The sequence below is a fragment of the Ceratotherium simum genome, chromosome 29 (assembly GCF_057802395.1).
Source record: "Ceratotherium simum simum isolate JZ-2026a chromosome 29, ASM5780239v1, whole genome shotgun sequence".
NCBI classification, from domain to species: Eukaryota; Metazoa; Chordata; class Mammalia; order Perissodactyla; family Rhinocerotidae; genus Ceratotherium; species Ceratotherium simum.
In genome coordinates this window covers 6,593,343-6,731,095 of record NC_141928.1, presented here as the reverse complement: position 1 = coordinate 6,731,095, position 137,753 = coordinate 6,593,343, and the positions used below count along the sequence as shown (strand labels likewise).

General features: G+C 56.4%; 2 protein-coding genes across 6 annotated transcripts in view; both read left to right on the top strand.

The window, feature by feature from the left end:
* HMCN2 (hemicentin 2) overlaps positions 1–59,243 on the top strand; it is a 148,851-nt gene extending 89,608 nt beyond the window's left edge. The window contains exons 45-98 of one of the 2 annotated variants that reach the window (XM_087419568.1): positions 708–989; positions 2,017–2,184; positions 3,330–3,443; positions 3,921–4,007; positions 5,511–5,702; positions 6,554–6,727; positions 6,852–6,965; positions 7,556–7,698; positions 8,053–8,203; positions 8,841–9,059; positions 10,905–11,018; positions 11,417–11,604; positions 12,108–12,204; positions 13,077–13,238; positions 13,405–13,518; positions 14,500–14,702; positions 15,387–15,468; positions 16,950–17,081; positions 19,625–19,768; positions 19,858–20,017; positions 20,108–20,232; positions 20,708–20,885; positions 23,110–23,207; positions 23,725–23,991; positions 24,543–24,733; positions 25,168–25,249; positions 25,340–25,476; positions 26,085–26,226; positions 26,312–26,456; positions 27,274–27,401; positions 27,994–28,150; positions 29,321–29,442; positions 30,269–30,433; positions 31,681–31,788; positions 32,094–32,228; positions 32,650–32,784; positions 33,315–33,505; positions 34,417–34,630; positions 35,723–35,857; positions 36,875–37,059; positions 38,120–38,201; positions 45,190–45,459; positions 48,506–48,655; positions 50,439–50,576; positions 50,676–50,797; positions 51,186–51,423; positions 52,628–52,690; positions 52,808–52,930; positions 53,658–53,792; positions 54,859–54,987; positions 55,542–55,862; positions 56,744–56,863; positions 57,744–57,870; positions 58,898–59,243. In XM_087419568.1, coding sequence (XP_087275694.1) covers positions 708–989; positions 2,017–2,184; positions 3,330–3,443; positions 3,921–4,007; positions 5,511–5,702; positions 6,554–6,727; positions 6,852–6,965; positions 7,556–7,698; positions 8,053–8,203; positions 8,841–9,059; positions 10,905–11,018; positions 11,417–11,604; positions 12,108–12,204; positions 13,077–13,238; positions 13,405–13,518; positions 14,500–14,702; positions 15,387–15,468; positions 16,950–17,081; positions 19,625–19,768; positions 19,858–20,017; positions 20,108–20,232; positions 20,708–20,885; positions 23,110–23,207; positions 23,725–23,991; positions 24,543–24,733; positions 25,168–25,249; positions 25,340–25,476; positions 26,085–26,226; positions 26,312–26,456; positions 27,274–27,401; positions 27,994–28,150; positions 29,321–29,442; positions 30,269–30,433; positions 31,681–31,788; positions 32,094–32,228; positions 32,650–32,784; positions 33,315–33,505; positions 34,417–34,630; positions 35,723–35,857; positions 36,875–37,059; positions 38,120–38,201; positions 45,190–45,459; positions 48,506–48,655; positions 50,439–50,576; positions 50,676–50,797; positions 51,186–51,423; positions 52,628–52,690; positions 52,808–52,930; positions 53,658–53,792; positions 54,859–54,987; positions 55,542–55,862; positions 56,744–56,863; positions 57,744–57,870; positions 58,898–59,243 — 8,444 coding nt within the window. The remainder of the gene's footprint in view (positions 1–707; positions 990–2,016; positions 2,185–3,329; positions 3,444–3,920; positions 4,008–5,510; positions 5,703–6,553; positions 6,728–6,851; positions 6,966–7,555; positions 7,699–8,052; positions 8,204–8,840; positions 9,060–10,904; positions 11,019–11,416; positions 11,605–12,107; positions 12,205–13,076; positions 13,239–13,404; positions 13,519–14,499; positions 14,703–15,386; positions 15,469–16,949; positions 17,082–19,624; positions 19,769–19,857; positions 20,018–20,107; positions 20,233–20,707; positions 20,886–23,109; positions 23,208–23,724; positions 23,992–24,542; positions 24,734–25,167; positions 25,250–25,339; positions 25,477–26,084; positions 26,227–26,311; positions 26,457–27,273; positions 27,402–27,993; positions 28,151–29,320; positions 29,443–30,268; positions 30,434–31,680; positions 31,789–32,093; positions 32,229–32,649; positions 32,785–33,314; positions 33,506–34,416; positions 34,631–35,722; positions 35,858–36,874; positions 37,060–38,119; positions 38,202–45,189; positions 45,460–48,505; positions 48,656–50,438; positions 50,577–50,675; positions 50,798–51,185; positions 51,424–52,627; positions 52,691–52,807; positions 52,931–53,657; positions 53,793–54,858; positions 54,988–55,541; positions 55,863–56,743; positions 56,864–57,743; positions 57,871–58,897) is intronic. The other variant, XM_087419569.1, reaches the window with a different exon arrangement.
* Positions 59,244–68,269: 9,026 nt separating this feature from the next.
* On the top strand, positions 68,270–123,074 carry ASS1 (argininosuccinate synthase 1). 4 transcript variants are annotated; one of them, XM_087418919.1, is made up of 16 exons: positions 68,270–68,359; positions 73,315–73,376; positions 75,260–75,369; positions 77,177–77,245; positions 80,419–80,607; positions 86,798–86,854; positions 89,051–89,125; positions 92,381–92,451; positions 93,040–93,070; positions 98,153–98,243; positions 101,049–101,133; positions 101,719–101,783; positions 110,176–110,307; positions 116,770–116,921; positions 121,126–121,191; positions 122,848–123,074. In XM_087418919.1, the coding sequence occupies exons 3-16, from the start codon at positions 75,265–75,267 to the stop codon at positions 122,953–122,955; spliced, it is 1,296 nt and encodes a 431-aa protein (XP_087275045.1). In that variant the 5' UTR covers positions 68,270–68,359; positions 73,315–73,376; positions 75,260–75,264; the 3' UTR covers positions 122,956–123,074. The 4 variants fall into 4 exon arrangements, with proteins under 4 accessions (XP_087275045.1, XP_087275044.1, XP_087275043.1 ...); XM_087418917.1 differs by lacking the exon at positions 68,270–68,359 and having other exon boundaries at positions 71,504–73,376; XM_014782259.2 differs by lacking the exon at positions 68,270–68,359 and having other exon boundaries at positions 71,507–73,376; positions 116,770–116,926.
* Positions 123,075–137,753: the final 14,679 nt, after the last annotated feature.

Sequence of the window (137,753 nt, the reverse complement as noted above, 5' to 3'; positions counted from 1 at the left end):
CCGGAAGGGTGGGCAAGCAGACACCCTGGCAGGGCAGAACCCCCCCCCCCCGCCCCATCTGAGCAAAGACAGGGACAGCAGTGATGAGGACGTGTCCACGTTCCCCTTAGATCACTGCTGGTTCTTCACTGCCTCTCCAGTCAGCTTCTTACAGCTCCTCATCTAACCATGACAGAGGGGCCACACGACCCCTCGGAGCCCCCGATGGCCCGGAGGAGAACACCACATCTGCAAACAGTTGGAAACTGAAAGAATTGTAGAGTTTATATGCAGCTCCTGTAGATAATGGAAACCTAAGTCTTTAGGTTAATTAAACATTTCAGCCTTGTAAAAATCATTCTAGAAAATAAAACCGAGAGAAGTGCTTATTCAGCATCTTGGGGAGAAACCCATCTGTGGGTAATCCGCCCCCACAAACCGTCCCACGGCTGTTTAAGCTCCAGGAGCCTCTGGTTTCTGAGGAAGAAAACCCCTCACACATCTTAAGGGCTGTGCCGTGAGCTGTTCCCCAAACAGCAGGCCACCAGGATTCCCAGGGCGTGGAGGGGCCGTGGGGTACTGTTATGATCCCGTTATAGAGATGGAAGATGGGCCCAGAGAGGTGAGGTCACACAGCCAGCCAAGGCAGGGGAACATAGGCCTAGGAGGGGGCGAGCCTGGAGCCGGCACTTGGGGGGCAGCTTTCCGTGACGCGCTTCCCCCCCCAGTTCCCCCTCAGCTCGCTGGCCCCCGGGAGCCCCACACACAGGTCTCCGTGGTCCGGGACGGGGAGGCCACTCTGGAATGCAACGCCACGGGGAAACCCCCGCCCGGGGTGACGTGGGAGCGGGACGACCGGCCGGTGGGGGCCGAGCCCGGGCTGCGGCTGCGGAACCGGGGCCGGAGCCTGCACGTGGAGCGCGCTCGGGCTGCCCACGCGGGACGCTACCGCTGCGTGGCCGAGAACGAGGCCGGGAGGGCAGAGAGGAGCTTCGCGCTCTCCGTGCTGGGTGAGCCACCGCCTGCGGGGGAGGGCCAGGGCGAGGGCGGGGGCGGGCGGGACGGTGGCGAGGCTGCGCCTGCGGTCACCCCTGTTCTTCCCGGAGTCACGCCTCTGGGGAGGGCTGCCCTCTGGGGAAGCCTCCAACCCTGCTCTCAGGTCAGGGCTGGCTCCAAATAGCCCTAACTTCCTCCTTCCCTCCCTCTGCTCCTTATTTACTGTTCCCCTGCCCTGTTCCCGGCACCGGGGCAATAAGCAGTCTCTCTCCTGCATGACTCATGGGGGAATTCAGGGGCCTGTGCGAGACCAGGAAGATCCTGACCACTGTTATGGGAAGTCAGGGCAGCCTCCCGGAGGAGGTGGCCTTTTAGGTTATAAATGTAAAGGTTGAGTAGGAGTTAACAAGGTGCTGGGGTGAGGGGAACAGTGTGCCAGGCAGAGGGAACAGACTGGAGGCCTGGAGGGGTGACACAGCCGTTCAGCGAGCGTGGCTAGAACAGCCTCGTGATTCCAGTCTTTTGTTGAGCTCCTACTGTGTGCCTCAGTGTGGAGGCGGGGAGTGGAAAGAGAGAAGGTGGGAGAGGCAAGCAGCCATCAGTTTGGGGCCTCTCCCGTCACGCCCCCAGCGTGGGAGGCTGGGATCCCCAGCCTCGTCCACTTGCCCCCGCCTGAGGGTGCAGCTTCCCTTTTGAGTGGATGCCTTAGAAACCGCAGAGCAGCCGCGTCGCTCTGCCGGGGGGATTTAGGGGCCCGTCTGTGATCACCTCTGCTCTAACTGCTCCGTACCGGGCACTGTGCTGAGCACCTGACTCCTGTTCTCAGTGAATCCTCCTGGCATCCTGGAGGGATGGGGAAACTGAGGCCCAAGTCTTCTACCTGACGCCAAAGCCCGGCCTGTGGCCGCCACTCACCCCCTTCAGTGGCAGCGGCTCTGATCTCGTCAAGACTTGGCGGGGGGCCGTCCTCGGGGAGGACAGTGGGGGCAGGAGCATACAGCCCTGTCTGTATCCTGACTGCACCTTCTCCTCTGTGTCTAGTGCCCCCAGAGCTCATCGGAGACGGGGACCCACTGACCAACGTCACTGCAGCCTTGCACAGCCCCTTGACGCTGCTCTGTGAAGCCACGGGCATCCCACCCCCAGAGGTCCGCTGGTTCCGAGGGGAGGAGCCCATCAGTCCCAGGGAGGACACTTACCTCTTGGCAGGTAAAGGGCCAGCCGGGGGGTAGCTGGGTGTCAGGTCTGGCCCTCTCCCTTTGTCCATCATGGTCGTGACCTCTGACCCTGAGCTGCCAGGCCTGGTGAGATAACTCTTTCAGCTATTGGTCCCCAAGAGTGCACCCCAAAACACTGGTCAGGTGAGGTGCTCCAGGAAAAAAAAAATGGACTTAAATAAATTTGGAAAAGGCTTTCTGCTCTGCTTCCCTCCTAGAGACCCACAAAGTCCATTTGCATAATCAAGGTTCTGATAAGTCCTGCAGCAAAAATATTCTCATGGCACTTACATAACATCCTACAAAACAGTAACACACTTTTGGAAAGGCTGATCTAAGCACCTCCTCCTCTGAATATTCCTCCTCCTCACAAAGTTAGTTTGTGATGCCTCTTGATGGTATACAGATGGGGAAACTGGGGCCCAAGAGGCAGTGTCCCATCAAATCTTGCAGGGACTTCAAAGGCCACTGAAGCTCAGCCTCAGTGACCCATCAGCTGTTCCACACAGCCAAAGCTGGGATTGTAAATAAGTTTCCCCTTGTGCACCATTTCTGAGCACGTGATGGGGGCTGCCAGATGCATTCTGATGATACGAATGCAGAGACTGTATCTGGGCCCAGCAGAAAGGAGAGCGGCAATCAATTAGTGATGTCTGCCTGGGGTGCTGGAACAGCAGTGATGACACGTGTCCTGTGTATCTGCCCTCCCTCGGCTGGTCTTAAGAGAGCCTTGGGTTCCTCTGAGAGGAGCTGGCTCGCCTCTGAGAGGTCCTTGGGAGAAGGCGGCCTTTTAACGGGTCCCTCAGAGTAGAATGGGGGTCTGACCTGGGCCAGGACTGCATAGCCCATCTCTGTCCTTTTACCCACAGGCAGTCCCCAGAACCAGGGGTAGCCGGGTGGAACAAGATCCTCAAGCTTACCCTGGTGCATGTCTAATGTCCAGGGAGCTCCCTCCATCTGTTTACCCTCCTGGGCCTCAGTTTCCCCACCTGAGGAATGGAACACTGGGGAGACAGACACATACACATCTGATTATAACACCTGGCATGCTCCTCTTCCTGGTGGGCAGCCTGGGCTCAGCTTGGGACAGAAGGCTGCTCATAGTCATGCCTGGAGCCCACCCCTCTCCCTCCCCAGGTGGCTGGATGCTGAAGATGACCCGGGCACAGGAGCAAGACAGAGGCCTCTACTCGTGCCTGGCAAGCAACGAGGCTGGGGAGGCGCGGAGGAACTTCAGCGTGGAGGTCCTGGGTATGTCACAGCCGCATTCTCGTGGGCACCCACGGATCCTGCCCCTCCTGCCTGGGAGCTTGCAGGATGGGGCCCGGGACTGAGGGCTCATGCTGTAGCAGGGGACTGGCACAGGAAGGAGGGCGAGGCCAGGCTTTATTTTCTTTGCCTCATCAGCAGCCTCTGCTCCCGAGGCTGCCATGGAACTTTCCAGAAACAACAGGGACTAACCCAAAGTGGAAGAGGGCACATATTTTCAACACCACCCACTGCCTTTCTCTGATTGGGGCCTTCTCCCTGAGAGTCTGGTGCTTCCCTCAGCCAGCAGCAAGTGTTTATTAAACTCACCGCCCCGTGGAAGCAGGCGGGAGGGGATAAGGAAACCGAGGCACAGGAAGCTGAAGAGAGATGCCATGGGCTCTTGGCTTCCTGCTCTGTGGTGGTTCAGCCTGAATGGGCCAACCCCGGTCAGTAACCATCTGTCTCTGCTTCTCCCAGTTCCTCCCAGTATTGAGGACGAGGACCTGGAGGAGGCCATCAGGGTCCCGGAGGGGCAGACGGCCCACCTGGCGTGCAACGCCACAGGTAGGGGCCACACAAGGTGGGCTGGGAAGGGGGTGAGAAGGCAGCTTCAGAAAAGAGGGGGCCCCGGGGTCCTGGCCTGCCTGCCCCGCCCTGCTGCTCTCCACCGAGGGTCTCTCTACGTCTTGGACTTGGCGCCATGCCCCTGCTCATCTTTGCACTCGCTGTGCCTCTGCCCCAAGACGCTCTTCCCCACTCCTGAGCTGGCTGCAGATCTTGGCTTCAGGACGCTCCACTAGGAGTCCTTGGCTGACCCCTGGGGCCTGGTGGGCTCCCTCCATGCTTCCCCATCCCAGCACTGACCACCCTGGACCATCCTGGCCTTGTGACATCTGTGTACCCCAGCCAGGTGCTGAGCTCCTTGAGCACCCAAGGGCTGCCTTGTCGCCATGGTTTCCAGTGCCTGGCAGAGTAGGCTCCCATTAGTGCTTGTGGGCTGGGGTAGATGAATGAATGAATGGACAGATGGATGGGTGGGTGGGTGGGGGGATGGATCAATGGATGGATGGATGGGTGGGTGGATGGATGGATAGGTGGGTGGGTGGATGGATGGATGGATGGATGGATGGATGGATGGGTGGGTGGATGGATGGATAGGTGGGTGGGTGGATGGATGGATGGATGGATGGATGGATAGGTGGGTGGATGGATAGGTGGGTGGGTGGATGGATAGATGGATGGATGGGTGGGTGGATGGATGGATGAGTGGATGAATAGGTGGGTGGGTGGATGGATGGATGGGTAAGTGGGTGAGTGGATGGATGGATGGATGGATGGATGGATGGATGGGTGGGTGGATGGATGGATAGGTGGGTGGGTGGATGGATGGATGGATAAGTGGGTGAGTGGGTGGATGGATGGATGGATCGATGGATGGATGGATGGATGGATGGATAGGTAGGTGGGTGGATGGATGGATGGATAAGTGGGTGAGTGGATGGATGGATGGATGGATGGATGGATGGATGGATGGATGGATGGATAGGTGGGTAGATGGATAGGTGGGTGGGTGGATGGATAGATGGATGGATGGGTGGGTGGATGGATGGGTGGGTGGATGAATAGGTGGGTGGGTGGATGGATGGATGGGTAAGTGAGTGGATGGATGGATGGATAAGTGGGTGAGTGGATGGATGGATGGATGGATGGATGGGTGGGTGGATGGATAGGTGGGTGGGTGGATGGAAGCATGGATGGATGGGTGGGTGGGTGGATAGGTGAGTGGGTGGATGGATAGGTGGATAGAAGGAATAACTTGTCTGTCTTTCTTGCCTGTCTGTATCATACCATCTCTGCCCACTCCTTGTAAGGAAAAGGCAATCATACCACATAGAAAAGCAGCCCCGGTTTGGTGCCTGCTTCTGTGTCTTGCCCTGCTGCATGGCCCTCTGGACCGAGATGGAGAATCCCTGTCCCCTGCCCCTTCCTGGAGCAGCCACCGAACTCCGGGCCGACCTGGTCAAATCCTACTGAATTATCTCACCTGCGCTTCTCCTCTGCGTCCAGGCCACCCACAACCCAAGGTCACATGGTTCAAAGATGGCCGGCCCCTGGCTGGTGGAGATGCCCACCACATTTCTCCAGATGGAGCCCTCCTGCAGGTCCTCCAGGCCAACCTGTCTAATGTCGGCCAGTACTCCTGCGTTGCCGCCAATGCCATGGGGGAGAAGACCAAACACTTCCAGCTGAGTGTCCTGGGTAAGCTCTGGGCATCTTCTGGGTGCTGGCAGGACGGAGAATCAACAGGACCAGTTCCTTATGGGCAGCTTCCCACAAAGCACTTTTCTTCCCCTTCTCCGAGTTCAACAACAACAGAAATAATAATAGCAGCTCTATTGGTTGAGCATTTATCGTGGGCCAGGCATTTGGACAGGCCTGATTGGTTGAATCTTCACAACAACCCTAGGAGGTGAGAGATGTGCTTGCCCCCGGGTCACTGATGAAGCTCTGAGGCTTAGAGAGGTGACGAGGCTCGTTCTAGGCCAACCATCTCCCGAGGGCAGTGGAGCACCAGCTGTCTTGTTCAGCTGGAGAAACAGGGACCTAGAAAATGAGAGGGAAGCAGACTGGTTTAGCAAAATCTGTTTATAAAAATGCTGCTGGAGAAAGGGAGAGTCCCCTGCAGGGGGGAAGGAGGAAGTTTTAGGACCAGTGAAAGCAGAGCTGTTCTATTCAGCAGGAAAAAAACTCCACCCCCAATGCCACTCAGGGAGTGGTACAAATTGGAACCACAAGCAGGGTTGAGAAGGCTCTAGTTAATTTCGTAGATAGTCTGGATGTTAAGAGGCTCTTGGGGAAATTGAGGCAGAAATTGTCCAGCTTGCCCTATGGCATTGCTTGGTCGTGGAGAGCCTGGGCTCTGGGTCACCCAGGCCTGAATTCAAGTCTGACCACACAGTGCATAGGCTCCTCTGAGCCTCGGTTTCCCATCCGTGTAATGCAAATAGCGAAAGCACCAAAGCTAAACCCCAGAGTCTGAGACATCTCAGGATCCTCTGGCCCAGGGTCGGGGATCTCTGTTCACGAGCACCCTCCCTGCCCCACCACAGTGATTCCCACCATCCTGGGAGTGACCGAGGACAGTGCGGACGAGGAGGTGACCGTGACCATCAACAACCCCATTTCTCTGATCTGCGAGGCGCTGGCCTTCCCCTCCCCCACCATCACCTGGATGAAGGACGGGGCCCCATTCCAGGCCTCGAACAACATCCAGCTGCTCCCAGGTGATGCCCTCTGCGGGGGAGGAGCCAGGGGGCGGTGACACGTCATCGGGCTGGGTCAGAGGAGGGGACTGGTGAGTCTGGGTTCATGCCTGGGGGTGACCCTGGCTGCTGCCCCCACAAGCAGGCACCCATGGGCTGCAGATCCTGAATGCCCAGAAGGAAGACGCGGGCCAGTACACCTGCGTGGTCACCAACGAGCTTGGGGAGGCCGTGAAGAACTACCACGTGGAAGTCCTCAGTGAGTCGGGGACCCTCCAGGGCACCAGCTGGGCGGGCAGGAGGCTGCCCGGGAACCCGGGGCCCTGGCACCTGGGCCACACTTGACACCCCAGGTGCCTTTACGTGGCTTGTCTCCCCCAATGGTCACCAGGAGTCATTCCCGGTTGCCTAGGTCACTCCCCATTTTAGGGGAATTTATTCCCCATTTAGGGGGTCATTTTAGGGCCAAGGCACCAGGAGGAGGGAGCACTGAGTTAGGACTTGGGCCCCGTGGACACTCAGGCCCACGCCAGTCCTGGTTCCTTCTGCCACCTGCACTGTGGTGCAATGAGAGGCTCCACAACTTGACACCTGGGACCCCCAGAAGGGCTCCCAGAAGTCACCCCAGGAATTCCCCTGCCTCAGACCTGCCCTGTCCCGTAACCCTCACAGACAGACGCTCTCTCCCCTAAGTGGGCAGCCCCAGGAGACAGTTAGTTTGCAGGGTCCCTGTTCCTCCACCCTGGGGAGGCAGTCCCCCATTTCTGCGACTGCCCTGGACCAGAGTGAGCACAGGGTCTTGGCACCCCTTCCTCAGGCCTGCTCCTCAGACCCCCTTGTGGTTTTCAGTCCCCCCTTCCATCTCCAAAGACGACCCCTCGGAGGAGGCTGGCCTGAAGGAAGTGAAGACCAGGGTCAACAGTACCTTGACCCTGGAGTGTGAGTGCTGGGCCGCGCCCCTGCCCTCCATCAGCTGGTACAAGGATGGACGGGTGAGCCGGGATCCCGGGACCTCTGGGTCCTCCTGCTTCTGCTTGGAACCTTCCAGAAAAGGGGGTCAAAGCACCTGGCCCCAGAGCTGGCCTCGGCCCCACCCCACCCTTTATATGTTAATAAGAGATCCAACTCTTTACAGGGAACAAGTCTCATAGACATTAAAGTCTATATTCACCCATTTAATTCTCTCCCCATTTTTGAGTTATACGGATTTGGCTTTGCAAATTTGGCAGGGTGTTCCTATCACTTTATGTTATATTTTTAAAAATTTATGAAAATATAAGTACACTGCTCTGGGCGCTTTCTGCTCTTCATATCTGTTCCCCGTTACCCCTCTTTCCTCCCCGCAGCCTGTGACCCCCAACCAGCGGCTCCGCATCCTGGGCGAAGGACGGCTGCTCCAGATCCAGCCCACGCAGGTCTCGGATTCGGGGCGATACCTGTGTGTGGCCACCAACATGGCTGGCGAGGATGACCAGGACTTCAACGTGCTCATCCAGGGTGTGTGGGGCCAGCGGGGCCGGGTGGGGTGTGGACCTGTGGGCCTGGGGGCCTGGGGGCGGCGTGGCTGGGGGTGGGGAGTGTCAGGGATTCTGGAGTGGCCTGGCAGGAGCACTCTGTTCAGGGGCCCCCATCCCTTTGTTGTCGCTGTCTGGCACCTCTGGCCCCCACAGCCCTGGCCTGGGCTCTTTCCTTAACTGATCCGTGACCCAGGGACATCACTGCCCCCCGGGGCCTTAGTTTTACCTTTGTAAAATGTGGACGATCGAATCAGGCGGCCTTGAGGTTTCCCTGCACTTCTAACAGCCAATGATTTTGTGCCTCTGTGCTCCCACAAACAAACTCTGGCTAAAGTTAGTATCTGGCTTCCTCTCCTGAAAAATATCAGCGTGTCACGAGAAGTCTTTCAAGTCCCTTAGACACGAGCTACAGAGAGCAGGAACCTTACTCTAGTGCCCAGCACAGTAGTTGCTCAGTAAACTCGGGTTGGAGGGGTGAGTGGATTTAAAAACCGCCTGAACCTAAGGAATTGGGTCCAACTGTGGAATTTCCACTCCTGGGGAGGCTGGGATGGGAGTCTGAGCAGAGGTATTCCCATCCCTCAGCTGTGCGTCCTAATGGCTTTGCCCCCACCCAGTGCCCCCCATGTTCCAGAAGGTGGGAGATGCCAGTGCAGCCTTCGAGATCCCGTCCCGGGAGGAAGAGGCCCGGGGCGGGGTGACGGAATACCGGGAGGTTGTGGAGAACAACCCTGCCTATCTGTACTGCGACACCAACGCCGTGCCACCCCCGGAGCTCGCCTGGTACAGGGAGGACCAGCCCCTCTTGGCCACGGACCGGGTGTCTCTTCTGCAAGGTAGGCCAGGGCTGCACAGAGAAGTCAGGGCATCTGAAGGCAGGGACCAGGGTCATATCCACCTCAGAGCTGGTCTCCTCCTCCGCCTTTCTACAAGTCCCTTGAGCAATCCTGTGTGCTGCTTGCTGTGTGACCTCGGGCAGAGCCCATGACCACTCTGGACCTTAACTGCCTTTTGTAAACCAAGCTAGAATTTCTTTGCCTGTTTAAAGGCAGGAATGGAGTTCTCTTCTGCCTCTGGTTTTTAGAACAGAGATTCTCACCTGGGCCGTGCCCACCTCTGGGCTTCAAGATCTGTAGTGTCCTGAAATAATCTGCCAAAGCTGGCCTTTCTCTGGAGGGGGAGCCGGTCCCTTATTAAGATCTCATGGCCCCAAACATTGAAGAAGCGCTTACTGGGCTCTGAGAACCACACTGGGGTCCAGGCTCACAGCTCATGTGACCTTTCTATTCTTTATACCACTTTAAATATTTGTTTATTTAAAGTGATCTAATTTTTTTAAACAACCCTTTTATTCTAGAATAGTTTTTTGTTGACTATTTTCAATTAAAAGGCTCCAGGGGTGGGGCTTAGAAACGCCTGGCTTTCCAGGGGGCTGGGCCAGAGCTGGGAGGAATTGCAGCACAGAGCCCCGTATTGTCTCATGGCGGGGGCTTGGGTGGTCTCCCAGCTTAGGATTCACCTGGGTCCTGCCAGGCTGGGCCAGGGCTGGGCTGGCGGGAGGAGATGAGCTGGGTTGCCCGGGTCTCCGGACGAGCAGGGTCATTCTGGGGTTTGGACTTTGGTGCTTGCAAAAGACAGTGGCCTCTTGGAGATCCGGGGGAGGCAATGCTTACAGAAGGCTGTTTATTCCTATTGGAAACCCCTGGACTGACCCCTTTGCCTGGCCACTGCCCTTTCACCCGGACACTGACCCACATCTGGGGCACACAGTGAGCTCAGGCACGTGCTGATCCCTCACTCAGATCCTGACCATGGGTTAATCCCAGCCATCAGCTGAACATTGGCTAGCCACTGATCCCCGGTCCTAGCCATTCACCTCCAGCCCCACCACTGACCTCTGACCCTGGCCACTGACCCCTAATCCTGGACACATGGTGGTTGTGGTCACACTTTATTCTGACCCTGACCGTAGATTAATCTCACACATCGAGTGACCCCTGACCGCGGCCACTGCCTCCCCAGTCCCGGCCTCTGTCCCTTGGCTCCACACGTGGTGAGCCCCTGGTTCTCTTCCTCTGTGGCGGGGACAGGAGGGCGAGGCACAGGCCCACCACAGCCCGGGCCAGCGATCCCCCGACCCGGAATCCTGAGCACATGGTGACCCTAACCTGGCCCCCGCTAGAGGCCAGCTCCAGCCCCCAGAGATCCAGGGTCTGGCCCTGGCTGGCTGTTGAACACAGAGGGTCCAGGTGATGCCCCCCAACACCTCCATCCCCCCCCACCCCACCCCCTCCTGCCACAGCCTGAGAGCTGCCTCTTTGCCTCCTAAGAGCCTCTGCTGGGACATTGGCCCAGCTCTCTGCCCCTTCCCTCTGCCGTCATCGAGGAGCTGGGCTCAGCACTGCTGGGCACTCTTGGGAGGCCTCGGTTTTCCCATCTGTGAGATGGGAGTTGGAACAGCACACACAGTCGGAGGCCAGGAAGATGCCCAGCCCAGGGCCTGACACACAGCGGGCCATGACAGCGCTTTATCTGATCTCCTTGACCACGACCTGGCCAGGGCTGGCGGATTCTCTCCATTTCACAGATGAGGCAGGGGCAGTGAGGTGTCCCAGGTTCCCTCCAGAGGAAAGAGCGGGCTTCTGGCCCTTGCTCAGGCCTCTGTCCCTGTGTCCCCGCAGGAGGCCGGGTCCTGCAGATCCCCCTGGTACGTGCGGAGGATGCCGGGAGGTACTCGTGCAAGGCCTCCAACGAGGTGGGCGAGGACTGGCTGCACTACGAGCTAATGGTGCTGAGTGAGTGGCCTGGCCTGGAGGTGGGGGTGTCCCAGGTCTGCAGGCCCCCCAAGGGCCTCCCTCCTGAAGGGGGTCAGGGTAGAGCGCATGTTGCCATACTTGGAAGTTGCTGATGTAGGGGTTACAAGCTTGGGCTCTGAAACCACACAGGACTGGGTTCAAATTCCAAATGAGCTGCTTCCTAGCTGTGTGACCTCGAGCAAATCACAGCCCTCTCTGTGCCCCAGATTCCTTAGCCGCATTAGGGCCTGGGAGGGCTTGGTGAGCAGGGCACAGGGAGCCCCCGCCAGCGCCCGGCACCGCACCGAGTGCTGCTCTCACCTCCACGCCCGCCCCCCACCCCCAGGGACTGTTCCCAGGAGGCCGCCTGCTCCTCACCCTCCTCTCCCCTCCCCCAGCCCCGCCTGTGATCCTGGGGGACACGGAGGAGCTGGTGGAGGAGGTGACGGTCAATGCCAGCAGCGCCGTCAGCCTGCAGTGCCAGGCCCTGGGCACCCCCGCGCCCACCATCTCGTGGCTCCAGAACGGGTTGCCTTTCTCCCCAAGCCCACGGCTGCGGGTCCTGGAGGACGGGCAAGTCTTGCAGGTCAGGGCGTCCCCCCGCTTGGGCTAAAGGCAGCGGCTGCTGCGACTCAGTGCTGGCTGGTCTGGGGATCAGGGGGCTGCCGTGATCTGCGCAAAGGAGGCTCTTTGCCTGAAACCCTATCTGAGCACCTGGGGTTTAACTCAGCCCCAGACAGTCCTCTGGGAGGATCCTTGCTGGCAGGGACAGGGCTGCACAGCACCTGAAAAGGGCACCACGCATGCCACACCTGGGGGGAGGCTGTCGTCTCCACCTAGTTTGTACAGGGAATCTCCCAGCACCAACCTCCCCCCCCGAATGTCACAGGAAGCCCTAGATGGAAGTGGGGTGCACGTGCCCATCAGGGGAGCCCCCTACGAGCTGCTCCACATAGGCAAAGGTGGGGGGCTCCTCCGGGTGCTGGCCGTGCCTGGTGTGGATGGGAGGGAGTCCTCACAGAGGCACCTGGGGGCCCAGGGCCAGCCGGCCCATGGCATCGCCCAGGCACCTCCTCCCTGCGCCCACAGGTGTCCACGGCGGAGGCAGCTGACTCCGCCAGCTACATGTGTGTGGCCGAGAACCCGGCAGGCTCCGCGGAGAAGCTCTTCACCCTCAGGGTGCAAGGTGAGCTGGGTGGAGCGGGAGGCCCCGCCCCCTGGGTCCCCCAGCTGCGGGACTGGTGCTCCGGGCCTGCTCCAGCTGCTCCCGCTCCGTGGGGCAGCCGTGCAGGCAGACACAGCTCTTCGTCCATCCCCAAGGAACACCGCCTGAGTGCTCCCAGTGTCCTGGGCTCTGGGCCCGCGCTCGGAGTTCAGGGGTCCCGGCGTGGCGCCAGCCATATCCTGAGGCACAGAGCATTTGGGGACCCTGGTCACTAAGGCCAGCCCCAGATGATCTTAAGCAACTTCGGAGGCTGCCAGAGAACGGCTCTTCTGAGGCCTTACAGCACCATTATTGAGCACTTACTGTGTCCCCGGCATGGGGCTACATACTTTCCCTGGGCTGACTCCTTCCTGCAGAGCTGGGAGAGTAGCCTGATTTCACAGCTGTGGAAACACAGAGAGGTCACCCAGTACGGGGGCTCTCACCACCCCGCAGTAGGCCCTCTCGACCTCTGCATCCCTGTGACACGTGCACCCCAGTGACCGTGAACTCTGCCTCCAGACATGGGGCAGCTGTGGCCTCAGGGACAGAGGGATGACAGTGTTGAGTGCTCAAGGTCTAGGACTCAAACCTGAATTGATGTTTTGCCTCTGCCCATGACCAGCTGAGTGGTCTCGGAAAAGAGACTCCCCCTCTCTGATCTCTGAGCCCCGTGTTCTCGTCTGTAAGACAGTTGTGATAAATAGGGGCTGCTGCACGGCGTCCTTTGAAGGTGCGCCGAGGTGAAGCACCAGGAGCTCGTACAGGCCCCATGTTTCTCTCTGTGGCTCTCTGCTCCCCTGCCAGTATGCGTTCTCAAGTGTCTTTCTCTATCCTGGTGGCCTCGGGGACAGTCCCACCACGCATCATAGGCCTGAACTCGGAGCAGGTCACCGCCATCCTCAACAGCAGCGTCTCCCTCCCCTGTGACGTCCGCGCCCACCCGAGCCCGGAGGTCATGTGGTACAAGGATGGCCGGGCCCTCTCCCTGGGAGAAAAGGTCTTCCTCCTGCCTGGTAGGTAAACTGAGGCTTGGGGCCCAGCTCTGAGGCTACGTGGGGAGTCAGAGTTGCTTCCCTAAACCTGGGACTGGACTGGGAGTCTGGGAGGGCTTCAGGATTGTGGGCGAGGGGTCCGGGGGCGGGGGCCCGGGGGCTGGTGTGAGGGGCTGGCTCCCCGCAGGCACCCACACGCTGCAGCTGGCGCGGGCTCAGCCTTCGGACTCCGGGACATACGTGTGCGAGGCCCTCAATGCCGCCGGCCGAGACCAGAAGCTGGTGCAGCTTAGCGTGCTGGGTACGTCCTGTCTGCCCCTCACCTGCACCGTGCCCTGCTCCTTTAGTCAGCCCTCAGCCCCGCACCCCTCGGGCAGCACAGCCGGGAGAGGGGCAGCCGGCCCGAGGGAGCCTGGGATGCCCCATGCCCTCCCACAGTGATGGTGTCCGGGTGGCATGGTGGTTAGGATCCTGATCTGTAGAGTTGGATGCACTTGGGTTTGAAACTCAGCTGTGCGCTTATTTGCTCTGTGACCTTGGGCAAGTCGCTCCCCCTCTCTGAGCCTCAGCTCTCTCATCTGTAAGGTGACGGTTGGTATAAGGATGAAATGATGGCGTGTGAGCGCTTAGCCTAGTGCCTGGCACACAGTGAGCTCTGAGGTTGAGGAGGGGACAGTGGGACAATGGCAGGAGCGGGCACAGGAAGGGCCCTTCCCAAGTCTGATTGATGAAGTTCTCAGCATGAAGCCTGTTTCTGGCTCATGGTCTTCAGAATCCTCTTGGGGAAAAGCTGGCCTGAGATGTCACCAGTCAGGACTCACTGGAAGGTTCTTTCTGGCCCCAGGGCTGGTTCATTCAACTGTGTGTGTTCACCTCCTGTGCCCCAGACACTGCACCAGGTCCTGTGGGCTCACAGCCGGGGGTGGGGACTTCTGCATTGGTTTACTGGAGGGGCAGGGGGCTGTGGGGACCCCCGTGGAGGACTCTAACCCCGTTGGGGCTTCCCCGTGTAGGAAAGAGCCCTGGAGAGCTGTCAGAGCATCTCCCTCATCTAGGAGGCTGAGGCCCAGAGAGGGCAGGAGGCTTTTCCCAGGTCACCCAGCAGGTCCTTGGCATGCTGTCCTGGATTCTTTTCCACCATCTCCTTGCATCTGTGCCAAGCCCTGGGGTGGGATCCACTGTGTGACCCTTGTGGGCCTCCACAGGCCGTTGACCTGTGGCTGAGGCCGGGGAGGACAGCGGGAAGGCCACAGCGCCTCACTCTGCTCGTCTCCTGCCCCAGTTCCCCCCACCTTCAGGCAGGCTCCCAGAGGCTCCCAGGATGCGGTTCTGGTGCAGGCTGGGGACAAGGCCGTCCTGAGCTGTGAGACAGACTCGCTCCCCGAGCCGACGGTGACCTGGTACAAGGATGGGCAGCCGCTGGTCCTGGCTCAGCGGACCCAGGCTCTGCTGGATGGCCAGAGGCTGGAGATCCTGGACACCCAGGTGAGTAGCCTGGTGGCGTGGGCAGCCGTGGGCAGCTGTGGGAAAGTCACCTCCTGGTCCTGGTGAGCCTGGGGGTGGGCTGTGGGCAGAGTGTGGGGGCTGCTGCCTCCTTGGACTGCAGGACCCCAGACTGAGTTGATTAGAGGCCTCCAGGGCGGGAGACGTGGGAAGAGCACAGGGCTCCAGATCTGGCTCTGCACTGACTCACAGAATGACCTTGCGCAGGTCCCTTCCTCATAGCCTGCCTCAGTTTCTCCAGGGTCTGGAAGCTTTTTCCAGGCCCTCTGGTTATGACTCCCTGGAGTCTGTTCAGCCCACCCTCCCTGGTGTGCATTAGACACTCACAGTGTTAGTTGGATGAATATTTGCTGCAGCTCTGGAAATGCATCCTGGGCTTCTCCCTCCTGGCCCAGCTGCATGCCCACAGCGAGGGGGCCTTTCCCTCCAGGCCTGGCTGACAGGCAGGCCCAGGGGAGGGTGGGGGTCTGGAGCATCAGTCCTCCCGCTTCTTGAGGCTCTTGGGAAAGGCCAGAGGGTCCCATCACCCCTTGGCTTCCCAGGAGGGACAAGCATATTTGGGGAGTCCCTGCTGGAGAAGATTCTGGGACATGGATATTTTGGAGAGCCCTAGGTCCCCCGCCCCAGCCCCATGCACACCATCAGCACGTGCTCTCTCTGTCCCAGGTGTCAGATAAAGGTCTGTACAGCTGTAAAGTCAGTAATGCGGCTGGGGAGGCCATGCGGACGTTCATCCTCACTGTCCAGGGTAAGCTGGGGACCAGGCGGTGAGCGTTGCCATGGGACCCCTAGCAGCACAGAGGGCTGCCAAGGACGGGAAGGGCAGTAGCTGGAAAGAGGCGGGATTGCTGAGTGTTGGGGGCGCAAGATCTGGAATTAAAGACCCAGATCTGAATAGGACTCTGCCTGTGACTTCCTCTGTGGGATGGCTTTGTCCCTCCCACAGTGCAGTACCTGCCCGCTCGGCAACTGGGAAGCGCTCGATGGTGGACCGCTGTGACTGCGTCTGTGAAGTGCTGGGCACAGGCCTGGCCTGCGAGCACTGGGATGGGAGCCCTGAGATATCAGACACTCGGAGGCCTGGGCCGTGTCACCTCTGTCTTGAGCCCAAGGGGCCTGTCCCATCAGCCTGAGGACGGAACATAGATGGCATTTGATTGGATGTGGCTCAAGCTGGGGGTGAGGGGGAGCCTGTTGGAGCTGCCTAGGGACACAGGGGATGAAGGCGTGGCCGGATTTTCTTGGGGTCAGATGTCCTGTCAGTCAGGGTATAGATTCAGCTGTGTAACAAAGAGCCCCCAAAATACAGTGGATTAAATGAGAGAGAAGTTGACCTCTCTCATCCACAAGCCCAGAGGTAAGTGTCTAGGCTCGTGGGTACAGCTCATGATCTGCCGAGTGGTAGGTAAATTATCAAGGGGTAATTTAGGGACCTGGGACCATTCCATCTTGTTGATCTCCCAGCCCCTGGGGTGTTGTCCTGTCCATGAGTTGAAGCTGGGACACGGTGCATCCTGTCCCAGCCCACAAGAAGCAGAAAAGAGGGAGACTGGGAAATGTAGTTGCTACCTGAGCAACCGTGTGCTCAGCTAAAAGTGCTGTGCAAGATGGAAGGACAGGTTGGGGGGACGCCAGCTGTCTGCCACAGATGGCGCAAAGCCAGTAGCCTCCCCACCAGGCGAGCAGGGGATGGATACAACCCTGAGCCTATTGAATACCATTGTTGAAAATTGTTGATACCAGGCTTGCTGCTCAAAGCTCAGAGCCCCTTCTCCTGATGTCTACCTTGATGATCAATGGGAAGGAGGGGAATGTCTGGTTCCTCAGGGCAAAGATGTTTCATCCTGAGCACAGCCATCTCTGTTCCACTAGTAATGGCTGTGTGGGGTGCATGACTTCATCTTGGCTGAGCAGGAGAGAGTGTTGGGATCGATTAGTGATGTCTGCCTGGTATAGGCTAGGGGCTGCTGGTGTGTGAGCCATGCATTTACTCTCTCTGGGCTAAGTGGGCCCCTCCTGGGCTCTGCTTTGTAAATGTTTTGAAATAGCCAGCTGCTGGTTCTGTTTACATTTGTGAATAAAACAGCCCATGTCTCCATCAATGGCAAAGCATAACATGTCAACTCCTAACCACAGGGCAAGGCTTCTGGGGCACCCCTGACCTGCCAGAGAGGAAGGAAGTGGGAGGCAAAGTCTTAGGATTCTGGGGATCTGGCTTCTCTCCTGCAGTGCCCCCCACATTTGAGAGCCCCAAGACGGAGATGGTGAGCCAGGTGGCTGGGAGGCCCCTGGTCCTGACCTGTGATGTGACTGGGGTCCCTGCGCCCACCGTCACTTGGCTGAAGGACAGAATGCCCATCGGTGAGTGCATCATGTCCTTAACTTTTTAGTGCCAAATATTCCTGTATTTAACGAAACAACCATGAAAGCAGAAGGGAGTTGTTGGTTGTCAAATGTTCTTACTGGGCAAAATCAAAGGCTGCCAGTGCCCTGTTGGTCCCCCCTCCTAGTTGTCTTTCAACCCTATGGCCCTTGAAATCCCAACATTGGAACTGTTCCCAGGGGGGCTCGAAGGTGCCTTGTGTTTGTGCCCACAGTCGGCTCCCACAAGACGGAAATGCAGGGTGGGCACTGAGGGCCAGCTGGCCTGACCATGGCTTGGCATTGGCCCTCCAAGCTGCTCCTCCTCTGGTGACTCAGCTCTGTCCTGGCCCAGCCATTGGTCACTCCCATCCAGGCCTTCGTCCTTGCGCCACTCCCTTCGTCTCCCCCCACTTGTCTGTCAATCAGCGGATCCCTGTGCTGTCAGCTGCTAAACGCCGCAGGTGCCAGCCCACTGCTCTCCTCCCGTAGCCTTCCCTGTTCCGGCCACCACTGTCCCCCCACCCTGCCCGGGCTGAGGGCAGCAGTCCCCACACTGGCCTCCTGGCCCACTGCGTGCCTCCAACGCCGGCTCCATGCAGGGCAGAAGGGATCTCAGAGTGCAGCTCTGAGGGAGTCACTTGTCTGTTGAAAATGCTTCCATGGCTCTATCCTCAGAACCACAGCCCACAGCCCAGGAGGCCCTTTGGGGCCAGGGACCAGCCCACCCCTCCGTGCCCCGCTCCATGCTCCAGACAGACCCAGCTGCTCTTGGCTCCTTGCACACACACACCCCTTTCTCTCTCTCTACATAACAGTTTTCTTGAGATGTAATTCACATATTATACAAGTCACCCATTTAAAGCGTATAATTCAATTATTTTTAGAATATTCACAGACCATCCCCACAATCAATTTTAGAACATTTTTATCACCCAAAAGGAAACCCAGGGGCCAGCCCAGTGGGGCAGTGGTTAAGTTCGCCCAGGGTTTGCATTTCAGATCTGGGCGTGGACCTACACCACTCATCAAGCCATGCTGTGGCGGCGTCCCACATACAAAGTAGAGGAAGATTGGCACAGATGTTAGCTCAGGGCCAATCTTCCTCGCCAAAAAAAAAAAGAAGGAAACCCCATATCCATTACCCTTCACTCCCCATTTCCTCCCATACCTCCCCCACCACCAGCCCTAGGCAGCCACTTTCTGTCCCTGTGTATTTGTCTATTCTGGACATTTCATATAAATGGAATCATACAATATGTGGCCTTTTGTGACTGGCTTCTTCCACTTAGCATCATGTTTTCAAGGTTCATCCACGTTGTAGCATGTGTCAGTTTTTCCTTCTTTTTAAAATTAAGTTAAATGATTATTTCTTCATTCTTTTTTATGGCTGAATATTCGATATTCATATTCCATATCCACACGTAATATTGTGTGGATATATCACATTTTGTTTATCCTTTCGTCAGTCGATGGACATTTGGGTTGTTTCCACCTTTCGGCTCTGATGAATAATGTGCTGTGACCGTTCGTGTTCAAGTGTTTGTGTGAGCGTGTGTTTTCGTTTCTCTTTGGTGTATACCTGGGAGTGGAATTGCTCCGGGTCCCATTCTCTCTTACCTCCAGCCCTTGGCACGCGCTGTTTCCTCCCTGAAATACCCACCCAGACTCCCTGGACCACCTCCACTGCCACCTGGCTGATTCATACTCACCTTCAAGTCTCCGCTGAGGCTCACCTCCTCCGGAAGACTTGCCCCATCTCTCCTGGCTCCTTCAGGGGCTTCACAGGGCTAGTCACACAGGATTGTGCCTGTTTCACTGTCTCTGATGCATTTTGAACTCCTTGAGGCTGGGGACTGTGTTTTACTCATCTTTAGCTCACCGTTGGACATGTCGCTCTTCCTCAAGACATTTTGTGTTGAAAGGCTGGCTGGACAGATGAGGATCGGGGCGAGGGCAGATCAGCTTGGGCTGGTGCAGTTAGAAAAGTCTTCGGGGCAGAGGTGCAGCTGGGGAGAATGAAGGGGGAGGATTCCAGGCTGGGGCTGGGCGTGCAGCCTGGGCAGAGGCCTGGGGGAGCCCTAGCATGACCTGCTTGGGGTCAGTGAGTGGCTGGTTCACCCTGATTGGAAGCGTCGATCAGTGGGAGGGGGCACTGGAGGGAGGGTGGGAGGTGAGGTGGGCGTGAGAGTCAACAGGAAGAGGACCAAGTCCCGGACCCTAAAGGGAGTGGGGTCCCTTGGGAAGAAATGTCCAGTGGAAGGAAATGGTGAAGGGTTCTGAGGAACAGAGCGATCAAAGACCAGGCTGAGAAAGGTGGTGATGTAGACAGCAAGAGGCCCGGCCCCTGTCTGGGCCTCAGTTTCCCTACCAGCACAAGGAGGTGGGTGATTCAAGGATTCCTGGGGTCTTTCCAGCCTGTGAGCGTGGGGGACAGGCACCTGCTCGGGGAGTCACGTGACTTCAGTGTCTGGGCCCAGTGGCGGCACCTGGGGCAGCGGGTCTGTGCAGGTGAAGGCCTGGCACGCCCCTCCATCCCACAGAGAGCAGCATGGCGCACGGCGTGGTCTCCCGGGGGGGCCGCCTCCAGCTGAGTCGCCTGCAGCCCGCCCAGGCTGGCATCTACACGTGCGTGGCCAAGAACGCCCAGGCCGAGGCCCGCAAGGACTTCGTGGTGGCCGTGCTGGGTACGTCTGCGCCCTGGGCCCCTCCCCGTGTCCCACCCCCACGCCAGCCCCTGCCACTACCCCGGGCCTCACCGCAGCCCTTGCCGCAGTGGCCCCCCAGATCCGGAGCTCGGGCGCCACGCAGGAGCACAGCATCCTGGAGGGGCAGGACGTGCGGCTGGACTGCGAGGCCGAGGGGCAGCCAGCGCCTGAGGTGGTCTGGCTGAAGGACGGTGGCCCGCTCGGCCAGGGCGTGGGCGCCCACCTCCGGTAAGGCCCGGCCTGTGCCCTCCCCGCGCCCCCGGCCACAGGGCCTGCGGACCCTCACGCACCTGCCCTCGGCTCCCCCTCCCTGGGCAGGTTCTACCTGGACAGCAGCTCCCTGGTGCTGGAGGGCCTGAGGGCCTCGGACGCGGGCGCCTACACCTGCGTGGCCCACAGCGCGGCCGGGGAGGATGCCAGGCTGCACACCGTGAACGTGCTGGGTGAGCAGCTAGAGGCGAGGAGAGGCCAGGGGCCCAGTGTCCCGAGACAGCAGCAGCCTGATGATCGTGGGGCCTCCGCTGGGACCTCTGGAGGGTGATGGGAGGGCCGGGATGCAGGAGGCCTGGTTCGAGCCCCAGTAGTGCCCACACTGTGAGCCAGGCCACGGTCTGCCCTCTCTGGGCCTCCATCCCTGTCCTCAGATGAGGGCACAACCGCTCCAGCCCAGGGGTGCAGCGTGAGAGTTGGGGGACAAAGGAGATGAGAAGAGAGCCCTGGGTGAGCCTGTCTCCCCCAGGCAGTGCGTTACCTCCTCACCTGGGCTGGGTGTGGCTCTGAACCCCCATACGTGATGGTTGCTTGAGGCAAAGGTCTAGGTATCAGTGTGGCCTCCCAGAACTTCCCTGGGAGGAGCCCACCTCCCCTCCCCGGACCCCCTCACCACCTCCACCTCTCTTTTCTCTCACCCACCCCCAGTGCCTCCCACCATCGAGCAGGGGGCAGAGAGCGCCCTGGTGAGCAGGCCTGGGGAGCTGGTGACCATGGCGTGCCCCGTCCGGGGCTCCCCACCCATCCACATGACCTGGCTCAAGAATGGCCTGCCCCTTCCCCTCTCCCAGCGCACCCACCTCCACAGCTCGGGCCGCACCCTCAGGTAAGGGAGCTGCTCCCCAGCCCCGCCGGCCAGTGGATCACAGGCCCCAGGCACACTCTTCAGGCAGCTCGAGCTTAAAAACACATCTGAGTGGATTTTAGAATAAAAATAATATAAGCGTACAGAGGTTTATGATGGGGAGAGTGAGGACCCCACCCCCAAATGGAACTCCAGAGATGAAAGGGGCCTCTGTCCTCAGGCTCTCAGAGGCCAGTGGGGGAGGCACAGGTCCAGGTGACAACATCTGGTCGCACCTGACTCAGCCTGGCCCAGGGTGGAGGAAATCAGGGAAGGCTTCTTGGAAGAAGGTGTCTGAGCAAAGTCTTCCACATTCAGCGACACTTAGGGAGTGCTTGCTGGTCCAGGCGCAGTTCCAGACACTGGGACAGAGCAGGGAGCATGATGCTCCTCTGCTCCTGCAGCTGCGGGAGGGAGAGGGAGGGAAAATAAACAGATATAAAAATGAAATGTCACAAGGGATACGTGCTCTGCAGAATAAAGTAGGGTGAGTGGTTGTGAGGTGGCCGTGGAGGGTGTCATTTTAGGGTGGTCAGCGATAGGTGCTCAGAGAAGGTGGCACTTGAGGAGAGATTGAAGGAGTTGACAGAGGGAGCTTCCAGTCAGTGATGGAGCAGCAGGTTCAAAGGCCCTGAGGTGGACGTGTGCCTGTGTGTTCAAGAAATAGAGTCGGGGGTGTGGTGGGAGGAAGCCAGGTGACATAGGACCTGTAAGTCCTTGGAAAGATTTGGGTTTTCCTAAGGAGAGAGGGGGAGTCTGGGAGGGTTTTCAGCAGAGAAGCCTCATGATGTGACCTTTTTTATTGTGGTAAAACACATATAATATAAAATTTACTATTTTAAGCATTTTTAAGTGTACAGTTCAGTGGCGTTTAATACATTCACCTTGTTGTACAACCATCAACACCATCTCCAGAGCTTCATCATCCTGAACCGAAACTCTGGCCCCGTAAAACACTGCCTCCCCCTTCGCCCCCGCCCCAGTCCTTGGCACCCGCCGTTCTCCTCTCTGTCTGTGTGAGTGTGACTTCTTGGGGAGCCTCCTGTGAGTGGAATCGCACAGTGTTTGTCTTTTTGTGACTGCCTTATTGCACGTAGCGTAAAGTCCTCAAGGTTCATCCGTGTTGTAGCAGGCGTCGGGATTTCCTTCCTTTTTAAGGCCAAATAATATTCCACAGTGCGGACAGGCCACATTTTGTTGTCCATTCGTGCGTTGATGGACACTTGGGTTGCTTCCACTTTGGGCCATTGTGAGTAACGCTGCTATGGACATGGGTGTACGCATTATCAGTTCGAGCCTCTAAATTCTTTTAGGTTGTAAGTTAGGTTTTTAGACGATTGTTCTGTCTGTTGTGTGGACGACAGACTGTGGGGCCAAGGGCAGGGTGGGGAGGGCGCTCAGGGGCTGTGGCGACCATCCCGGTGCGCCGCCGTGCGGCCCGGATCAGAGCCGCATGATGGAGGCGGCCAGAGCTGGTGGCGTTTGTGGAGGGATGAGAGCCGGGGAGGGGCTGAGTGTGACCCTGGGGCCTCTCTCTGGGAACCTGGAAGGCGGAGGTCCCGTTTTCTGAGATGGGACCACGGTGGGAGGGGCCGGCTGAGGGGAGAGACTGAGTTCTGCTGGAACACGTGGGTGGAGAGATTCTGAGACGTCAGGGCCGATGGCAGCCAGGCGTTTGCTGCTCCCCTCGGGGGATCGGGAGAGAGACGTTCGGGGACGTGAGCAAACAGGCAGTGTGGGAAGCCAGGACTGGCCCACGGCAGGAATGGTTGGGGCCAGAGGGGGTTCGAGAGAAAGTGGAGGGACAGACAGTGGAGACTGTGAGTGGAGGCGACTCTGGTGAGTCCTGAAGGTAAAAAGGAACTGTCTAAAAGAAGGGGTGGGGTACGGGCTGCCGTTGGGGTGGGACGTGGAGCCTCTGGAATCAGGGAGGCAGGAGGTCTGGCTGCAGAGTGAGATGGTCAAGAAAGCCGCGGGGCCGGGGGCAGGGCGTCTGGGCTTTATTCTGGGGGTGCCAGGGAGCCAGAAAAGGGGTGTAGCGGAGGCTGGTCTTGTTCAGGTGTGAGTTCCAGAGCCGCCCCCTGGCCAGCAAGCTGCTGGGGGGCAGGACGGAAGAGGGAGGGACCGTTTCCACCAGGCTCGCCTCCCTCTCTCTCTCCCTCCTCCCTTCTCTCTCTCCCTCTCTCCCCCCTCTCGAGGGCTTCAGGATTTTCCAGGTGCAGCTGGCAGACTCCGGCGTCTTCACCTGTGTGGCCGCGAGCCCAGCTGGTGTGGCTGACAGAAACTTCACCCTGCAGGTGCACGGTATGGAGCAGTGGGGAATAAGCGGGTCCTTTGGCCTTGCCGCCTCCCCTCTGCCCCTCTGGGTGGAACCAAGGGTCGGGCCTCAGAGGGTCAAGGCAGGGCCAACACGGCTACTTGGTCTGAGATTCGTTTGGCTGCTCATTCATTCGTCTCACAGTGGTCGTTGGACACTGTGCTGTGCCGGGGCCTTGTGAGGCACTGGGATACGGCGGTGAGCAGAGGTGGCCCCTGACACCAGGAGGTCAGTGCAGGAAGCAACTCTGTAAAGAGACATCAGTGATCCCAGGGGAAGGAGAGGCGGCCGTGAGAGCACAGAAGAGGGCAGCTCCCCTGGCCTTGGGGGTTCAAGGAAGGCTTCCTGGAGGAGTTGAGGTCTAAGCCGAGGACAGGAGATGAGAAGGAATCATCCAGAAGAAGGGTGTTCTGGCCAATAGGAGCAGCCTGTGCAAAGGTCCAGGGGTGAGGGCCGCCTGGCGTGGAATAAAATGACTCATGCCCACACTTTTGCCCTGCACAGAGCCCCCCGTCCTGGAGCCAGTGGAGTTCCAGACTGACGTGGCAGTGGTCCATGGCTCCCCAGTGGTCCTCCCCTGTGAGGCCCGGGGCAGCCCTCTGCCCCTAGTGTCGTGGATGAAGGATGGGGAGCCCTTGTTGCCGCAGAGCCTTGAACAGGGGCCCGGGCTGCAGCTGGAGGCTGTGGGAGCTGGTGACGCCGGGACCTACTCCTGCGTGGCCGTGAGCGAGGCGGGGGAAGCAAGGAGGCATTTCCGGCTGACGGTGATGGGTGGGTCCTCTGCCCCCAGCGCCAGCTTCTCTGCGCCTGGAAGGGGAGGGTGGGCCTCTGGGGGCGATGGAGAAGGCGGTGAGGGAGGTGAGCCCCTCCTGGGGTCGCCGCCTGGGAGAGGGGCTCGGGGAACAGCCGGTCCACATGGGGCACCTCGCTGACCTTGCGGAGGGGCTGGGCGGCCGGGATGCTTCATGCCTGGGGCTGTGCTCCTTGTCCCCCACACCTGGTAAAACAGGGACAGGAGCCACTGCAACCTGGGGGCAGAGCCTGAACCTCAGGCACAGGAGTTTGCAAGTGCTGTGCGACAGTGGGAGATTGGTGTCGACTGTGCGCTGCCCTCCATCCCACGTCCTCGTTGGTTTTAAAGCACAAACCATCATCCCGGGCAGATGGGCCCACAGTTTCTGATGTTTTTCGGACCCTCCAGCACAACCCCCACCCACCCCGTCTGCCGTCAGCGTCGGGATGCTGGGCGGTCGGGGAGGAGCCCCAGCTCCCAGCCCTCTGTGTACGGCCCCCACGGCTGACGCAGGTGGGGTGTCTTGCAGATCCCCCCCACATCGAGGACGCGGGCCAGCCTGTAGAGCTGTTGCTGACCCCCGGCGCCCCCCTGGAGCTCCGCTGCGATGCCCGGGGCACCCCCACGCCCAACGTCACCTGGCATAAGGACGGGCAGGCCCTGAGCAGGCCGGAGGACAGCAACAGGGCTGGGCGGGTGCTCCGGGTGGAGGGTGTGCAGGTGCTGCTGCCCGCCCACTGGGGGATGAGGGTGGGGGAGTGGAGGGGGGGACCTGGTGGCCCTTGGCAAAGTTTGTCAGAGCTCCTCCTTTGTGTGGGGTGTAAGGAAGTGGAGATGACCTACCTGGGCCGTGCCCTTGGGAGCTCCCAGCCAGGTCAGAGCCAAGGCTGATGCAGAAACCAGATGAATCCCCAGCTCAGTCAGAGAAGGGCTGGTGCAGTCAGGGGGGACTTCTTGGAGGAGGCAGGCTTTGCCCTAGCCCTAAAGCAAGGGTGAGAGAGAGATAGAGAAGAAACATCCCAGAGCAGGAAACGAGTCAGTTGGAAAGGTGGGATGGCAGACTCAGCAGGTCCTTAGTTGTGTAGCAAGGGAATCAGATCAGGAGGTGGGCAGGCTGGGGCCAGAGGCAGCTGCTCACCCTGCTGCATCCCCAGGTGGCCGATGCTGGGCTGTACACTTGCCTGGCCCAGAGCCCTGCTGGTGAAGTCGAGAAGAGCTTCCGGGTCAGAGTTCAAGGTAGGGGGTGCCAGGGTGGGGGCCGGAGAGGGAGGCAGGATGGGTCCTGCAGGGGCGAGTCCATCTCTCATGCCCTCTCTGCCTCCCCAGCCCCCCCAAATGTTATTGGGCCCCGAGGACCCCGCTTTGTGGTTGGCCTGGCCCCGGGGCAGCTGGTTCTGGAGTGCTCGGTGGAGGCGGATCCGGCACCCGAGATCGAGTGGCACCGAGACGGCATCCTGCTGCAGGTGGGTGCCAGGCTGGGGGCCCAGGGGCACTGCCTGCTGCCCCTCTCTGGTCTCAGACCCTGACCAGACTGGATGCCAGGTGCCGAGGGCCTGCTCTGTGCCAGCACTTTGCATACCTGCTCTCCTGACCCCGTTGTTACTGTCACCCCCATGTTATGGATGGGGACACTGAGGCAAGGCTAAGATTTGCACCCTGAGCTTCTGAGGCATACCTGTGTTCTTCCCCTTGTACCTTTGGGCTATACTTGGTGGCTGTGTGACTGGGCCAGTTACTGAGGTTCTGTGCGCTCGCCCCTGAAATGGGGCCAGTTTGCTGCTGTGGACCGGAGGACTGCAGATCTGGTCGAAGCTCCAGCTCCTCATCTGAGCACGTGTCCCCTCTGCAGCATCCCCAGAGCCTCAGGGGGCAGGGTGCTCATTCCCTCCCACAGGAGCCTATTTCCCCAGAGGGTCCTGGGCATCACGTCAGGGGCTGCAGGCCAGCCTGGGGTGGGGCGGAGGCCACTGTGCAGCCCCGCTGGTTCTTTGGTCCTCCTTGCCTGGTGCCTGGGGCGGGGCTGGCCCGGCCGAGCGCTGATGAGGGTCTCTCCACCCCGGGGGCTCTGCAGGCGGACGCCCACACCCAGTTCCCAGAGCAGGGCAGGTACCTACAGCTGCAGGCCCTGAGCACGGCCGACAGTGGCAACTACAGCTGCACGGCCCACAATGCTGCGGGCAGCACCAGTGTGGCCTTCCGCGTGGAGATCCACAGTGAGTGGCCGCTCCCCACCCGCCCTGCCCACCCCGCCTAGAGCGACGGGCTCCCAGCACCCGCTCCCTCTGTGCCCTCCTCCAGCGGTGCCCACCATCCGGCCGGGACCACCCACGGTGAACGCCTCTGTGAACCAGACGGCCCTGCTGCCCTGCCAGGTGGACGGTGCCCCCCCGCCCCTTGTGAGCTGGCGGAAGGACGGGGCCCCCCTGGATCCTGAGAGCCCCAGGTGGGAGCTGGAAGGGCAGGGCATCGGGGAGGGTCTCGGGTACCTTTTTGCAGGTTGTAAACAGAGACCCGCCTGGAGCAGAAAGGTGGCTGTCCCGTCAGGACATGGGTCTTCTCAGAACCAGGGAGAGGCATGCCCACTCTTCAGGGGCGTCGAGAACCCCTGGTGTCTGTCTGTCTGTCTGGTTTTGACTCTTGATTGCTAATCTCTGTTTCTGGGTGTGTGAGCTTCATGCCGCTCGCTCTCAGACCAATTTTCTACACCTCCTCTCTCTGTGAACATGGCAGAGATGGCTCCCCCAGCCCCCAAGTTATGGCTCCTCAGTTCACACAGCCTGCAGAGCCCAGAGAGCCGTCTGTGAACCCCAGACCCAAATTCTCAGGGCAGAGAATTCCATTGGCCCAGCCTGAGTGACATGTTCATCCCCCATCCAATCAGCTGTGGCTGGGGGCGGGGTTACGCAGTACAGACCTGGCCCTTGGGAAGGGGCAGTGCTCAGATCTAGGGGCCATTCTCAGAAAGAGTGGGGGTGCCGCTCCCTGCTGACTCTTGGGGAGCGGCTGGGCCCAGGTGGGAACACGGGAGGCCCGAAGCAGCCCCTCTCGCCCTTTCTGATGCTGGGTCGGGGTGTGGTTGCTGCCCTTGGCTGTGACCCCATGACCTTGGCCTCATGGATGTAGGACTCCTGAGTTAGCACCCTCTTGCTGGGAAGCCAGGGGCAGAGGGAGGGTCTTGCTGGAGACTCCACCAGGGGTCCAGCCCCTCACAGGGCCTCTCTGGTCTGCTGTCTCCATGGCAACCCCTCCCTGGGTTCCAGGTTGCAGCTTCTGCCGGAGGGTTCCCTGAGGATCCAGCCGGTCCTCGCCCAGGATGCCGGCCGCTACGTCTGCCTGGCGTCCAACTCTGCGGGCTCCGATCGGCAAGGCCTTGACCTCCGGGTCTTCGGTAGGTGGACGAGGGCAGGTGTGCTCCTTGCCTTTAGCATGCACCCTCTGTCTGGACCAGGTCCTGCTTAGTTTCTGGGTCACCCTAGCTGTCAGGAGCCAAGAGCAACGGTCTCCAAACGTTTTTGACCACGAAGGCCATTCGTAAAAAGTTCTGAGCGTGCACACTCATAGGACGCACGTTTATTTTTATGCACATAGTACATACACTTACCACTATACTATTATATTGAGTGAGCGATAAAACACGCACGAGATGTGAAACATTGGAGAGGATGAGATTCAGAATCACTGGACCAGGAACTCCAGTCTGCTCTTTCCACTCCAATCGGTCACGTTGGTGGAGGCCGCGCAGGTGGGCCCGGGCCTTGGGCGGGGCTGGTGGGGAGCTGCACCCTGGGGGCCTCGCTCAAGGGGAGGTGGCTAGGGGGCGCCAGCCTCAGGAGTGAGCAAAGGCCCCATCACCCCAGCTTCGGGAAGCTGTTGGAGGGGAGTTTCTCTGCCTCCTCGGGGATGGGTTGAAGGTGCTGGGAGCACCCCCTGCCCCCGCCCCCATCCCGCACCCTGTCTCCTGACGACTGCTCTCTCTCCAGAGCCTCCAGCCATCGCCCCCAGCCCCTCCAACCTGACCCTGACCGCCCACACCCCCGCCTTGCTGCCCTGTGAGGCCAGCGGCTCCCCCAAGCCCCTCGTGGTCTGGTGGAAGGACGGACAGAAGCTGGACTTCCACCTGCAGCAGGGCGCCTACCGGTACTGAGCCGGTCCTCCGGTAGCGTCAGGAGAGGCTTGGGGTGGGGAAGGGCGTGTCCGTCTCACAGAGCGGGGGGCCAGGTCAGAAACGAGGCAGGGACGCGCTCCCGTCTCAGCAAAGCCGGCACCAGAGCTTGTGTCTGGACCTTGGGGGCCAGGAGCATCTTGACACAGATGCCTGGCAGGGCATGGGGGCGTTTGAGACATACAACCAAACAGAAAATGTACGGCCTTTAAAACTATTGCAGTCATGGTTTAAAAACATACATGGAGGGCCAGCCCTGCTGGCCTAGTGGTTAAGTTGGGCGTGCTCCACTTCAGGGGCCTGGGTTTGGTGCCTGGGCGTGGACCTACACCACTCGTCAGTGACCATGCTGTGGTGGCGACTCACGTACAAAAAAAGAGGAAGATTGGCAATGGATGTTAGCTTAGGGTGAATCTTCCTCAGCAAAAAAAGAAAAAAATAGTGGGCTGCCCCAATGGTGTAGTGGTTAAGTTTGCGTGCTCCGCTTTGGCGGCCTGGGGTTTGCAGGTTCGGATCCCGGGTGCGGACCTATGCACCGCTCATCAAGCCATGCTGTGGCAGTGTCCCACATGCAAAAAAAAAAAATAGGAAGATTGGCAACAGATGTTAGCTCAGGGCCAATCTTCCTCGCCAAAAATAAATAAATAAATAAATAGAAACATTCACGGAAGCCCATGTTCCTGCTGGCTGAGCCTGGGCCCACGGGGTCTCCCCGTGTGTCAAATGCAGCCGATTGTGAAATGACCACTGGGAGCATTAGAGGAGTCAGTTCACCCATTAATTAACCAAATATTTATTGTGTTAGGCGCCAGCTCCTCGTGGAGCTTTCTGAGTAAAGCAGGTGTTCAGAAAACACAAGTGGTTCTGGTCAGGGGTTTGGATGTGGTCACCACCGTGTTATAGACATTATCATAGAGGTGACTGTAGAAAACACGCAGGGTTATAGAGACACAGGGATGAAGACTAAAGTCGCCCACAAAGTCAACAGTTAGACCTTTGGGGTGGAAACTTCTAGTGTTGGGGCTGGGGGCCAGATACAGGAAGGGGAAATAGTCGTGAGACACCCCCCCCAGATTCCCCAGGCAGGGAGGCCAAGGCTGGCTGGTCACTTAGCAGACAATCGTCTGTCCGTCTGTCTATCCCAGGCTCCTGCCCTCCAACGCCCTGCTCCTTGCAGCCCCCGGCCCCCAGGACTCGGCCCAGTTTGAGTGTGTGGTGAGCAATGAGGTGGGCGAGGCCCAAAGGCTCTACCAGGTGACCGTCCACGGTGCGTTGGGGCCGGGGGCGGCACCTCCCTCTCCGGGCACTCTCTCTGCCTGCGGGGACTTGCACTGGTTCCCTCTCAGCCTTCCTGCACTTCACGGGCCACCTCCTCCAGAAGGCCCTCTCTGATCCCACCCTACCCGCACTGACATAACCCGGGCTACAGAACAGTTCCTGACACATGGGAGTTTGTAGAAGAGGCTTCTCCCCAATCCAGAATGTTCTAAACTCAAATCTGACCTTGTCTTCACCGTAGTTGAACTCCCTCCCTCTCTGGCTACCCACTGCCCTGGATAGAATGCAAGATGTCACCTGGGCCCACCGGGTCCCCTGTGGGCTGGGCCCGCTGACCTCCTCAGGTTCAGCTCACCCCGTGGCCTGCCTGGCTCCGGGATCCAGTCATGCTGCTCAGCTCTTTGTTCCGCACCTCAGGGCCTTTGCACATGCTGTTCCCTCTGCTGTGAACATTCTTCCCTTTACCCAGCCAGCACTTGCTTTTACTTCAGATCTCAGGTTAAGGCCCCTTCCCCCAGAGGCCTTCTCTGGCTGCCGCCACTCTGAGCTCCCACCAAGCTCCCTTCTCTGTGAAACACCCTGAGATTCCTGGCTTGTATATGAACCTGGCAGTTCATAACTGTCCCCCACGCCCCGCAAAAATATTTCCTGAGTGAGCGAATGTGGCTTCTCTCCTTTGCGCTTCCCTCCCTGGCCCTTCGTCACTAACGTCACCTGGTGTCTTAGTCTCTGTTTATAGTTCTCCTCCACCTGGCCCAGGGCTGTGTGTCCCCAGAGGACCCCAGCGGGGCCTTAAGCCTTGTCTTGCGTTTCAGTGCCCCCCACCATTGCCGACGACCAGACGGACTTCACCGTGACCAAGATGGCGCCTGTGGTCCTCACATGCCACAGCACGGGCGTGCCGGCCCCCGTGGTGTCCTGGAGCAAGGCGGGCACCCAGCTGGGGGTGCGGGGGAGCGGCCATCGCGTCTCACCTTCGGGTAAGAAAGGGAGAGCCTGGGAGCTGCTGCTGAGGGCAGGCGAGGGGAACCGGGCAGAAAGCAGCCCACTGGGGCCGGGTGGTGGAGCACGATGCAAGGTCTGGCCTGGCTCTGCCATTGCCTCGCTGTGTGACCTGGGAGAACCCCCTCGCCCTCTCTGGGCCTCAGTATCCCCTCTGTGCACTAGACTGTTGACATCCATCAGTGCTTCCTGATGCTAGTTGGCACATCAGTGCTGTGTCGTGGCAAAGGGAGAAAAATAGTAGCTATGTGCGAGTTTTCTTACAGCCAGCTTTATCTTGTTAGAAGCATTGTCCTTTATTCTGCAATTAGGCTTTTCTTAATATTTTGCTGCTGAAAGTTCTTTTCTTTTGTGAAATTAAGGTGATAGTAGATGGGGACTTGTAAAATGCCTTTGTTTATCAAAATAAAAAGTTGGCAACTTTATGGAGATTTAAATTGAATTTAGTTGTTAGTAGGTTAGTGAAATCCTAAAGTCTGAGAACCGCTGGCCAGATGTGTGGTCTTCAAACTCTTCTGAAGCAGTGGAGCCCTTCCTTCCGACAGGTGGCCACGGGGAAGCCCGACATGTAAAGCGGCCGGGGTTCCAGTTCCATCTGGGGCTGCAGTGGGGGCTGCAGGGGGGTCCAGAGTCCAGTGGCTTCCCTCCCCTCACCCCCCCAGCAGGCCCTCAGGGGTCCACGGAGCACAGTTTAGAAACTTCACTCGATTGCTGAGGTGCAGCCTGTGCTCTGAGAAGGTTAAAATGGTGTTCACTGAGCGCCCAAGTCTGAGAGAGGGAAGGCAAGGGGAGGACAGAGGAGGCAGTAATCCTGGGAGGCTTCCTGGAAGAGGCAAGTTTTGAGCAGAGCATGGCGAGGATAGCAGGGTGAGGGCCTGTGGAACTATGGGTGGGCCAGGGATTCCAGACAGGGCAGTGGCAGATCCTGGAACATCCCAGCCAGAAGGGTCTAGAGACCTTTCTGTCTGATTCCTTGTTGTACACATGGGGAAACTGAGGCCCAGAGAGTGGAAGGGACTTGCCTGCTGTTATGCTCTGGGCAGGGAACAGCAGCAGGCCTAGAACCCAGGCTCTCCCATGCTGCTCACAAATGGGCAGGGAGGCAGGTTGAGTGGCTGGGACCAGAGACGCCAGGGTTGGGGTGCTTAAGAGCCCTGTGGCTCCATCACTGGGGATGTCCGTCCGGGTCCCCTCACCCCTCTCCGTGCCCCGTTCCCACCCCCAGGCGCCCTGGAGATCGGGCAGGCCCTCCCCATCCACACTGGCCGCTATACTTGCACGGCCCGCAACTCCGCAGGCGTGGCCCACAAGCACGTGGTCCTCACCGTGCAAGGTAAGGGTCCCCAGCCCAGAGCCGAGGCCTGTGCCGCAGGGGAGTGGGCGGAGAGCTAGAGGCAGGTGGGCTGGGGCGGGAGCTGAGGTCCCGGGTTCCAGATGCCCAGACCTGCCTCTGATCTCACTCCCTGATGGGGTTCTTTGGGAGAAAAGAATCAGCCCACCTGTGTCCTCCATGCGGAGGTTTCCAGAACCCCTCTTCCCTTCAGACCCCTCTCTCTTCAGTGCTCAGAGGCCCCTGGTGGGAGGGGCCTGGGTGTTAAAGGCATCCCCAGGGACCTCTGCAGCCCTGTTCCTTCGCAGCCTCCCCCGTGGTGAAGCCACTGCCCAGCGTGGTTCGGGCCGCGGCAGGGGAGGAGGTGCTGCTGCCTTGCGAGGCCTCGGGCATCCCCCGGCCCGGCATCGCCTGGCAGAGGGAGGGGCTCAGCGTGCCTGCAGGTGAGTCTCCTGGCAGCCAGCGCCCGAGGCAGGAGAACAGATGGGCCTGGGGTCCTCCCTCCTGCCCGGGGCCTCCGCACACCTGCAGGGAGACGCCAGCGAGCCCCCGCCCTGCCCAGAGCACGGTGCCCGCCCCGGCCCCCGCGTCCCCTCCCGCCCTCCTGTCCCCTTTCACCACCCAGAGCCTGGGATTCTACCTGAGCACTGGGGGTTGGGTTGGGACCTCGGGGACAGGGCAGCCTGGCTGGAATCTGGCTCCAGTTTCCATGCTCACTCTGCCCTCCCCCCCCCCCATCACCCTGTGACCACGGTGGGTCACTTGCTGCCTGGTCAGACAGAACGGCCCGAGATGCCCTCCTGCCCTCCTCGGGGGTCCTGCTGCCCCAGCCACCAGCCCCCGATGTCCTCCCTCCACATCCAGGAGTGAATACCCAGGTCCTACCCAGCGGACAGCTACGGATTATCCGTGCCAGCCCAGAGGATGCCGGCAACTACTTCTGCATTGCTCAGAACAGCGCAGGCAGCGCCGTGGGGAAAACTCGCCTGGTGGTGCAAGGTGGGGCCAGGGAGGGGGGGGCTGAGGTGGACCCCAGCAATCTAGGGGCTTCGAGGCCCCTGAGAGCCTCTCCCTCACCTGCCCGGCTCTGGTCCCAGGCGGGACACATCCCTGTGTCTGCCCTTACCCCAGCACGGCTTGTGGTTCTAGAAGGAATTCAGGAAAAAACATCTTCTCCCATCGTGCACCCAAGGTCTGGCGTCAGACAGTAACTCCGGTCTTCTCTGCCTCCTCTGGCCCTTTGTGGGACATTAGTCCAATCATCCCTCATTCATTTTGGCTTTCCAGTAACAATAGCCATTTCTATCCCTTTAGTCATTGTGTATGCCTGTGAGTGCAGTGGAATCACCTTGTCACAGCTTCACTAAACTTAAGAGTCCCCAAATTGTCCAGACCACTGGCGATGGCCTGTGACCAGGCAGTTGGTAGGGCAGCAGATGGGGGTGGAGGAAGGCGCTGAGGGGCAGGCGAGGTGCCAAGGGCCAGCCCAGCCCAGCCCCAGGCCCCGAGTGGACTTCTTCTCCACACAGTCCCGCCCACAATCGAGACTGGCCTCCCCGACCTGTCGGCCACCGAGGGCTCCCACGCCCTCCTGCCCTGCTCGGCCAGCGGCAGCCCCGAGCCCAACATCACCTGGGAGAAAGATGGCCAGCCTGTGTCTGGAGCCGAGGGAAAGTTCACCATCCAGCCTTCCGGGGAGCTGCTGGTGAAGAACTCGGAGGTGAGGGCCCCACCCCAGGAGCAGGGAGGGCAATAATAGGAACAAGGGCAGCAAATGTCTCCTGAGCACCCCGTTTGTCCTGCTCTGTGCTGAGCACCGTGCAGCTTTTAACCCCAGGAACCTGGGGAAAGAGGTGTTATCATCCCCGAGTACAGATGAGGAGACCGAGGCTCAGAGTGTACCCAGTTTTTCCAAGATATGCTATTGCCAAGATGCAGAACCAAGATTTGAATCAGGACCTCTATGGCTAGTTCCTGGGGGTGGGAGGGAGCCCTGGATGGGGCAGGGGGTGGGGTTGGCGATGACTGTGTCCTCAAATTGCACCTGGGTGGTCTCAGTCGGACGTTGATGTTGGCCTGAGCCAGGGGCGTGGGTGAGACCCGGGACCCCCTTCCCCCATCGGCACTCAGATTCTGTAATTATAACACGGGCCGCTCTTCAGATGATGGGCGTCTGCTCGGTGGGCGCACCTGGAGGGGGTCTGGGGGCCTCGGACCCTGCCACACAGGGAGGCAGGTAGTGCAGTGCTGAGTGACTGGCCCTGCTCGAAAGCACCACGGGACTTCTCCTCCCAGAGAAGTCACCAGAAGTAGGACCTGCCCCAGGGATGACATGAGCATGGACGAGCTGGTGCAGGTCAAGCTCTGAGCACAGAGCCCGGCACACAGTAGGTGCTCAGAGAATGGTAACTGTGAGGATCACGTGGTCAGAGCTCGTGTGAAGGCTGCCGGGAGGTGCACTGTGCAATGCTGAAGCCGACCCGTTTGCTAGCTGTGTGACCTTGGGCAAGTCGCTTCGCCTCTCTGGGCTGGATGCTCCATGGGAAACTGCATGGAGCGGGTCCCCAGGGGCGTTCTGGCCGTGCCAGGGGTGGGGGCAGTTCTCAGGCTGACCCTTCCCTTTGCGCACAGAGCCGGGACGCTGGCACTTACACCTGCACCGCGGAGAACCCTGTGGGCCGTGCCCACCGCCCCGTCCACCTCACCATCCTGGCACTGCCTGTCTTCACCACCCTGCCTGGGGACCGCAGCCTGCGCCTCGGGGACAGGCTGTGGCTTCGCTGTGCGGCCCGGGGCAGCCCTACCCCCCGCATCGGCTGGACTGTCAACGACCAGCCAGTCACAGGTCTGGGCCTGCTGGCGGCGGGGGGACGGGGACCCGGTGGAGGGGGAGGAGGGCGGGCAGGTGGGGAGACCCGGCCTAGAGGGGAGGAAGAGGGTGTCAGTCGGCCCTGCGGGTTCTGGGTCTCCAGGCTTGGCCCTGGGCAGGGAGACAGGGCCAACACACGTGGCCATGGGTGACCAGTCACATGTCAGCCCCGGCAAGGAGCCACCTGTAAAAAAGACTCAACTCAGAGACCTCAGGGCCGGGGGGGTGGCCTGTGTTCCAGCCAGCGCGGCTGCTCCCCGGCGGGCCCCTCAGCAAACCCCTTTCCCGGGGACTCTGTCCTCCCACCTGGCCCCTGGGTGACGTTTAGGGAGGCACAGGGCCCACACGGGGCCTGCAGGGTACATAGTTGGTGCTCGATAAACGTCTGCTGAACTGGTGAATTGCTAAGTCCCCTCCACTGCAAAGTGATATTTTCAGACCCTCCTAACGCTAGTCGAGGTGCCGTGAATCGTGTGCAGAAGCCCATCTGCACACACCTTGAAGAAGGCTCTGCCCCAGCACGTCCTGGGGAGGGAAATGGGCCAGTGATTCAGCCTCTCGGAGCCCAGCCACTTCATCTTAGAATGGAGACCACAGGGGTCCTGAGGCTGCAGTGATTTAATGCAGGAGGGCGCTGGGCAGAGCCTGGCCCAGAGTAAACGCCCACCGGTGGTGGCTCTTGTCTTTATTCCTGGTGTCGGGCAGTGTCTGACCGCAACAGGGGACACAAAGTCTGTAAATGGACTCCATCTGTATGTAAATCGTGGCGATGTTTCTCTCAGTGCTGTGTGTTAATAGGCCCCAGAGACCTACCCTGGGCCACCATCTCACTCGTGATGTGGACCCAAAATCAGAAAAGGCAGGTCCTTAAGCCGCATCCTCTGACATGGCCCGTGCCTGCCGTGAACGGGTCTGGCTTGTCAGGCTTCCACCTGGGAGAAGGGACACCTGTTTTCTGTCTGTATTAAGCACCTGCTGGGTACCCAGGCCTGAGCTAAGTGTGCAGGGCAGGAGGTCCCTGGCACCCTGGGCTCAGAGCCCCCTGAGGCGTCTCTTTCTCCGCCACAGAGGGGGTGTCGGAACAGGACGGGGGCAGCACGCTGCAGCGGATGGCAGTCACCAGAGAGGACGGCGGGACCTACGTCTGCTGGGCCGAGAACAGAGTGGGCCGCGTGCAGGCAGTCAGCTTCGTCCGCGTGAAGGGTAGGGCATGAGCCACGTGGCCTTTCTCGAGACCTCCGCTGAACCCGATCTATTGGTGTTTCTAAGAAGCTGGCCTCCTGACCTCTGAACTAGTAATTCTCCACCCTGGCTGTGCATTAGAATCTCCTGGGACTTTATACAACACTGAGGCCCAGGGTCCACCCCCGACTCAGTAAACAGCCTCTCTGGGTTGGGGCCTGGGCGTCACTATTTTTTAGGCTCCCCAGAGGACTCGGCTGCAGGTAGAATTGAGATCTGACCATCAGCTTGCAGTGCTACCCTCAGCTGGATGGTGCCAGGGTTGGGGGAGGGCACGGGGGCCGGGGTACCCTGGCGAAAAGTGCCTGAAGCTTGCCAGCCTGCCGGTTGTTCCCCGCAGCCCTGCTCCACCAGGAGCAGCACAGTCATCCTCGGTGATGCCATGACTTAGTATGCTCGACTCCAGGATGGGTGGGGTGGGGCTTGATGGAGGGGAATGAGCAGCCCAAGGCACCAGGACACAGCTGCAGCTGTTGGTAGATTCGGCCTCAAGAAACCAGCAAGGGTGGAAACTGGCACGGAGCATCCAAGAGTGGTTTAAGATTTGTGTGAAATGAGAATCAGGGATGTCTTAGCATTGCTGTGTCTAACAGAGGTGTCCTAATGATCAGGTAGTCCTTGTTTTCCAAAGTACCTGATACTCTGCATCTGGGGCAATCCATCTATGAGAACAAGTATATGACACTCCAAACACTGCCACCCCTCCTGTGCCTGTCTCAGGCATCACTAATCAATCACAGCACTATTCCCAGTCAGCACAGTGTTCCTGGCAGCCGCTGCCGGTCCATTTCACTTGACCCTTGACACGGAAGCTGTTTGCCATCCCTGATGCACTGACCATACGCAGCCATGCTGGGTCAGCAGGAACCTGTGCAGGCCCCTGGGGTCTGGCGGGCAGGCCTTAGGGGGTGGGTTTACAGGAGACTGAGCCTGAAGGGAGCTTCCTTTCTGACCCCTGTCTGATGTCACCTTGTGCAGAGGCTCCCGTCCTAGAAGGAGAGGCCTTCTCCTACCTGGTGAAACCTGTGGGGGACAGCATCCGGCTGGACTGTGTGGTCCATGGAGACCCAGCACCCGACATCCGCTGGATCAAAGATGGCCTTCCTCTGCAGGGCAGCCGTCTCTGGCTGCAGAATGGCTCGCTGACCATCCACAGGACTGAGGCAAGGCGGCGCCTGGCACCGTGGGGGGCCACCTGGGACAACCCTAGCTTTTTCTGACGGCTCAGAAGGGTTCTTTAGGTTGGCACCGCCCTCTGCAGTCTACAAAGCACTTTCCTGCCTGTTACCCAGAGATTCTCCCCCCACCAACTGTGACCTCCAGCTGGTGACTTAACTTCTCTGTGCCTCAGTTACTCCATCCATTCAATGGGGCTAATAATTGTTTCTACCTCAGAGTTTATAGTGAGAAATCAGTGAGATGACCCTTACTGGGTATTTAAGAGTGACTGGCCCCTGGGTAATGCCAATAAATGTTGTTATTAACAACCCCGTGGGGCAGGGTAGACGGGTAAGAGCGCCATTTTACAGGTGAAGACACTGAGGCTCAGAGAGGCCCACAACCAGTAAGGGCCCGAGGCAGGACCCCACCCCAGGTTTCCAGATTCCTACTCCACACTGTTTCCAAAGTCGTGGGCACTGGGGCAGCCCCTGCTCACCTTCCCTTCTGTGCCCCAAGTCCTAGTGATCACACAGAAATCCAGAATTCCATCGTGTCAAGCTCATCTTAGTCTGCAAACCATCTCCCCTCTGGAGGACTCGTGGTGCACACAGGCACAAAAAAAACCCTGGGAAGTCCTGCAGCTCAGAAACATGTTGTCTAACTCAGTGTTTCCCAAACTTATTCCACCGTGGAACCCTGTTTTAAAAGATTCCCTAATAATGTGCCATGAAGTGATCATACTGTGACATGCACGGTATGGAAGAGGTGGCTCTAAATCATGCTTTTGCAGTGTGTGGCCCTACTTAGGGCAGTGAGTCCCTGCCCTTAGTCCCACTGCCCCCAAGTTCCAGGTGGAATCCAGCTTCTCTTTGGATGTCTATTGACAAGTGGCCGCAGAGGCCCATGTGATGGACTCCGAGAGCCCGGCTGGTGTGTGCTCTAAGCTCCTTCCTGGTTAGATGGATCTCGTCCAGTCACCCTCTCCGTGTCCAGCTCTCCCGAGTTGCCCCTCCCCCTGGTCCTCCTCTCCTGAACCCCGCCCCCTCCCATGCCCACCTGCAGATGGACGATGCAGGGCAGTACCAGTGCCTGGCGGAGAACGAGATGGGCGCAGTGGAGAAAGTGGTGGTCCTCGTGCTGCAGAGTGAGTCTCGGCCTCCCCTTTCCCGGGCCCTGCGTGGCGGCCGTGTGAAGGGGTGCCCAGGGGCGCCGTGCTGAGGCTGTGGCTGATGCGGCCCAGGTGGTCTGCTAAGGGCGGAGGGCAGAGAGGGAGGCCTGGGGACTTAGGATTCTCTTGCAAATATTGGTTCAGAACACACAGTTGATGTCCTGTGACATGTCTCCTTGGTGTGGGATGGGAACCAGTGTCAGGCTGATGGATACTCAGGGACCCAACAGCCAGGCCCGGGGCCCCTGTTTATTCAAAGCTGTCATCGAGGTCACAGTATCGGTGCTTGCGTCTACAAGACAGCTTATAGCTTACAGAGCACTACCTGAGCCTCAGAGTAACCCTGTGAGATAGTCTAAGTAGGGATTTGTGATAAAGCTTTGTATTGAAGATGAACACACCTGGGGAGAAGAACACGTGTTCTTCTCTATGAATTTTCATAATTGAACCCACCAACCTGCACCTGGATCAAAAATAGAACAATATCAGCTCCCAGACTCTCCCATCGTACTGCCTCCAGTCACTACCCCGGCCCAGGTAATCACAACCCAGGGTTTTGCCTTAAAAGGAAAAGAAAAAAACCAGCTTTATTGAGGTATAATTTATATACCATAAAATGCACCCATTCATACGGTGGAATGTTATTCACCCTTAAAAAAGAAGGAGATTCTGACACCTGCTACAACATGGATGAACCTTGAAGGCATTATGTTAAGTGAAATAAGCCAGACACAAAAAGGCAAATATTGTATGATTCCAATTATATGAAGTCCCTTGAGTCGTCAAATTCATAGAAATGGAAAGTAGAATGGTGGGTGTCAGGGGCTGGGGGAGGGGATGGGGGTTAGTGTTTAATGGGCGTGGAGTTTCAGTTGTACAAGATGAAAAAGTTCTGGAGATGGACGGTGGTGATGGTTGCACAACAGTGTAAATATATTTACCACCGCTGAACTGCACACTTAAAAATGGTTAAGGTGGTAAATTTTATGTTATATGTGTTTTACCACAGTTTCTTTAAAGTGAAAAAATGCACCCATTATAAGCGTACAGTTTAGTGATTCTTAGTAAGTTTACAGTGTACAACCATCAGCACAACCCATTTTTAGAACATTTCCCTCACTCCAGAAAGTTCCGTCTGCTTGATTGCAGTCAATCTCTGCTCCCACCCCCAGCCCCAGGCGACCATTGATCTGCCTTCTGTCTCTGTAGATGCACCTTTTCTGGAAATTTCATATCAGTGGAATCACATGCAGTCTTTGGTTCTGACTTCTTTCGTTTATCAGTGTTTTTGAGGTACATCTATGTTATAGCATATGTCAGTACCACATTCCTTTTTATTGCTGAATAGTATTCCATCATATGGATATACCACATTTGTTTATCCATTCACCAGTTACTAGACATTTAGATTGTTTCTAGTTTATGGCTCTTATGAATAATGCTGCTGTGAACGTGTGTACAAGTCTGTGTGGATATAGGTTCTCCTTTCTCTGGGGTAGATTCCTAGGAGTGTAATTGCTGAGTGACATGGTCAGGGTATAGCTGACTTTTTAAGAAACCACCAAACTGGCTGTACTATTTTTCCTTCCCTCCAGCAGTGTATGAGGTTTTGGTTTCTCTACATCCTTGCCAATACTTGGTGATGTCAGTCTTTTTTTAGCCATCCTTGTGGGTACAAAGTATATCTCACTGTGGTTTTAATTGGTATTTCCCTAATAACTAATGATATCAAGCATCTTTCATGTGTTTATTACCCTTTTCTGTATCTTCTTTGGCCAAGTGTCTTTTCAGATCTTCTGCTCATTTTTAAATTCGGTTGTTTGTCTTACTGATGAGTTATAAGAGTTCTTTATATAGTCTGGATGCAAGTCCTTTGTCAGATAGGTGATTTGCAAATATTTTCTCCGAGTGTGTGGCTTCTCTTTGCATTTTTCTGATGGTGCCTTTGAAGAGTAAGAGTGTTAAAATTTGATGAAGTACAAATTTATCAATTTTGTATTTTTTGGATTGTGTATTTGGTGTCATACTTAAAAAATATTTGTCTAACCGAAGGTCATGTTGTCTTCTATAATTTTTGCAGTTTTAGTTCTTACATTTAGGCCAATGATCCATTTGAGTTAATTTTTGTATGAGGTAAGGATCTAAATTCCTGGGTGTTTTTTTTTTTTTTTATGTGGCTATCCAATTATTCTGTACCATTTATTTAGATCTTCTTCCATTTCTCTCAGCAATGTTTTGTAGTTTTCAGAGTACAGGTCTTGTACTTTTTTTGTTAAATTAATTACTAAGTATTTTATTATTTTGGACGCTATTGTGGATAGAATTGTTTTATTAGCTTGATTTTTGTGTTTTTCATTGCTAGTACATGGAAATACAATTTATTTTTGCATCTTGATCTTAAATCCTGCAATCTTGCTAAATTAGTTTTTAGTTCTAGTAATTTTTTGGCAGATTCCTTAGGATTTTCTACATAGAGGATTTTCTCCATGTCATCTATGAGTAGAGACAGTTTTCCCTTTTTCTTTCCACTCTGGATGCCTTTAATGTCTTCATATTGCCTTATTGCCTTGGTTAGACCCTCTGGTACAGAGTTGAACAGAAGTGGTGAGAGCAGGCATCCCTGCCTTGCTCCCAGTTTTAGGCAGAGAGCATTCAGTCTTATACTATAAGTGTGATGTCAGCTGTGGGTGTTTTGTAGGTGACCCTTATAAGGTTGAGGAAGTTCCCTTTTACACCTAGTTTGTTGCGAGTTTTGGGCATGGATAGGAGAGAGCATAGGTTTCTGGTTCCAGACAAGATGGCATAGATGCACTTCTCCCTGTTCCTCTGCTAAGTACAGCTCAAAACCAATATAAAACCTATAAACCTATATAGAAGACAAACATTGAAAGACTCTGACAGGTAGAGAAAAGAAGGAGGATCGACTCAGGATTTGGGACCTGAGGAATGATATGGCAGTGAATTCCCTGGTTCTTCTTTTTGCCTCATACATCCGGGGCAGGATGCTTGAGAAGCTGGCAACGTGGATATACCAGTGGGCTCACACACACACACACACACACACAGAGCCCCAACAAAAGCTCACTGTCTCTTCCCAAAGGACTGGGAAAGGGACAGCATAGCAAGAAAAAAAACTTTTAGTTAATAATCACCCTACTCCAGCCAAACACCATGAAAAAACTGCAGCCCCACCCCAAGCCCCCTCAACAGAGATCAAGTGGAGGGTACACTTCTGCCCTCACCCCACTGTACTGAGGCACCCCCTTTCCCCCACTGGCAGGGCAGGTGGTATCATGTGAGGCCTCGTGAAGAGACAGAACTTGCACCACTGCCCAGCAGTGAGGAGCCCCCCAACAATGTCGTGGAGGCCGAGTGGGGGCAACACCAGTGCTGTTCTCCCTCCCAGCCAGGGTGATGTCAGCAGAGGCCTGGTGTGAACCCTGAACTCCCACTGCCCAGCAGTAGTGAAACACCCCTCCTCTTCTGGGTGTCAGCGGAGCCAGCCAGGGAAGCTGGATTTCCACCCTCACCTGGCAGTGATGAGGTAGCCTCTCCTTTCCCCTGGCAGTGTCAGAGGAGGCCTGCTGAAATGGATGATTTAAGTAAGAACTAGAGTTTTTAATACTCAAAATGTTCAGTATACAACGAAAACTCCCTTGTCATCCCAAGAACAAGGAAAATCTCAACTTCAGTGAGCAGAGATGATTCACAGACTCCCACACCGAGAGGACACAGATGTTGGAATAATCTGATAAGGATTTTAGAGGAGCATCATAAAAACGCTTCAGTGAGCAATTAGGAACATGCTCGAAACATGAAAACACAGCAGATCTCAGCAAAGAAATGGGAGACATAAAGCAGAACCAAATGGAAATTTTAGAGCTAAATTTATAATAACAAGCACAATTACAAACGCAGTGGGCGGCGTGACAGCAATATCGAGGACAGAGGAAAGAATGAGTGAATCTGAAGATAGAACAATGGAATTTACCTAGTCTGAACAGGAGAGAGAAAATGGACTGGAAAAAAAATAAATAAACGAACAGAGCCCCAGAGATCTGTGGGACTCCACTGAAAGATCTAGCATTCATGGCATCAGAGTCCCAGGAGGAAAAGAGAAAGAGAGCTGAGAGTATTCAAAGAAACAAGAGCTCAAAATTTCCAAAATTTCAGAAAAGATGTAAACCTACAAATTTAAAAAGCTGAGCAAAATTCAAACAGGATGAAGTCTGCACTGAGACACATCATGATCAAACTTCTGAAAATTAAAGGCAAAGAAAATGCAGCTCCCATCCTCCATCAGTGCATCTGAGTGTGGTTGTGGCGTAATTGGGAGTGCAGCAGTTTTCAAGGCGGCCTCGGCTCTGACCCCTCCTAGCCCTCTGGGACCCCCTGCACAGGTGCATATTTTCCTCGTCAGCCAGGGCCGTGAGGGAGCTGATCTGGCCTGTCCAGGGCTCCCTCATTTCCAGGTTCTCTTGGTTAAGTTTCCAGCTGGTCCCAGGTCTCCTCAACCAGGGCCACAACCTCAGGCCAGCAGAGCTTCCAGTTCCCCACTTGCTTCCTGCCGGTTCTACTCCTTTTCCTGACAACACCCCTGGCTTCTCGGAGTACACTTGCATCCCCTGCTGAAGTCACATCGGCCTCTTGTGACAGCAAAAGCTGCTGGTTTCGCTGCCAGCTCCTCCCTAACAAAGCTGCTATGATGATCAGGCTGTGGTGGGGGTGGGAGATGAGAGCAGCCCCAGGCAGGAAGGCCGCACACTTCCACTGTTCTTAACCCAAGTTCTAGAAGCTTTTCATGGATAAATGATTCTCAATCCGTTGTTTGCCGTTACTCGATTTCTAGAGCCCTGAAATAGTTGGTTTTGACAATTTTGTCGGGTTTTGTACTTTTTGCGGGGAGCTGATTTGCTGGCCTCTTCACTCAGCCACAGCTGAAGTCTTGTTCTTGCTTATTTTTGACCTTTATTTCAGTGGAATCATATCGTATGTGCTCTTGTGTCAGGCTTCTCTTGCACAACGTTGTGTGTGAGATTGCTCGTGGAATGAGTGTATTCATTCTCGTTGCTGTATGGATTTCCACTATGTGGATGTACCACAATTTGTTTATGGATTCCACTGTAGGTCAGTCTCTAGTTGGGGCAATTATGAGCAATGCTGCTGTGACATTCTTAGCCATGTCTTTTGGTGAACACGCATACACATTTCTGCTAGGGTACTGAACCAGGAGCAGAATTGCTGAGACACACAGTACACAGATGTTCAACTTGAGGAGATACTGGCTGTGGTAGGCTGATACACAGCTCCCAAACATATGACCACATACTAATCTTCAGGACCTGTGAATGTTATCTCATTTGGAAAAAGGATCTTTGCAGACGTGATTGAGTTAAGGATCTTGAGATGAGGTTACCTTGGATTGTCTTGGTGGGCCCTAAAGGCTACCACAAGTGTTCTTATAAGAAAGGCAGAGGGAGATTAGACGGAGAGAGAGAGAAAGAAAAAGAAGGAGGCAATGTGAAGATGGAGGCAGAGAATGGCGTGATGCAGTCTCAAGCCAAGGAATGCTAGAAGCCACCAGAAGCTGCAAGAAGCAAGGAACAAACTGTCCCCTGGAGTCTCTGGAGGGATCACAGCACCTTGACTTTAGCCCCAGGAAACAACTTACATTGGATTTCTGGCCTCCAGAACCGTGAGAGAATACATGTTTGCTGTTTTAAGCCACCAAGTGTTGTAACTGAACTCAACGGGTTCATCTCTTGGTGAGCGCGGAGCTGAAAAGCACAACCGCGGCAGGAGTAGGTGAAGAAAAGGTTTATTGCTTGCACAAGCAATGGAGAACACGGGGATAGCTCCCAAAAGCAGTGTCTCCCCGAGCTCAGCGCTGATGGAGAGTTTATCCACAGGAGGGCAGAGGGTAACAGGTTTATTTGTAACAACTGTGTAACAACTGTGCTCATTCAGGGCACATGCGTAGTAAGTAAACATGCTACTGCATACATCCTGTGATCTGAAAATGGCTGCTTGGGCCCTCCCAGAGGAGGAGAATTTAAGATGCTAATGAGTTTAAGGTAACTTGAGGATGCTTGGAGCTGGAGCATTTTGCAGGTGTCTCGGGCAAGCGTGTGAGTTTCTCTGCAACATAGCAACATCTGCAAAACAGAACACATAGTTTCTTCTTGTCCAAAAAACATTTGACAGACCATGTTAGTTATTGACTAGATCCTCAGTAAGACTTTTTTTTTGCCTGGTTCCCTGGTCACAGTTTGTAGCCATTTGTTACAGCAGCCACAGGAAACTAATACCCTGGCAGACAGTTTTCCAGTGGTTGTACCATTTTGTACTTCCACCTGCCATGTGTGAGAGCTCTGCTCGCCTCACATCCTCACCAGCACTGGGCATTTTCCATCTTTTTCATTTTAGCCATTCTGGAGGATCTGTAGTAGTAAGTGGACAGGAATTATCATCTTCCAGACGATAAAACTGAGGGTCAAGGAGTGACCTGGTCAGAATCACTCACCAGTGAGTGACAGAGCCCACGTCTGCCCATTTCATCTGGCACCAAGTAGAGGCAGTTCTGGCAAGTGTCACCTCTTCATTGGAAACAAGCTAGATGTCCTATATAATAGGGATGTGGTTAAGAAAATCAGAATAGATCCCAACAGTGGAATACCAAGTAGCCACTAAAAATCAATATTTAATGGCATGGAAAGGTAGTTACACTCTATTGTGAAGTTAAAAAAAAAAAAAAACTGAAAGCAGCTATGTGTAATGTGGTCATTCTTTTAAGGAAACATTGTCTGCAAGGAAATACCCAGGAATGGTAATTGGTGGGAGGATCATTTGTGACTCTATTTTCTCCTTTCTGCCTCTATATTTTCTAATGTCTAGATGAATATGTACCACTTGAATACACGAAAATAATAAAATGTTCCTACAAGCTGCCCTGGGCTTCCCACAGGTGCCCCGGTGCTCCAGGTGGAGCCCCAGGATGTGACAGTGAGATCTGGAGATGATGTGGCCCTGCGGTGCCAGGCCACAGGAGAGCCGGTGCCCACGGTGGAGTGGCTGCGTGCGGGCCAGCCCTTGCGGGCCAGCGGGCGGCTCCGGACCCTGCCGGACGGGAGCCTGTGGCTGGAGCGAGTGGAGGCTGGGGACGCGGGCGCGTACGAATGCGTCGCTCACAACCTCCTGGGCTCTGCCACAGCCCGGGCGTTCCTGGTCGTGAGAGGTATGGGGCGTCCCTGCCCAGACCTTCGTGGACAGAGGCGGGATCTCCTGCACAATGGGGACGTGTGTGTTGTTTGGGGGGTCCTGCCCCACTGCCCTCCTGATTCCCAGACTCTTCTCTTTGCTTAGAGTCGCAAACTCAGAATGAGCCAGCTGGGAGGGCCTTATGATCACCTCGACTACCCTGCCCTTTACAGTTGGGGAAACTGAGGCTCTGAGATGCTAGGAGTTTGCCGCTCGTCTTGGACAGGGGACCGTGGCTCTTCCAGTTTACCTGGTGCAGACACGTGTCCTCCCTTTGGATGCTCCACAGCCCTGGGAAGTAGGCAGAATAAAACGAGGGCATCCGTGGTGCCCATCCGTGGTTGCTGTGAAAAGTCTGTGAATTAGTGCTTGTCCTCAGCTTTCCCTGGCCATGGTAGGTGGTCTCCTCAGTCAGCTCCCTTCTCCCTGGACTCAGACCCAACTTTAAAATTGAGAAAAGGACTATCTTGAGAAACCCCAGTAAAATCACTCGGACTGCATAATGGAAAGTCACTGAATATTATTTCTGTGCCTCTGTAGTAAATACTCCATATTTGTGGCTTTGTGTTGCCGTCCCCGTCCATGGCAGACATGGCTAATCAATCAGCGCACACAATGTCAGATTCCTTCTCCGTAGAGCACTTCTCCATGCAGCACCTCTGGACTAAGTGGAATTGGGACTTGACACTTTGACACTTGAAAAGCTACTTGAAACCCACTGCCAACCACCTGTGGGACCCTTTCTGGCCCCTGGTCTGATCTCCTGCAGGCATGGGTGGAACACCAACACACACAGCTCTGAAAATTCAGTGGTTCTCTGACACCCAGCCACAGATGCTGTCTCTGGGGGCAGCTTCAGGTCTGAGCAGACCCTCCCTGTATTTCAGAGCTTGGTGAAGCCCTCAGCCCAAAGCAGAGGGCTCTGCACACAGCCTCTATATGAGTTTCCCAGGGCTGCCATAACAAAGTACCACGAACTGGGGGGCTTAAACAACAGAGATTTATTGTCTCACAGTTCTGGAGGCTGGAAATCTAAGATCAAGGTGTCAGCAGGGTTGGTTCCTTCTGAGGTCTGTGATATGCCCCTCCCCTAGTCTCTGGTGGTTTGCTGGCCATCTTTGGCGTTCCTTGGCCTGTAGGAGCATCACCCTTCGTGTTCTCTGTCTTCGTGTTCATGTGGCCTTCTCCCTGGGCGCGTGTCTCTCAATTTCCCCTTCATGTAAGGACACCAGTCATGTTAGGCTAGCGCCCACCCTAATGACCTCATGGTCACCTCTGTACCGACTCCACCTTCAAATACAGTCACAGTCTGAGGTCTGGGGATCCAGACTTCAACGTATCTTTTTTGGGAACGCAATTGACCCCAAAACAGCCTCCTTACTTTTTTAATGGAAACAACTTTTTTTTTTTAACCTCCTATATGCTAATTGTAGAAAGGCCAGATAATTTAGAAAAATCTGTAAAGAAAAAAGTAATTGTCGACTATCTCGCACACTTCAATTACCAGGCATAGCTGAGGCGATTATTTGGGGTGTATCCTTCTACACTTTCTTCTCTAAATGTAAAGAGAGAGACTTGTTTCTTTTCACAAATGAGGTCGAATTTGCAGGTTATCTTTGCAACCTGCCATGTTTACTTTCTCTCGGACACCATCCATGACGATCAGCCTCATCCACGTTTTCCTCAATGGTTTCATATCATTCCATAGGAACGTTTTTTAAACTTAATTGCTGTTGGTTTTGTTAAATAAGCAACAGGTTTTTTCCAGTTTCCCCTCCGAAAACTGCACTGGAGTGCACATCTTCATGTGCTGGCCTGAACATTTCTATAGGATAAATTCCTTCGAGGGGCATTGCTAGGTAAAGGTATTCCAAGGTTTTGAGGTCCTAACGATGAGCTTGTCTTCTCTCCCTCTTTTCCCATCAGCCGGGGGCCCATCCTGGCCATGTGGATGCCGCGTGGCCCGTGTCTGAGAAAGGCAGTGACAGTGGCTTGTCATTCCTGGCCTCCAATTTCCTAAGCTGCTGGGGCCACACTGCTGCCTTCTTACCTGCAGCTCCTGACTCCTTCCTCATCCCCTTATTGCAAGGCTAGGGGTAGGTCCCTGGCCTTCTCCTGTCCCTCCCATAATCCTGGGAGCTGCAGATACGCAGGAGACATCCCAGATGGGCATCAAATCTCATCAAACCCCGGCTTTGGGCTGCGGGAAATGACACTGCTTCCTGGAATCTGAAATTCACCAGCCCCCTGATTCACCCATCTAGGGTCCTGGCGGCGGAGTGTTTTATGTTGTTTTTTTTGTCAGATCATAGGCAATTTGTTGTTAATTTCCCCCGAGAGCTGGTGAGCAGAGAGGCAGGCTAGCTTCTGTCTCTTGCCCCCTGGAATCCAAATGAGACAGCTGGTCCATTAGCCAGAGGAAGCACCGCCTGTGGCCGCACCATCCATTTGATTAGCGCTGAAGAGCATCTGCTCGCGGACTGCCTGGCGGCTGCTAGAAATCCGACCCACCGAAGCCAGGCCAGCTGCAGGGCACCTGGAGCCAGGGCCACTGATGGAATGGGGGATGTTCGGGTGGCGGCATTCAGTTCCTGGCTTGGTGCCCTGCCTCTCAGCCCTGGCTCCTCCAGCCTGCCAGGCCCCGCCATCTTGGGCTCCTGGCGTCTTAGAACCCAACAGGTCTTTGGCGCATCTGTGGTCCCATCTCCTCATTTTATAGATAAGCCAACTCAAGTGTGGCTTGGGGGCCTGACTTGCCCAGGTTTCCGGAAAGGCGACGGCAGAGCCAGAATTAGAAGCCGGCGCGGTCCCAGTGCGGTGCTCCTCTGAAAAGCCTCCCTCCTCTCTCAGAGCCAGGACCCCCTGGGTGTTGTGTCTGTCACCCATTAGCTGTGTGCCCTTGGGCAAGTTACTTCACCTCTCTGAGCTTCAGTTTACCCCTTCGTGAAATGGGTAACAGTACCTGCTTAAACTGAGGGCACGGGAGCAGACAGTGTCACTGTCGTTCTCTGCCTTCCTCACAGGGGAGCCGCGGGGGAGCCGGGGCAGCATGATCGGGGTGATCAATGGCCAGGAATTTGGCGTGGCTGCCCTCAACACCAGCGTGCAACAGGAGGCACGTTCTGGGGTCACCACTATCCAGAGCAGCATCAGCCACATCCCCGTGAGTGTGGGTAAGTGGGGGCCAGAGGGTCTCCTGCATCTGGGGACCCTCCAACGCGTGCCAGACCCAGGAGGAGGCAAAGCCTGTGTTCCGAGGCCTGAGTCCCAGAGGAAATCAAGCACCACTGAGAGCTGAGTCCATGCCAAAGTGGGTTTAGGGGCAGGCCACTTCCCCCACACCCCACAATCCCCAACAAAACAGAATGACAGCCTTTAAAATCCAACCAAGAGGGGCCGGTCCGGTGGCACAGCGGTTAAGTTTGCGCGTTCCACTTTGGCAGCCCGGGGTTTGCGGGTTTGGATCCTGGGCACGGACCTACTCATGGCTCATCCAGCCATGCTGAGGCCGTGTCCCACAGGGAAGAGCTACAACTCCACAACTATGATACACAACTACATACTGGGGCTTTGCGGGGAAAAAAAAAGAAAAAGGGGAAGATTGGCAACAGATGTTAGCACAAGACCAATCTTCCTCAAAAAAAAATTGCAATTTCCTGTATTGTTTAAAAAAAAAAAAATCTGACTGAGAGAGTGTGAGATGGTCAGGTCGTGTGAATGCAGAGTCAGATGATGATTTGAAACCACCGATGGCAGCGTGAGGATTTTTCCACTGTGAAGACAAGAGCCGATAGAGAAGTGAAGTGATTACCAGTAACGTTAAGGGACGCAGGCAGGAGGGCACAGAAAGGGAGAAATGTGGAGGATAAATTAGCTAGAGAGTGGAGAACCAAGAAATGTCCACTTTCAAACAGATTCATAAACTAGTGTGTCCTAAGCAAATGGAATGTTCTGGAGGGATGCTGCGGACCAGATGGAATGGACCCTGCTGTCTTGCCCTTTCCAGGGGACCCTGTGTCCCCTCACGAGGGTCCAGAGCAGGGAGAGGGCAGTGCGGACGGGTCTTTGCTAAAAGCACCTCCTGCCCTTGACCGCAGGCCTGTGTGAATGTGGGGTCGGGGGACCTTGGCTAGGGGTCACTCTGGGCTGGCTGTCCGCAGAGAGCGGATGAAGCGAGACGCTGCCCAGACGTGGCTGCTGCTTCCAGCTGCAGGAGCAGGAGTCCCGGAGAAGCATCTGGCCCCAAGCTGGGTGGGTCAGCTCTGTTTAGGGGAAACAGAGGCACAGAGAGGTAGAGAAGGTTCTGCTCCCACGCCCCTGGCCCGGCTGGCTCCCGGGAACATTGCTCTTCATCCCCTCTTCCGGGCCGGCAGCTGGGCTGAGAAGCTGGAACATCCCTGACCCAAGCGAGCGGGGTTTCCCCTTCCCCCGTCCATGCCTCCGCCTGCCCTGAGAGGAGGCCTGGGCATCACGTGAAGGTCTGAGAATCCACGTCCAGGGTTGTTTTTTGACTCTCTTTCAAAGTCAATGATTTAGAAGAATCCGTCCTCTCCCAGACTCTTCTGGAAGTGTCTGCGAGCTAGGGGACTTGGCTGATTTTCAGCTCAGTCCAGCACATAGGTGGTGGCGGTCTGTGCAGTCCCAGGCTGTATGGTGGCCCAGTAGCCCTCCATATTTGTTGAATTGCGTCACATATCAACAAGTTACCTGCACTTCTTTGTATAAATCTATTTGATTAATTTTGCAACTACTCCATGAAGTAGATATTTATCTTTGCCACTTCCCAGGTTCTGATCCAATGACGGACCCAGGTAATCACAGAGCTAGGCCTGGGCATGGAGGGAAGGGGTCAATCTCTCTGGGGGGTAATAGAGAGCCATAGAGGGACCTTGAGCAGGAGAGTGGCTGCTCTGAGGACCAAGCCCTAACCTGGACTCTGCGCCCCGACCCGTCCAGGGCCTCTGATGCGGGTACTCGTGGTCACCATCGCCCCCATCTACTGGGCCCTGGCTGGAGAGAGTGGAGACGCCCTGAACGGCCACTCCCTGACCGGGGGCAGCTTCCAGCAGGAGTCGCACGTGGAGTTTGCCACAGGTGAGCAGGGGCTCCCCCGAGGTGGGCCGGGTGGGGCTGAGGCCTGAGCCCAGAGCCTCTCCCCGTGGTGACTCCAGGCTGGGCGGGCATGGATTGTAGGGGAGCTGCTCACGATGACCCAGGTGGCCCGGGGCCTGGATCCCGACGGCCTCCTGCTCCTCGACGTGATGGTCAGTGGCGTGGTTCCCGAGAGCCTAGCTGACGCAGATCTTCAAATGCAGGTGGGAGGCAAGCCCCAGGATGTGCAGATGGGGTGCGTGAGAGAGAATGGGTGTTCTGCCTGAAACCAGCCCCTAGCAGCCGGGCCCACTTTCCTTCCTGACACCCGAGCAGGGGCTGGAGCGTGGCCTGGCCTGGACTTACGGGAGGTCCAGCTGCCCAGTGGACGGATGCTCTAGGCCCTGCCCCTCGGGAACAGGTGTTCTCCTCATTCCATAGACAAGAACGCCCAGGGGAGGTGACCTGCCCCGTGGTGCCCAGCCGGTTGGAGGAGGAGCTGAGAAGCCCACCAGCTCTCCTCCCCCAGCACCCCTAGCCCCTTGCGTGGGGGCTGAGGGTCCCAGGCCGCTTGGAAGTTGAAATCCCAGATGTTCTTCCCTCCTCCTCCAGGACTTCCAGGAGCGCTACGTGCAGACGGGGCCCGGCCGGCTCTTTGTGGGCTCCACGCAGCGCTTCCTGCACGACAGCCTCCCCGCGCTCCTGCGCTGCAACCACAGCGTCCAGTACGACGCGGCCCGGGGCCCCCAGCCCCAGCTGGTGCAGCACCTGCAGGCCTCGGCCATCAGCTCCACCTTCGACCCCGAGGCCGAGGCCCTGCGCTTCCGGCTCACCACCGCCCTGCAGGCTGGTGAGGCCCCCATCCTTTGTCTCCACCCCCACTGCCCCGGCTCAAAATCTGCCAGGGGCCCCGACTGCACCTGGCTGAGAGCCGAGATGACACCCCAGCCCTGCATCCGCTGACCGTGGACCAGAGATTCGGGACTGAGACGGCTCATCTCCTTGTCTGCCCATCTCCAGTCTGTCCTTGCTCCCGTCCAGCCGTCCACACCCCCAGCAGGGACACTGCTCCTCAGGCCACTCCTGTTCAAACCCTCCGGAGCCTTACCAGGGCCCCTAATAAAGGTCCAACCCCCAGGCTGATGTCCAGGACTTGAGCCACACTCCACCCTCTTCTCAAGGGTGCCTACATCAGAGGCCCCACGCAGGGGGCCGGGGGCCACTGTGGGAACTCCTGGAGACCCACATGAACATGCCATACATTCTCAACCGATGGATGCTAAAGATACACCCGTTACCGTAATTTGAGGTCCCAGTGTGTTTTAACATTGAACCTGGGACGGTGGTAAGAGCATAGCTTGAGGTCAGGCAGGTCCTGATTCAAACCCAGCCACACCGCTTGCCGGCTGCGGGACCTTGGGGGCAATCCCCAGGCCCTCTCTGAGCCTCAGTGTTCCCGTCTGTAAAATGGGCATGACACGGCCCACCTCGCAGGGTGTCGGGAGTAGAGGTGCTTCTCTGAAACCCTCCCCTGGCCCCCCGTGACTGCCTTATCGGGGGGCTGTCCTTACAATGACTCAGGCAGTCTGGTCTCCTTCCATCTCCAGAACACAGTCTGCCCCCACCCCTGCCCCCGTTAGATGCTGTCATTTGCCATGCTGCGTGCTCTCCGTGCATGGCTGGTGGCCGCGTCCACTCCTCTGGCTTCTCAGGAATGCGGTTTTGCACGTGTGCACCTGCAGCTGCATGCTTTTCTTTAATGATTTCTCCTGTGTCTGCTCACTTGTGATGTGGCCAGCTCACCGTGCGCCCCTCGTGCCATCACCCCAGCCAACGCTCCCCACAGGCCTGGGCTGGGAACGCGCTCGCTGCCTCACTGGGCACCAGGCCTGCTCAGGACAGGGGCTGAGCACCCTGCTGGGGAGCCCCTGCCTCACCAAGCTCGTGGGAGGGAGCTACAAGCCTGGGCTATGGCCAGGGCAGCTCTCTGTCCCCGGGCGGCCTTGGGCACAGCTGCCCTCACATCCTTAGGGCCTGTCCCCTTTGCCTTGCAGAAGAGAACGAAGTCGGCTGCCCGGAGGGCTTTGAGCTGGACGCCCAGGGAGAGTTCTGTGTGGGTGAGCACTTCCCCCGCCCAGGCGTGGACGAGGGAGGCCTCTCAGCCTGGGAGGGACGGTCTGTCCCTGCCAAGGGGCCGCAGAGCCTGTGAGTGCAGACCACCAGCTCTCCCCCAGACAGGGACGAGTGCTCGGGCGGACCCGCTCCCTGCTCCCACTCCTGCCTCAACGCGCCCGGCCGCTTCTCCTGCTCCTGCCCAGCCGGCTTTGCCCTGGCTGGGGACGACAGGACCTGCAGAGGCGAGTGGGCCCCCCGGTGGAGGGGCTTTTCTTGGACCCAGCCCAAGTGCCTGCAGGGGGTGCCGGGGTCCTGGCTAGAGGGCACAAACTTCAGGGAATGGCCTGTTCCTGAGGGCACTGGACGCCAGCCCCGGGCTCCCAATGCCCTGTTCCCACTGGGACTTCCTGCAGATGGGAGAGCTCAAGTCCTGGGGGGTGATGGGGATCCCCAAAGGCAGGCATGTGGCCACCACGTGCTCATGGCATTCACACCTGCTGAGCCTGGACACAACCTCAGAAGCTTTCCCAACACTCGGTGGTCATTTCCAGTCAACTGGAGTTGGGAGTGAGCTGACACCCATCTGCCCACCTGCTCTGCTTGTCCCCTCAATGAAGCTGCTGGATGACAAATCTGAGCCTATGGCACTGTCCAGACGCTGACCCCTCTGTCCCTGCCCCTCCCCTCTCACCAGTGGGGCCTGGCGCTGCCAAGTCTCCGTCGGGCACCAAAGGGACAGTCTGCAACCTCGTATCAGACACCACAGGCCAAGGCCCTCGGGCCCCTTGGGGTGGGCTCTGTGTTTCTGGGGGCGGGGGGGAGATGATGGAAAGAGCTAGCAGGAAGGTGGGGACCTTCACGCCAGGGGCTCCTGGGCCTGGGGACCAAAGCTGCTGGGCCAGAGTCAGGGTGGCAGGGAGGGCCTGGGGGACCTGTGTTCACACAGCCCCCTGCCCTGTGTGCCCCCAGATGTGGACGAGTGTGCGGGGGATGCCCACGTTTGCCGAGAGGGACAGCGCTGTGTGAACCTGCTCGGGTCCTACCACTGCCTCCCCGACTGTGGGCCCGGCTTCCGGGTGGCCACTGATGGAGCCGGTTGTAAAGGTGACAGTGAGGCTGTCCAAACTCTTGGGAACCCAGCGGTGCCCAGGGTTCAGCAAGGGGATGCTGTGTGTCCCTGGGACCCTGGGCCTCCAGGGAAACTGGAACTCTCTTGACGGAAGGCGCGTGGTGAGGCCAGGGGCAGAGCCTGAGTCAGCTCAGGAGGTCTGAGTCTGGCCCCGCCTGGCTGCTGGCAACCCGCATACCCTTGGACAAGTGTCTTTTCCTTTCTGGGCCTCAGGTTTCTCATCTCTTTGATGACCAGGTCCCCCTGCTACATCTGCTGCCCCTCTCCTATTCCCCCTCGTAGATCATGGCCCCGCCTAGACACAACCTCTGAATCCTTCTCAACACAGCTTCTCCAGCAGCCACTGTGTTGCAATTGGCCTTTGAGATGAAACCTAGGTGCCACCCCTGGATGGGTGACCTCTAGGGACCTCCCTGCCCCAGCATCTCTGGTGTCACGATTGTGGGTCCTCCTGGCCCCACAGGAGAAGCCATCGGTGGAGGGGGAGAGCGTGGTGGAACCTGAACTCAGAAGAGGCGGCCAGCCCGCTTCAGCGGCCCAGGGCCTTCAGGGGCCCTCCTTATAGGCCTCTCCTGCCTCGCCCTCCTTCTGCCCTCCCTTCCTTCTTTCTCACCATTTTTTGTGGCTCTTCCCGTGGACCTGGCTCCTGAGCCCTTCACATGCATGACCCAGGTTTCTCACCACGATCCCAAGAAGAGGCCCCATTCTCACCCCTCTTTACAGGCGAGGAAACTGAGGCTCAGAGAGGGAGAGTTACTTGCTCAAGGACCAAGAGATATGGCAGAGCCTGGCCCAAACCCAGACTCTCTGCTTTCAAAGCCCACCTTTCAAGTCCCTTCTTTCTTTTGGACCCAGAACCTTCTTACCTTCCAAAGCTGGTGTAATTGGGAGGGATGGTTGCAAATGCTGGCATTCACCCTGGTGGCACTGAAGCCGGAGAAGGGGACAGGGATGAGGCCCAGATGGGGAGAAGCATGGTATGCCCCTTGGGGGAGGGGCTTAGGGCTCAGCCCTGCCCCTGCCCATGCCCTGCCTCCCCAGATGTGGACGAGTGTCTGGAGCAGGCGGACGAGTGTCATTACAACCAGATCTGCGAGAACACCCCAGGCGGGCACCGCTGCGGCTGCCCCAGGGGGTACCGGCTCCAGGGCCCCGGCCTGCCCTGCCTAGGTATGGGGACACCCACCCCCTCACTGGGGCCCTGATCAGCATCCCCTGGCTCACGGGCAGGGAGTTTATGACAAGGGTGATGTTGAGTTCTGTGAATAACAAAACAGCAGCCAACACCAGCTGTGCAGCCACCATGTGCCTGGATCCGCGCTCTGCCTGCTATAGGGCACCAGACTTCATCCCCTACCCTGCAAGGTCCCCTTCCCTGGGAGCCCAGGAGAAGGAGCGGGGTGGAGAGAAGTGGGTGGGTCTCGGAGAGGCTTAGCAGGTACAATGGGCCTCAGCAGGACGCTGCAGGGAGGGGCACTGGGGACAGTAGAGTCTGGGATGAGGCTCAGAGTAGGGGAGGTTGGGGCCTCTTTGAGCCGCAGAGGCTGGAGTGGGAGAGGAGGCTGGGGTTGGTCCAGGAGAGAGAAGGCTTGGAGGCAGGTCTGCGTGCAGCAGGTGAGGAAGCTGGATTCTGGGGAAGGCCAGAGAGACGGCTGGAGCCAGGGGAGTGGCTGTGGCAAGCCCTGAACCACCCTCAGCCCCTGCCTGGCCCCACTCCTCTCCAGACATCAACGAGTGCCTGCAGCTGCCCGGGGCCTGCGCCTTCCAGTGCCACAACCTGCAGGGCGGCTACCGTTGTCTGTGCCCGCCGGGCCAGGCCCTCCTCCGTGACGGCAAGACCTGCGCCCCGCTGGAGCGGAGTGGACAAAACGTGACCACCATCAGCCACTGGGGCCCCTTGGTGCCCTGGCTGCGGCCCCGCATCCCCATCCCTGGTGGCTCCTTCCACGCCTGGGTCTCCCTCCGGCCGGGCCCCAGAGCCCTGAGCAGCGTGGGCCGGGCCTGGTGCCCGCCTGGCTTCATCCGGCAGAACGGCGTCTGCTCGGGTGAGGCCGAGCCCCAATCATCCCACCCGCTGTGTCACCTCGGGCTCCTAGCTGGGCGTGTGGGCACCACACCCATGTTCAGAAACCTGGGGTTTGGTGGTGAGCACTTTGTAGTGTATGCAGATGTCGGATTATAATGCTGTCCACCTGAAACTTATACAATAATAATAATAATAATAAAAGAAACCCAGGGCTCACAGGCAAGCAGAGTGGGTGGTGCCGGCAGATGGTTGCTTCCTCGCTATGCGGCATCTCGGAGCCCTGGCTGTGCTAATGGGCAAGGGGCTTCCAAGAGGGAGTTAGAGTCTTTTCCAAACCATTTGTCTTCAGGACACTTGGCCCAGAGGGAGGGTCTCCTGCGCAAGTGTTCCCAGGGACCCACTTTGAGAAACACCCCTTTGGTGCACAGACGTGAAGCAGTCAGGGAGGGAGGTTTTCAGGAGTGAAGGAGAACGTTCCAGGTTGACATGAGAATGTGAACAGGGACTGGTGCATAAGGGGGCAGGGAATCAGGACAGCCCCAGGACCCTGCCGAGGCTGGCAACGGGCTGCAGAGAGGCAGGGGGAGGTAGCCTCGAGGGGGGACGTGCTTCAGCATTCCCGCCTGGGAGGCGGGGTCTCTACTGGGAGCCGTGTCTCCCCCCATGCCTCAGTGAACGTGAGGTGGACAGGGCAGGGTTCCCCATCTCGCCAGCCCAGGGACTCTCCTAACCCCCAAATCCAGGGTTGGGTGGGGCAGAGCGGAGAGAAGGCCTGGCCTCCGAAGTCCGGGGCTTCCCTGGCTTGCCCGGAGCCCAGTGGGCAGGTGTGTGACCACCTGGGTGTCTGCGACTCATGGTGTATCTCTGCTCCCCCCCCCCCGCCTCCCACGCCTGGGCCAGACCTGGACGAGTGTCGGGTGAGAAACCTGTGCCAGCACGCCTGCCAAAACACGGAGGGCAGCTACCGTTGCCTCTGCCCCGCTGGCTACCGCCTCCTCCCCAGCGGCAAGAACTGCCAGGGTGAGCGGCTGCCCAGGGGTGGGCGGGGCCGCCCTCCCAGACGCCCAGGGGTCAGGGCCGGGCTTGACGGGAAGGGGCGTCTCTCACCCGGTCCACTCTCTCCGGCCTCTTCTCAACCATCTCACATGGGGGGGGGGGGCAAGGAGACGAGCTCAGGAGGGCTAAGTGACCACCCCAGACGCCCCAGCCAGGCCAGGACCACACTCCAAGCAGGAGCTAAGAGATTGCAAACAGATCTCTGAAAACAGATCGCAGCTCTGCTCTTTGTCCCAGGGGAACTCACTTCACCTCTCTGAGCCTCAGTTTCCTGCTAAATGGGGCTACCACAGTCCCCCCTAAATGGCTGGATGAGACATGTGGAGCGTGCGCACAGAGCCAGCGCTGGCAGCTGCTGCTGGTAGTAGTAGTAACGTCCTCTAGCTCTCAAGTCAGAGAGCACTTTTCCTGACGTGCTCCAGGGCTGACGCCAGTCATGCTGCCTCCCTCCCGTAAAGTGGGGATCGCACCTGCCTTGCCTGTTTCCATCCCTGGCTCTCTGTCAGGGGGTCTGCAGAGGTCCTCTGAGAAGGGTGGCGCTTCCACTGGGGCAGACATGGCTCACGGCAGAGGGCACTCTGGGTCGGAGGGCAGCTCTCAACTCTCCCAGGCTCTCCAACCAGCTCTAGGGTGCCCACCTGGGGAGACGGGGAGGTGCTAGGGGCCTGCTGCCTGGGGACAAAGGGAGAGGGGCTGCCCCCCTCACTGGTCCTCTGAAGGCATTTCCCTCCCACTTGACTGCTACCCGACCCCCTCAGCCCCATGCCTTCGCTGGTTCCTGCCTTTGGCCCTTCCCCTGTGCTCTGTCTTCACCCTCCATCTCTTCCCAACCTCCCCCGCCCAGACATCAATGAGTGCGAGGAGGATGGCATCGAGTGTGGGCCTGGCCAGATGTGCTTCAACACCCGTGGCAGCTACCAGTGTGTGGACACGCCATGTCCTGCCAACTACCGGCAGGGCTCCAGCCCCGGGTAAGGGCAGAGTTGGCCAGGGGGTGAACTGGGGCGCATTGTCTGCCAGGAGCTGAGCAGCTTACACTCTGGCTCTTGTATGTCCAGACCCCCTCCTCCTGGAAGGCCATGTCTCAGGCAGAGGCCCTCCTAGGGCCAATGGGGTCCACACTGCCAGAGCCTCTGGACAGGGCCTCTGTGCCCACAGGGCAGTGTGACCTCATGAAGAGCACCTTCCTGCAGCCACTCAGGGTACAAGCTCACCTGGACGCTATCGTTTACCGCATGGTGTTGCTGCTGCCAGAGCGTGGAGCACCTGGGCCCACAGAGGCTGGAGTCAGCAGAAAATTGGAGGGGGGGCTGGGAGATGGACACACAGGGACACATGGGGACACATGAACACATACATAAAACCCTGGACAAAGGAACACACACCAATACACAAACGCCACCCAGAACCCCACAGAAAACCCCAGGACTCAGACACAAACACAAAACACATTTCCTCCACACCACTCATCGTGGCTACACACACTCAAAGATGCACAGACATGGGCACCTTGGCCGCTGCGAACGGCAGCTGCAGGCATCAGGGAAAGCATCCTAGGGCAGTGACTTGTCCTGGGCCCTAAATCGGGAAGCCTAGGCTGTAGGGGGAACAGGTGCCTGGGGCGAGGCTGAGCACGTGTCTTGAGCCCCTCTCTCCCGCTGCAAGCGGTTGACTCGGCTCTGGGGCTCCAGCGGACCTGTAGGGTTTAAGTTTTATGGCCGCCCTGTGCCCGCTGGGCTGCCCTGGGGCGTGGGCTGGGAAGGTCCGCTGGCGGGACCTGCTCCGTGGGAAAGGGAGCGTCTCTGGCTTCTTCGGGCCTCAGTTTGCTGATCCCTAAAGTGGGCGAACAGTGGCGCTGGTGGAGAAGGCATTTGGGGCACGGGGAGGGGGGACGGGCAGCGCCTGGGAGAACTGCGGGGGTGGGGGCTGCGGTCTGGTTTATGCGGCCGGGCACGCTCGGGTGGCAACCGGGGGTCGGCCCGTGTGTCCCGCCCGCAGGACGTGCTTCCGGCGCTGCTCGCAGGACTGCGGCGCGGGCAGCCCCTCCACGCTGCAGTACAGGCTGCTGCCGCTGCCCCTGGGCGTGCGCGCCCACCACGACGTGGCCCGCCTCGCCGCCTTCTCCGAGGCGGGCGTCCCCGCCAACCGCACCGAGCTCAGCCTGCTCGAGCCCGACCCGCGCAGCCCGTTCGCGCTGCGGCCGCTGCGCACCGGCCTCGGCGCCGTCTACACCCGCCGCGCGCTCACCCGCGCCGGCCTCTACCGGCTCACCGTGCGCGCCGCGGCGCCGCGCCACCAGAGCGTCTTCGTCCTGCTCATCGCCGTGTCCCCCTACCCCTACTGAGGGGCGCGGCCAGCGGCAGCAGCTATTGGGCCAGCGACCTCGGGGGATGGGGGGCGCGGAGGAGCCGGCCCAGCCCCACCGCCCAGGTGGCCCTTGGCCGCACCACCTGCTGCGGCAGGCGACGTCATCCTCTCCCGCCCCTGTGCGTCAGAGAGACCTTCAGCAAACACGACCCTGCCTGCGGCCTTGACCTGAGGACCCGTGCTTCTCCTACCCCCATGAGGGTGGGCCCTGCAGCAGCCGTCTGAGGCGGCCCTTAGGTGGCAGAGCCCGCAGGCAGGGCTGGGGTGAAGCCGAAACGGGTGACCGGGTTCCTCCAGGCCTGCCCCAAGCCCCAGGGGGACCTGGGCCAGGACACAGCGCACCAGGACGCCCGAGGGGAGGGGCAGACCCTACCCTGTGGGGACGGCAGCAGCTGCCACACCCCCCACACCTGGCACAGTCATCCTGAACCCGGTGTGTGTGTGTGTGGGGGGGTGTGTGTAGACTATAAAAACGTTTGTTTTTTAACCAACTTGACTTCTTTGTCCAATTATTTTGCTTTGGTAAGAAGGGGCTTTGACTGGGAGGGAGACCACCACCCTTCTGGTCCAGGAGCACTGGAGTAAGAGTCCAGCAGCCTGCTTCATGAGTAGGGTGGCCCAGGCACCTCTCCAGGCTCATGTTCCTCATTCAGTAATGTGAATATGACAATAGGGCCTCCCCCTGCCCCACATAGGGCGGTGGGGAGAGTTAAACAAGAATGAAATGTATTACGTGGATTGCAATACATGGATTGCAAAAAGTATTCTTAATTAAGAATAATTCTTAATTATTTTGAATGAATTCATTAAATTCAGTGATTTACTCATCCACTGAAGATTCATTAAGTCCTCCTTATGTCCCAGGCAGTGAACACAACGTCCCTGTGCTCGTGACCTCACTTTCTGGTGGCAAAGGGTCTATAAACAGAAAGGAAATGGAGAGTGGGACGTGTACCTGTCGGTTAGTGAGGGGCACTGGGGAGAAAAACTGAGTTGGGAAGGTGAGGCGGGGGGTAGGGGTGTTTTTAAGGCCTGTTAGGGTGGGCCTCATGAGAAGGTGGCATTTGAGACCTGAAGAAGGTGAGGGAGAAAGCCGTGCAGACCTCTGGGGGAAGGGTGTTCTGGCAGAGGAACAGCAAAGACCAGGGCAGGAGGGTGCTTGTGGCAGAAGTCCGGGCAAGGATAGGGGAGGCCAAGGGAGGGACAATCAGAGCGGGGAGAGGGTTGGGGCAGATCCTGTGGGGCCTTTGGGCTTTGACCATGAGCTGGGAGGGACAAGATGAGAACATCCATCTGTGTACTGGGGTGTCTCCAGCGTGCTGGGATGGGGGCTGGTCTCAGGGGACTCAGCAGAAGCCCAGCGCTGCTTCCCCTCCCACTGCTCCTGCCCCTGCCCTCCTGCCTGGGCTGGCTGCAGCCCCTGCCGCAGAAGCGACCAGACACAGCCCCTGGCAGAAAGAGACCGTCTCCTTCGCCTGTGCTTTTGGAGTGGAGGGATCCTTTTCCCTTCTCCCCACGCTGAGTGTGATGCTGTCACCTCCCCCTTAGCAGGCTCACTCTCTCCTCTGGGCTCCGAGGAAAGCTGTCTTGAGTTACTTCCCATTAAGGAGCCAGTGACAGTCTGACTATATGAGTGGAGCCTCCAGCAATGCTGGGGACAGCAGAGAAGAAATCGCCGTATCATCTACAGATGGGGAAAAGGAGGCTCCGAGAGGGGACAGGACCCGGGCACTGATGGGTGACTGGTTAATGGTTAGGCAGCCACTCCTGACTCCCACCTCACAGCCCCACCTGAATCTTCCCCAGGGCACTTCCACGGTCAGAGCTTGTTTCCTTTAAATCAGGGATCATTTCCTGTAAAGGGCAGAGAGGGAATATTTTTGGCTTTGAGGAAATACAGTCTCTGCTGAAACTACTCTCCTCGCCGTTGCATCACAAGAACAGCCACGGTCAAATGAATGAGCCTGGCTGTGTTCCAATAAAACTTTATTTATGGACGCTTGTGTTTGAAGTTCATATAATTTTCACACGTCATGAAATATTCTTCCTTTGATTTTTTCCAACCATTTAGAAATGCAGAAACCATTTTTAGCTTGCAGGGGTTACAAAAATAGGTTGGGACCCTAGTTTGTATGCATACTCCTGGTTTAAACCACAGAAGTCCCTAATGGTGGAATTTCAGGCTGGGTGGAGGAGAGATTGGGGCAGGAGGAAAGAGGAGGGAGAGGGGCTTCCCAGGCCCTCCCCCTACCCGCTACCCTGGATCCCGCCTGTGAGGGCCTCCCTTGGGCTGAATGTCCCTCTTTGGGCAACTCTGGGGGCCAGGGGTCACAGCTTGAGCCCTGCCCTTTGCTGAGCTGTTAATTTTTGATGGAGCCAGGAACTCTGCAGCCCAGCAGAGGGTCAACCCCAGGCCTCAGCACTGCAGAGGTGAGACCTGCAAAGGGGAGGCGCCGACTTCTCTTTCACCCCTACTCACTCCTGCGTGCCCCTCCCCAGTCTCTCCCTGGCCCTTTGTGTTTGTAAAACTACAGTTTGTTGAATGTCCTGTGCCTTATGGGTCTGAGTTTATGTAACTCACACAGGAGCTCCAGAGGCAAGACATAGTATGCCCATTTCACAGATGAGGGAATGGGGGCTCAGAAAAGTGAGCCCCTTGTCCAAGCTCACACAGCCTGGAGGGGAAGAGAAGGACTCAACCCAGGCCAGTTTGACTGCACAGCCCAGGGTCCCTAGCCTCCAGGCTCCCCTACCTCTACTCTCCGAGGACGGAGTGGGGGAACGAGAAGGAGGGCCAGGAGCAGGATGAAGAGCAGGGACCGGGCAATTCAAGACCTGAGAGCTGCCAAGGGAGTGTCCGTTCAGTCCGGCCTCCTTCCTCCCCTACCTCTCCTAAATTTCCCCTTAAAGGCTATAAAATGGAGGCTGGTGAAAATGAGCGATTGCTCCAAGTCCTGCAGCAAGCCGGCGGCAGACGTGGCCTGGATCCAGGCTCTGATTCCCAGTCTCGAGCTCCCCCACCCCACCACCCCGCCCACACCCACAGGGATGGTCGCCGAGTAGAGGAGGTGCCTCCCCAGGGAGCTCAGCCAGAGCCAGCTCCAAGGGGATGTTTTCCACTTCTCTTTCCAGCTGCCGGCCATCACTGGCCAGAGCCCCGTCCAGCTGCCCGCCCCCTGCTGCCACCTGACCTCCGAGGCTGTTCTGAACCATCAGGGGTGGAAAACAGCCCTGAAGGTCACTCATTAAACTCCCTGATGTGGCTTTTCCAAGAACGCAACAACTGGACTCTGTGTTCCCTCTGGGCAGGGACTGGCAACCTGGGGTCCAGCCTAGAGGACACGCTCTGTTCCTGGGGCCAGTGCCCAGGCCTGGGCAGCAGCAAAGTGGCTACTAGTGGTGGCAGGGCGAGGTGCTTGGGGTCTCTACACACCCAGGACCCTCCACGACCAGCAGGTGCAGAGCCCTTGAGTGGCAGAGGAGAGAGATGGAGGACAGGAGGGGCCTACCCCATGGTTAGTGCACAGGCAGTGTCTGTCTGTAGGTTGTTTAATGAGATCACGGCCCCTGAGCATGCCCTTCGGCAGTTCAGACAAGTGGCCACAACAGTCAGAGCCGACACTTAGAATATCCCCCCTGGCTGCAGTGTGGAGGGGGAGCAGTGAGCACAGGCAGGGAGACAGGTCAGGTATCTCCTGAGTGGTACAGATGAGAGGGGGTGGTGGTCTATGACAGCAGCAGTGGGGAGAGGGAGAAGGGACCAGAGCCCTCACATTCCTTCATTTTGTTGCTGGAGACCTCAGGCATCTACTATGTGTCAGCACGAGAGTCAGCATGTGATAGGGGACGATCTGGAGGGAGGAGAGGAAGGGATCAGAGAGGCATCCCCAAGGAACAGTATGTGCAAAGACCACAAGGCAAGAAAGAGCTTGACACATGGAAGAAACCACCATCAGGCCAGTGCAGAAGGAGCATAGTGGGTGAGGGAGAAGGGAGAAGGCGAGGGCTCTAGATTTGATCCTAAGAGTGATGAAGAACCATCAAAGTTTTTTGAAAAAACATTTTAATTCATTAATATTTCAAAATATATCTCTCAACTTTAAAAAATCTTTTAACTTTTAAAACACTTAACCTTTAAAAAATCAATAGTAATTCCTTGCTCTTGTCAAATATCCTGCCAGCGTTCAAACTTCTAATTGCTCATAAAGATGGTATTTCTTTATACACTTAAAAAACCAGGATCCAAATAAGGTCTACACATTGTGATTGATTTTGTCCTATATGCCTCTTTTTTTCTTAAACTTAAAAATCAATTGTATTGAGATATAATTATTCCAGAAATGCAAGGTTGGTTCAATACCTGAAAAATCAATCAATGTAATTCACCACATTTATAGAATAAAGGAGAAAATCATATGATCTTCTCAATATATGCAGACAAAGCATTCAACAAAAGTCAGTCCCTACTCGTGATAAAAACTCTCAATAAATTAGGAATAAAAATGAACTTCTTCACCTGATGAAAAGCATCTATGAAAAACCTACAACTAACATCATGCTTAGTGGTGAAAGACTGGATGAATGCTTTCCCCTAAGATCATGAACAAGGCAAGGATGTCCACTGCCACCAATTCTACTCAACATTGTACTGGGGGTCCTCACCATTGCAATAAGGCAAGAAAAAAAAAGGCACAAAGACAAGGATGGGAAAAGTAAAAACGTCTCTATTCACAGATAACGTTATTGTGACATAGAAAATCCTATGGTATTTACAAAAATATACTAGAATTAATGAATTTAGCGAGGTTGCAGAACACAAGTCCAGTGCACAAAAATCAACTGTATGTCTGTATACTTTGTTGTTATTGTTAGTGTTGTCAAGTTGATTCTGACTCCCAGTGACCCTGTGTACAGCAGAGCAGAACCCTGCCTGGTCTTTTTGTGCCATCTTCTCACCTTCTGGTGCTGTATCAGACAATGCTGTGCTGCCATTCGTAGGGTTTTCATGGCCAGTTTTTTCGGAAGTGGGTGGCCAGGTCCTTCTTCCTAGGCTGTCTTAGTCTGGAAGCTCTGCTGAAACCTGTCCACCATGGGTGACCCTGCTGACATTTGAAATACTGGTGGTATAGCTTTCAGCATCACAGCAACACACAGCTGCCACAGTATGACAACTGACAGATGGGTGGTGCAGTTCCCTAACTGGGAACGTACTCGGGCAGTGGTGGTGAGAATGTCGAATCTTAACCATTAGACCACTGGAGCTGACTATCTACATACTAGCAACAAACAATTGGAAAATGAAATTTTAAATGTCATTTACAATGGTATCAAAAAGCTTAAAATTCTTAGAAATCAATTTAATGAAAGAGAGCAAGACCTGTACACTGAAAACTATAACACATTGCTCAGACATCTGAGCCAAGATGGATCTTTTGACCTCCCATTGAAATTGAGGCCTTTTGTACCACCCATCAAAGATGCCCCAACCTGCCAGGTCTTCCTCCTCTCTAAACAGAAGACTTGGGTGTTTGCCTAAGAATAGGACTCCACTTGGCAAGTCATCCATGGTGACCAACAAAATATCCATCTCAAAGCTGGGCTCTGGAGCAGCCATACCTGTGACCCCAAGAAGCCCTGTCTCTTCTAGCACCAAAGGTGACCTTGTTCACACTGATGCCACAGACCTCAGACCTTTCCCATAAGAGCCACACATTCTCTCCCAAGTGGAGGCTGTCCAGCCCCGCGCAGTCCATTTGGAACACCTCCTCACCTGCAGGGACCTGAGGAGGCTCCAGCTCTTCTAGCTCTGCTAGTCTTTGTCCTTAGAAGATTCTTACCCGAGATTTCACATCAAAGAAAGGAGCCGTTTTGTGACACTCAAGGGCATGTATTTCAACACTATCTTAGAGATACGCTTCTGGTTTAAAATAAAAATTGAATTTAGCACAAATGACGTTCATCTCAAGATGTAGCCTCCTACACATTGACCTGACTGTTTGAGTTTCTTTCTCATTGGTCATGGAAATAGCAATTAATACTTCTGAATAAACAGTTTTAAGTTTTTTTAATGCTGGAAACTTTCAGAAGATATAAATAAATGGAGAGCTATACCATGATCATGGATTGAAAAACTCAATACTGTTAAGAAGTGCATTCTCCCCAAGCTGATATGCAGATTTATTGCAATTCCCAATCAAAATCCCAGCAGGCTTTTTATATAAACTGACAAGTTATTTCTACTATTTATATGGAAATGAGAAGGACCCAAAATAGCCAAAACAGTTTTGAAACAGAACAAAGTTGGAAGATATACGCTGACTTCGAGACTTACAATAAAGCTATAGTAATCAGGATGGTGTGGTATTGGCATAAGGATAAATAGATCAATGGCACCAATAGCGGTGCCACGCAAGCTCACTTACCTGAGAGGTGGTGTGTAGGCTCCCTGAGGAGCCCTGAGCCCGGTGTGGTGAAAGGCAAGGCTGTGTGGCTCAGCCCACGCCCCAGCCCTGGACCCTGGAAGCAGTCTGCAGGGTGAGGGCAGGGGCAGGGTGCGGAAGTCCGCCTGGCAGATGGAGGGTGCAGGTGGGAAGTGGCTCATCCAGGAGCCAGCAGTCCACCTTCACCTTGATCTCTGCCTCTGGGCCACCATCCACCCTGGGGCTCAGTGGGGGGCGCCCCTGCTGGCAGTTGGCCCCCTGTTTTCCTCTCAGGACAGCTGTGACCTCACTGCCTCTCATTGTACCAGTGCCTGTGTGCCAGGAAGGGACAGTTCCCTGGGCGGAGCCATTTCCACAGCAGGGAGTAAAGGTCCCCACTGCCTGTGGCTCTGGGACTGGGACCCTGGCTCCTCTATTAATTCAGCTCAAGCCTGAGCTAGAGCAGAGGGTTTGGGCCAGAGCTTCAGACACTGGGTTCTAGTCCTGCCTGCCACTTACATGCTGTGTGGCCTTGGGGAAGATACACCCTCTCTCTGTGCTGCAGGTTCCTGTCTGCAAAATGGGGATAACAGTAATAGCAACTTCATATAAGGTAGTCGTGAAGATTAAAGGAATGTACAGAGAATAAAAGAACGCTTGGTGATAACCAGAAGGTTTGGTTATGGCCCGGATCCACCCAGATGTCCTAGGGAATACGACCTTCCCTCTTCTTTCACCCCCGTGCCCCTCACCCATCCATCCCAGACTGGCTGGGGCTCACCCCTCACCCTGCCCTCTTTCCAAGGTCTGGGTAATGGGGCTTCTCTCTGGGGCCACCACTGACTTTGGGGAGCTTGGGGGAACGTCAGGCCTTACTGTCTCAGTTTCCCTCTCCACTTCCTCTGTAATAACTCCAAGGAGGTGGTCCTCACCCAGCCAGGCCCTCCCCAACTTTCTCAAAGGGCAGTGACATCTTAAAGGAAGAAGTGAGGATCGAGGACCGAGCAGAGTGGTAGGATGGAGACCTAGAGGAGACGGTCCAATGCTCTGCTCCCCCGGGGCAGCTCTGAGAGGAGGAAATGGAGCTGTAGGGGGAGGAACCTGCCCAGTGCTGCCCGACTGCTGCCGCGGATTGTTTTATGGCTGTTCCTCACTCGCTTCCTGCTGGTGTGGCAGGCCAGGGGCTCCTCGAGGCCCAGAGGCAGCCCAGTGAGCGAGCTAAAGGGGCCACTGCTCACAGCACCTCCTGGCAGGAAGCTGCCTCAAGTCACCCAGCCCCACGTGGCTCGTGGGCGCCCCCTCGCCATCACAGCCCCCTCAGGGGTGTGGATGCCACAGGCTGGGGGGCTCATAGTGATTTTAAGCTGTAGCTTTGCTTGTAAATTGGTTTGATATCTTTTCCCTCCTGAAGGACTCACAGCTCCTAAACTGACAGATATGCTTGAGCGACTAGACGGGAGTGCGAGGGGTGGGATGGGGGACCGGCTGGCAGAGGGACTGAGAGGGACAGTTAGCAGCCTTCACCCCTCTCCTCCGAAGGTCCCTCTCTCTGGCTGCTTCTCCGTTGCAGGAAGGGGCCTGCATCACCTATCCTCCCACTTTTTTCCACGATGGCTGAGTGGCACACCCAGTAGTGCCGCCAGGCCTGGGCTCCCACCTCCTGGGGGTTCAGGGCTGGGAGGACTTGGGAAGCTGCCCTCTGGGTGAGTCCTCACTCCGGCATTGCCCTGGACCTGTTGGGACCTGCTGTTTTACTGGGTTGTGGTTGCAGTGACTGGTGATCTGGGGCCTGTAAACCAGGCTGGGAAACTTCTGAGGCACAGAAGCTTCTGAAGGCCAGACGGGGGCCACAACTCCCTGTTTCTTTTTGCAAGAAGCTTCGCCTCTGTGAACCTCAACTTTCCCTGCCCAATGGGTTAGCAGTCGGCCAGTCTCGTATTCACTATTTACTGGGCGCCCTCGGGAGTCTGGTCAGGTGCCAGGCTCTGGGGAGACAGCCAGGAGCCAGCCCAGGACTGAGGATGAAACCTCGACCTTCTAGTGCCACCTCCGCTTCGTTTTTCTCATGGTACCATGGGTTCCAGCTCACCGGGACTACTGGGGGTAAGGGAGGAGCATTGAGGGCAGCAGAAAGGCCACCACGAGACAAAAGTATGCAGGAAACTCACCGCACCTAAGGAACTTTTATCCCCACTCCCACCTCAAAGCGCTTGACCGCTCCCCAAGGGCCAGGCGGCAAGTCTCTGGCAGGACGGCTGCGGTGACCCCGCCAGTCGCGCGGGTTCCAGCCACCGCCGAGCCCTAGGAGCCGCCGGCCCCCGGGCCACGGCGGGGAGACTCGCGCCGCGTGCACCCGCACCGTGCGCCCTCGGGAGGCTGTGCCGGCACCAGAAGGGAGGCAGGAGCGTGGAGGACTGGAGGAGGGACAGGGGAGGGGAGGACGAGGGAAAGGGGGAGGGGCAAGAAGGGAGGGCGAGCCGGGCCCCGCCCACCCGCAGGTGGCCGCGAACGCTGAGCGGCTCCGCTAGGGGGCCGGGCCCGGGGGCGGGGCCCGTCGCGCGCGTCCCCCACGTGTCCCGGGTCCCCGGCCCTGCCCCAGGCCCTGGGTTTATAATCCCGGAGGCCGGCCGCAACTAGCCCTGCTCCGCTGCCTGCCGCCGCCGCCTGTGTCGCGGTAAGGAGCCCCCGGCCCGGGAGAGGCCCAGGGTCCCCTTCCCACTCCCCAGCCTAGGACACCCTCTCCCCGGATCCCACCGAGAGCGAGCCGAGGAGGCGGAGGGGACCCGTGGGCTCGGGCAGAGGACGGACGCCCGGGCGCCTGCTGCTCAGACGCCTGGCGGCCGGATTCCTGGGTTCCTCGGGGCGCCGGGATGGGGCCGAGGCGCGAGTCCGGGGGTCTGTTGGGTTATTTGCCCCCTTTGTGGGCCGAGGACCTTTCTGGGTTTTCCTTCCCTGACCCAGCTTCCTCTGTGCCGCGAACCCCCCAAATGGAGACCTTGGGAGTCAGGAGAGGGTAGGGGTTCCCGATTCCCTCGCCCCTCTACCCCCACCCCGTCTCTGTCTCCGCCTCTTTTTCTCTGCGTGAAACCAGAGTTCCAACCCCCCCTCTGCCACGCCTCCGGTACTCTTGGGCGTAACGGCCCCTCCCACAGCCCCGAGCCTCAGTTTCCCCCGGCACGTGGGCTCCTGGCCCGGGCCACCCGCCCCAGTGTCTTGGGTGTGGCTGGGCTCCCTCCGCTGAGGGGCGTCAGTCGCGGGCTCTGCCTCCTGAAAGGGCTTTGCGCTCCCCGCCCAGGTGGGGCCGGTGGCCTCGCGGGCGCCGGGCCGTAGGAGGGGCTGCTCCGCAGGAAACGTCTGTTCGGGCTGCTGTTGCCTTTGGCCCCTGTGGCGGCTGCGCCCTACAGGGCGGAGGGGGGGGTGGTCATTGTGCAATGGAGGAAGCTCTTGTCTCCTGCGCTGGGGCTCGCTGAGGAAGTCCCAGTGACCCGAGGCCACCTCCGCGTCCCTCTTCGAAGTGAGCGCGCCGCCTCCGGAGCATCGCGGTCTGGCTGCACATCGCCGGCAGCAACAAACCCGTCCTTTCCCCCGGGAGGGACCAAATGGGCCCCGGGCCTTGATCCCTCCCCTCCCAGCCCGCGGCTGGTGACAGGAGAGGGCGGGTCCTGGAGGCCAGCAGACCGCAGCCTGGAAGGCAGGCACAACCGGGTGAGGCCTGGGGTCAGCCTCCCAGCTTTCCGGGCCTCAGTTTCTCCGTCTGCCATCCCGGCGCAGGCTCGAGGTCAGGAAACAGTAAGGCTGTGCAGGTCTCTGTAGACTGTTGAGAGCCGTGCGCGGTGCTCCGGTCCATTCACCTGCTGTGTCTGGAGAGTTGCTCACCAGGGACGTAGAGCAGGAGACAGGCCTCCTACCTTAGGTTCTGGGGTGGGGGGGTAGGGGGGACAGGAATTTTGATGATGGACAGAAACTGTAGGCGTCTCCATTCTAAACTCCCTCAGACCCAGTGCTGGGGGGCCTGGGGGTGGGGTGGGATCCTGTCCTGTGCTCTGTGCTGAGAAGTAATTCTGGCTCTGCTCAGTGGTAGTTAATGAGTGGCTGCAGGCCAGGCACGGGGTGGGTGGGGGAGGTGGGCCCCCACTCAGCAGTCTGAGCTCTCTGAGTCTCCCATGTGCCCCCATTAACTGCCTGCCTGCTCTGGGCTTGTGGGGTCAGCTGGCTCTGCTGGTAACGGCTTTCCCTGGCTCCGGGCCCCTGGAGCCTGACTCCTTGTGGGGGGCCAGGCCCAGACTCACCTGCTGTGCAAGCACTCCACCTGCCATGCCCCCTTTCATCTTCGCCCCCTGGGTCCCTGGGGGCAAGCCAGGACAGCCAGCTCCTTCCTCAGAGCTCTGGGCACACAGCCCCTAAAGTGAGAGCCTTGCCCGTGGGCACTCATATGCAAAGAGATAACCTCGCTGGAATTCAGGGTCCAAGGCTCTAATTTCTACTGTAACACTGGCAAAGTTGATCTTCCAGGCCTTGGCTCCCTCCTGTGGGGCAGGATCCCCCCCAGACTTGGGACAAGCCAGGCACCCATAGGCATTTCAATATTAGTAGTAGAATAAACAAATGGTGAATGCACCCTTTCCTCCATAAGCAAATGCTCTTAGGAGAGAGTCTGAGTGTCTGTCAGCAGGGCTTGGTGAGATCTAGTAGTCTCCCTACCACCTGCCTCAGGGTATTGACACTGAAACTAGAGACTCACCCTCTCTAAGCCAAGGCAGACACAGGAATGACCCCTAACCTTGGGTGGAGGAAGCTTGCTGGAGTGCTGGTGCCCCCAAGAGAGCCAGTGTTCCTGTTATGATTCTTAGGCCCCAGGAGTCCACAATGTGTAGCCCAGGGCCAGCCTCTTGCCCTCAGCTTCCTCATCTGTCTGTCGGGAAGGAAATCCCTCTCCTTTCTGTCTCTCACCAAAAACAAGCAGACGACGTGAGCCGACGCTGTCAAGCAAATGTTACAGCGGCACCTCCTGGTCAAAATGTGGAATTGCATCCTAGCTCTATTGGACAAGGGGGGGAGCGGCAGTCCCCTTGTCTGGGGCTGCAGTCCTAGAATGAGGAAGCCCCAAATTCAGGAGAATTCTATTGCCGAGGTGGAGCCAGGGTTTTTCAAAGCTGTGATGGACTCAGCTCAGCTGAGTTAGAATGTCAGGGAGGGGTTCCAGAGGAACATTCACTGGCTGTAGCCCTGACGTACAGAGAAGCAGAATACTGATGGGTGATGACTCGTTGGGGGCTTTGTCTTCTGGAAGGCGTGTAAGGTGAGGGGACACAGTCTGTGGTCTCCTGGAGGCTGGAGTATAGGGCACAGAGCGGTAAAGAGCAGGCCGTGTGCAGTCAGCCTGGGTTTCAGTCCCAGCTCTGCTGTCCCCTAGCTTGTGACCTGGGCAAGTCACTTCACTTTCTGAGCCTCAGATTCATCATCTGTAAATGGTGGTCATAACAGTCTCCACCTTGAAATGACGCACGTGTGGCACTGGACATAGTATCTGCTCTTGTCATCGTCCCAGCTTTGACCTTTTAGAGCCGTGTGAATTTTCTTGGTGTTGAGCAAGTGCCCGGGCTGGCCTGGTGCATTCACGGGAAGCTGGCAGGATGGCTCCGGCTGGGGCCACGGAGAATGTCCCCTGCCTTGCCAGCTAAGGCCGGGCTGGCAGGCATCTTGGCATGAGGCCCCTTCTTCCCTCCCCCCAGGTGTCCCTCTTCCGGTGAAGGGTGGCTGGGCTGGCACTGGGAGCTGGGGAAACCTGCCCTGGTCCCTTCCTGGAGGGGGTGGGGGCGAGGCTGGGACTCAGGGAGGCTGAGTACAGCCAGGATCTGCTGGACATCTCCGCTAGGCAGGCCGCCCGGTGTCCAGGGGTGTCAGAAGCGGAGGGCCTTTCAGATTGTGGTGTGGGTGGTGAGATCAAGGCCTGGAGAGTGAGGGACTTGCCCAGGGTCCGCCACGGCCGTGGTAACGAGAGGTTAGTGGGCACAGGCTTGCTGCCCGGCTCCCGCAGCATCTCACGGAATCCTCGCAGTCGCCCTCTGCGGGACGGGCTGTGCTCGCCTGCCCCCATTTTGCAGGTGAGCAGCTTACGCAGCTCAGGGCTGCAGGAGCCGGCCACTGTGCTTTGCCTGTAGTGAGTCCTCACTCCCTGGCCTGTGGCTGCTGTTTCTTCTCCTCTCCCTGTCTCTTCCTCCCCCAGTTGGAGGCCTCAGCTTGGTTTTGCACAGGCTCAGCCTCATCACCCAGCCCAGGGGCCTTGCTGGCTGAGGGAGGAGGGAGCTTCACCAGATGCTGAGAGGGCAGGAGCAACGCCAGTGTCAGATTGCATCATTTTCCCAGCCCGCTTGCCCTGGTAATCTCGGTGCACACACAGGCCCAAACACACCCACACATGTGCGTGCATGCAGGCACACACGTGCAGGCGTGCACACACGTTCACTCTCTCAGGTACACACTCCCAGGTGCATGCATTCTTTCACACCGCTCAGACCCGGAGGCTGAGGTCCTCCGTGGGCGCACGTGCACACAGCCTGCCAGGCAGGAGGGGCTCGCTAGTGTCTGGATGAGAGCATGCGTGGAATTCCAGACCTGCAGGGGATTTTAATCCTCTCTTTTTATAGGTGAGGAACTGACTTCTAGACAATAGAATCAGCAGCATTGTTCTGAGCGCCTGCCACATGCAAGGCAACGCGAGATGGTCCTTGTCCCCACAGAGCTCACAATCGGGGGTGCACACTTAGAGCACAGCATGACGTGTGCTATGATGGGCCACGTACGAGGCACGGGGGATCACTGAGGCAGAGCAGGGCAGGTGCAGGTGGTCTGCTCCACCCCCACTCCGGTGCCCACCCTCTTGGCTCCAGGTCCCTTTGGGAGGTGGCAGAGCAGGAGTGATTCCAAGAGCTGGGTGACTCTTGGGGCCACATCATCTGTCCCTTCTCGAGCCCACCCCAGGGTGTCTGAGCCACCTGCGGCTTCCCAGACCACACCTTGGCCCAGCACTTCCCTTCCCTGCACCTTGTACCCACGAGCAGTGGCTTACGGAGCCCAGCTGATCTGGGCTGGAATCCTGGCTCTGCTACTTACCAGCCAAGCAAGGCCTTGAGCAAGTTCTTTAACCCGAGCCTCAGTTTCTCTGTCTCTAAAATGGGAACAACACAAATGGGAGGGCTCAGCACATGATGGATGTGCTCATTATGGTGGTGGTGGGGCTGGTTCACAGGTGTAGACACCTGCCGGGACTCACCGAACTGGGTGCTCTAAATATAGGCAGTTTATTATATGTCACTTAGAACTCAATAGAGCTGTTTAAAAAATATGCAACAGGTTACTCGCCCCACGCCAGCACACCGCCAGCACCATTGTGTGAGCACTTATGCACACACACACGCGCGTGCGCGCACACACACACAGGGCTGGGAACACACACTCCGAGTGCTTCCTGGGCCAGGAGGCTGGCTCTGGGGCTCCTGGGCCTCCCCGAATCTCCTGCTCAGCGAGGTTTCTCAAAGAGGATTCTGGCGGCTGGAAAGGCCAGGCTCGATGCCACTGCTATCACCCGGGCTGCCGTGCCTGGCAGCTGAGCAGATTCTGCTTTCGCAGAGTGGTTCGCCAAGCCCTGAAGACGGATTCTGGAAGCCGGGAACCCGCACCTGCAATCCTAGGTACTTCCTACCTCAAGTCCTTCTGCCTCTCTCCCACCTCCTTCCCTCCATCCTTGAGGGCCTGTTGCCTGGCTGTGGTTGCCATAGGCGCTGTCTGCTGCCCCAGAGTCAAGGTCTGGTGAGTCACCCACAGCCCAGGGGCAGGGCCTGGCAGGTGGCTGAATGCCCAGTGGAGGGGAGACTTGTGGGCATCCGTCAGAACCGGCCCCCGCCCTCGCTGTTCCAGGAAGTGTTTCGCTTTCCAAGTCCAAAGGGCAGAAAGGCATGTGAGCCTCGGGGCTGGCCGGTGGGCAGGCCTGGGAGGCCTCGGGGGCTACACAGAGGGGGTGTGTTCTCGTCACAGTCGGGCTCTGCTGCACAGGGTTGGGTGAGGGGACAGCGCTTCACCCCTCTGAACCTCCAGGCACATGGGGAGTTTCCAGTACACAGGAGCCCGCGTCATTGCCGTGGTGGTGGCCGGGTGCCCCATCTGGGCTCCCGTGGATCTGTGGAGGGGTGTCCATGGCCTTCCCCACTAGTGTTCAGTACAGGCCCTGACCTTGGTGAGACTCCCCTGTACACGCCCCCACCAGACAGAAGCATGCCCCTGTAAATGTGGGGTGCCGGGGCCATGCCCGCGGAGGCTGGAACCAGATGGCCTGGGTCCAAATCTGGCCCTGCCGCCTGCCGACCTTATGACCTCAAGCAAGTGACTCGCCTCTCTGACCCTCAGTTTCCTCCTCAGCAAAGTGGGTGTAATAATAGCGTCTGCTCTCAGGGCCACGTGGAGAGTGCTGGGGGAGGCAGGGCAAGCCCTAATGCAGCCTGAGGGTTCAGTACACAGGAGCCTGCTGGACAGAAGGAAGAACGGCTGCAAAGGCAAGGAGACAGGAGGCCCTGGTGCCTTCTGGAAGCTTCAGTGTAGCTGAGGAGAGGGATAGAGTGGAAATGGTACATCTGTCCCCGCTGCAGAGAGATCTGTCATCTGTACCCCCTGGTTACAGAGAGGTATTGTGCCTCTGCCTACCTCTCTCCTCTCTGGGCCTCAGTTTCTCCATCTGTGCCCTGGAGGAGTTGGTCTCTGAGCTCCTTCCAACTGAGCATGTTCAGAGCTGTCTTCACTGGGGTGCTCAGGTCTCCTGTGTTTTTCGGCACAGAGGTGCTTGCGTTTGAGAAGAGCCTGAAATCCCAGTGTGAAGGCTCCTGGAGGCCCCGGGTGGGAGAGACACAGGGGGTGGGGGCTCTGCCCCAAGCATCCTATTCCACCTGCAGGTGGGAGGCAACATTGCATGCTGGGAAGAGCCCAAGTTCTGGAGCCAGACACAGACACATGCTCTGTGACCTCGAGCCAGCTGCTGACCTCTCTGAGCCTGTCTCTGCCTCCCCAGTGGGCATGACACACCTTCTGCATGGGGGCCAGAGCGGGGGTGCAGGGTGATCCACGCGAAGCCCCCGGGGCCATGCCTGGCACTGACCGAGCTTAGCAGAGGGCGGTTCTGATTGGGGATGTCCGGGCTGCCAGAGGCCCAGGACCGAGGCCCCTCTGAGCCGTTCATCCTTCACATCCCGGCCTTGCTTCAAACAGCTCAGCCTCAGGCACCCTCTCCAGCTTGTGGGGAATTGTCTCCAAGACATGCCTACCCCCTGCCAGCCCCAAACTCTGCTGTCAGCAGTCCCAGGCCCCAGCATGGTGTGTGGGTGTGCACGCGTGTGCGGGGTCAGAGTTCCCTGGGGTGGCGGGGGTGTGGCTGCACGAAGAAACAGCTCCTCAGCTGGCAACGGGTGAACATCCTATTCCCAGCCCCCCGGTGGCAGCTTGTCCAAGGTGGGGCTGAGGGACAGCCAGGAGGGAGCTGGCGGCGGGGGCTGGCTCTGGGTCACTCGCGTTCTTGAACTCCCTCCAGACGAGATGTCCGGCAAAGGCTCCGTGGTTCTGGCCTACAGTGGCGGCCTGGACACCTCCTGCATTCTCGTGTGGCTGAAGGAACAAGGCTATGACGTCGTTGCCTACCTGGTGAGGAGGCGCCCGGTGTGTCTGTTTTTCTGTTGTCCTGCTGTCACTCCAGCCGGCCCTACTGCTCTTTGTCACTCGTCCAAGCCGGGCTTCCCCTTTCTAAGCCTGAACTGTAGGAAAATGCTTCTTATTGTACTGTCACTTTCTTCATCTGTAAAATGAGCGTCCTTGATGTCCCCAAGTCCGAGACGCCCCCCAGAGCACGGAGGAGGCCGGCTCTCATCCGGGTGACTGGAGGGCTTGGCAGTGCTGCTGGGCCAGCCAGCCTGGAGCCGGCCGTTGGCTTGGGCCTGCTGAGGGCCGAGAGGGACAGACAGTCTTCTCCTTTCCAGAAGTCCTTTGTCAGCCCCCAATAATTCAGCAAAGATTGTAGAATCCTGCCGTGGTTGGGCTGGAAGAGACCTTGGAGGTCACCTAGTTCTGGGATGGCAAATAGGTCACAGGCCATAGGTCATAGGTTAGGTATGATGCCACTCCCCCATTCAGCATCCATGGCTGAATCCCTAATCAAAGCGGCTCCATTTCTCATGAACCTGGATGTAGCCTCTGAATGTTTCTCCATGTGGCTGTGCTATTCAGGACTCCTGGTAGCAAATTCTAGAAAGCCAACTCATACCAGCTCAAGCAAAAAAACCGAAAAACAAGACAGTTCTTGGCTCATGTAACTTAGAAGTCTAGGGGTGGGATGGCTTCGGGCAAGGCTGGATCCAGGTGCTTATCCAGATCTGTCTTCGTCGCTACTTGGCTTCATTCTTGGCTTCCCCCAGTGACTCTGACAGGAGGGCCCAGGAGTATTCTCATTGGCCTGAGTCACTGCCCACCATGGTCACCAAGGCTGTGTCTTGGAGGGCTCTGACTGGCTATGCTTGGGTCATCGGCCTGCCCCTGCAGTGAACAGGACACGTGATTTGCTTCTTTCCATCCCTGTGGAAAGAGACCTCAGGAAGGAAGGTTCTGTTTCCAGAGGAAGTGAGGATGGCACTCTGGACACAAAAGTTCAGCTGTTGCCAAGCGTGGTTTGTTGGCTGTTACAGTCAATATACCATACAGAACAGCTCCCCGTCCCCTTGTCATTCAGGTGGAGGGTGAGGCCCAGGGAGGGCAAGTGCCTGGCTCACAGTCACCTGGTGGGTGAGGGCACAGCCTTGAGTGGATGCAAAGAGCCCGCGGTGTGTTCATCGAGTGGTCCAGACCCCGGGCCGATTTAAATCTCAGAAAGGCACCTGCAGCTAGGCTCTGGGGAGATTCCAGAGTCCGAGGAGCAGAGTGCCAGGCCAGGTTCTGGGCAGCAGGCCAGAGAGCAGCCAGCAGAAAACAGGTCAGTGTCTAGACAGGGGGCCGCGGAACCAGGTGTCTTGGGACGGCGCTGCACTTGGCTGGGGAGGCGAGCTGGGGGTTGGGCAGTCCCGAACAAGCCGGGCTTTGGGGGAGATTGGGAGAAGAGATAGATGGGTTCAAGGAAGCCTCGGACCTTCAAGGCAGTGACAGCTCGTGTTGCGTCCCAGCAGCCAGGGTACAAAGGGCCGGGCTCAGCCAGTCCTTCCACCCACACAGGCGGCTTCCCAGTCGCCCAGGCAGCTCCGAGTGTCAGCTCCTGGAAGTATCTCAGCTTCTCCCACCCTGATTTGTACGCGGTCTCCTTTTCCCTGTTACCTTGGCCCCTCCAGTGGAAACCACCTCCGTTTGGGGGCTGTTGTGGGTGGACGGTGCTTGTCCAGAGCTCACCCCGGGGGTGGGAGGCTGACATCCTTCTCCCGCTCATTTTTCTGCCCCCTGCACTGATTGGGCCTCTGCTTCTGCTCCTCAGGCCAACATCGGCCAGAAGGAAGACTTCGAGGAAGCCAGGAAGAAGGCGCTGAAGCTCGGGGCCAAAAAGGTACAAAGTAGGATGCAAGATTTGGGGCTGGAAGTGGGGTTTTGACATGGTGGCGGCAGCAGTGGGTGTTCCTGTCCCAGAGCTCCGTGTCCCCTGCACCCCTTCCAATCTGTCCTCTGGATTCCGGGAGTATGAGATCAATTCCTCCTGCTTTCAGTGAATGCCATCGTCTTCCTGCCTCCCCAGCCAGTCTTCCGCCCAGCCAGCCCACCTCCCCCCTCCTCATCCTTCTATCTCATCCCCACCCATCCCTCCATCCATCCATCTGCCCATCCCTCCTTTATCTCTCTGTCCATCCACCTATCCTTCCATCCATTCAACAGAACCAGAAAACTCCAGCTGAGTCCCGTGCGTTGATTGAGCATCGAATCCTGTGGCAGGCAGGCCCTGTGCTGGGTCTGGGGCCCATGTGGTTAACGGGGCCAGCATGGCCCCTGCTCACAGGGGCTCACAGTGAAAGTGTGAGCTGCTCCCGTGGGGAAGTCCCTGGCACCGTGCCCCTTCACTTAGGGGAGTTGGCAGGAGACGTGGCAGGAATGGTGTGAAAGGCCACCAGCCCACCTGTCCAGTCAGAACCAGTTCCCTCTAAAAGGCGCTTATGCAGGGTTCCCAGAACCTGAGACACGAGCCTGGCCCACAGGAAGGCTCAATTAGCATGTTAAAATGAACGTGTGACGGAGTGAGCACCCACGACCCCACGTCACATCACTGGCCACAGGCCTAAACCTGGATGTCCCTCCTCAGGGGCGTGTCCCCTCGAGTCTCGGAGAGGAGTTGTCTGAGCTAGAGACCGGAAAGTGGGGTAAGAATCGCTGGGTGTTGGAGATGTGAGTGGAGTCTCGGGCAACACACGAGGGGGGTTTTTGTGTGAAGAACCGGCCTCAGTTCACAGCTCCAGAGAAGCAGCTCTCAAATTTTTTTGCACTCAGGCCTCCACTACCCTCTTATTTATTTGGAATTTTTTATGCTTATTTTCTTGCATATAACATTCAGAAGTGGTTCCCATTGCTTTTCTTTTCATTTTCATTTTCTTTCATTTGCTTCATTTTTTAAAAAAAAATCATTTTCTTTTGAAATAGCTATAGGCTCACAGGAAGTTGCAGAAATGGTACAAAGAATCTTCTGACCCCTTTACACTCTAAAAAATTATTGAGGGCCCCAGAGAGCTCCTGTGAATTACGTCTATCGACACTGTCACGTTAGAAATAAAAGCCGAAATTTTAAAAATATTAATTCATTAAAAAATATTAAAAACAGTACATGTTAACATAAGTAACATTTTTACTTATGAAAAATAACTAGTTTCCAAAGCAGAAATATTTCGTGAGAGTGGCATTGGTTGACATTTTTGCAAAGCTCTTTAATGTCTGGTTTAACAGAAGACAGAGGGATTCTCACAGCCGTTTCTGCATCTGATCTATGATGTGTTGTTGGGGTTGAAATTAGGAAGGAAATTGGGCCTTACAGATGTACCACTGGAAGCAAGAGGAATATTTTTATAGCCTTTTCAGATAGTTGGGGACATTTTTTACTACACCAAGCTCAACAAGTGAGAGTTTCTTGAAAGATCAGTGTGATGGGGAATCTGAAACTACAGCAATGAGTTTTTCATGCATTAAAATCCACTGGTCCAGGGCCGTCCCGTTGGTGTAGTGGTTAAGTTCACATACTTCGCTTCGGTGGCCTGGGTTCTCGGGTTCGGATCCCGGGTGTGGACGTACACACTGCTCATCAAGCCATGCTGTGGCAGCATCCCACATACATAATAGAGGAAGATGGGCACAGATGTTAGCTCAGCGCCAATCTCCCTCAAGAAAAAAAAAGAAAAAGAAAAAAAGTCCACTGGTCCATCTTACACTTTGAGTGGATCTTTTTCCCACGCAAGATTGTGTAACATCATGCGTTGGTCATTTGAAAAACATTGTCTCATTGAGTTATATAGATCTTCCAAATGTTGATACGTTTCCTGATAAAATATCGAAACATCACATTTGTCAGTATCACCACTACTCACATCAGAAGTGTTAGGAAGCTGTCGAGCTCACAGTGTCAGATACAAGTTTTCCGTAATTCTGATTTTTGCTGGAAAGCTTGAATTTTATCATTGGCAACAAATACTCGGATTTCCCTGGAAGTGGCAGGGTCACTTCATTCATTTTTGTAAAACTATTGGCCAAAAACCCAAGTCTGAAGGACCACGTTTTGTCTGTCAGTCCTTCTTCCAAGTATAAAAAACGTTCTATGAAAAAAGTGGCTGGTTCAGCTTGCAACTCACCTTGGAATGCAGCAGAAGTATTTCTTGTGTATTTCACATTTTGTACTTAAGGGTTGAGATTTAACAGTCGTAATCATTTTTACTGCTTCTTCAAGACCATTCTTAAGAGAATTGGCGTTGTGGAAGCGAGGCGTGAAGAACAGAAGTGCAATGCGCAGTTTGGTGCCTCTGCCCTCACTGTTGCTGAGGCGCCAGCCCTTTCACCCATCATTGCTTTTGCATATTCAGTGTGAATGTCCACACAGTGAAAAAGGCACATAAGGCTGAATATCCTTACAAAAAATGTTTTCACTCAGAGTCCCCCGGAAAGGGTCTTGGGGACCCCCGTAGGTCTACATTTTGAAAACCATTCCTCATCCAACCATCAGGGTTTCTCAGACTCAGCACAATGGACGTGTGGCTGGCTGTCCTGTGCATTGCAGGATGTTTAGCAGCATCCCTGGCCTCTACCCATTAGAGGCAAGAACCGCCTCACCCAACCTGCCAGTTGTGACATCCTCCAGATATTACCAACTGCCCCTGGAGGACCAAATCATCACTGGCTTTTGTGGATCACATCTGTCTACTGCGCTAGATCTTAGGTGGCAACTGAGTTTCATCTCAGGCCCAGCATGCTGTGCTGGGAGGGGTTTAATAACCACATGTAGTTTCAACTGGATGGTGTATCAGGATTGATTAGCAATGTCTGCCATGAGTGCAGGAGGGAGAGTAACAGTTCTGTGTGCTGGATTGATTAGTGATGTCTTGTACAGATGCAGAAGGAAAAGCGGAGGTACAGCTTGCCAGGATTCATTAGCAGTGTCTGCCTTAGACACAGGCCATTTGAGCCCCTGGGGCTGTCTTCCGACTGGGCCCCGTCCTTGCCAAGGCTCCCTCCCACGGGCCCCTCTGCCCACAGGTGTTCATCGAGGACGTGAGCAGGGAGTTTGTGGAGGAGTTCATCTGGCCCGCCATCCAGTCCAGCGCCCTGTATGAGGACCGCTACCTCCTGGGCACCGCTCTCGCCAGACCCTGCATCGCCCGCAAACAGGTGGAGATTGCCCAGCGGGAGGGCGCCCAGTACGTGTCCCACGGCGCCACAGGAAAGGTGAGGCAGAGGAGGGATGGCACTCGGGGGCCGGGCGGAGGGAGGAGGAGGCAGAGGAGCCTGTGAAGGGGGACACAGGCACCCGGGCGATGGATGGCCCTCGAGTGCGTGTAGGTTTCCCCCACAGCTGTCCGGCGTGCAGCCAGCAGGCTGGCCTATCCGGTCTGAAGAAGGGGACCATAGTAGAGATAGTGAGTACCAGGGGTGACAGCCTCACCCTGAGCTCCGTGTGCGGTGAGTCCCCTGTGTGTGTTCCACACACAGTGGGAGTGATGTCACCCTGTTTGGCAAACTTGATGCTGAGGCTTGAGGACACTGCCAATGGCCAAGGTCACTGAACGTGTGTCACCGTGTGGTGTAGGGAAAGGGTCGGAAACCCCGAGTTAGCAGAGCGGGGTTTGAGTCCCAGCTCTGCCAGGTCCTACCTGTGTGCCCTTGGTTGAAGCCCTTCCCCTCCCGGACCCTCAGTTTCTTCATCTGCAGAATGGGGATAACACCCCGTCTTAGTTTCCCAGGGCTGCTGTGACTAAGCACCACAGCCTGGGCGGCTTAAACACCAGGAATGTGTCGTCTCACAGTTCTGGGGGCCAGAAGTCCAAAATCAAGATGTCAGCAGGGCCGTGCTCCCTCTGCGGGCACTAGGGAAGGAACCGTTCCAGGCCTCTCCTGGCTCTGGTAGCTCGGTGTCCCTCGGCGTGTAGGTGCTTCACCCCGACCCTCCATGTGCACATGGCCTTCTCCCCGTGCATCGTCACACCCTCTTCCCTCTGTGTCTGTCTGTTTCTGGGTCCAAACTTCTCCTTTTTATGAGAGCACCAGCCATACTGGATGAGGGCCCACCCGTGACCTCATCTTAACTTGGTTACCTCTGCCTGGCACAGACCCTACCTCCAGTAAGATCACATTCGGAGACCCTGGGAGCCAGGGCTTCATCTTCTGTGGGGGACACAATTCAGCCTATGACACACCCCTACTCCCGGCCCTCGTGTGTGCCAGCGCACCCTGATGGAGGACCCTGTGGGGTGTAAGGCAGGAAGGCCCCCAGCGTGCTGTCCTGAGGTGGCAGTGCCCAAGAAACAAGACTCTATCAATGCTGACGACTCTCAGGCAAGGTTACTGTAAAGGACCTTGAGTCATGAGTTCAGTGGGTGGACACCACGCGAACAGCCTGGTACAGGAGGTGGCTGCTTAACAGTCCCACATCAGCAGACTCTGAACCTCCCAAGTGACGGGGAGCTCACTACCTCACCAGCACACATGTGCTAACCAGACACTGGCCCCCTGCACTGGGTGACAGTGCTGGGAGGAGCAGGCCCTGGCTCGTTGTGACGTAGGGACACTCGCAACTAAGATTAAGTTGGAGGAGCCGTGACTTGAGGGTGGCCTTGCAAGCAGCCAGCCCACCAGGGTGGCGGTGGTTCGTGTCTTTGAAAGCTCACGCGTCCATTCATTCATTTGCTTGGGCACTGTGTCAGCAAGCTGGTACCGGGTGTCTGTAAAGGCTGGGCGCGTGCTGGGCATGGCAACAGTGTTGAACTTCTTGGTCCCCTTCTCCGCCCTGGGGGAGCCTGTGTCCCAGCAAGGGGGAGGAGAATGGACGCATGATGAGGCTGCTGGAGGGTCCATGCCAGGGGAACCGTGGGGGCAGCAGGCAAGGGACTGAAGGAAGGCTGTCTTACAGAGCACAGCCCTGAAGGATGAGTATAGGTAAATGAATAACGGGGCACGAGAAGAGTGTGCCAGGCAGAGGGAACAGCCTGTGCAAAGGCCTAGAGACAAGAGGCCTGTCTCGAAGCGTGGGGCAGGAGCTGTAGCCATGAGAGAGGCATCAGGGTCAGGGCTGGGCCGTGGCCATGCCACAGGGTTGGGCTTCATCCCGAGGGCAATAGATTAGGAGGTGTGGGAGGGCCCCAGGCTGGATAGGGGGTGGCCAGCGACTCCCCCAGTGGGATGTTGGGGGTTGTTCTGGACTGAAATGGTGGGCTCCTGTGGAAGAAGGGGACTGGCGAGTGTGTCTCACACACACAGGCCCTGGTGTTCACGAACAGCCCAGTTGAGCACGTTTTGAGCAGGATGATGGGAAGTCAGAGGGGGAGGGATGGGCATGTGCGTGGCGCCCTCCACTCGAGGGCGGTAGGAGAGGGTGCAGGAGACCCCAGAGGTTCGGGACTCAGGGCTAAGGGGCTCGTACAGCTGTGGTCACATCCTGGCTCCACTTTCACGCTGGGTGACTTCACCCCCATGAGTCATTTCCCCGTCTGTAGAATGGGGATAGAATAGAACCAGCTCATGGGGCAGTCTGGAGCAATGAGTAGGATAATTCCAATGAAGTGCTCAGCACGGCCTGGCACGCGGTGAACCCTCAATGGAAGGGAGGTGCCCTAATCGGACGATTATCAGAACTTACTGGAGGCTCCTGCGAGCAGAGAAAGGTCAGTGAGAATACATGTCAGCACAGAATAGAGAAGCTTCCGAGCCGTCTCATCTGCCCATGATGAGATGAGCTGGGCAGTGAGCTCGCTGTTCCAGGAGGTATTCAAGCCGAGGCCAGATCAGGAATCTGGAAGGGCTCCTGCCTGGAGGAGGTCCCTGCGCCAGTACCATCAGGACTAAGGAGGGTGCATTCAGGGCTGATGGAGTGAATGGGTGTTCTTGGGGTCCAGGGAGAGACCTCCCCCCACTAGCCCCGCACGCAGCTGGGAATAGCCAGCGGCAGCTGTGTGCGTTGTTCCATTTGGCCACCAGAGGGCACCAGAGGCTTGGGTTTGATGCCTCTGGGGCTGACCCTGGAGAGAAGCTGCTGGAGGGGGCCACGGCCACCCAGCGTCCTCTGTTCCCAAGTTGGGTCCTGCAGGGCTTTGGTTCTGAGAAGAACACCCTCTGCAGCCTTTCTGTGGCCCCTTGGGACTTAGGGATGTCCCTGCAGTTCACTACTCAGTGTCCAAAAGAGGGACAATCAGACCCGAAACACCTCTGGGGCCCTCCAAGACCAGCGGTGGGAAGGCCACAGGGGACCAGGATGGCGCGGGGAGGTGTCCCAGTGCTACCCTGGATCTACCCTCTCCTCTGGGGGTGGATGGGCAAGGCATACTCCTGGGCCTCAGTTTCCTCTTATTTACAGAACCTGGGGAAGCCCCCAAGACCCTCCAGAGATAACTTCCTAGAACAGGGAGGTGTGAGTTGGGGGACCGGGGAGGCCCAGTGTGGGTCCAGAGAAATGCAGTGTGGGCCAGAGAGGTGGCGGGGAGGGAGGGGCCGGCCGCCTGCAGGGCTTGTGGTCTGGTTGGCTGGGGTGGGCAGCACTGACTTCACATGTCAGGAGGTGGGCGTCCGGCGAGATGCCGTGTGGCCCCAGAAGGCAGAACCAGGGCGGTGTGGGGTGGGCCGTGGGAGGCTGGCAATTCCAGAGGCAGATCCCAGGACACTTGGCAGGACTTTCTGCAAGGGGTTCACAGTGAGGAAAAAGAGCTGAGGTGCACACAGATGGTGGGGGTCCCCTACAGGCGCAGAGAAGATCCCAGCACGGCCAGTCCTGAGGTCCTGGCCATTTGGATAACTCAGCCACTGGCCTTTCCCAGCTTCTGGCTCCTGAGTTGCGCGATGGGGAGAACCAGTGCCTCGGGGCTCCTTGTTCCAGCGTCACAGGTGTCACCGTCATGCATTCGTTCACTCACTCCACACACGGAGTATTTACCCAGCACTGGCTCTCCTCCACGCCCCAGGATGCGGGTACAGGACGGGCTCGCACAGGCACTCGGGGACCGTGATGCTGAGACGTCTGGGGGAGCAAGAGTTAGCAGTGACACGAAGAGGGAAGGGCACCCCAGGCTGCAGGAACAGCCTGTGCAAAGGCCTGGAGGCGAGTGGCAGCCGCCCTCCCGGGGCCCAGTCCGGGCAGCTCCCGGTGCAGAGGAAGAGCTGGGCTCCACCCTCCCCGTCCCCCCAGCCCCTGACCCCTCCCCGCCAGAGAGCTGCACAGAAGCTGGGGTGGCCCTCTCAGGGCCTCCTCCCTGCCCCCCCAGTTTTGGAAGAGGGGCCTGGAAATATGAGCCTGAGACTTGGGCAAGGGTGCAGGGGGGCAGGAGTTTTGTAAATGGCGCCATCTGTATGGCTAGCCGGGAAGCAGATGGGACGGCCCCCGCCCCCCGCCAGCTCCTCCAGTCCCGGTGGGCGCCGCAGCCGCACTTACACACACCTGCATGTGTATCAGCGCGTGGACACGTGGTGTGTGTGACAGCTACGTCCCTCCTCCCCTGCCCCGGGGAGCTGCCAGGGGCTGCCCTGGGGTTGGGGTCCTGAGGTTGGGGAGGGGAGGACTGGATGGGCCTTGGCTTTTGTCTGGGACAGGGTTTGAACCAAGTGAGCCTGCATGTTTGGCTTCTGCAAGGGTCTCTGGCTAGAAAACAGATGGGTGTCTGCACGCGGGTCGGGAAGGGCAGCGTGTGCCGGCGCTGTGTGCCTGTCCGAGGATGCAAAAGCCGCCGTTGAACGGGGGAAACATGAAGCCGTGGGGACAGAACCGCCAGGATATGCAACTCCACGTGCTTTACAAATCTAAAATGAGTCTGCTTTGTATGGTGGCTGCCACTGCTCCAGAGCTGCGCTGGCCATGCGTCCTTGGGCAATTGCTACCGCCTTGTGCCTCAGTTTCCCCATCCGTAAGATGGGCATAATAATAGAACCTGCCTCAGGGGGCTGCTGTAAGGATTCAGTGAGTTCGTTATGTAGGGAACTCAGACGAGTTTCGTGAACGGGACCTATTAGGATGGGAGTGTTGCCTGCTGGCTGTGTGACCCTGGGCAAATGACTTCACCTCTCTGAACCTCGCTTCCTTCATCTGTAAAATAGGGTTAAAAATCCCACTGGCCCCAGGTGGCTCTCTGGGGTGACAGCCAGCACACAGTGGGTGCTCACTAAAGGGACTGAATGGAGGGTGAGGGGGATCTGGTCCGGCGCCGCTCGTGGCCCCGGGAGGTATTGGAGAAGAGCAGCCTCAGCCGCTCGGCTCCCGGCTCTGCGGAGAGGGCTGGAACCTGTGTTTCTGCGTCGCCTGACAAGGCTCTGGAAAATAACACGTTGCTCCTGCGGCTGCCGGGATGCGCCGTGCAGTTTTCACAGTAGGCGAGAGGCCCCTCTGTTATTTCCGCAGCGCTTGAGTCTCTCCAGCCGCCGAGCTGATGGGAGCAGGCAGGACGCTGGCCACCATTGTCTCTCGGGGCCTGGGCTGGGCTGGCTGCTGCTTCCTCTTCCCCGTCGTCGGCTCCCCGGGGTGTCAGATGAGAGATGAGTCTCCGTTTTACAGGAGAGGACGCAGGCGCAGACAGACCGGACCACCCCCGCAAGGGCGGTGGGCAGGGGGCCAGTACCAGGCCAGGCTCTGTGCCTGCGTCCCCTTCCCTGGCCAGGCCTCTCAGTTTCCCTGTTTGTGCAGAGAGGAGCTGAGGAGCAAAGGGCCCTGAGTGATAGTCTGTATCCACCCCCTCTCCCAACCAGCCTTATATAGATGGGGAAACTGAGGCTCAGAGAGGAGACAGGAGTCCCGATTTTATGGACCTGGGGGGTCAAAGCACCATGAACTTGGTCTCTAGGTTGGCAGGGGGGAGGCCAGGCAGTGGGACCTTCAGGAAGAGGCTGAGGTGTGGGCAGCTCAGGGGCTGCCTGGAGAAGGACCCGGAGTCTCAGGGAGCCGGGCCTGCAGCCCTGCACACGCACGCACCCCCTGAAGTGAGCACATACGTGACGCCATGTGCACGCCCCAATGTGTTCCCAGGTACGTGCACCCTGCACCCCCCTACCTGCCCCACATGCACGCTCACACACCAGTGCACACATGAGTCCCCACAGTCACGACTAAGCACAGGCACGGACACAGGGGTGTCCTGTCCTGCATGCCCACACAGCTCCGCTCCCGACTCAGGGTCCTGGGTTTGAGTCCTGACTACACTTTTGGGGCAGGAACCGGTGTTTCCTCTCCAAGAAAACCCAGTTTTCATCCTTAAAACGGGCCAGTAATAGTCCCCAGCTCAGAAGGTTGTGAGGCTGGAGGTGAGCATGTGTGTGAGAGGAGAACCACCCAGGGGGCCTGTCTAAGCAGCCCTCAGGCTTCCTGTCGAAGGTCATGGCGCTGCCCCTGCCCCCAGCGCCCCCACCCCATTCGTGGCTCCTGACAATCACCGATTCTGTGTTTCAGGGGAATGACCAGATCCGGTTTGAGCTCACCTGCTACTCACTGGCCCCCCAGATTAAGGTAAGATGCTGCTCCTCCCCTCAGGGTGGGCGCCAGGGGCTGCGGCTCCTGGGAGGCAGGGCATGGGGTTCTGGGAGCTTCCGCAGGGCAGGGGCAGGGTGCACCTGCATCTTCTCTGGTGGGTGGTGCCCCTCTTTCCCACAGAGAGCCAGCGGCAGGGGCACAGCCCTCTCTCCCCCTGTTTGTCCTTCCCAGGGATGCTGCCCCGGGGCTGGGGTAGGTCGGGGCAGTGGACAGAAAGACGTGGCTGCCCTTCAGCCCATGTCCGTGTTCCCAGATCTGGCTTCCCGGGTGCGGGCTGGAACAGTTCTGGGGCCTGGTCAGCTGGTGTCTGGGCTGCTCATAGCCCTCCCGGCCCCGGTCAGGGCCACCTGGCTAAGGCCCTGGCTCCTCGCTGGCTGCCTTAGCCCAGACCCCCGACGTCTTGGATCCTTCCCTGGGATGGGAATCACAGGATCTTGGGGAATCAACCGCTGTGGCATGCCACTCAGGTGTGAGAGCCCTCACCAGGACCGCCCAGCCTGTGTCTGCTGCCCCTGCCCCTGCAGCCTGACCTTGGACCTGGGTCTGTGTCCGTCCTTCCATTCGTCCATTCCTTCCCTTATTCATTCCCTCAGTATTTACTGAGTGCACACTTGGTGCAGGCCTCGGGCCGCGCTCCAGGCCTACGGGGCTCAGGCCAAGCAGTAGAAATGTAGTGCAAGCCCCACAGGCAATAGACAAAGCAAGATAAAAAACAACTGACATCATTTTAATAATATATTTTACTGAATCTGTATCCAAAATGGTGTCATTCAACATGTCATCAGTATAAAAAAGTATTAATAAGATGTTTCACATTTTTTTTTTTTGTACTGAGTCTTCAAGATCTAGTGTATGCTTTACACTAGCACATCCCTGATGGGACCAGCCACGTGTCAGACCACGGTGGCCACGTGTGGCTCCTGGCTGCCATATTGGACGGCACAGGTGGCAGTCTGAACTCCTTTGAGGCCACTTCGGGTGAAGCTACAGAAGATGTGCCCCCTCCCAAGCCCCCAAGGGGCTCTAAGAGGCTTCCATTTTTTTTCTTTTAAGTGGAACATCTTTGTCCCTTTAACCTGCCAGCAGCTGCTTGCAGGGTGCGAGTGCCCTGGAGGTGAGCCAGAATGAGCTCTGATGATCTAGTTTGACCGCAAACACGGGGGGCTGAGAAGCCCTGAGACAGTGGCTGCCTGTTGACTTGCTGCGGGCCGGTGGGCGTGGGGACCCTCCCCTGACCCCTACTCTCTGTGTTCCCACAGCAGCTTGGGGGGCCAGAGTGTCCGGTTTCTGGGTCTTTGTCTGTGGAGGCCAAGCCCAGAGGCTGGGATGGGGTGGGGGCAGGGGCCCAAGCTGGTCTCTGGGAGCTGGGATGAGGCCAGAGGGTGATCCCGGTGCCCTGGTCCAGGGGCTGCTCGTTGTAGGGCTGGGGGAGCCCTTCTCCCCCCACCCCACCCCCATCACTCCACAGCCCAGAAATCAAACTGACTTCTCCATCTAGATGACGCTCCCACCCCCGAACTGGGCTGTTGCCATCAGAGGCAGGGGCCTGGCTGGCTCCAGGGCTGAGTGGGGGCTCTTGGGGACCTGTTCCTGGCACCCCCAGGCTGGAATGGGCTCGGTCCCCTCGGTCAGGCTCTGACACCTGACTCCCTTCCCCACCCAGAGCAGCTCTGAGGTGCGGAAGGAAGGGAAGCAAGAGAAGAAGTGGGTGGGGGCGTATATCATCTCCGGGCCCCACCATCCCAGAGCAGGGCCAGGCCGGGCAGCTGCAGCTCCAGGGACCGTGCCTTAGTCCCCAGGGGAGTCCTGGCCCTGTGACCAGGGTGCTAGCAAGGAACTGGAGGGCTGTTTAGTTCAAACCCTCAGGTCTCAGTTGGGGAGACTGAGGCCGAGAGAGGCAGGACCTGCCCAAGGAGACATGGCCATTCTACCATGGAGCTGGGGCCTCTCCACAGCCGCCCCCAGTGTGGCAGGCCACATTCCTCCCCTGACTGTTGGGGTCCTCTGCCCACCCCCCATGGACTGCATCCCCTCTGGGGACACAGCAGGAGACTCCCATGGTGGCCATCGGAGCCACAGGCCCCTTAACAGAGAGGCCAGCTCTGCAGCCTAAGGGCCAGGAGAAGCCAGCAGCCGGGCCCTCCCAGGGCTGACTCTGTGCCCCGTGTCCAGGTCATCGCTCCCTGGAGGATGCCCGAGTTCTACACCCGGTTCCAGGGCCGCAGCGATCTGATGGAGTACGCGAAGGTATGGCTGAGTCCACCACCACCCCAGCCCTTACCTGCTGCCCACCCGGGGCTGCCTCCTGGGGGCTGTCTGGGCCGGTGTCACGAGGCCAGGGCTGAGCCCCATGCCTGGGGGACTGAATCTCTTCCTGCGCTGCCCCCCGTGGCACCTGTCCCCTGGGCCGGCCTCACAGAGGTGTGGTCCCTGCCTGGGCTGGGCCTCTCCAAGGGGAGTCCCCAGTCCCTCGAGTCAGAGGGCGCCTGACCCCCTCTGCCTCCCGTTCTCCCGCCACCTCTGCTGTGTGTCACTCACTGGACAGCCGGGGATGTGAGCGAGGCCATTCTCTGCTCCTCAATTACCTGGCTGCTAATTGTCCCCAGCGCTCTCCTGGGAACAGGTAGGCGCTCCGAGGGGCAGGGGCAGACAAAGGCCTTTGTCACGCCAGCCCTTTTGAAGTACAAGTTGCAATAAAACATATTAGAAGTTTTGCATCAAGATCCTTAGCTGCACCCCGGGGTACCTTTCTTTTTAGCGACGTGATGGCAGCCCTTGACAAACAGCCTCAATCAATCAGACGGGGAAAGCAACGCGGTGCACACACCAGAAAATTGCTCAGGTTTTTAAATAGCAGTCGCCAGGGCTGGCTGCGAGCTCTCGCTGCAGCCGAGGTGCCGCGTGGTAGGGGACGCCGCGGGGACACAGCCCTGCCCCTGCCGCCAGCAGCCCATTAAGACCTGGAGTGCTCGGAGGAAGGATCTCCTCCACCATCTGTTGTTTTATTATTAAGAGGGGAGTTTACAAGAGCAGGCCCATATGTTGCCAAACAAATTCTCAAATAGCGGAGCTATTAAGGAAACTGGGTTGGCGAGGCTTTTTTCCCCCTCCGTCTCCTTGATACAGAATATGAAGCACGTTTCATCTTTAAGAATAATGAATCGGAGCCCCCGCCCCGTCTACATCCTCACGCCTGCAGTCGTGGTTCAAGAGAGGGCCGGGGCTGAGCCGTACGATGCCCTTCGTTTCCGTTGCACTCCCAGACAAAAGCCGCTCCTGGGTTTCCCAGCACACACGAGTTTCAGGAGTCGTGGGGGTCCTCCTTCCCAGATTGTGGGGACAAGGTGCTTCACGCAGCTTCTCTCTCGAATAACCTTTTGAACAAGAAAGTTTGCCCCGGAAGGACGAGTCTGGTCCTTCAGCCACCCACCCTCTCTCGGAGGCTGGTATCAGAATTGCATTCTGGGGAGTCTGCACATTCTAGGAGGGAGGCGGTGGTTCTGCACCCAGGAAATGACTAGAATAACTGAGCAGCAACGAGGCTTTGTCCAAAATTCAGAGCCAGGCAGGATGTCAATCAGCTGCGACGAAAATCAGTGGGGCTTTGAAAACTCTGCTTTCAAGACCCATAAGTCGCCAAGGCAGAAAGGTGCTGTAGGAGGCCCGTGAAAAACACGAACTCACTTCACTTTCTGTCTCCCCCCAAGTCCATCTTCCAAGGGAAAAACACTGAGGACCACCCCATCCTTATCTTGCCACCATAATTAATTTTTTTTTAAAAGCCAGCCTACAAGGTGGGGAGCTGCAAAGCAGGGTGGTCTCCTGTCTACACATTGAAGGTGGTTTAGTTTCCTGTGTGTGGCTGGGGGGACCTCAGGACAGAGGGGAGGGGAACATAGATCTCTTTGGTCAGAACTGTCACTATTTTTGGCATTTGTGTGCATCTCCCTGCCGAGCAGGGGCTGCCATCCCGGTCCTCCTTCCTTCTCTCCCTTTCTCTCCTTGCTCTGATGGAGGCCCAGCGGGAAAGGGGCAAGCAAGAGTGTTTCCAAACTACCCCCCAAAACAAGGCTCCAGGGAACCCGACGGCTGGTTTTCTCGGGCCCAGCCCGGGCTTCCTCTCTGCGGGGATTTCAGCCCGTCTTGCACGGGACCCTGGTCCCCACACCGGGCCCGCTCTACCAGGAGAGAGCACAGGGGGTGCGTGTGGGTTTGACTCTGGGGGGGACAAGTGGCCCCCCAACACTGAGCAGCCTCTAAATGAGGTGCTCCCATTTGCCTGTGGTTTAAATTGAAGACTACACAAACTCTAGATTAGATGTGAGCTGTTTCTTTTAAAGCGAGTCTCTTGATGAAGGTTGGAAAAAAAAGAACCCAGAGGGTTTTAGCCTAATTTATTTTGAAATAAATAAAGTGGTGATGAGGGAAACACAGTGGCTCCCTGGAGGAGGCGTCTAGAATCTTACAGTCTTGGGAGTGAGAGCAGAGCCCTGTCAGGAGGGATAGGGGAAGATGCCAGTGGATGCTGTTGAGGCTGGAGCCTCCCAGGTTCTGGGAGCCACGCAGGCCGAGGCTCTGAAAGGGGGCTTGGTGGGCAGAGTATCTGGTCTCCCTGGCTTAAAGGGGCCGGGCTGAGCCACTCAGCTGCCTTCTGTGCCCAGTTAGCACAAGGAGAAGCAGGCAGAATGCAGTGCCTGTGCTGGATTCTAACCAGGTGTCAGCCAGGGCAGCACGGGGCCACTCAGGGAACCAGCCTCATCTTTAATCCAAAAGGCTGAGTAAGGTGGGCCTTCAAAGTGGTCGCCAACAGCCTTTCAGGCGCAGGGTCTCCGGGGGCGATGGGTTTTCTCCTTGAACCATGGATGGATCATTTGGGAAGCAAAACATAGTCAGAACCAATGGGGAGGATGGGGCGATCTGCCCGAGTTGTCCCCTTTCAGGGTTGCAGAGGGATGTGTGTGGCGATTGTGCTGAACAGGAGGAGATGGGTGGTTTCCAGAAAGTGCCATGAGCTAGAGGCACTTGTGGGCATCTCTCCTTTCCTTGGGTCAACACGAAGCACCCGTGTGGGCACAGACACCCTGGGTGAGATCCTTGGTGAAAGTTTGGTCCATTCCAGCCCCCAGCTTACAGGGTCGTGGTTGGGACCAGTGAGCAGTGTTGGGAGACCCTCGGAGCAGTGCCTGGCGCACTCACAGTGCTTCAGGGGCCCTTGAAGTGTAGACTCAGAGAACCTTCTGGAAGGAAGCTCCAGGGTCAGCATTCGCTCTGCAACATATCAGACACACGGTCTGGTAGTTTCTGCATGGGCACGTCCAGCGATGGGGCCCTCACGCCCTCCCCAGGCAGGCTGGGGAGACAGACGAGGCCAGAGTCTTGACTGCATGGGGGCCAGAGTTTGAGGATGTCTGCGACCTTGGAAGAAAACCAGGGCCGCCGGTCCTGCCCCTCACGTCCAATTCAAGCTCCCTCACGCCTGCTCTGTGTCACTCTTGCCTCCAGCAACACGGAATCCCCATCCCCGTCACCCCCAAGAGCCCGTGGAGCATGGACGAGAACCTCATGCACATCAGGTAAGACATGACCCAGCTGTCCACCTCTGTCCGTCAGAGGGCACCTGCCTGTGCTGGGCCGGGGTGTCGTTTTGACCCGACACACGTGGTCCCTGCCCTTACGGAGCCTGGGGGGCCTCGGGGAGGACAGACCATCTCTTACTCAACTCATTCACAGCTCTCGTTGAAGCTGTGCTGAGTGCCGGGGGGGAGACAATGGGCGCCTGGCGTCAACTGGGTTATCAGGGAGGGCTTCCCTGAGGAGGTGGCATTCGCAGTTAAAACCTCAAGGATGAAGAGAGATAGCCAGGGTGTGGGGAAGAGCATTTAAAGCAGAAGGAACAGCATGTGCAAAGTCCCCCCAGATGTGGAGCTCGGGGCTGTGCCCCAGAAGACTGAAGGAAATGCCCCGGGCCCTTCCATGCAGCCTGCAGCTCCTGCAGGCAACCGTGGTGGGCCCAGAATGTTCCAGGCAGGGTTGGCAGCAGTTGTTGGGCAGAGAGAAAAGGACAGACTGGACTCGTGTTGGGGGGTGTGGGGAGTGTGCATGGCATAGCTGTGTCCCTCTGCCCTCCCCAACTGACCCCCGTCTTCCCTCTCCCCCTGCAGCTACGAGGCTGGGATCCTGGAGAACCCCAAGGTAATCCCCCATCTCCTCCAAGCCGCCGTCTGTGGTGGTGGCTGTTCCGCGCCGATGCCGGCTGATGTGTTTGTAGCCTAATTTGAAATTTCACGGGGGCCGGGCGTGGGGCTGGGGCCAAGCCCTGCCTGTGTTCCCCGACCCTCGCCACCGGGCCCCCTCGCCTGCCCACTCCGCGCTGCGTTTTAAGACCCCCCCTTCCCTGGCGCTCTTTTTCTAATTGCCACTGGGATGAATAGGGGAAGGAAATATTTCAGGGCGGCGGAGAGCGAGTGTGATTGTGAGACAATAAAGAAGCAATTAGGCGGATGAGGCGCTCGTGGGAGGGCCCAGCCTGTGCCCACCAGCTCTCAGGCCGCGACTGCCGCTGTCGGGGGAGGGGAGGTGGCACAGACTCGAGCCTCAGGACCCATTTGTCTGGTGTGTGCTCCGCGCCCGCCCGCGGCAGGCTGGCCTGATCCCCGTCCCCAGCCTCCTGGGCCTGCCGGGCTGGGCCTCGGCCCCGTTTGAAGTTTAGGATTTCTCTCCCTGGGGGGTTTCCCTTTGTGTCTCCCCCTGCCCACCGTGGGAGATGGGGGAGGCAGGGCGAAATCTATCCTGGGAAGAGAAAAATCTCTTTGTCCTGGAGGGAATGTGTCTCCATCCCCTGGCTCAGCCCCACACCGGGGCGGGCGGCTGGTTTGGGGGTGGGGTGGGCTGCCCGTCTGCTGTTAGGGAAGAAGAGTGCTGGGGGGTGCTCAGGCAGCTGAGCCTGGGGATCCTAGAAGGCCAGCTGGAGGGGAGGATGCCCGGGTGGCCTGGGGAGGGTGGGGAGAGCTGGAGCCCTGCCGGGCAGGGGTCCCAGGATGGCTCCCGCACAGGGGCCACGCTGGCGATAATATAACACGGACCAGTGACGGTTTCTGTGCCCAGGCCTGGGGTTAGCCTTCTCCCGGCTCACCTTCCTCGGCTCCCAGCTGTGAGCAGCCTCATTTTGTGGATAAGGAAACCGAGGTCAGGAGAAGTGACTTGCCCCAGGGCACCAGCTGCTCCATGAGAGTCACCCCATTGCGGGAGCTGGCCCTCTGGCCTCTGAGGTTCCCCCACTGCCCACGCCTGCTCCCCCTCCCTGCTCACTCCACTGGGCCCAGCCGTGTCACTCAAGAGAGCCCACACCCTTGCCCCCTGGGAACTGATGGCCCCACAGGGCTGCTGCCCGCTGGCCACAGGTTTTTCCAGTTCATGCTCCGCTGACCCCACCACACTCGGGCCAGCCACCCCTAATTAGCCAGTCAGTCAGCACCCAGGGGGCGGGAGAGGCTGAGCTGAGCAGAGTGGTTTGCAGGCGGGATGTCCTCCTGGCCTGCTGGGCCCGGAGCATGCTGGGAAACCTCTCCCACGCCTTCTCAAGCCGCCTGTGGCTCTCACCTCAGGACTGGGGCCAGCAGAGCCGAGGCCAGAGGGGAAGTCACCCCGCGAAGTGCTGGGGTACAGGTCGCTGTGTGACCATGAGCAGGTCTCCCCATCTCTCAGGGATCCTGTCTTATGAGGGCAGTGGATGGATAAGTACATGCTAGAGAGTGTCTTTTTAAGGATTCTGCCACCATCAAGGCAGGAGGGTTAATGCTCAGGTCCCAGAGATCCGAAACCCGGGTCTGAATCCTGACTGCCTCTATGGCTGTGCAACCGTGGGCCAGTCACCCAGCCTCTCTGGGCCTCTGATTCCTCATGCAGTGGGAAACCACAGCACTTCCCTCCTGGATCATCGAAAGCGCTTGGCCTGTCCCTGGCACAGAGCATGGCCTCAGTCATGGAGCCGGGGGTCCTGCTCACCATCCTCAGGCCGGCTAAGATTCTTTTGGGAGGAAGGGGCCAAGGTCCTCTCAGAATCACTCTCGCCAGGCAGGAAAGGCTGGGCGGGGTGTCAGTGGAGGGGAAGCATTCCCATGGAGAAGTGTGGGGTCGGGCCGAGGAACCCAGGAGCCGGCTTTCCCGGCCTGCCCTGTGGGCACCTGTGCCTGCCAGGGGCCTCCCCGCCACTATACATCCTTGCATCTCTGGATCTCGTGTGCGTGGGGGTAGGTGGTCCTCCTATCGTCACCCCTAGATCCCAGGAACGAGGAGGCAGCAGCTAGGGGCCGGGGTGCACCCTCCACAGTGGAGAAACGCTGCACCCCAGGAGCCGGGGAGACAGAGCTTACGGGAACCGGTGCCCCCTCCCCCTCTCCAAAAAAAGCCCGGAGACCCGCGGAAGGGAGGGTTTGCAGGCAGATGGCGGAGCCATTTTCTGCCTCCGTGAGGGCTGATTGAGGGGCAATGAGGCAGCTAATGCGAAGAAAGATAGAAATTTACTTGCTTTAACTTCATACGGCCTACAGTGAAAGAGTTCATTCAGTCGCCGGCCCGCCATATCTGATGGATGAATAAACCATTTGCAGCATCGATCATGCCTCTGCATCATGGTTTAGTTCATGGGCCATTTGCTTCCAATTTCTCCTTCCCGGCCCTGTTTCATGCTTTCTTTCGCCCTCTCCCCCCACCCCCCCTACTCCCTCTCTCTCTCTTTTTTCCTTCACTCTCTTCCCTCCCCCTCAACCCCCCTCCCATATGACATTGGAAGTGAGGCCTCCCACTGGGGTGGATAAATAGATGGTATTGATACTCGGCAACAAACTATTTGTCATTTGAACTGTGCTTTTAGGATGGAGAGTAAAAAGAAGGCAGGCTGAGCCACCTTGGAATGCAAAGCAAGTGTCACTTTATTTCTATTTAGCTATTTTATTTAATCGGCGCTGTCAGGGTGTCGGAAGCCGCCGACAGCTGTCTCTGACCTCCACCGCGGCGTCTCGGGGACGCTGTCCTGCGGGGTCTTCCCACCGCCTCTCTCCTTCTCGTCCTGTTTGGGACTCCGTTAAGAAGTGTGGTGGGAGAAGGTGACAAGCACCAGATTGAAAAGGAGGGTCAGACACTGCGCAGGTGGAGGTGGGAGGCGGTGGGCTTGGGTGGAGGAGTGGGGTCCCCAGCTCGGGCACCCTGGTTTGAGTTCAGCCTGGGCTGGGGGGTCCGTGAGCCGCCCCAGGCAGGTGGGGAAGGGGCTTCAGAGTTGTGTCAGTCACCCAGAAGTCCCAAGCCCTCTTTCACGGTGCCTGTTGGCTGAGGATGGCCTGGGGCCTGTCTGTGCCCAGGGAAGGCAGTGGTTGAAACCAGCCCTGACGTCCTCCCCGTGGCTGACGATGCTGGCCCTCTCTGGCCACATTCCCCACGCTGTTTCCCAGCACTCAGGCTGCTAAAGCAGCTGGGAAACAGTGTGGGGAGATGGAAAGAGCACTGGACAGGGAGTCCAGAGTGCGGGGCTGGCTCCCACAGCTGTGGGGATGGCAGTATGGTTTGGACAAGCTGCTTCCTTGGCCTTGGTTTCCTATCTGGTCCATGGAGGCATCAGGCTGGGGGTCCTTAACGACCTTCCTCTTCCTTGGGTGTATCTCTGAGGTCGGTTCTGGGTCCTTGTTCCTGCTGCACAAATGGAAACAGATGAAGGGAGGCAGCTGGCCCGAGTCACACAGCACTTTGGAGGTGTGGGGGCTCCATCTCAGGCCCCGTCTGAGCTCAGAAGTATTGCTGGCAGGGTCAGCTGTCCCAGTTTGCCCAGGACCGAGGGGTTTCTCGGGGTGTGGGAACCGGGATGGTTGGTCTCCCTAATGTAGATCCAGCAGGCAAAGTGACTGCAGATGGAGGGACAGAGGCATTTCTGGTGGCCCCACCTTTCCTGGAGGGGCTCTTTTCAGAGGGGAGCATCACCAGGAGGTTCTACCAGCTGTCCTTCCCACCTGCAGAGCAGGTGACAGCTGGCACCTGGCCTTCTGGACATTTCCTTGGGTGATTTTCACATCCAGCAAAAGACACAAAAACTGTCCATATGCTTAAATTGTAACAGAGTCGAGGGCAGGCATCATGTCCCCCATTTCACAGATGAGGAAACCGAGGCTCGAGGAGGTGGAGCAGCTTGCCCAAGGCCTTGCAGCCTGAGGTCTTGACTCCAGGCTCTGGGGGTCTTTTCCACCCCTCTAAAATCCAACACACATTTGCTGAGGGCCTCGGGGGGGGTCCCTGCCCTGTGCCATGGGGTCCATGCTGCACAGAACGGCCCGTCCCCCTCAGCCTCTATTTCTTCATCTGTAGATGGGCTAACAGCCCTTGACCTTCTTACCAAACAGGGCCGCTGCAAAGAAAAAGCAATTGCGGATGGAAAGTGACATGTGAATGTTTGCAGGGCTTTGAAAGCACAGATTTAAGGGACTACACATCCCAGGATGTGAGCAGGTGACACCACCAGCTGGGCCCAGGATGCCCACAGGAGGGACTTCAGCAGTCAGGCCCCAGAGGCCCCATCCCCACCGTGGCAAGGGTCCAAGCTGCAGCCTAGGGGGGCCGGGGCCTCAAGAGGTGGGAGGGAGTTCTAAGAGTTCCAGGCAGCCAGCGGCCCCTCCACCGCTGCATCAAGACGAGAGGCCCATTTCCCAACACGCCCAAGAAAAAATATACATAAAGGTTGATGTGTTTTCAAATGGGTTTTTGCTTGGCTCTTCTCTTTTCTCCCTGTGAGTGTTAACCTCGGGGACCCCGGGGAGGGCTCTGCCCGCTGGAGCACCTGCTGGGGTCACGCATAGTCATTACTTTGCGGTCAGCGCAGAATAAACCCCAATTCCCGGTGCCTGCGAGAGTGTGCGCACCCGCTCCCAGGCAGCCCGCCGAACGCCGCCTCGCTCCTCCGAAGTCGCACTTTTCCTGCCTGACTTGTTCCTCTCCTGCTATTCTACCTCCAGCTGTGGGGGCGTCGAAGGAAAAGATGAGATCAAGTTGAGGGGAAAAATTGTCTGATTTCTTGAGCCCTTTGTTTCCCAGGCCCCTGGCAAGCGGGGCTGGCTCCAGGCGGGGGGCTGGGAGGCTGCTGGACTGTGCCAGCCGGTGGCACATGCTGCAGCCCCCTGGTCCTGGAGAGGGGTGCAGATCTCTGCAGGAGCTGGGGTGCAGGGTGTCCAGGGGTGGCATGGCATGGCTTGGCCCAGGACACCCCATCCTCCAACCTCTTTCGTCTTTCATCAGAACCAAGCACCTCCAAACCTCTACACGAAGACCCAGGACCCGGCCAAAGCTCCCAACAGCCCTGACATCCTTGAGATCGAGTTTAAGCAAGGTAGGCACCCACCTCTTGTGGCTCGAGGCAGTGAACTCTGGGGCCCTGGCTCCTTTCCCCTCACCCAGGAGCCTGGGCACAAGCCCTCTGCATCCCTCTGCATTCCTGGAAGCCGGAGTTCAGACAGGGGCTTCAGGGGTTCCCAGCTATCCCCTTCCCCCATGGCATGACCCGTGGAAGCCTCCAGGCTTGAGAGGAAAGCACTTGACTGCTGGTCACATGGGCTCATGGGCACTGGGTCCAGAGCAAGAGCATTCCAGTCCCTAAGCAGTGACTTTGGGAAAGTCACTCCACTTTCCTGGGCCTCGGTTTCCTCATCTGTACACTGGAGTTAAAAGAGCACTGGTGTTTTCAGGGTGTAGAACGAGATCTGTATGGGAAGGATCCAGCACAGGGCCCGGCCCCGAGGAGGTGCTTGGTAAATGGCAGATCTTAAAGAGCCAGGCTCAGGCCCCTCAGCTAGTCCCACGTTAGCTGTTGGATGTCCTACCCACCCCTGCCCCCGAGTTCAAAGCTGCTGCCTCTCTTGCTCCCTTGGCAGTGGGGGTGTCGTGCTCTCCTCGTCTTCGCTGCTATCAGCAAGAAGCAATTGCTGGCCTGGCCTTTGTGCCCAGCCTCCAGCCTGGCACCAGGGCCACCTCTTGCCCTGGAGGACAGAGGGGAAGGCAAGGTGTGCCTGGTAATGGGGAGAGCAGGACCAGGCTCAGAGTGAGGGCTTGGGGTGTCCAAGGAGAGGACCTTTCCAGGAGGCTGCAGAAATCAGGGGGGCTTCCTAGAGGAGGTGGGGCTGGGCAGGAGCTGGAGGAACTGAGAGGGGGCATGAGGGCATCCCAAGCCCATGCAAAGAGGCTGGCCCCTCCATCCAGAAGGTGGCTGCCTGGGCTGGAGCAGGGAACAGAGAGAGAGCTCTGAAGCTTGGCTTTTCCCAGGGCGCCTCAGAGAACAAGGATCAGGGTCAGGGAAGCCGAGGTTCAGATCCCTGCTCTCTCTCGTGCTGGTGTGACCTTGACAACCATTTTCACCCCTCTGGGCCTCAGGCTCACTCACCTATAAAATGAGCCACAGAAATGATGTTCACAAGTGCCAAGTATGGTACGTGGAATGAGACTGTGAGAAATAGAGCCTGTTAGTACTTTAATAATCCGCCTCTTCCTGGCCTTTCCCAAGAGCCTGGCTAAGCCCGTGGGCATCTTCATTGCGTGCCCCCATCTGTTCAAATCCTTGAATTTCACACCACTTGGGAACCAAAGGGCCCGTGGTCTGAGGCCCCTACAGCCAGCTGGAGCTCTAAGTGCCCGCTCTGTCTGACCCAGGCCTGGTTCAAGGGCGGTGGACCTTTTCGGGCCTCATCGCTGAGAAGACGGTGGGGCGCACCCAGCAGCACCTCCAGCAGATCCCCCAGGAGCCCGAGTGAGGGTGGGAGGGAGGCGAGCAGGAGGCAGCGGAAGGTCCCGGACACAAGGCTCTGGCAGCCTTTCCTCCAGCAATAGGGTAGCCCGAGGGCTGAGCCAGAGAAGAGACGTGATCCATTTTAATGATCTGGGCACTGTCTGGAAAAAAAAAGTAGACAGGAGGAGCCCTCCCCCGACCACTCCCCATTCACCCTCTAGTTAATTTATTTGAAGTTTTAATCTAATTATTAACTATTTTAAAGGCTAAGAGGCTTTCTCTGGCAGCAGCACCAACAATGTCAGCTCCTCTCCAGGCAGGCCCCGTCCAAGGCAGAGGCCATAATAGGACTGGGGAGGGAGAGAAAGGGAGAGGGGAGAGGCGGGGGTGGCTAGAAGGGCTTAAGGTTCATTATTGGGCAGACTTACATTTAATAGCAATTTACAACCAAGTTATAAAACCCCTGGAAATGGGGGTTAAGAATGGCGGGGCTGACAGCGCCTTGAGTGAAGCCCTCCGAGCGGCGCCCTGCTAATAAAGACTCGAAAGCCGCTATTGAGCCCTGACTGGCACCCGATCGCCGGCGACATGGTAATGAGCCGGGCAGATGGGTGGGGGATTAGCCGCCAACTTTGAACAGCTTTTCTTTGTCACTGTTACAGCTCTCTTGTTAGCCCCCTAATACATTTATTGCTCATTTCACACCGCTCGAGAAAGTGCCCCTTGCTATTCAAAGTCAACCCCGAACCCACCCACAACCCCCCCTCCTGCCACCACCCCCCTCGACTGCGCCCTCCCTGCCCCGAGCCGCGGCCACCTCCCTCCTGCCCTCCTGCCACTCCAGCCCTGACGTCTCAGAATTCTCGGACCCCTCCAACACCTCGCCTGCTGGAGTGGGCACCGCTTCACCCCCATCAATCAGATGGCTGCGTGCGGGCCTGGGGTGCAGGGTTGGGGGTGCGGGGGTCCGCCTGACAGACGTGGCAGGGGCCTGTGAGTGTGTGTGTGTATGTGTGTGAGCTCAGGCGCACCTCGGCCAGGCGGCCCCCGGGTAACTGGTGGGACAGAAGGTGCTCCGGGGGTAAGACAATGGTGGAGCGTGAAATTCAATTAGTTCAGGGCCTGGTTCCAATTTCACAGCCCCTAAATGCAAAAGGGGCAAAGAGAATGGGAAGGGTGGGGGAGAGCGTTTTTATTGCGTTTTCCCTTTCATTCTGGGGGCGTTCTCGCCCCTTCTCTCCCCCCGGCAGGCCTCAACCTGCACAGGGCTTTGCAGGGAGTCACTTGGACTCCATATCTGTCACATCCATTTAAGGCGTTGCAGGAGGAGGGGAGGGCGGGGCGGCAGGCACAGGCTCCTCTGCGGAGCTCCAGAGCTCCAGCCCGCAGGCCCACTGCCCTCTCCTCCCGCCCTAGGGGTCCCCGTGAAGGTGACCAATGTCAAGGACGGCACCACCCACCACACGGCCTTGGAGCTCTTCCTGTACCTGAACGAAGTCGCGTGAGTGCCCGCAGCCCTGCTCGGCCTCCTGGGAAACCCCCACGTCGGGCGAGCACTGGCCCGGGCCATTGTGGCCGGTGGTCACAGCCCGAGGTGTAGGGACCGAGGAGGACAGGCCTGCGTCCTGCAGGCAGCCTTGGCACAGCCCCATAGGCACGGGGTCTCCTGATTGGCCCTCAGCCTCAGAAGGTAACAACCCCAGGGGGTCTGCAGCCCCCTAGGGATGGTCCAGCTGGAGCCTCCAAGCCCTCGCCTGGATCTGAGTCCAGGGTAGAAGGAAAGATGAGCAGTGGTTAGGGCTGGTGCCACACAAGGCCCCAGGACAGAGGGAACAAGTTGCAAATTGAACTCACTGTGTGACCTGGCAATCCCTTTCCTCTCTGGACCTCAGTTTCCCCACTTGTGCAATGGGCAGCTGGACCAGGTGACCTGGCTCAGATGTCCTCTGAGTCTTGGGTCCGGAGATGGTGCCTGATGCCCTGCATGTGGCTCTGGGTGGGCACAGCTATGCCCAAGCTGCGGCAGCCTGGTGGGTGGCATGTGACTCCAAGCCTGTGGCAGCATGTGACTCTGTTCTCCCCACAGGGGCAAGCACGGCGTGGGCCGCATCGACATCGTGGAGAACCGCTTCATCGGGATGAAGTCCCGAGGTGAGTCTGCTCTCCCACCTCGGGGCTGCTCCTCGGCTCCCAGAGACCCCAGGGACCCCTGAGATCCCTGTCCCATTCGGGTGCTACTCCACGCCATAGGGGTGACTTTGGGCAAGTCCCTTCTCCCCACCAGACTCAGTTTCCCCCCTGTGAAGTGAGGCCTTTTGCCACCAACTTCCTAGGGTATTATGAGAAGAGCCGTGCCACCAGCAGAGAGGAGCCTGGGGGTCCAGGGAAGGCTCAGAGGAGAGAGGAGGCCAGGGCCAGGCCCGGAGGTCCTCTCTGCGCCCTGGGCGGGTCGGCCAGGTTTGGCGGCGGGCCATCCAGGCCCGATTTCATGGTCATTAGGTCTGCATTGAGGAGGCCGGCCGGCCGGGCAGGGGAGAATCGTGCCGGGGGGGGGGGGGGGGCGGGGTGCTATGGGCTGCAAGGGCGCCGTGATCCCCCAGGGCCTGAGGGCCTGTCCCAGGATCAGGCATGGCACCCGGGGCCCGTTTTCCAGGGATGAGCAGGCCTCTGCCTCCGTATGGAGTGGCTGCCACTTTGGCTGGCCTCTAGGCTGCCTGGCCGTATCTGCCTCTGGCTGGGCCGGGAGGGAGGAGAGGTTGGTCTCTCTGTCTTCTCTTAGTAACCAGAGCCCCATGATGCCCTTTGTCAGTTACCCCCCTGGGCCATCTCGACCCCTCCCCTTCGGGACTCAGTTTCCGCATACAAGGGGATCTCATGTCCCTGTGCGTCTGGGATAAAGCAGTGCTGGTCTGTGATAAATGAATGTTCTTCGGAGCTCTCAGAGGGAGGGGGCAAGCTTTCAGCAGTTAGAGCCCCTGAACTGGGTACCTGAATTTTTGACTACCGGTGATGGTGTTGGGGCCCGCTGTTTTGGCAGGTGTTCAAATCGCTTTGCTTGGGGGGTCAATTTAAAAAAATAACAGAACCACTTAAAACCAGGCCAAGGTCGGGCCCTTTGTCCTCAGGACCTTTTTACTAAGATTCTAAAATCCAAAGGGAGCAGATTTCAGCTGTCAGAGAGGGGCGCTGGACCCGGAGGCAGGAGGCCCGGGTTCTCACCCCAGGGTTGCCTTGCCTTGCCCAACCACTTTGGGCTTGTCACCTCCAGGCCTCAGTTTCCCCAAGTGTAGTGTAGGCTGAGGGGTGGGAGTCAATCATTCTGGCTCTGACCTGTTCGGATTTCTCTCCAACAGCGCGGGGAGGAGGGGAGGGAAGCGGCCGCTTTGCCTCTTCCGTGTGGTTTTTTTCCTCCTCGAAGCAGCTATTATCCAAGAGAAACAACCTAATTGAAACTCCCTCGGGAAGGCCTTGTCGAGAACAATCTTACCAATTAGCTGCTCCTTTATCCTGGCTTACCTTTGTCTCTCACCTGTATTAACATCTGCTTAAACGTGCCTTTGTCTCTGTCTGCCCTTGGGAGCCAGCACAATGTAACCATCCACGGCAGACCTCAGAGGGACCTTGGGGAGCCAGAGACCACCACCCTCATTTTGCAGACGGGGACACCAAGGCTCAAAGTCACAGGCTCATTGGTGGCAGGGCCAGGACTGACCCCCCAACCCAGGGAGGCATGGAGTGGAGGGCTGAGAGCTTGAATTCTGGAGTTGGGGGTCCAGGTTCTAGCCCGTGTATAGCAGGGGATGCGCTCCGTGAATGGTGTGGGCCCCTGGGGGATGCTGAAAGGGCAGAGGCAGCCTCTGCCCTCTGGGAGCTGTCAGTGTGGCTCAGAGATGTCCACTACGGCACCTGCTGTTGTGCCCTTCCTGTGCCTGTGGTAGGCATCATTAATTGATTGTGGATGTGTCTCAGTGCTGCAGGCAGTCACTACCAGTTGATCAGGATTGGCACTTGCGGTGAAAATGAATTGCCTTCCCTTATTGGAAAGATAAGGACTGGCCTGGGGTCACCCTGTGAAATGGCATCCTGCTGGATAGGGACAGCAAACTTGAGCTGAAGGAGGTAGTGATACAGGCATGGACTGGGCCATTCTGGGAAGGCATCCTGGAGGAGATGGCAAGAGAATAGGCTTCAACTAGTAGAATGTAGAATCGAGAGGGTAGAGCAGGGGCATTCCAGGGCCGTGGGAGAGAATATAGGAGGCATCCCAGGTGGCTGCTTCGGTGGCGGGTTGTCTGGGGGCCGAGCCCCTGAAGACCTGGAGGAGGCACATTTAAGAGCCGGGGTAGAGGGTCCAGGCTTTGGTGCTGTATTTGAGTCTCCATCTTGGCTCCTTCACCGTTGGGAAAGCAACTTGGTCTCTCCGGGCCTTGACTTCCTCATCTGTGAAATGGGTTGCTGTGTGGATCAAATACATAGAGCTCTTGACCCATAGTGGGCGCTGTGCCTGGACAGAAGACTTTCTACCTTTTCCCCAGAACTGGGGGTGTCACCACCACTGAAGATCAGAGCCTCGAGGTTAGCAGTCTGTTCCGACTCCCTCAGCTTCTTACCCCCACGTCCCCCAGGAAAAGTTTCCTAGAACACAGCCTTCACTCGGCCCAGGTTCTGTGTGTGCCTGTGGGGGGCTGTCCCCGAAAAGCGCAGAATTTAGTCCGAGAGTTGTACAGTCTTTCAGGAAGACAACCAGGATTCTGACTCCAAGAACTTGCTGTGTGACCTTAGGCAAGTTGCTTTCCCTCTCTGCAGCTCCAGCTCTCAACGGTGGGGCAGACTGTTGATCTCGCCATCTCCCTCTGGAAGTTCGAACTTGCCTATTTTCTTGGGTTTGGGGGTGAGAAAAGAAAGTTGCTTGGTAATTTTCGGTTGATATCTTGTTTTTATTTCTCTACTCCCCGTAATTTGTTGTGAGAAAGAAAGCAGGGGCAATAAATGAGGGCATTGTGGATGCCCCCACGACGAGGTTTTCATTAAGTCGCCAGTGATGGGAGAAGCTGCTAATTGTCAATTACATTGAGGGCAGAGCAGGAAGGCACTATTGTCTGTATCTTGGTGTACAAGGAAAAATGTCATTTGTATTGATTTTACAAAGCTCGCAATTGAAATTCGTTAAGGGCTTGTTTTTTTTTCCAGGGGGCAGGGATGGATGGGTAGGGAGCTGGGCAGTGCTAGGCCCTGGGTCCGGGGTGGCCCGGTCAGCAGCGCAGGGGCCATGGGGTCAGGGGGCAGGGGCTGGGGAAGCTGCAGACGGAGTAGCTCTCCTGTATTGTGGCTGTTCACACTGTCATTATCACATTATCTTTTTAACTCCGGAGGGGGGCTAATTAAGTGAAGTAAATGAAATCAGTGGGGAGGAGAAGGGGGGGCCGGCAGGCACGAGGGCAGCCAGGAAGGAGCCAGGGCTTGTCCTTCCACTCACCTTCCCTCCTTCTCCAGCCGCTGGGTGACCCCTCTCCTCCCAGCCCTGCCCCTCCGGGTCTCACCCCTGCCCGCCGGCCTCTTTCTCCTCCTCCTCCATAGCCAAAGCTCTTCTTCCTCTCCCTCCACCCTTCCATCTCTCTCCCGCTCTCCCCCTCACTCTCACTTCCTCCTCACTTCTCCCCTTTCTGGCTAAGAAGGAACAAGGGCTGCCCACTCACTTATCCACCTGTCCAGGCCTCCCAGAGGATCTGCTCAGATGGAATGTTCCAGATGGAAAGTGGAGGGAGATCTGTGAAGCAAAGGTGTTAGCTCTCCCAGAGGCCTACCCTGATTCCCAGGGTGGGGCCTGCAGGGCACCAGGAAAAGAGAGGATGGCTAGAGACCCACAATGACTTGCCTCCCTGTCACCATGGCAACCGCCTCTATCCTTGGCCCTGGTACCTAAGAGGCGAGCCCTTGGGCCCCAGCCAGCCTCCCTTCCCCCGGCCTTTCCAAATCCGCCGCTCTGGGTACTGCCTTCCCAAAGGACCAGAGCCTCCGGTCCAGGTACCCTAACCCCCACTTCCACCCCCGACCCCCGGCTAAGTTGGTGGAACCCACTCAGTTCTGCCAAATTGCTCCATCTGGGCTAACTTGGCAGCCTCAGGAGCAGATGAGAAGAATTTAAGCAGCAGCATCTGTTTTGGTCTCCACCTCTTCCTCCTCAGTCCACTCTCCCCCCACCGCCCCACCCCGGCGCCCCCAGCTCCTCACTCTTCCCCCCGCCGCCCTGGCAGTAATTATGGTGTGATTGAAGCTGTTCCACAGAGAACCGCTGACACCTCTGTCTTTTTCCTGTAAACACGGGGAGATGAAAATAGACACTTGGAGCCGCTGTGCGTGTCATTCTGAAGATGTCTGTTGTCTCTTCCACGGCGACACCGAGACTCAGCTGTCATTTCCTCCTTCTTTTTGCGCAGTGGTTTGTATGCCGACTGTCAAAAGCCCCAAATCCATAGTCTTTTAGCATCAGGTTTCTGTCACTGGTTTTTTTAAAGTCATTTTTTTCCAGAAGAAATACACAGAAATCATCTGTACCCTCTAACCCCGTGGAGAGGAGAGGGAAGATCTTTAAAATACACACACACACACACACACACACAACAGCAGCAACCTGAAAACAAGCTTTTCAATCAGGCACAATTAACTTTAACACCTTCTAAGAAAAGGAGCAGGAATATTAATTGTGCTGGCGTGTTTCGTGGCTGTGGGTTTTCTTCTTGCCCACGACTCTTCCTCCGGTGCCGCGGAGGGTTGACAGCCACGAGGCTGGTTCTGAGGACTCAGGAGGGGCAGCTCTGCCCACCAGGCACTCTCTGCTCTTCCTGGGGAATGGCTGGGATGGGCCAGCAGGGCGGTGCTTGTGGGCAAGTCATCCTCTTCCTCGCTGGAGAGTATAGATGTCCTCCACACGCCCTGCACACCACCGGTGTTGTCCCCTCTCTGGACTGTTGGGAGGTGATGCTGGGGCTGTGGCTACCGTGTTCTAGAGACAAAACCGTCAGTATGCACACCACACCAAGTGGCCCGTGTGTCTGGGTACTTACCTTCAGGCGGGTCTCGGTGGACGTTAGAAGGTAGAGCAGCCGACACTTGCAACCTTCTCGGTTTTCCAGACAGGTTGCCTGGGGCTCAGAGAGGGGGCTGAGGCTGGCCGAGGTCACACAGCAAAGCTGAGCTGGCTACTGTCTGTAAAGGTATAAGTTGTGTGGGACTTCTGGTCTCCAGTCCCAGCCCTGCAAGTACACCTTGGACAGCGCCCCCAGCTGGCCCAGCCCAGGACGGGAAAGCAGGGAGGCCGCCAAGTTTCCTGGGAGCTGAAAATGAGGAGGGGTCCTGAGTGGCCCGCCCGGGATGGCACTGTTGCGACTGTCTGTGCCAACAGGAGGACAGGCTTTGAAAGTTTTGGGGTTTTTCCAAAAGGTGGCAAAGCTTATAATTAGAAGGCCCGTTTCCAATCCAGTAGATACTGAGTTCCTGGTACGAACCCGGGGAGGAGACCAGTTCACCGTTGTCAGTGTCTTACTTTACGTGGCTCTTGGGAAATTACTTTATTCTTGGTGATAAAGTTTCCAGGATAACTGAAAACTTGCTGCTCATGTTGTGGTTATTTCTGCCATTTTGGAGGCAGGTGTTTCCAAAGGTCTGCACATGTCTGTCTTTGTCAACAGACTGCTGAACCATCGGGCCTTCCCATGGCCTGGGCCCATCAGAGCCACTGTTTGTGGCACCATGCTGCCCCCACATGAGTGGCCTGACCCCCGTGCCGAGCTCTTGTGTCTGCTTCTCGTGGATTTTCCATGCCCCCGTTCTCGTCTGTCAGCAGTGGCTTTTCTCAGCCATCCAGCTGTCTCCACCCCCAGCAGTCTTCCTGCCCCTCTCTGGTCGTGGCTCCTAGCCACACTGCAGAGACGGAGGGTAGAGCCTGTTTGAACTGTATTTATAGGAGTAGCAATAGGCCACTGAAGGCCTGAGGGACTGCCCAGGGAGTTGAGGGTTTGGGCCTGGGGCGTAAATTTGGGACGTTGGTGTTTTCCTGCTGGGGAGGCCATTTCCCCCCAAAAGATCACAGCTGCATCAGGACAGCAGAGGTTGCCCAAGAGCTGTGAGCACACAAGTGACATGGGACAGGCTCTTTTGTGGCACATTGTAATCGTATCAGCGCCTGGTCTCTAGGTGGGGCTTTGACACACATCCCCTGACACCAGGACATCAGGGGTTTGCCGATGGGAGACTCACCCCAGAATAGCCCTTTTCTGCTTGGGCACACCGCGGAGCCATGGTGAGAACCCAGACTTTCCTCCTTGGCCATGGCACCTTGAACCTGCGTGGGCCCTTTCGTGCTCTGGCAAGCACTGGGTCACTTTGCCAAAGGCCCTGAGAGGCAACCTGGAGCAGAGATGGGAGATCCAGATGCTGGTCTGACTCGCCTTGGGCAAGGCACTTCCCTCCTGGGCCTCAGTCTTCCCATCTGTCAAACTGGTGTGTTGAACCAGCTCGGCATTTTAGGGTCTTCTTGGTGGAGCCCAGGGTTTGTAGAGGGGCCTCCGCTCCCCCCAGCAGGGCTTGGGCTGTCTACCTGTATGCTCAGCCTCTGCTTGGGACTGTGTTTGAATAATGGGTTTGCAGCTAAAAGTTGGAAGGACGTGAGAACACGGCACCGAGAGACCCTAAAGGGCCTTTCCTTCAAGCTCTGACATTCCCGTGATTCCCAGACATAAAGATCAAAGATTAGAGGAGTTTCAGAGGAGGAAATTTCTGGCTATTCACATAGACTCACATCAGACTCAGCCTTGCCCATGTCCCCTTTGGATTCGAAAACAATCTCCTTTCCGGTTTCTGGGGTTTTTTGAAAGCATTTTTTTAAATGGTGGTAAAATATATATAACATAACATCGACCATTTTAACCACTTTTAAGTGCACAGTTCTGTGGCATTAAGTGCATTCACGTTGTTGTGCAACCATCACCACCATTCATCCACAGAACTTTTTCATCTTCCCAAACTGAAACTCTGCACCTGTTAAATACAAACTCCCATTCCCCCTCCCCCTGCCCCTGGCACCCACCATGCTCCTTTCTGTCTCTAAGAATTTGACTATTCCAAGGACCTCATATAAGTGGAATTATACCGTAAGTGTTCTTTTGTGTCTAGCTTATTTCACTTAGCATAATGTTCTCCAGGTGCATCTATGTTGTAGCATGTGTCAGAATCTTCTTCCTTTTTAAGGCTGAATAATATTCCATGTGTGTATACAGCACATTCTGTTTATCCATCATCTGTTGATGGGCATTTGGGTTGCTTCCACCTTTTGGCTGTTGTGAATAATACTGCCATGAACGTGGGTGTACAGATCCTTTGTGTTTCACAAAGCAGCCAGTGTGGAAAGACGATGGTGGTAAACCTTCAGGATACCTGAAACCTTGCCCCTTTACCGCTGGAAGGGTATGTGGTGGGAAGAAAGGCATCTTTCAGGGTAGCACTGTGGGGACGGGGCAGTTACGGCCTCTCCTCCATCAGGAAAGTGGACCCAGGGCTGGTTTGCCCATGGTCAGCTCCACGTGTGCCCCCGAACTTTATTCAAGAGGCCACGCTGCTGGGGCAAGAGGGAGTCTGGCCATGTGCACGTCGGCAGTTCTGCTGCCCGGCGCCTCAGTGTCTTCAGATCTAGCGTGGCACTGCCAATCAGACCTTCCTCCTGGGACCACGCTCAGCGCGGGGCCGGGCGCCTCCACGTCACTTTGGAGACCATCTGATCCAAGCAGGTTGTTTGACAAATGGAGGGACTGGGCCTGCGGTGTGAAGAGGGGGCTTGAGCAAGACCATCTTCGCACAACCTTCCCGGTGTAGGCCCCCATCACCAGCTGACCCACAGGGCAGTGAGCGACAGCAGCAGTCAGGGACTCGGGGGCCTGGACTCAGTTCCCACCTCCACCTCAGGCGTGTCCTTTCTCCTCCCGGGCTCAGTTTCCCCATCTGTAGAGTGGGGTCAGCACAGGCGATTGCAACCCCTCCACCACTGCACCAGTCGGGATTTATCTGCAGAGACGTGGCTGCAGGGGAGCTGCTGGCCGAAGGTGGCATGTGTGTGCACACGTGTACATGTGTGTGCACAGCCGTCCCCTCCGCTGGCTCCCTGGTGGAAGGGAGGAAGGGATATTTGGGGCCCTGAGCTCCACTGTAGTCGGTTTAATTACAGGTTTTCAGCCACAGGCTGGTGGGCATGCGTTGGGAAGGAGGGGGGAGAGGCTCCAAAACCCTGTCATTTTCCACCGTCTGAGGGCCTCTTCAAAGGGGGGCATCTAGACATTTTCTCCACAAGCCACAGAGTGGACTGTCGTGGCCCCAGCATGAACATAATGACAGATGAGTTTTGCAGCAAGCTGGGAGTGAATGGGTCCGACCGGCTTGTCTCCTGTCAGACGAGTCATTATTATTTTTTTTTTTTTTGTCATTTGCTGACAGTTTGGGTTTCACACGTTTCTCTCTTTTTTCTCCTTTTCCCCCTGCCTGGAAAAATGGCTAGGTATCTACGAGACCCCAGCGGGGACGATCCTTTACCACGCTCATTTAGACATCGAGGCCTTCACCATGGATCGGGAAGTGCGCAAAATCAAACAAGGCCTGGGCCTGAAATTCGCGGAGCTGGTGTACACAGGTGCGTAGGCTCTGCCGCTGTCCCCTGCCCCCTACTGCACGGCACCCTCCTTGGTCCCGCCTCGCCCGCCGCCATCTTCGTGACAGAGCCTGAAAGATGTAGGTTGAAAGGGGTCGAGTGAGGGCAGGGGACGAGGGAGTGAGGAGGGGATGCTGGGACCTACCTTGTTCACAACGTGTCGGGGGAGATGCGCCAGTCTCCCCAAGGTGTCCGGATGCCTCTGTCACCCGCCGTCTCCATGACTCCAGCAAGGCCACGGAAGCATCGCGTGTCATCCGTAGGGCAGCCAACCTCTGTCCTGCACATGCCGGGTGCTGGGCACTGTGAGGGGACATGAGGGATCCCAGGGGGTCCCAACATTCCCAGGAGAGCTGCGGTCAGCTCCTTTTACAGATGAGGAAACTGAGGCTCAGAGCAGAAGGAGTTTGTACAAAGTTACACAACCAGAAGTGGCCTAGCTGGGTTTGACCCCAGGCCAGGCTGTCTCCAGGCAGAACCTGGAACGACTACATGGACTGCCTCAAGCAAGGGAAAGCCTGGGCCAGCCCCGGTGGCCTAGTGGTTAAGTTCTGCATGCTCCGCTTCGGCAGCCCAGGTTCGGTTCCCAGACATGGATGTACACTGCTCTGTTAGCAGCCATACTGTGCTGGCAGCTCAAATATTAGAAAATGGAGGAAGATTGGCACGGATATTAGCTCAGGGTGAATCTTGCAAAAAAAAAAAAAAAAAATAGGGCCGGCCCCATGGCTTAGCGGTTAAGTGCTCGCGCTCTGCTGCTGGTGGCCTGGGTTCGGATCCTGGGCGCGCACGAACGCACCGCTTCTCCGGCCATGCTGAGGCCGTGTCCCACATACAGCAACTATAAGGATGTGCAACTATGACATAGAACTATCTACTGGGGCTTTGGGGGTAAAAAAAAGGAGGAGGGGGCCGGCCCTGTGGCTTGGTGGTTAAGTGCGCGCGCTGCAATGCTGGTGGCCCGGGTTCGGATCCCGGGTGCGCATCGAGGCACCACTTCTCTGTCCATCCTGAGGCCGAGTCCCACGTACAGCGACTGGAAGGATGTGCAGCTATGACATACAACTATCTACTGGGGCTTTAGGGGGAAAAAATAAAATAAATAAAATCTTTAAAAAAAAAAAAAAAAAAAAAAAGGAGGAGGATTGGCAATAGATGTTAGCTCGGAGCCGGTCTTCCTCAGCAAAAAGAGGAGGATTAGCAGGGTTGTTAGCTCAGGGCTGATCTTCCTCACAAAAAAAAAAAAAAAAAAAGCAAGAGTAAGCCTCCCTTGACCAAGACCTCAGCTCCAGGCCCGGGCACTGCACTGCAGGAGCCAGATCTTAAGTGGGAAATCACCAGGACGGTCCCATGCCCCGCCCACTCGTGGACTGACTGGTGGGTGACGTTAGCATGTGGTATGGGTGGGTCCCCATTTTACAGGTGAGGAGACTGAGTGTCCGTGCCTTACCTGTTGTCACCGAGCTGGAATCCAGGCCTCCTGGCTCCAGATCCGTCCCTCATCTTGTATAACAGGGGTCCCTAAATCCAGACCGTTGCCCGTTTTTGCTCAGCCCATGAGCTAAGAATAGTTTTTACATTTTCAAATGGTTGGGGAAAATTTTTTAAAATAATACTATTTCATGATATGTGAAAATTGTAGGAAATTCAAATTTCAGTGTCCATAAATAGTTTTTTGGGCATGGCCACACTCATTCGTTTACAGATTGTCTGTGGCCACTTTCGAGCTCCAATGGCAGAGTTGAGTAGTTGCAACCGAATGACCTGCAGACCTTAAAATATTTGCTATCTGGGGGCTGCCCGGTGGCATAGTGGTTAAGTTCCAGTGCTCTGCTTCAGTGGCCCAGGGTTCGCAGGTTCAGATCCCAGGTTCGGACCTACGTACCACTTGTCAAGCCATGCTGTGGCGGCGTCCCACATATAAAGTGGAGGAAGATGGGCATGGATGTTAGCCCAGGGCCAATCTTCCTCAGCAAAAAGAGGAGGATTGGCAACTGATGCTAGCTGAGAGCTAATATTCCTCACTAATAAAACAAATAAATAAAATTTGCTATCTGGCCTTTTCCAGAAAACTGCTGACCCTGCTCCATAATATTCACATCTCCGAGGCCAGCCCCGTGGCCTAGTGGTTGAGTTTGGTGCGTTCCACTTCAGCAGCCCTGGTTCACAGATTCAGATCCCAGGCAAGGACCTACACCACTCATTAGCCATGCTGTGGTGGCGACCCACATACAAAATAGAGGAAGATTGGCACAGATGTTAGCTCAGGGTGAATCTTTCTCAAGCAAAACAAAAAGAGAGAGGAAGATTGGCCATAGATGTTAGCTCAGGGCAAATCTTCCTCAGCAAAAAATAAAAAAATTTTCATGTCTTCCTGATGAGAAATTACATCAAACGGCCTCTCTGAGTTGCTGGGGGGAGCAGGCTGTTGCCTAAGGCGGACCTTGATATATCTGTGGGGGCCTGGCATCAGGGGGACCCGGGTAAAGTTCATATTAATAACTACATGGGGTAAGCCTCCATTGCCCTCGCCTCTTCCCTTCTCCTCCACTCTGAGGGTTTGTTCCCTTTGAAACCTCCTAATCACTGTAACTCATCTTGGGATTTAGAGGGCTTGGTGGTTATTGGCTGGCGTTATTTCTCCCTCCTATTGTTCCCAGCAGCTTGGAAGCCAAGTCCCCCTTCCCAGGTACAGACAGGTGTTTAAATACCATTGTCTCCTGCAGGCTCTTGCTCTGTGGGGTTTCGACGCTGAAAGGTGGATTTGGGTTACAAAATGGGAGAGTCATTAAGCCATGGCAGGCTGCGAAGCAGAGGAGAGCACCTGCCCGGGGCTGCTCCTGCTCCGGGGAGGGGGTGGTCGTTCGTGGAGGCTAAGCTGGGAGCACACGGCCAGCCTCCCCCCCAGGATAGAATGGCACCACCTCTCTTGCTGTGGGGCCCTGAGCGGGGCGCTGGTGGGCAGTCCCTAATCGGAGCTGCACAGAGGTGAGAAACCGAGTCCCAGAGGGGTGAAGACTCTTATCCGAGGTTTCACGGCTGGTGAGCGGGGCTTTGAGCCCGGGACAGGCCAGCTTCAGAGGCCAAGTTCTCAGCCACTCCGGTACGTCCCTGGGGGGCAGGAAGGTGGGCTGGGACGTTAGCGAGGGGTGATCAAGGGGCCTGACAACATGCACAGGGGAGCCTGGTGTCTCGGCATGGCCTGGCCCTCGCTGCAGGCTCGGTGCCTCTGCACCAGGCTGCCTGGGTTGCGTTACTGCTTTGTCACCCACCGAGCCCTCTAAATCCCAAAATGAGTCACAGTGATTAGGACGTTTCAAAGGGAACGAACCCTTAGAGTGGAGGAGAAGGGGAAGACATGAGGGGACTGGAGGCTTACACAGGTGGTTATTATTGATTAATTACCTTTACCCGGCTGCCCCTGACATCCAGGCCCCCCTAGATGTCAGCATTGACCTCGGGCAGCAGCCTGTCCCCCTACTGCTCGGAGGGGCTGTTTGATGTGATTTCTCACATTAGGGATACAGAGATGTCATAGGCTAGGAGTTAGCGTGAACAAGTTACTTGTTCCTGTGCCTCAGTTTCCTGATCTGAAGGGTGGGGATGATAATTCCGCCTGTCTCGTAGTGAGGACTAAATGCATGAATATGTGTAAAGTATCTAGAACAGTGCCTGGCGTGGAGGAGCTCTGTTCCAGCAGGCGTTAAGTAAGTACAAATGCCTGGCAAGGTTTCTGAGCGTGGAGGCAGAAGACTGGGGCCCTGCCTCTGGCCAGGTTTATGATCCTGGGTAGGTCTATCTCTTCCCTGAGCCTCAGTTTCCCCTCCTGTAAAATAAAGGGCACGAGGCCAGGTATCTTCCCAGTAGCTGTCCAGCTCCTCAGTGGTAGAGCCTGCCACCCTGCTGTGGCACTTGGCTTCCTCAGAGCCCCTGTGGTCTTGGGGCACAGATGGGGAAACTGAGGCACGGGGAAGCTCTCCTGTCTCAGCCCCAGTTCTAGATGCCCTGGCGACTGTGACCGCTGTCCATCTCCCTCTCCTCTTGCCCCATCCCCAGATTTCCTGAACTGCCTGGATGTGGTTTGTACAGACGCCCTCCGTCCAGGAGCAGCCTCTCTCCTGAGAGACCCTGGAGGGGCCTGATGGAGCATCTCATTTAGGGGCATAGCTCACCTCCTCTCCCCTCGCCCCAGTCTCTTCAGCAGTAAAGTGGGTATAATGCACAGAGTTGTCGTCTCGATTAGTGCAGAGTGTGGCCCAGCCCCAGGCCCCACCCACAGTGCGTCCACATGCCTGGGGCGTGCACAGTCTCCCCCATGCAGCACGCCAGGCTCACTGTCCCCACCCCAGGCTGGGTCTGCTGGGAAGAGAAATCTGAGTGGAAGACCCCCGTGGGGTGGAGGTGAGAGATCCCGAGATAAGCCCAGGCCAGGTGCTCCCACAGGGGTCTCTGTCCCCCTGTCGCGGCTCCATCTCCCACCTGTCTTCAGCCTGAGAACTTAATGGTCTAATTGTGCTGACTTAGCAGAAGCACAGCCGAGCCCAGGACACTGGGGCATGGCAGGGGACGGGGGGGCGGTCAGTGTCCCCTCCCACGGGGGTCTGGGCTAGAGTCAGGAGCACTCGGTCAGACCTGGGCTGTTCAGAATCTCGCTGTGTGGCTTTGGACAGGCTCTTTCCCTCTCTGGGTGTCTGTCTCCCTGGATATAGTGAGGGCTGGCAGAGGTCATCGTGTTCAAATCGGAATGCAGAATGCTCAGCGCTCTGCCTGCATCGTCTCATTGAATCTGCACTGCCCCCTGGAGAGCAGTTAGTAATATTATCTCATTGTGCAAACGAGGTAACTGAGGCACGAAGAGGATACGTTGCTTGACAAGGTGGGGCCGGGATGTAAGCTCAAATGGCCGGACACCGGAGAGTGAAGACCCAACGTCTTCTCACCCTGCCCGGCCCTCCCCCACCTCTGCAAGCCAGCAGACCCCAGCCCCGAGCAGGCCTGCTCCTCTTTCCCACGGAGAGCCTCAGCAGGTGCCCCTGGAGGCCTGGGCCTCCAACAATAGCCGCAGGCCCGGGGCTGACCCTGCCCTTTATCAGGGCAGGAGATCGCGCACCATCTGGCCCCGCAGCTGCCCAGGTGGGCTCACCTTCCCAGCTCCGTTTCAGAGAAACCCAACCCCTAGCGCTGTCCCTCCCCCACCCCTGGCCCTGGCCTGCCTGCCGGCCCCTCGCTCCTCCCCTCCCACAGCAGAGACTAGGGAGGAGACGGCTGTCCACAGGTCTGAGCCTGCCGGCTCCGGCACCGGGGCAGACGGGGACTGAGCACGCAGCCTTCCCTGGCCTTAGGGGTCTGGAAGAGGAGGGAGGGAGGAGGCGGCAGGAGGTAGCACATTTCTCAGGCACCTCCTGCCCGGGCAGGTTGTTCAGCCACAGACAGGAAAACTCCAAGATTATCATACGAAGCAGAGTCCTTACAACTTGGGCCAACTGAAGCCAGATCTAGGCCCCTCACTGACAGCCTGTGTCGCCTTGGAGAAGTTTCTCCAATTCCCTGAGCCGCACTTCCTCACCCAGAAAAGAGAGGCTGAGACAGTTTTTCTCATGGGGCTGTTTATGAGGATTCAAAGAGCTAAGCTGTCCAGGTAAAGAATTTAGCACAATGCCGGTGCTTACTATGTAAAAATAGAATATTTGTGGATGAAAATATGAGCAGTATCTAGAAGACAGGTCACTGATTTCCAAGGGGCCTGCCCATCCTGAGGGGTGGGGCTCTTCCCGGCTCTCGGCTGGGACACCAGTGTCCACAGCAGCCCCGGAGCCCAGGGCCTCCACACGCAATAAGCCCACTAGTCCTGGGGGGGGATACTGTTTCATCCTCACTCAACAGATTGGGAAACTGAGGCACAGGGGAAGACGGCCATGCACACATGGTCTTCCTGACCCCAAATCATCACCCAGCTGCCCGTGCTGGGCACCCCTATCGCTCAGCCCCGGGTGACACGGCCTGAGTATTGCCTGAGGTCTTCTGCTGACGACTGTCTGCTGCCCTCATAAAACTGAGCTCCCTGTGGGCGAGGGACAGGAGTCCCTTCACCACTGTGTCCCCAGCCCCTGGCTCGGGTCTGGCATAACACAGTGGGTTAGCTCCCCTCCTGACCATTGGAAGGTGACTGCATTGCAGGGACAGGGACGCCCCTTACCCAGGAGACCTGCAAAGTTACAGGACAGGTACACGGGCTTGTTCCTTGCTGGGGTCGTTTACAAGTGGGCGTTGTGCTCAAACTCAGCAGTGAACAGGCAGACGCAGGCCTGCCCTCCCAGGCTCATGGTCTGCCACGCCGGGGCGAGGCACAGGGTGCCCTTCCTGAGCCCCGGTCCTCCCCGTGCCCTGGCCCGAGGCAGGCAGCACGTGGGCCTCCCTAGCGGCCTCATTTTTTCCTCCCCGCAGGTTTCTGGCACAGCCCTGAGTGTGAATTTGTCCGCCACTGCATCGCCAAGTCCCAGGAGCGCGTGGAAGGGACAGTGCAGGTGTCTGTCTTCAAGGGCCAGGTGTACATCCTCGGCCGGGAGTCTCCACTGTCCCTCTACAATGAGGAGCTGGTAAGGTGGGTGCCCCACATCTGCCCACAGCTGGGCACAGACCCTCCTGTCCAGAGTCTCTTCTGACTTCTCCACAAAGACGGGCCTGAGCACGTGCTCAGCTGAAGAGTGTCGACACCACCTCTGCCCTCGTGGAACTTACGGGCTGGACAGGGAGAAAGGCACCAGCCCAGTGATCACCCTGAGGTAGAATCAGGAGAGGTGACACTGGGCTGCGAGGAGGCGCAGGAAACCCTGGCTGGGTGTTGTGGGGCCAGCCGGTGGCACAAGTGGTTAAGTGCACGTGCTGCGCTTTGCCGGCCTGGGGTTCTCGGGTTCGAATCCTGGGCACGCACCGACACACCACTTGTCAAGCCATGCTGTGGCGGTGTCCCATATAAAGTAGAGGAAGATGGGCATGGATGTCAGCCCAGGGCCAATCTTCCTCAGCAAAAAAAAAAAAGAGGAGGATTGGCATTGGATGTTAGCTCAGAGCTAATCTTCCTCCCCCCCAAAAAAAACCAACTCTGGCTGGGTGTAGTAACTGGGTGTGACTTTCCTGAGGAAGTCATCTTTGAGCTGGTCACCAAAAGAAAGGCATTAACCAGATGGAGAGGGTCAGGGAGGGTTTTCAGGGCCAGTATGACATGTGCAGAGGTTCTGAGCCTTGGAAGAGCCCAGAACATCCCAGGCACTATAAGAACACCGGGGGCAAGGGGCCTGGAGCCAGATCATAAAGGGAAGGACTTGATCAGACCTGTGGTTTTTGAGGGTCCTTCTGGCCGTTCTGGAGAATGGATCTGAGCAAGGTGGGAGCTGGCAAGAGTGGATACAGGGGCACCCCGTGGGACATGCTGGTGGCTCGGGCCAGGTTGATGGTTCTGGGAATAGAGAGAAGCAGACAGATTTGGCAGATACTTGGGAGGTGGGATCAAAAGGGCTTAGATGTGGAGGGAGATGGAAGGGTCCAGAATCACCCTGGGTTTCTTTGGCATAAGCAGCTGGGTACATCAGTGGCAATCACTTGAGTGGAGGGAATGTTCTTGAGGAAAGATCACGCGTTTGGGTTTGGACCTCAGGAGGCTGAGTTTTCTTTGCAGTAGGCTGCTGGACACTCGGGTCTGGAGTTGAGGAGAGACGTGAGTTGAAAACCCTGGACGGTGGTAGACATCTCGATGTTCCCTGAGGCCAAGAGCAGACTGCCTGGGAAAGGCGAGCCTGAGATGAGGAGGGGGCCAAGGAGGGAACCCCGAGGAGCTTCCTCACTGACGGGCCAGGCCGGGGGCGCTGAGGACACCAAGAGAGTGGGACAGCCCTGGGGGCCAGGTCACAGGGCACGGTTGCCTGGTAGCTACACCTGTGTTTTCATCGTGAATGAGAGCGGCCTTGACTGAGGAGCAAGGCCTCTCTTTGGAGGTCACCTGGCCAAACAAGCAGTGGGGACAGACCCTGTGGGGCAGACAGCCCACCTGACTCAGGTCCCAGGCCCAGCTCAGCTCAGGCTGAGGCCGGCTCTCCCCTGGCAGAGGCCGGCTGGGAATTAAGGCACGAGTTGTGTTTGGCAGTCAATATTTTTTTTCTGTCTCCCTTCTCTCTGCCGTGTTGAGTTTCTCCCCCCTTCCATCTTTCTAAACACTTTATAAGCCATAAATATAACCGAATCAGTTTAGATCAGTCGGGGTAAATGTCAAATTATCTTCTCTCTTTCTCTCTCTGGCTCTTTCTTCCCTCCCCCTCCAAATCAACAGCCTCTAATAATCTGTCCAACCCTTCATTAAGCCTTACAGTCTCACTCAGGGAGATTAAATGAATAAAGTAAAAAGGGAAGGGGGAAAAAAAGAGAGAAAAGCAGGAGCATTTATTCTCACTGTGTCTCCGACCATTTCTCTTTTCTTTTTGATTTCTACATCGCTGACTTGAAAGCCCTTGAGTGACAGCGTCACAGGGACCAGCGAGGAAGCCGCGAGAGGTAGCAGAACTGGAAATGCCGCGGCACAGTAGGTAGAAAGTAACGTAATTATAGAGCAGGTCAGAGCCACTCGAATGAACAAAAATAAAAGCACAGAGGTTTTCTGTAGACCGTCAGGGGAGGTAAAAAAAAAAAATCATTGTAAACTCTTTTTCCACCACACCCCCCCCACCACCCCAGGGCACAATTTTAAAAGGAAGTTTTTCAGTGCCTGAGAAACACCTCTGGGAACTCTTTGGCAACCTCGTGGGACAAGTTTGTCCCTGGCTATGGGCCTCCCTTTGCAGGGGCTGCTGGGACGGTCTGGGGGGCCCGGGTGGGGGAAGGGAGTGAGAGTTTGTTGTGACACGTGAGAGATGGAGGCGAAAGGAGAGATGCACGTGGTGGGGGTGCTTTCTCCCTGGGCTGAGCACAGCGTCCCTTCCAGAGGGGACAGGGCCATGCAGACAGTGGGAGTGAGGCCAGTGTCCACGTCTGTTGGATGGCTTTGGGTGGGGGTCATGTTAAGCATCGTTTATCACCCCGAGCAAGATCTGTAAAAGCGATTTGAGGAGGCTTTTAGTTTCGTGCAGCCTTTCCTCTGCCCGGTGAGGCAGCCCCTCTGAAGTCTGGCATCTTCTCCCTTGCGGGGAACTTGCTGGTCAGCTCCTGGGGGCTTCAGCCTCCTGCGCTGTGGAGGGGCCAGCGGAGGTGGAGAGAGGGGAGGGGTGGGAGCGTGGGAGTCCCACGTGCCCCGTGAAGGTCAGGGCGAGGATGTGGTGGGAGGGCAACGGAGCCCAAGTCCTGAAGAAGCTGTGGGGCAGCCAGACACAGAGCCCCCACTTGTTGTTGTAAAGAGTCCACAGTCCACAGAGAGCCAGTCAGAGGCACAGCCTCAGGGTCTCAGAAAAACGGCAGATCCCCTCTGCCCTCCCCTCCCCAATCCCACCTCTCTGGAGAAGGCTCCTGAGGGGACAGGCCACCTTCTTGTCATCGAGAACCTTGAGACTGCCTTGTCCCGAGGCTGGAGTTCTGCAGACATGAAGACAAGGGGCTGATTCAGGCCAGGACCCGACCAGGGGCCCGTGAGAAACAGAGGGACCCCTCCCCCCCGGAGGCGTGGAGGGCGGCCGTGTGGAGTCAGATCCGAGACCACAGTGCCCGAACCTGTCCTCAAAAAGCTTATCACGGTCGTAATTAACAAAGGCAGATGGGTGATTGATTGCTTCTGTCTGCCCCCCATGAGCCCTGTTCTTTTCTTTCTCGTTTCCTCTGCACCTGGCACAGCGCCTGGCAAGCAGTAGGTGCTCAATAAATACCTGAATAAATGAATGACTGAGTGAACAAATGATGTAATAGTGAGTGCTTACTGTGTACCGGGTGCCAGCTGCATGATTTCACATGGAGACAATAATAACATTGATAGGCCTATTTCGCGAGTGCGAGACTGAAGCTCCAAGAGCAGGAATATTTTCCCTAAGCTCTGTGGTGGGGAGGGGCGGGGGCCTCCGATGCACCCCCCGGGGTGGCCGGACCTGAATGACTGCAGTTGGGAAGGGTTTTGAAGGACAGCTGAGTGAGACAGCCCCACAGATGAAGGCTGTCGAATCTGGACGATGGAAACTGCAGATGGGGAGAGAAGTCTGCTGGGCTGAGTACAGCAGCGGTGGCCCGGGCGCTGTTCACCACCAGCTGGCGTGGGGTCGGTGCTGGGTTTGAGGCTGGATTAGGCAGGGTGTCACTGGTTGACAAACAAGGTGAAAGGTGACAGTGGACCAATCTTGCTGTGAATGCTGGGGACCTCCCTGCATTGAGAGCTTGAGGGACGCTCATCCGAGGCTGTTCCGGTGTGCACCCCATGGCCTCCCAGGCCTTCAGGCCACTGGACATCATCAGCCGTGCCTGGATTCTCCTCTCAGAGCCCCCAGAGCCCCAAGGGCAGAGCTGGCTCCTGTGTGTCCTCTGCTGACAGACGCGGTGCTCTGGTTCGTGGGAGCATCTTGCCGGCCTGCACTGGCTGAGCCAGGACTCACCTTGCCCGTCTGTGGAGCAGGAATGCGGCTCCCTGCTCTCCAGGCCCAGGCACAGGGCCTGGCCCAGAGTAGGACTCCCAAACTGGACGGGAATGGAGTGAAAAGGCAAAGTGCAGGGAGGGTTTGGAGCAACACAGGGAAATGGCTGTGTCTGTGAGGCTGGGCTGTTCCTGGCCCCAGAGGCACCTCGGATGCCAGGGGCAAGGCTGGTGGGTGCTGACAGGCTTCTGCTCTCTCCTCGCAGCATGAATGTCCAGGGCGATTACGAGCCACTCGATGCCACTGGCTTCATCAACATCAACTCCCTCAGGTGAGAAGCTCCGGGCCATGGCAGGTCCTCAGACCCCCCAGGGGTGAGGAGCAGGCTCTGATGGGACTGGGACCACTCTGACCGCTGCCCTGCCCCAGACAAGCCCCACCTTCCCGTCCCTCCACCCATAGCATCTTCAGTGCTGCGTTGGACCCAGCCTGCTCCCATCCTCAGCGGGGCCAGAAGGCACACTTGTGACAGCCAAAAGGGTCCTAGGCACTAGGGTTCCAGGTTCCTGGGTCCTGCCCTTTGCGTCTGACATTCACTCCCACCCTCTCCGGTTGCAGGGACTCCACTGGGAGCCCCTTTCTAGGCAGGTCGGAAAGAGACAGGGCCGAGAGGTTGAAGGAGCCTCAGAAGGTCCCTGGCCAGCTCCCACCTTCATGTCACCATACCTGAGCTGCAGGTCTAGCTGGAAACCATCCATGGCCCAGTGGGGTGGCACACATCCTCTGAAGCCATTCAGAACTGGGTTCAGGGCCGGCTCCGTGGCTTGGCGGTTAAGTGCGCGTGCTCTGATGCTGGCGGCCCGGGTTCGGATCCCGGGCACGCCCCAAGGCACCACTTCTCAGTCCAACCCGAGGCCGAGTCCCATGTACAGCAACGAGAAGGATGTGAACCTATGACATACAGCTGTCTACTGGGGCTTTGGGGGGAAAAAATGAATAAATAAAATCTTTAAAAAAAATAAAAATAAAAAAAAAAGAACTGGGTTCAAATCCTCACTCTGCAGTGTGGTCTCAGACCCCTTCCGAACACCTGGGAATCACAAGCGGGGCTGTTAACCGTACCTGCCTCACAGGTGCAGTGAAAGTTTGATATGAGTCTATGGAAATCAAGCAAGCAGCCCAGACTCTGGCCTGCAGGAAGAACGCAGTGCCTGGCAACAAGTGGGCAGCCTGGGCATGGCCCTGTGGCTGGTATGCATGAGGGCAAACGGGCATTTACTAGCAGCAGCCACCATAGACTAACCACTTCCAGGCACTCTCCTAGGTTGTCTCATTTCTTATACAAATTTGCAACTCCAGAAACATGCCCAGAGTGGTTAAGTAACTTGCCCATGGTCACACAGCTAGGAAGACATGGAGCTGAGTCCAGAGGGCCTGTCTGTCCAGCTCTGGGTTCTTAATCACCAACTTCCTTCTCGTGGGGCTTGGGTCAGGAAGAAGGCATGAGTCTCCCTCCTCTCCCTGACACGTGCCCTGGGCACAGAGCCACCATTTTCTTCTAGAGCCAGCATCCTGTCCCTGGAGCCAAGACTGGGAGAGACCTCGAATCCAGTCCGACTGCCCTGGGCACTCTCCTCCTCCCCTCCTCTTGGGTCCTCTGTTTGAATTTTATGACTCTATAAACCCTTTTAAACGACTCCGAACACGAGCACACACCGGGTTTTCATAATGGCCTCTTCATTTCTCCCATTGCCAGTTAAACGCTTTGTCTTCAACAATGACAAGCAATGTTTTCCCCCTAAGATAAATTAATTACATTATCCCGATTGGAGGGCGGGAAAGGGAATAGAGGAGGAAAAAAGACAACTTCACACACGTCTTAACAAACAGCTGCCCCCTCCGCCCCGGCTCTGCCTGAATTAATTGAACGGAGTGCATGTTTTTATTGTTAATTTACATTTTTCTTTGTTTTGAATCTGGTTTACAGGCTGAAGGAATATCATCGCCTCCAGAGCAAGGTCACCACCAAATAGACCAGCGGACAATGAGGAGCTGGGCCTCCTCACTTTGCCCATCTCCCGAGCACGGGCGCTAATTGTTGTGATAATTTGTAATTGTGACTTCTCCCAGGCTGGCAGCATCGCGGGGGTGCCAGGCCCCAGCTTTGTTCCCTGGTCTCCTGTAGCCTGCAAAAGTGGTCAGCGAGGGGACGGGTGGGGGGGCGGCTGCAGTGGGGAGCTTGAAAATGACAATTAAAAAAAAAAAAAAGATACGTTAGTCTTTTGTTTGTTTATTTCTGCGGAGATGGGGTAAGAGAGAGTGTGTGTGTGTGTGTGTGTGTGTGTAGCGAATCATGCTTTTCTTAGACCAACCTTTGTGTTTTCTGATTTAAGTGCTCCCAAGGCCACCTTTTGCCAGAGAACCTGTTTATCTGGAAGAATCGACCCCTCTCTCCTCCAGCAAAAAACCAAATCCAGAAGTGCCCACCTGGGTCAGACCCTAGTCCAGCAGCCTGTCGTTTTGTCACCCACTGTGGCCCTGTGGCACGTGCCAGGGAAACCAAGGAGGATTTAGGTGACATATTTGGGAGCCATCCTGCTAGCAGTGCACAGGGAACTCCCGGCCACATGAGGCTTCCCCACCATGGCTGAGTGGCCTGAAGTAGCCTTACTTATGGAGGAGGAAGAACCCTGACTAAGAAGAGAAGCGCGAGCAAAGAGCAGACACAGAATTTAGGGGCGCTTGGCGGGGAGTCCACCCTGCTACAAGGATCTCATCATTGCCCCTCCACGAACCGGGGCCCAGAGTAGCCACGTGTGTACTGGGACTCCTCCCCTGTGGTCATATCTGATTGGACCATGGCTGGTCACCTGACCTGAGCTGGGCCAATCAGAAGCTCACTCCCAGGAACCTGGGCTGGTGGGATGGCCGGAAGTGAGGAAAATTAAACAGGCCTGGTGGGATGCCCTGTGCCTGGAAAAGCAGAGAGGGAAGAGATGGGAAGAGTGGGTCTTGGGTTTATAATCCCAGTTCCCAGCCTGGTGGGCCTCATGGAAGCTGGTGGCATTTCTTAACCTGGGTTCTCTGAGACACCCACCCTGGTGTGCTCATAACCAACTACCATTTAGGGCCTAAGCTTGGTGAGGAGTTTCTGCCACTTGCAACCAAAAGTGTCTTTCCTGGGAAGACTTGAGGGGCAGTTGCTCTGGGCCCTGCCCTGGTTCTGACCTTCACTACACGGCCTTTGTCAATTAGGGTTTCTTTTCTTTTTTTTTTTTTTTTGCTGAGGAAGATTCACCCTGAGTTAACATCTGTTGCCAATCTTCCTCTATTTTGTATGTGAGCCACTGCCACAGCATGGACACTGATAGACGAGTGGTGTAGGTCTGCGTCCAGGAAACAAACCCGGGCCACCGAAGCGGAGTGCGCCAACCTTAACCACTAGGCCACCGGCACTGGCCCGAGGGTTTCTTTCAAAGCAAGTTTTGTCTTTAAAACTTCTTTTTCTCTGATTATAGAAGTTATAAACAAATTCTCAGTGACTATTAACTTTATGCCAGACACTTTGCTGCACACTTTATTCACATTATCTCATTGAATCTTCAAAACAACACTGAGAACTACAACTACCTCCATTTTGCAGAGGAGGCAATGGAGATGCAGAGAAATTGATTTGCCAGTGTTCACTCAGCAGTGACAGAACCAGGGACCAAACCCTGGCCTGGCTGACCACCAAAGTTGTGTGTTTATGTCCTTAACCATCGTGATAGGCTACATCTTACTAAAAAAATTAAAATGCTATAGAAATAACTATCATCCATCATCTTACCATCCCATTACAAACACTGCTTATACTTAGTGTATTTATTTTCAGTCGTATTTTTCTATGCTTATGAATATTTTTAAAGTTATTTAGGTTAAAGTATTTTAAAAGCAGGTGTTGTAGGGCCTGGCCTGGTGATGTAATGGTCAGGTGCATGCACTCCACTTCGGTGGCCCAGGGTTTGCAGGTTCAGAACCCCGGGCATGCACCGATGCACCGCTTGTCAAGCCATGCTGTGCTGGCATCCCATATAAAGTAGAGGAAGATGGGCACAGATGTTAGCCCAGGACCAGTCTTCCTCAGCAAAAAGTGGAGGATTGGCAGCAGATGTTAGCTCAGGGCTGATCTTCCTCACAAAACAAAAAAAGCAGGCGTTGTACCCTGTGTTAAAAATTTTAACATGTCATAAACAGTTTCCTGCATCTTAGAAACTCTTCTTAAACACTTTCAACAACTACATAATATTTCATTATATTGATACTCCCTAACTTGCTTAACCTTTCCCCATTTATAGGTTTAGTTTTTTCCACATTCTAAATTATTTTCCTGCCTTTTGTTGGATTTAATTGAATGTTTTTGATATTCGTTTATTAGCTATACAGTCACGTGTCGCTTAACAACAGGGATACATTCTGGAAAATGTGTCATTAGGTGATTTCGTTGTGTGAACATCACAGAGTGTACTTACACAAACTTAGGTGGTGTAGCCTACAACACACCTAGGCTTTATGGTACTAATCTTATGGGACGGATGTTGTACATGCAGTCCATCATTCACCAAGACGTCATTGCGAGGCTCATGACTGTAATTCTTTTTGCCTTTTTAGTGGTTTCTCTAGGGTTTACAATATATATCTTTAGTTTACCACAGTCTACCTTCAATTAATAATATACCACCTCATGTGTAATATGAGAATCTTACAACAGTACACCCTTACAACATTTCACTTTGTGCTTTTGTTGTCATATATATTACTTCTACAAAGGCCCACAATATGTTGCTATTATTTTTGCTTTAGATAGTCAAACATCATCTTGAAAAGACCAAAAATAAGAAAAGAATGCGTTTTCTATTTATCCTTGTGTAGGATTGGTAATGTTTCTTTCATAAATGTTTGATAGAATTCACCAGTGAAGCCGTCCGGGCCTGGAATTTTCTTGGTGGGATGCTTTTAAAGTATAAATTCAGTTTCTTTGATTTATGTAGCGTTATTCATGTCGTCTGTTTCCTCTTGGGTCAACTTTGGGTAATTTGTGCCTTTTGAGGAGTTTTCCCATTTCATTTAGTTTGTTAGTTTTATTGGCATAAAGCTTTTCATATTTCCTTATTATCCTTTTAACGTCTGTAGGATTGATGGCGATGTCCCTCTTTCGTTACCCACTTTGGTAATTTGTGTTCTTGCTTTTTCTTCATCAATGTAACTAAAAACATCATTTTTTGTTCTCTCTTTTTTTGTCTGCTTTTAAGACTTTCTCTTTATTCCTGATTTTCAGCAATCTGGTTATGAGGTGCCCTGGTATGGTTTTCTTATGTTTATTCTACTTGGGGTTCGTTGAGCTTGAACCTGTGGATTGTTATCAAATTTAGAACATTATTGGCAGTTTTTTCCTCAAACTTGTCTCTCCCCTTCTCCTTTCTGGCACTCTGATTATATGTATTGTAGACCACTTGATTGTTCCAAAGGTCACTAAGACTCAGTTCCTTCCTCTGTGTTGAGTCCATTTTCTCTGGGAGCTTCCTTTCCTGCAGTATCTGTTGCTATGTCTTCAAGTTCACTATCTTTTCTTCTGCACTATCTAATCTGCTGTTAATCTCACCAGCTGTATTTTCCATTTCAGAGATTTTTGTCATCACTACATGGGTCATTTTTCTATATCCTATTTCTCTCATCAATCATGCTTATGTTTTCCTTTACATCCTTGAGCATACAGAGCATATTCATAATGGCTGCTTTCATGTCCTTTTCTACTAATTCCATCATCTCTGTTACAGCTTGGTCTGCTCCTACTGAAAGATTTTTTCACCTAGTTATGGGTCACATTTTCTATTTCTTTGTATAACTCAAATTTTTAAAATTTGACACAGAGCATTGTAACCTTACATTGTTGAATGCTGAGTTTTCTTGTATTCCCTTGAAGAGTACTGGATTTCTTTTGGAAGGTAGTTCAGTTACTTGTGGATTAGTTTGATCCTTTCCAGATTTGTTTTTAAGCTCTTTAGGGCAAGTTCATGTTTTATTCTAGGGATAATTTGGCTCCACTTCTAAGGTGTGGCATTTCTAGGGTTTCTATTTAATGTCTCATATTCAGTAAGGTCTCTCTACTCTAGCTGGAGAAGATTTGAACAATTCCTCATCCTGTATGAGATTCTCAGGAATTTTTCTTTCCTTTAAAGTTGTTCTTGTGGAGACTCATGGGATTTCACTCTATGCTTGAGGAGACTGGCATCTGCCAAAGACTCAACTGCACACCTATGCAGATGGCTGGAGTTCTTTCTCTTAGTAGCTCCCTCCTCAGTCTCATAAATTCCAGCTGCCTTGGCCTCCCCAAACCCCATCTGTCTTCTCAGCTCAGCAAGATCCCTGGACTCTGTTTCCCCTCTCCATTCTCTCATTCAGTTTGGGAATTACTTCCGGGCAGAAAGCTAGGCAGAAGTGGGACTCCCCTTGTTTGCTTCCCTTTTTTCACAGTCCTTCTGCCTGCTGTTGAATGTCTGAAGATAGTTAGTCCCTGTGTTTTGTTCAACGTTCTGTTGTTTACAGTGGGAGTATAATTCTAGACCCATTTACTCCTTTGTGGACAGGAGTGGAAGTTGACTTTTTTCAATAAAACAATAACATAATCCAAATACCCCTAGGCCACTCTGGCCTGATATCTCTTTAACATAAGTCACATAGTTTCTCATCCTTGCTGAACCCACCCACCCCCACCCCCACCATGGCTCTTATCTCACTCAGTATAAAATCCACAGTCCTTACTACAGCCAGCACCAACTACCAGACATGGAAGTGAGACCACATGGGAACCTCCAGCTCCAGTCATGCCATAAGTTGAGAGCAGCTGCCTGAAAGATCCCCCATGAGACCAGCAGAAGAATCATCAGACTGACAACCTAGAGGCTCACGAGAACAAATAAATAAAGTTTTTGTTTTATTGCGTTAACTTTGGGTTATTTGTTATGCAGCAACAGATAATTGGTACACTTACTGTGGCCTACAAATCCCTTCATGATCTGGCTCCCTGCTACCTCCCTTCCCAACTTCCCTTCACTCTCCCTCTCACTCTGCTCTGGCCTACTCTTACTTGCACTTCCCCAAACAGGCCAAGCTCTGCCTGGAGCCTCCTCCCCCAGAGAGCCACAAGGCTCTCTTTTTATAGAACCCCAACCTGGCACTTACTATACCCTTTGCCCCACCTTTCTCTTCTCCATAGCACATGTCGCCACCTGACAAAGTATGCATTGATTTGCTTTGTGTGTCTAATAATTTTTTATCAGATGCTGGGCGTTGTTGAGTGTTTCTCCCACTAGACAGGGAGCTCCATGTGGGCAGTTACTGGGTCTGTCTTGTTCACAGCTGCATCCCAGATGCCAAAACCATGCCCGGATGCTCAAATGAATATTGAGCATCAAAAACCAGGTGCTCAATGAATATTTGTTGAATAAGTGAATATCTATCCAGTCTTCAATAGCCCAGAAGCCACATCCAAGGAACTTCAGGAACACACACTCCCCCCGTCCCCCATTTCAGGGGCTGCCCCTATTCTGGAAGCCCAATGAGTGGTGTCTAGGCATTCAGGAGCCATTTTAATCCAATTCTCATGCCACAGCCCAGGATCTGCCTTCACTCACCTCCTTGTCCCTCCTGTCACTCCACTCCAGCCACTGACCACAACATTGACATGCTACTGCCCCTGCTCTCAAGACCACTGACCCTGGCTCCACTGAGAAATGGGTAGGAAACCACTGCCTTAGGGTATCCATAGTAGGGCTGCTTGGACACCAACATATCAGGAATCTTAGCTTTTCATATACACAGCCCCTCTCCTCCTGGGCACGCAGGTGTGGCCAAATGGTCTCGGTTGGTAATGGTTTCAACCAACAGCCCCCAACTGCCACTAGAACCACCTTGTCCTCCAGCTGTCAGATCCTATTGAAGGGGTTAGCTCATTGGGACTGACTCTATCTTCTCTCAGGGTAGATTCTGTCCTTGGGAGACCCCAGATTCCCCACCCCCTCGTAATAAGACTTCCATGAAGTTGCCCCCAGACCACCACAGAAGTCTGGATATGTCTGAATCAGGTCACTTCCAACACAGGAGATCTTTCTCTAGGCATGTTCTTAGCTCTCAAGTCAATCAGGAATTGCAAATAGATATGGGGATGTAGATGGGGTATTGGTATCTTACACCACTGGTTACCCGGGCTCAGCCAGAGTGTCCTAGTAGAGTGACATTGAAAATTACAGAAATTTTGGAAAATAATTAGGAAAAAATTCATTTCCGAATCCAACATGTTACCCAAGATGTTCTGGTTAATATTTTTATATGTTTCCTGCTAGTCATTTTTGCATATACAGTCATGCGTGTAATTTGTTTACATTGTATACCCGCACATTTGTTTCATTTTTTCACTTAACATAGTAACATAATTAATTTTCCACATTGTTGATAGGTTTCACAACAAACTTGAGTTGTATACTTTAAATGGGTGAATCTTGGGGGTGGGGGAGGGCAAAAGGGGTAAAAGGAGGACATTTGTATGGTGACGGATGGAAACTAGACTTTAGGTGGTGAGCATGATGCAGTCTATACAGAAGTCGAAACATAATGATTTACACCTGAAATTTGTATAAGGTTATAAACCAGTGTGACCTCAATAAAAAAAAAAAGGTGAATTTTGTATGAGATGTAAATTATATCTTAATAAAACTGTTAAAAAAATATTTTTTTTTAATGTAATGGGGTTGGGGGTGAGATGGACAGTGTTAAAGAACGGATTGAGAAGAGTGTGGGCTAGGAAAGCGCTGGGCTGGAGCCAGCCTCTGGGAAGGGGTGGGGAGGCATCTGGCCAGAGTGGAGCAAAGGATTCTCGCAAGGTGACTGTGGGCAAGCAGGTGGGATGGGGGGAGCCCCAGCTCAGGGACCAGATTTGGGCTACCCGTACTAAATCCTGGCTACTTCCCCTGTCACTGTGAGAGCTTGGGCGAGGACTGTGAGAGCTTGGGTGAGGACTTTACCGCCCAGAGCCTCAGCCTCTCCATCTGCAGGATGGGATCATAATGGGCCCTTCCCCCCAGGGATATTGGAGGCTCCACTGAGGCACACAGTGGGCTCCGTCAGGGACGGAGCCTGATCTCAATCATTGCTCCACAAGAGAGGCTCTGCAGCATCACAGAAGCTGGTAGAGGCAAATAAAAACTGCCCTTCACGTGCGCCCTGGGTGGACAGTTGGAAAGGAAACTTTCTTCTCCTCCGTTATGCCGTGGGAGCCTCACAACCATCATGGTGAGGGAAGGAGGGGGTGGGAGAACCCCCATTTTATAGGTGAGGCTGCATAGACCTGGGTTTGACTCGTGCCTCTGCCACCTCCTACCCATGACCTGGGGTGATTTCTTTAGTATTTCAGTGTCCTCGGCTATAAAATCAGGATAGTAATAGTGCCCAGCGGCAGAGGCATTTTATTATACAGCAGCTGTGGGTCTCAGGGCTCCTGGCCTCCGACCATGGTTTCTCAGCCATGCAACAAGCCCACAAGGGAACAGGCGCTCCCTTGACGTGAGTTTGGCCTGTGTGACAATTCGATTTTTTGTTATAAAGTCACAAATTGGCGATTGGGTGCATTTTATTTATCGGCAGCCGCTGCCTCTGAGCTGATGAGCCCTGGATTGTGACAAGGGCCACTTTCTTGGCCTTCAAGGTTGAGGACCACATCCTCCAGTTTTCCCTAAAAGCCCAGCCCTGGACATTCCTGGGATGGGATCCATCTACCTTGTAGACCGCAGGCACCCCGCGAGCAGTGACCGTGTCCACTGTGCCCACCGCTCTGTCACCTGGCGCTCAGCACAGGGCTTGCGGATGAGAGGTTCTCTCCATGAAGTGGTGTTGAATGAACGGATTCTCCCGTCCCATCTTGGTTATCATTTTATTGTTGTTTCTAAATGCCCCCCTCTCCTTCCCCCAGCTCCTGGCTGGGCGATGGAAGGTTTCTCGTGTCTGGGGATGCTGAGAAGTCGGGTGCAGGGAGCCTGGGCCTCAGCAGGACAGGCCAGCAAGGACCCCAGGCCCCTCTCACCTTCTGGGGCTGGGGAGACAAGGAGCAGTCCAAGCCGCCAGCCAGCCAGCGTGGCCCCACCATCCAGGCCCCTCCTGCCTCCCAGAAGAAGTAAAATATTCCTGTTCGAAGGCAGAAGATGGGGTTGGTTTTTGTTGAGGCACAACATATGTACACACAAACATGCATATACACATGTACACACACATACACATGCATACACACACACGCACATACACACACGTACACTAAAGTACATAAATCTTAAGTGGCAGCTCGCTAAGTTTTTCTCTGTGTCCACCTGTGTAAGCACCACTCAGATGAAGATACAGAACATTTCAGTGCCCCAGAAGGTTCCCTGGTGCCGTGGTGTGACTGAAATCATAGGGTTAAGAAAGGAGAATGCCTTCCTTCTTTTCAAAAAGGTACGGTGGCATGATGGGCAAACAAGAAAGTGGGCAAACAGCTTGAAGCCACCTGGGCTGCCCCTGTCACAGCGCTGACGGTAGGGACCACCGAGTGCTTCTTGCTTGTCTGATGAGAGCTCTGGGCTGTGCCTGGCTCCTGCTCTGCCGGATTCCCTGAATGAATGAAAGAATGAGTGAATGAATGAAGGAGGCTGCACCTGCCTCTGTTCTCTCACTCGCAGCTGATTTCCGCTGAGATATTCCGGCTCACACCTGGGCAATGTGTTCAGCCCCCTGCTATGGTGGGTGTGGCGTGGTGGGGTGGGCAGGGACGGGGCAGACACAGCCTCCGCCCTCCCAGAGCAGCCCCCAGGGCCCAGGTCTGGTGGTCCCCTCTCCATTTCAAGTGCTCCAGTGCCCGCATAGACGGAGAAGGAGCAGACCTCAGGCGGTGCCAGCAGGCTGGTCTGCCTGGGGAGGGGGCCAAAGTTTCAGGGGGCAAAGGTGGAGTTAAGATCTTGTCACCTGCTGCCCCAAAGCTGGCACTGCCCACCCAAGTGCTGACATCAGGGTGCCAACCTCCCCTTGCAGCCTCACCTCCTGCTTCTCCCCACTCCCCATGGCCTGGCCGGACGTCACCTCTCAAGGGTCTGCGCAGGTCGTCCTTTCCCACTTTCCCACTTTGCTCACGTAAAACGCTGCTCTCCCCAGCTGCCCCTCTTGAAAGCATCGAGGATATGGAAAAAGGTTTAGAGCCCAACCCAAATCGGCCACCTGATGGGGCCGCTGTGCCCTTCACCTGGATCCCCAAGCGCCCAGGGCCGCGGGGAGGAGGCTGCAGGGCCCCGCGGCGCAGGCTGGGCACAGAGCTGCTCTGCACGCCTCTCAGGCTGGGGAAAGGGCTCGCCTGGGGTCAGCGCAATCGATATCTCATCTGCCGCTCTCCTAGCGGAAGTGATGGCTATTGGAACGCGGTAATGGGTGTTGTCTAGTGGAAGAGACTAATCTTCCCAGCTGTGGAGGGCTCTGCAGGTGGCCTGCGCACGGCTCACTCCTGCCTCTGGCTGTCCAGGCATTTTTAAAGCCACAACAGCCTCACTGCCTGCTGGCGTCCACCCTGGTTACCCTGCAGCTTCCTGGCACAAAGCCTCAGAGGTGACACTAACCCAGTCCTTGTAAGCACAGATGGGGAGACTGAAGACAGTGATTTGCCCAAAGTCACACACTTAGAAGGGGGCAGAACTAAATTCTAGTCTCCAGGCTCCTCGTCCAGTACTACACAGAATGCTGGCTGTGCCAAACCCATGGCCATGGGCCATACTTAGCCCTTAGGTATCTCCAGGTTTTCTATTGCCTGGCTCAATGCTTCTTGAAAAAAAAAAACTAGAATTCAAATGCTATCGATGTTGGCCACAGTCCCTACTACTCCCTAATGTCTCACACTCAGCCAGCTTCCCTCATTTCATCACTGCCTGACCTTGGGTCAGTAAAACTGAGGTCTTGGCATAGCGAGGAGATGAGGAAGAGAACCAGCCTCTTCCCCTGGAGAAGCGAGGTCACTGCTCAATCCTCCTTATCCTGGCTCACAGGCCATGGAGGCCCGATGGGCTGTGAGCCCCATGACAGCAACGGCTGCGTCTGTCTTGCCCACTGCTGTGGATGATGCTCAGTGCACGTTCAGAAAATATTAACTGAGCCGCTTCTATATGCCGGGCCCTGGGACACATCACCACTAACACAAAGCCCTTTGTTTTAACAGCTTCATGTGCGCCTCTGAGAACTCGGCTGTAAGTGCTGACCCTCCAGTGGTGGAATCCCACACGCCTGTTACCCCGGCAGCTGACGTCATGAGAAGTTGCTGGAGTGACTCTACTACCAGCTTCTTATGTGACATTAGGCAGGTCCCTTAGCATTTTCGGTCTTTCGTTTCCCCAAATGTAAAACAAAGGGCTTAGATTTAATGACCTCCAGGTCCCCTTTCTTTCCAAATGCCCTTTTTACAGCTTGTGAGGCTGCGAAAGCCCCTTCAGCGTTCTCCTCATGAAGCTCCAAGGGTCCCAGCTGGTGACGGCCTGGAGAGCTCAGCAGGGACAAGCCACGGAATTTCAGATGTGGTTCCAGCCCACCTGTCTGAGTTCTGGACCGGCTCAGGCGGGCCAATCCAAAAGGACTCTGGGCTGGTTTCCTTCGTGACTTTTGAAATGGCCGAGCAGTGTTTGCTCTGGGGGTGGGATGTTTCTTGATAAACAGGTGGATTCCTGAGTGGGGCCTCTCTGAGTCTGGGGCCCAGAAATCCACCTGTGTAAGAAGCTACCTGAGTAACTGATGCCCGCAGAAATTGGAAAACCGCAGGCCTGGAGAGAGGGAGGCCGATCGCATCCATCAAAGGGGAGGCCTGATACATAGGCTCCACGGTGGTTCCTGTTGCCCCTCCCTTCTCTGTGGGATCTGGGCGGGGCCGAGCACCTGCATGTTTAGCCAGGACTATGCAGACTCGGCCCACACTGGCCACACTCTCCAGCCTCCCTGGGGAAGATGGCCAGAGCTGCCAGGGCCTTTGAGAGCTCCCTGCAGGGCCACAGCAACACTGGGGAGCACAGCGGTCACAACTCCAGTCAGGACTCAGGCTGACCTGGATGTGAAGCCAATCACTTCAGCTCTGTCTCAGTTTTCCTCACCTGTAAAATGGGCCCAACAATAGTGCTTATGTTCTGGGGCTGTCCCGAGGAATAAATCATGCACATAAAGAGCTTACAACAGGGCAGGCATCTCATAACTATTCAACAAAAGAGAACTGTTGTTCTACTATTACTAGTTATCACAATTCCGCCAGCCCCTCCCCCACGCCCTGACCCTGGGGTGGGGGCAGACACCAATTGTGACTAATCATGACATTAGCCACCCCCCCTGGGCTCACAGGAACCCAGCCGGCCACTCAGTTAAGACGGTAATGAAGCGGCTGTGAAACAGGAGGCCTTTCCATCTGGGACCCGGGCTGACCCCACTCCTGCCTGAGGTTTGAGAAATTGCTGTGTGGACTCTGCCCCCCACCCCCATTCCAAGCCCCCACCGGCTGTTTATCCCTGGTGTGATCATTTATTTATGTCCGTGTTACACACGCACAGGCCCTGCTCTCACCTCCCATTTGTCTTCACTGGTCTTCCCCTGGGCTTCGCCCTGCCCCTGCCAGGCCCCGATCATGAAGACAGATGTCCCGGGCTGTGGCTCCAACTGAGGCAGCCCCAGCCCTTTGGCATCGCTCAGAGGATGGAGGGGGGTAGCGATGACAGAGGTGGGGGTGCGGGGCCCCTCCTCCCTTCTCGGGGTGAGAGGAGCCCGAGGGCAACGTTCTATAGCTGTGGGCAAGAGATTATGAGCCCCTAGAAAAGCTCTGGAAAAAAACACATGTGGGTTTCGGTCCCAGTCACTCCTGCCACTCACTCTGTGACTTCCCCTCGGGAACAGGTTCACTTCCTTTATTCAACAGGGACTTATGGCTCGTGTCCTGGGAACTCAGCACTGTTCCGGGTCCTGAGGACACGAGGGGAAGGAAACACACAATCTCCCCCATGCACCAGAAGGCCGTTGTGGGGAGTCAACGGGATATGAGGTGGGGGGCGTGTGGGCAGGGGAGGCAGGGAGGCCTCTCCAAGGAGGGTGAGCAGGGCCAGCCATGTGAGAAGTGCACAAAAGGGCATTCCAGGGAGAGGGAACAGCATGATTAAGACCTCAGGTTGCAGGAGCCAAAAGGGTTGAGTGGGCTCAGGGGAGAGAGGATGAGGCCTGGGGAGGCGAGTGCAGCCAGGTCATCCAGGGCCTCAGGGGCCTTACGTTTATTCTAAGAGCATGGGGAAGCAACAGGTGTCTCACGTGGTTGAGAAGAGCCAGGTCCAGAGGCAGCTGGGTTACCCCCAAACCCAGGAGTCCTGTTCTCAGGATCCAGGCCCCTCAGCCCCATTCTCTCTGCCCTCCCGTGCCCAGGACTCGTGGAGACCGATGGCCCTGCTCCTGGGAGCGGCTGGCCCCATGCACCCTGGAAAGCCCCTGAGGGGAGGTGTCTCACCAGGGAGTGGGGTCCCTGCTCCCCCTGAGCCCTCCCAACAAGGGGGCTTTGTCTGGCAGCTCTGAGGACCCCAGTGCTCCTCCCCAGGCCCCCTGCAGCGGCCTGCGAGCCGCTCTGAAAGGCGGCTTTATCTGTGTCCGGGGCCAGATTGCCGGGAAGCCGGCGCCGGGGCTGGCACTCGGGCCAGGCGGCTGCCGCAGCCCTGACTCTTGGGGCCGCAAGGGTGCAGAGAGAGGCCGCAGACAAAAGGGTGCCCTGGAGGGGAAGCCCGTCAAAGCCCCGCCCCAGAGGAAGACAAGAGGACTACACAGGCACCCCGTCGCCCCACCCCGCGCCACCGCGGCAATCTGCTCACTTACTTGCAGTGGTCACTGACACAGCCTTTGTGCAGCCCCCGCCCTGTGGGAGAAGGGAGGCAGGTAAGGCCACGCTGCCTGTAACCGGATCCCCTGGGCCTGCTCCCCGTTCCCTTTCTCTGGTCCTGGGAAGCATGGGAGAGGGCAAACAAACCAAGGAGGGCAGCTTTCCAAATGAAAAGGAGCTTCCAGAAAATCTACGCCCTAAGTCACCACTGAGCAGACTGGAGACAATGAGAATCAGAAAGAAGAAAATTCAGAAAGGGAAATGTTCTCTGGGCAGACTCTTCCTGGGTGTGTGGGGTGGTGTCCCCCGAGCCGGGTCTCTGTCACCCCTGTTTAGCCCTGGTTAGCACTGATAATGGCAACCAAGATGTGAGTGGAGTGCCTGCTTAGGGAGTATCTCTAATGCCCACAAGACCCTTTGTGGCAGGGGGCAGCAGCCCTGTTTTACAGGTGTGGAAGCAAAGGCCCAGAGACGTTAAACTAGCTGCCCAAAGCCGCCCAGCTGGTGAGAGGCAGAGCCAAGATTCAAACCCAGGAACATCTGATAGCAGAGCCCAGGGCCTGAGTGCCAGGCCTCCTTGCTGGGCTGGGTCTGCCCGCCTGCCGACAGCGGGTGTGCAGAAGTCCTGCGTCAGCTCCATCCCCGGCCGTGGGCGCCCCAGACCAGACAGAAGGATTGGGAGGAACACCCAGTCATCCCCCCACAGCCTGCAGGGGACCAACCTACTATTATTCCCTACTTACTGTTTTTCCTTTGAGGGACTCTGCTCTCTCTCTGTTAAAAAGTGAATAATACTATTAAACGTACCCCTAAAAATGGTTAAGATGGTAAATTTTATGTTATGTGTATTTTACCAGAATTAAAAAAAAATTTTAATGCTCAAACATAAAAGAAGAGAAGTGAGTTTCGGGAATATTAAAGATGCATTGAAGACAAATCAACACCAGCCCAAGTGTCCGTGACACAATAGGAAGGGATGGGAGAGAATTGAAATGATGACACATTTATCACAACGGGGTCCAATGTAATTACATGCAAAACCCTAAATCATCTGTGGGCACCAGGTGTACCTGTTGCTTTTGGGAAACACCAATCATTGTACAAATGGGGCGACTGAGGCCCCGAGAGAAGAAAGGGAACCCCTGGATGCAGGGCCGGTCACGGCACAGCTCGGGCTGGAACCCGGGCCGGCCTCCTCTGGCTGCACCTCACCCCGGGGGGCTGTGCAGGGTCCAGCAAGGACGGTTAATGCTGCCAGGAAAGCAGAGGGGCAGACGCCCCCGTGCCCTGCACTGCGTCTGTGCCCTCGGCCCATCTGTGTTGGGCACAAGGGACCCGGCAGGAGGGTTGTTGCGGCTGGAGAAGCCCGGAGGCCGGAGAGCTGAGGCTGCCCCAAGGGGAGGTGGGTAGTAATACCCGCTGCTCCACCCCAGGCGCTGCTAAACCTTTAACACTCCCAGAGGTCAGGATGGGGAAACTGAGGCTCAGAGAGGCAAAGTCACTTGCCCACCTCCACATAGCTAGTCAGGGGCAGAGATAGGACTCGAACCCAAGTCTGTCAGACTCCATGAACTGCGAGGTGAGTGCCTGGGAAGATCGTGGGGGCTGGGGAGCGGTGCTGGGAGGGAAGCTCAGGCTTCATCATCTCCACCACACCCATCACACCCATCACACCCCATCACACCCATCACACCGGCCTCCCCTCCAGCCCCACGCAAGCCATCTCCCACACTGACAACAGTGTGAGCTTCCTGGAACACAAATTGCATCATGTCATCCCCTCCCCTGCCCTGAGCTGAGACCCTCCTGGAGCTCCGGAAGGCGGGAAGCTGGTCCCTGGCCAACTCTGGAGCTTTGCCTCCACCTGTTCAGATCCCCTTGGATTTCATCCCCCAGCCAGGCTGACCCATTTGCAGTGCCTCAAAGGCTCTGCCACCAGTAAGCTGGGCCACCTGGGCCAGGTCTGA

Bases quoted from the DNA above. Each gene is read 5' to 3' on its own strand.
- ASS1 (XM_087418917.1), top strand. From the start codon at position 73,088: ATGCACACACACACGCGCGTGCGCGCACACACACACAGGGCTGGGAAC. The intron at 77,246-80,418 runs GTACAAAGTAGG...CTCTGCCCACAG, and splicing joins TGAAGCTCGGGGCCAAAAAG to GTGTTCATCGAGGACGTGAG. The intron at 98,244-101,048 runs GTAGGCACCCAC...CTCCCGCCCTAG, and splicing joins TGAGATCGAGTTTAAGCAAG to GGGTCCCCGTGAAGGTGACC.